The sequence below is a fragment of the Tauraco erythrolophus genome, chromosome 15, assembly GCF_009769465.1.
Source record: "Tauraco erythrolophus isolate bTauEry1 chromosome 15, bTauEry1.pri, whole genome shotgun sequence".
In the NCBI taxonomy this organism is placed as follows: domain Eukaryota; kingdom Metazoa; phylum Chordata; class Aves; order Musophagiformes; family Musophagidae; genus Tauraco; species Tauraco erythrolophus.
Window position 1 is genome coordinate 3,666,057 of NC_141479.1, and position 114,468 is coordinate 3,780,524.

General features: G+C 38.9%; 1 protein-coding gene across 2 annotated transcripts; it reads right to left on the reverse strand.

Annotated features, from left to right (window-relative positions):
• Positions 1 to 8,827: 8,827 nt before the first annotated feature.
• Positions 8,828 to 83,581, reverse strand: NFATC3 (nuclear factor of activated T cells 3). 2 transcript variants are annotated; one of them, XM_086620773.1, is made up of 11 exons: positions 83,456 to 83,581; positions 65,478 to 66,609; positions 54,544 to 54,706; positions 38,954 to 39,153; positions 37,616 to 37,788; positions 36,704 to 36,844; positions 34,324 to 34,379; positions 33,559 to 33,685; positions 30,658 to 31,710; positions 21,740 to 21,841; positions 8,828 to 11,807 (listed from the first exon to the last, which is right to left on the reverse strand). In XM_086620773.1, the coding sequence occupies exons 1-11, from the start codon at positions 83,553 to 83,555 to the stop codon at positions 11,683 to 11,685; spliced, it is 3,372 nt and encodes a 1,123-aa protein (XP_086476899.1). In that variant the 5' UTR covers positions 83,556 to 83,581; the 3' UTR covers positions 8,828 to 11,682. The 2 variants fall into 2 exon arrangements, with proteins under 2 accessions (XP_086476899.1, XP_086476900.1); XM_086620774.1 differs by lacking the exon at positions 21,740 to 21,841.
• Positions 83,582 to 114,468: the final 30,887 nt, after the last annotated feature.

Below are 114,468 nucleotides of genomic sequence, written 5' to 3' on the forward strand. Positions count from 1 at the left end.
AAGGCATTAGGCGAACTTGAGTATCTTTCAGTAACAGCAGAATTTTGGAGCTGGAAGGAAGACTGTAAATAGGAAAGGACAGGAACAGAATGGAGTGAGGTAACACAAACAGCTCTAACCAAAGAGCTGGCAGGAGGCGTTGCTGCCATTGTAGATGTATGTTGCAGGTAATATAAGCACTCGAATGGCACTATCCTGTCCTCCTCCCCACACGCTCGCTGTTTGGCTTGCTTGCTTTGTGAGTACAGTGAGAGCTGGGGACTCATCTGAACCTGTTAATCCTGGCTTTTGAATCAGGGTTCCTGAATGGGAGGATCTGTATCCTTGGTCCTTTCTCGTCCCAAATGGAATCTGATATGGATTCACTAAAGTGGCATGGAGGGGTAAAAAAGCAATTATCCTTCTGTTAGCACCTTAAATTTCTTCTCGTTTGGGACTGACTTTAATGGTAAATCTCTCTGGGAGTGGGGAGAGAAATCATTGATAAAGCTGTGAATGGTTAAAAGTTTGAGTTTCGGGAAAGATGGATGATGGAACAACTCATGATCGATATGTGGTATGTTGACAAATACTGAGACTAAAAGCTGCACATCATAACTGATAAGACTCTAAAAAGCTTTATACGTGTGACCTGAAACGTCAACCAAAACATATATTGAGTTCTGGGAACTAGGGATCACAGTACTTAACGGAGATTTTATGTTATCTCTGTGGGACATGGTGCAAAATAACTTGATGGAATTTAAATGATAATTGCTTAAGAAAACGTTTACCTTAGTGGCCTGCACAAACTCAGATAATTATATAATACCTACTTGAAACTCATCTGTATTTCAGCTAGCTAAGATATTTCTTTATTTATTGACTTCCTATGATTAATATTAAACACTTGCTGCATTCCATCTGGGTGGAAGTTGTCTCCATGGTGACTAATACGTGTTTTTTTTGTATTTATTTGAAATATCTCATAATGCAAAGTCAGTTAAAACTGAAATTATAGCACAACTTTTCTGTGATACAGCAATACTGAACAATTAGTACATCCTAAGACATCTTTGTCCATTTTACCAAACCTTATTCAATGCTGTGATGTTCTGCCCCCTGTGAGCCTTGGGGTTCAAGTATGCACCCAGTAACCGGTTGCCTAGCAGAGAGCCTCCAGTATGGCCAACAGGTACTAGAAGTTATTTTTGCCTGTCTGGCACACGCGCTGTCAGCTTTTCCCTGCGCTGAGCCTTTGGAATTGAGAACCTGCCCTGTTCCTATTTCATCTGAGTGGATGAAGTACTGGGTAGCTGGGTCATTTGCTAAAGTGTCCTGAAGTCTCAGTTTGTAGATTCGCGACGTGTTAGGATGAGGAGTGCCTTGCTGTTACCCAGATTACTTTAACTAGCCCGAGTGAAGTGTGATTTAGGTTATGAGGACAGCATTTAATCATAATGCTCAGAGCAAGCAGATTTGTTGTTCATTTTTGGGTTTAGGTTTTGGTTTTGTTTTGTGTGGTTTGTTTTTTTTTTTTTTAATTAAAAGGCACAGGTGTAGAAATAAACAAACAACCCCATGTTCAATCTAGTTGCGTTTCCACTATGTGAGAAAGCTCTCCTTTTGTGCAGTAAACATCTTTGCTCTTTCCCCTTCTGATAAGAGCTACTTAAAGGTTTAGGCTTTGTGTCTTTCACCATTTTGGTGGGGCATCTTTAGCTTTTACAGCTATTATTCCCTTTCAAGTCTTCTGCAGGATTTATACTAGTTTAATCTTTCCTGCTGCCCCCTCTTCTTCCAGATCCTGTTATTTTCTGGAGTAGAAGACAGTTGGGCCACCCTCTTCATTAGAATAAAGACTGTTTCCCCTCCATATGTATATAAATGTTTCCACATATTAAGCATCAGTTCTTTTGCCAAGCTGCTCAGTTTTTTGCCTTGATGAGGTGTTAAATTCTCTGCTCTCTCTTTGATGGATACGGCTTCTTGCTGCACAACACAATTTCTCTGAGGCCCTGTATTCTGTATCAGTCTGTACACTGAAAACTGCCTGCTGTTGTTAATGGCTCTTGATAGAGACCAAGACATTACCCACCGCCCAGGGGTAGCAGATTTCCAACCTTTTCCTCTCTGTAGGCTTCCTAGCATTTTCTCATATTAAAAGCAAGTCTCCACTGAACCCTTCTGCTTTGCTCTCCTCAGCCCCATGATTAAGTGTATGTGACTGCCATATTAGTGGTGGGACCAGAAAACTCGACTTTGCTTTCAGTTGGAGACATTATATCTTGGTTAGCTGCCACTCCATTAGCATCTTCTGGGAAAGACTATTTTCTATCTCCGTTTATGGTCAGAAAAAGGTATAAGATAGTCTAGACCTTAGTTAACTAGAAGTAGATGCAGCAATGGCTTGGTACAGAGGGACACTAAGGAAGTTGTGAACTTCCTGATTAGCTCTGTTTGGTTCAGTGCAGGCAGCCCAAAGCTGTTTTCCTCAGGACCTTTCTGCTTGTGAGATTTCATCTTCTGTTCCTGCTTGCTTATGTTTATTTTGTGGGAGCCATACTGAGAATCAAGTGACTCAACACATACAAATGGGGACAAATAATTCAAATTGCATGTCATCCTAAACCTCCCCTCTCATTTGCAAATAAAATGCTAAAGCTGGTGTCACATTGACTTCTTACTTTCTGTGCCTTTGGATTCAGGTGTGTTTCACGAGCACTTGCACCTCATTTGCCAGACAAAAAAGATTCCAGAGAAGTGTTCTGAAAACTCCTGAAAAAATGAGTTGTGTCTAATTGTGAACTCTTTTCTCTTTTTTTTTTTTACTCCTGACTTTTCTTGGAGGAGATTAGAACAGCAGGCATAAAGATGGGATCTCTAAATTGGTTAAATGTTGTAGCAACCCTACTCTGCTCCCCACCGAGCTCCAGTTTGCCTTTAAAAAAAAAAAAAGTAATCCAAAAAAAGTCAGCAAGAGTGGAAGACTTGATTGTATCTGTCTGACTCAGCAGAGTGCCAGCAATACCAAATGAAGATTTGAAGGTGTAATATACGTGCAAGTGATATAAAGCAATGAAGGCACAGTCTCTGTAGGGAGGAACCAGGAGGGAGGGCAAAAATGGCACAGAAAAATTGAACAATAAACCCCAGAACATGCCCTGCTTAGCCAGTGATAGGTTTAACACTTGCTATCTAAAGGGTGTTTTCTACGGCTTAACTGCTATCTAAAAAGTATTGCTAAGAACTTTGTGAAAGATTTTTCTGCTTTCTGCTGTGAAGTAGGAGTTGAGGTTAACCTTTTGTAGTAGTGGAAGACTGCAGTTGGAGACAGACCTGCTCAGTAACCAAAAGAGATAGAGAGATATATATGTATTTTTTCTTTTGTGTTTTGTATTCCTCTTTCTAGCTAAGGAAGCCTTATTGGTCTCCAGTGTCATTTTAGTAGCTGGATTAGTTCCAAAGGGTTTCAGCTCAGACAATCAGCCGTTTAGACTCTCAGTGAAACTCTGCTGACAGCCACAAAATGTATGTCTCACTCTGTCTCTCCAAACCACGATGTCATTCGGCCCAGTATTTGGCCAGTGTTGGATTGCCTGTTTCCTTCATTGTTTGTGCAACTTTTCCATTATAACTACTGTCAGTGGTGAGGTCAGATGGTAATGATGACATTCTTGGCATAGGCTTCTTTTTTCATATCCTTAGAAAAAATAATCCCATAGTAGCACTTAATTCAGTTTCAGTATTGCCTTATTTGTCCTACTGGCTTGATGACTTGTACTCCTCATCCAGCTACTGTGCCTACAGCCAGGCAAATGTCACAGGGCGGTATTTGCTGTTGGTTGAATAGTCATCCTCAACCTCTCGTATTCGCTTTCTGTTGAAGGTTTTATGAGCAAATTTTTATTCCTGGTAAGGGAAGGAGTGATGGGAACATGGAATTGCACAAATGCATGTATCAGCAAGACAGTAAGTGTGCCAATTAGCACTGCTAGAGACAGAAACAATTATTACAAGAACTTAGGACAATCACGCAGCACAGACCTGAACAGCAACTGTTGTAAGTAACAGGAGTTATGTAAAGGAGTAATGTCTCATGAACAACCGGTACGCTCGGAGACACCGCATAAAAAGCACACGGTGTACGTGCTTGAATAAATGGCTGTTAAACTGGAAATCTGCACATATGCTGTGAACTGAAACTGTTCCTGATTTGTAAAGGGTTGCACCTTTATTGTGATGCCTTTCTCACAGTGCCAGACCTTAAAACTAAACCACAATTTATTAAATCATACAAACCCAGTGCTCTGGAGCAGGCTGTGCAGCAGCTTTGGAGGCACTTGTTCAAATGATAGAAGCCTGGAAAAATCTGTTCTGACACCATACGCACAGAATTTCCTACTTTTAAAACAGTGACTTCTAAAGTTTGTCTTGTCCTTTCCCAACACATTGTAAGAAAGACTTGGCTGGTGGATACACCAGAGACTTCATGGAATATTTACAAACAGATCCTTTTATTGCAGTGAGGAAAAACTTATGCATTTAAGAGAACTGGGAGAACACTCAGCTATTCTGTTAGGTTTCTTGCAGTGTTGTTGCCACCTTGGCAGAGAGAGGATCCATTGCGCCTTTTGTACTAAGCCATATAAAATTTAGGAAGGCAACTCTGACCTTTCACGCCTTGTCCTAAACACTGCTCAATACCAGATTAAATGCTGAAAGCTGATGTTAAAAGGCAGCACTGTGCTGGCTTTATTCTTGCTACTTCCAGATCTAGTAAGTTAAGAATTCTGGTTTAGGAACTTGTATGTTTGGTACTAGATGCTACAGTTCTTGAGGTGTAGAGATGCTTATTGTTTTTTAAAACTACCTGTTTTCTTAGAAACATTCTCCTTCCCAATTGACAGGATTTTCAACAGTCTGCTTCCTTGTCTTCCCTGCTTTTTATTAAAAGAAGGATCTTTCCAAGTCATCAGTCGTTTCTCATTCCACTGACACAGAACTCCTAAAAGTAGTTACTCCCTTTTCCCTTCTGCTTATTTCATGTGATACCACTGACTATCCAACACTGCGTTACCAAGCAATATATTCCTGAATGTCTGAGTGTTCTCTAAATGCAATGCTTTTCTTTGAACATTACGACATGATCAAAAATTATGGAAAGAACAAGCTGACAGTAGCTTTCCTCATATACTAGAGGTTAGGTGGCTAGAAGTGTATGAGCAGGTGGGAGGATGAAACTGCATTGACACTAGAGACAAAAGTGGAGCCTGATTATTAAAACTGGTGGGGAAAAAAAAAACCTCAAAACCAAACACCCAACAAACAGCATCTGGGGTTCAAATATTCATGGTCAATTATCTGCAATACCAGCTATCAGAGAGTGATCTGTTGGCATTGAACTTCTTGATGCAAGGCGCAGGACTGCTTTGAACAGAACTTTATTATTTTCAGACTGTCAGGCCTATACCATTTTCAGGCCCTTTAGCCTGTGCTCCCCACCCTCTTACCTAGAGAATCAGTCTGTCCAACCTTCAGGAATTTTCCATGCTGTACATCTTTCTTCCAGACCCACATATACATTATACTTTCACTGGTTCCCTTTTATCTTTATGGCTATCACAGCTTCTACATGCAGAAGTGTTTCTTGTCAATATATGTATTTTCTATTTGCTTTGTCGTGGTGAATCTTGCTGTAAGAAAAGTTGAATAACAACTTTGTCTTTTGAAATAAATCTGCAGAGGCTGAGGCTCTCGGGTATCAAATCACTGATTTGAGAAATATCTATCTGTGTGTGTTCTAGATTTCACAAAAACTGCTTTTAACAAGGCTGGGTTGGTTAATTAATGATCTTGCACTAAAATATGGCCTTGCTGAAACAACAAATAGCAAATCTCCAGTTTTTTTTTTTTTGTCTTTGCTTATTTGCTCATCCAGTTTTATTATTCTCCTCTTAAATGCTTGCGTTTCATTATCACCATGTATATGTGACTGGGGTTCTGAGAGATGTCTGAAGTGTTTCTTTATGGAAGGTTCAACTCTTTCTGCAGTGTATTAAGAGGTCAGGACTGAATTATTAAATGTACATGGCAGTTCACAGCTTGCCAACAGGCTCAGCTATGCACAGGCAGCTTGGTGTGACTTGTGTTTGGCTTCTTTAGGCATGAGCTATTGAACTTTTCCTCTGTCTCTGAAGGTTTGCGTTTCTTTGTGGTATACATCATTGCACCAACACTGAACTAGGTATTTTTATGAATAAAGGTGTCACAGAATGACTTTTTTTGGAGGGAGAGCCTTTTTAAGGGCAGCAAGCACGGACTACAAACACTGGGCTCGTACCAGCAGGTGTCACAACAATGAAACAATGGCGGTAAGAGAGAAGTACTTTTTTCCCCCCACCTTGTTCCCAGACAATATTTAAAGATAATAAACTTAAGAATAATTAATATTTATGATTAATTTATAATAATGAACCAACAAAAACTTCACCCTAAATTTGCAGAAGCAGCTCAGGGAACTTGTGTAGCTTGACTTCTCTCTAAAAGTTCATGGTACATACAAGCCTTCACAAAGCAAGGATCCCATTTTTATTGCTTCTTTTATCTTGAAGTCTGGTTACTTTTTTTCCTTCTGTTCTCTTTTACATGGAGCAGATGTTACTGGTAACAAACATAACAGGAGGTTATTGTAAAATAATTCATTTCTTAGAGAATCCTGGCAAATGACAATGCTTTTTGTGTGTTAAGAATGACTGATAAACGTTATGCATTTTAGTAGGCAGAATGAAGTTCAGCGTTAACTTCCATTACCAGAGAAGTCTGTATGCAAAACTATGCATGAATTTAAATATAGTAGAAACACTTTTTCTTGTCCATGTGAGACTGAGTATGCTCTTAATGGCCTTTCACATACCTTAACACTTTAATCACTACAGCAGTGCCTAGTTCCCGAGTAGTATTCTTGTCAATTAATTAAAGCCAAGGAGAGGGTAAAAAAAGAAAGGTGAGAGGACCATTTGGAAAAGATCTCGATCCTCACCTAATTCACTATAGTGGAGTAAGCACTGGGTTCAAAGCATACAGTGGTTATTTTGAGATAGGCTGGGAGAGATGGCAGGGAGAGGGATAAAAGTCCAGAAACAAGCAGAGGGAAGCAGATTGCACAAGCATTGCTGCGGAGTATTGTAAGGCAATACTAGCTACAAGAGAATTGAAAGGCCTTGATTTCTGCCAGCATTTCCTTTGGGTTTGGGTCCTAAATGAACTGAAACTTCTGATCACTCTTCTAAAGGAAATGACTTTATTAGCGCATTCCTTTTCTCTGCTTACCTGAAATTACAAAGCAGTGTTTTTTAAGGTGCAAGTGATGTTTTCACAGTGCTGGGAATAAAGTCTCCTCTCTGCAATGCTGCAGATACAGGGGCCAGTGCTCAGGGTTAGCCACGCTCAGCTTTAAATGCCCTGGCGTGACTGCATATCCTATCATCTCTCCTATCCTGTCCATCTTAGTGAACCAGCCTGCAGCCTATTTGCATCTGAAAGAAGACTTGAATTGACAGTAAAGTGTACTCAGTCAATCCATGGATTATTATGCTAATTATATACTGAGTAATCATACTAGAAAACACGTGGAACTACTTTTAAACTCCTTGTGCTATTTTTGGTAAAACAGATATAATTACTTTGCATTCAGTTACTGGCACTGTAGATACCCTTTCTGTTATATTTATAGACAAAAAAATAATTGGTGAAGGTAATCAGTCAGGACATGCACTCTAAATAAGAGGCTAATCCTAAACTGGCCCATGTTCTCCCTGTGCAATGTGAGCAGGAGATCACTGGGCGATCACTACTCCTTTTCTCTCTCAGGCAGGTGTGTGCATTGCTAACCACAGGCCAGAGCTGTAGCTTTAGCTGTTACAAGGCAAATTTGGGGCATCTGCATACCTTAATACACTTGGGATTCCACAGCTAAGAAAAAGACCCTGTGACAAAAGTGCAAGGGAGATAAAAATCTTTCCAGTAGTGCTAATATCACTGAGATGAGATATAAATTTTAAGGCCTGAATCTACTTTACCATTCCCAAACGCATCTCCCTCAGTACTGCTGGATCAGCCAAGATTTGGCAAATAATTTAGACTTCGGAGAAAGCTTACATCTATTTCTGAAATAGCTGAACTACATCTTGCTTATGATAATATCACCACTCTTCTACAGGGAATACTAAAAGTCTCTCATTTATGTTACAACTGAGCGTAGCTGTTTGCCACTGCATCCACCTTCTTCCCACTCGGCATCTGGGTCTGCATTTTAAGAAAATGACAACACGTTTGCATTCTTTTTATTTATTTGAACACTATGATTTAAGAGCCTAAATGCAAGTTCTTCCCTTTATTTCTGCAAGTAGCACTGCAATCATAACTTACAAAAAAGTTTAAAATACAAAATGTACATGAAATTACAATACAAGGCTCTGTAAACATCTAGAACTTAATCTTTATTGTCCCACATTTTTAAATATAAAATGTCAATTTGAACGATTTCCGAACCTCAAGGAATGACATCCGTTATGAGTATCAAAAATAGAGTTTCACAGCTTTGTATCCGAACAAAACTGTCGTGTTATTTTCGTTCTTTGGTTTAAAAAGGATGGCAGTTCTCCTGATAACATCAAAGTTTTACTACAGAAATTCGGATTGCTAGTTTATGGTAATTTCAGAAATCACCCCTCCTCCCCCCCAGATTAATATACTACCCCTTAATTTTTTGTTTTAACATTGATCTTTGACCCGCCTTATAGAAAAGCTACCTCATCGTTAAGGCTTTCCTTCAGGATAATAATTAAAAAGTTTTGAGAAGTAGTTAGGGAGAAGAAAGGACTTAAGGGCAAGGAAGTGGATGCCAACAAAATATCAACAGTTGCCGGGTTCTGTAGTTTAATTAAATTTGCATAGTCCAATAGAGATCGTGTGCTTTTTATATCACTAAAATTATACAAGATTAACAGTCTTTACTATGTTATCACACAAGCTAAAATAAAATTAAGACCCTTGTATTGAAGCTTTTACAAGGCAAATACAAAACTGCTTTAGTATCCAAAGCTATATTTTTTAATTTCATTTTTAAATAGGAAAGCGTCTCTAGGTCTACAGGCATCAAGGTATTTAAAGGCATCAGAAAATTTAGTGCATAGCAACTCTGGATTGTTTGGGCTCCTATATTTTAGGTACAGTGTGAATTCCAGCTACTTGGAGAACTTGCAAGGAGAGTCTGTACCAGTAGGATAAAGGAGCATAAATCCCATACAGTAAGAAAAGCTTTTAAGTTAGAATTCTCCTACAAACAACGGTTAATGCAAAAGACCCAATACATGAATGAAAACTGGAACATGCCACCAGCACACAGTCTGAAGACAATTACATAGCTACAACATTGTGTGTTTTTTGGTTTGGGTTTAAGTGTTAAGTAGATGCATTTCTGAGCATGTGAATCCTTTTCTAGGCAGGATCTTTTACGTACATGAGTAGAGGACAGAGTGAAGCACCATCACTGAGGGACAATTACAATATCACACTTGTCAGATTACAGCCCTGCCAATTTTCTTCTTCGAATTTAAAGATTTGCACCATTAAACAATACATTCACATAAAGGATGCCTAAGATTCCCAGCATGCGAGTAGTGGCCTTGCATTAAGTTGTTTTAAACAACTAGGAAACATCAGGATAGTAGCCTTAGGCTGCACTCTTAAAAGGAAATACATGATAAAGAGTTATGATCTCACCCACTTAATTTGTGGTCTTTTTAAAAGTTCAGGATTCAGCTATTGCAAGGCTGTGACTATAGCTACTTTAATGGTATTGCTTGGGTGTTGACTTAAATTTAGATGTCACATTTTGCCTGCGAAAAGCTCAATGGAAAGTTTTCCCTGTGACTGTCTGCCAAAAGGCAACATCAGTAGAATCTGTGTTTACTCTTACAGGTATTATAATTCAGTAATGGAATCCACTTTGAGACCCTTTTACTGCAATTTCAAGTCTACAGCAATTTTCTACAGAAAGAGGCATGTGCTCCACATGTGTTAAACCAATTACATGTCCATAATTGTCTGAATTCGTTTCAATGCAAATATACTTTTTATATTTCAGAATTGTTGAGTGTATTGGCTCTTAAGTTTTGATAGAGCATCGTGGCTCACCCGAATGCGGATCTAAAACTAGTATCTTAACTGTTTTGAGGTTCAGTGTATTTCTGATCTTACTTTGCCATGATTGTTGTACCCTGTATGTTCCGTATGAGAAAGATTTGTAAACGACAGTGTCTCCTGGGGGAGGGAAATGTTTGTGGCCTAAGCAGGCAGTTTCAGATCCTCTCCTAGTTTCTAATCATAGAGGCCTGAGATTTGAATAACTATGTAAACAGATTGTTTCACGTGTATCAGATTATGTGGGTAGGGGAAACTCAGCCTTTGAGCACAGCACAAGGCTTACTGCTGCTCTCAATCTCCTATGTTTCTTTGGTAGCTTCTGCTTCGCACATTTACAGTTAAACATGGGCAAATTATACTACCTGATCACTAATTCACAGTAAATTCCTTTTTAGCAGACTGACGTTTACAAACAGCTTAAATTTAAGGAACTGTAATTGTCGTCTCCTTAGGACTTCCAAGTGGCATGGTCAGGCCTACAGCGTATAAAAAGATACAGATGTGATCAAACGATTTATTGCATGGAAAACTTGAATGCCACTGAATTGGTGATTTCAAAACCATGTTCTGTAGGGAAAATAGGAACACTTAGATCCTCAGCAAATATTAAAATTTCTTCTGTATCTAACGTGGCTTTGATGTTGCTGTTCTTTAATCTAAAATCCTACTGCTCAAATTTGATTACAAATGTAACTTTCTAAGAAAAAGCTATTTCAAGAAGGAGCCTGTGCTAATAAAGAACAGGAAGATTATCCACAAAGTTATAAAAGTTAAATTTTGGAATGTCGTTTCTATCCCAACACTTTCATGATGGAATGGTCTTTTTGCAGCCTATCAAGTAACATTTTCAGTTTATAAACAAGTGCAGATCTACATTTGGCTTTGCTTCCTATGAATCTAAGAAAGAAAACTACAGTATTTGTATACACAATGGCTTCCATGGCATTGGCTTCAGATGACAGGTATGATTTGCCACTGGAAGATCATATTAAAAAAAAAAATTAAACAATATAAGCTTAAAGGCTTTCCAAAATGACCAAAAGGTGTTACAAATCATCAGTTACAAACTATACTATCTCTAAGGGAAAGCAGCACACTGAAGATGTGTATTAAATCTTTTCCCACATTCAGTATTGTGAATATTATAAGAGCAAACTAACATCTCCACACATTTGAAGCACTTACAATATAAAAGTATTCTATTTAAATGCAAAAAGCAAAGCTTGTTTATAGCTTTAAAACAGTTAAAATATCTGGTGTAGATTCTGTGTGTCCGTTTTAAGAAGTCTCTTTACAGCATCTGAGGAACTATAATAATAAACGCTCTGTCTCTACATCAAAAACGTAACCCACTAAAAGGGCTTTGCAAGGATCCACTGTTCCAGTTCATAAAGGCCACAGAGTTGGAAGCACAGTAAGTCTAAAGAGGAAGAGGACGAAGAAATATTCAGAGAAACTGAAGTTTTCATGGATGTTTAGTTGTAAGCTTATCTGTTACTGGATTCCATCAGATAGTCTTGTCTCCAGAGATCCAGGACACGTACGTGCAGGCTGGCTGGCCACTGTTGTTCCATGTGACACTGAGATCTGTGACATATCTCTTCCTATGATCTCATTCACTACAAGAAAAAAATTTAGAAGTGACTGTTTTCATGTTTTCCAAAAGGAAGAACTCCTGAGCGTATCCCTTTTAAAAAGGAGTATTTCAGTCCTACGCCTTGATGCAGTTAAGCACCAGAGGATGAATGAGGAACCTAACTTCAGCAACACTTGAGCCAAGGGCGGGGGGGAGGGAAAGTCCTAGTGTCTTAGTGTTAACACTGTGTACTTACCGCAATCCACACTGGAGAATCCCTACAACACCTGCAGAAAATAAGCTCCTACACGCTCATGACAACTCGGTAAGGGAAAGGCGTAGCATAGGTTGGTTTGGCACAGATTTCCCCCAGAACTCTCTCTGTTCAAGAGTGCTACAGGCGCAACAAGTAACTCTTGATAACTCCTGGCTCTTTCAAGCTACTTACAGAACTTCCTCAGAACTTGGATTTGGGTTAATACAATATTAATACTCTTTTTAATACTATATACCTCTTTAATTGGCCAGTTTTCTGAGTACTTGCATGTCTGAGACCGCAGTAATAAAACCTTCCTTAGTTATCAGTCAACTTTTCTGTAGTGAAGAGTTAAGATTGACTAATATGCAGGTCACATCAGTTTGCGTGTCTGTGCGTCAAGATTAGTCACCCATTGCTATTTACTAGTGAGGGACACCATTGTGAATATGAAAAACTAGCACTTAAGTTTTATCGACAAATGACAATTTTGGAGTGTTACTCTAAAGCCTAGATAACTGAGTGCAGTATAAATGAGTCTGGAAGATGACAAAAATAATTATTTTGATGGTTTAAGTGTAAATGCAGTGTTACGAATGTCCATTTTCCAAAACAGGCAATGGTAAATTTAACTAAGAAAACACAATAATCTTCTAAGTGGTGATGAAAAAAATCTCACATTAAAAAGTAATGACAAATTTTACATAAATATTAGATGATAACCAAAACATAAAATAGAATCATAGAATGGTTAGGGCTGGAAGGGACCTTCAAAGGTCATCTAGTCCAACCCCCCTGCAAGGAACAGGGATATCTCCAACTAGATCAGGTTGCTCAGGGCCTTGTCCAACCTGGCCTTGAACGTCTCCAGGGATGGAGCATCCACCACCACTCTGGGCAACCTGTTCCAGTGTTCTACAACTCTCATAGTAAAAATTTTTTCCTAATATCCAACCTGAATCTACCTCCCTCTATTTTAAAACCATTACCCCTTGTCCTATCACAACAGGCCCTCCTGAACAGCCTCTCCCCATCTTTCTTGTAGGCCCCCTTGAGGTACTGGAAGACCGCTATAAGGTCACCCCGGAGCCTCCTCTTCTCCAGGCTACTATTTTATAGTATTATAATGTATTATAAAATAATACTATTTTATAGTTAGAAGAGGCAGTCGATGATGTTTTCTGTGACTGCATGGCAGTACGTATAGACAATCTCTTACTCAGCAAGACTTCTTATATGCTGAATTATAGCAATAAAAGAAAAGCCTCTGATGTGAGTTTGTTTGGACCTTCTATAAACAGGCATATAATGGGATCCTTTTGTTGAATTAGCACCATTCCTAGTAAAAGTAAGAACTCTTTGTTTTGCTAGTAAGCTGCTTTTATGGAAACTCTTAACAGATTTGGAACTAGGCTTTTGCTCTCTTGTTCTCCATTGGGAAGCTTTACAGAACAATATTGATGTACTTCACCACCCTTCTTAATGCTTCCTTAATTTTTCATAGCAGTATTTAGCTTCCTACTAAGCATCCCTGTCTGGTAGAAGCATAACAAAATCAAGCTACATCTTTGTTTTTTGAGTGTTCAACAGTCTGAGCATCGCCTTTTGATGCAGCAATAGTGTGAGTCTGAAAGAAAATTTCATCATATTGTGAGTGCTCTGAAGTATGTATAATGTCTATAAAATTCAACTTTGAAAACAAGTTTTGTCTGTATTTTTATTTTACTTAGCAAGCTTTAAAATCATCTGATGTGGTACACCCGTATGTAACCATGGAGGAGGTATCTGTTATCTAAAAGTCCATCAATAGCAGTGGTATTCTCTTACACGAACGCAAGGACAGATTGTTAAAAATACACGTTATGGCAGCCCAAAGGTGAAAACGGTTCACATGAGCTATGTAATTACCGATGCTCTTGAGTGTTACAAGACTTGCATTTATTTGGCTTCAGAAAAATCTTTTGTTCGGTGAACCTAACTGGCACTCCCTATGGCACTGAAAATCGTGTCACTGCAAGTAGGATACTTTTTCAAGTATTTTTATCATGCCAGCACAACGCGTAAGTGAGCATCTGTTAAAAAACAAGACTTTTTATTTTTTTTTAAACAAAATTTAGATGTTCACTTACAAGAACTGCACTCCATCAGTTTCTGTCGGTCTACAGGACTCTGACCAGCTGTTATGCACTGTATGCTACTGAGCAGTTGCTTCGTGCAAATCAAATATTGCAGCTGTTCGGTGCTACTAAACCTTTGATGAGCAGCACAATAAAAAGCAACATATCTTTCATATTTGGAAATTATTAGATGGTCACTATCTTTAAGTTTTGATAGATAACCTGTATCTGTCGTAGGCAACATTGGAACAACCTGGTCTATGCTCTTGCAATGTTTTGTAGTTCCCAAAGAGAAAGGTGTTTATTAACTGAACAGCATGTAGCCACGTGGCATTAAATTTTCCTTAAATCACATTACACGGTGAATACAATAGCTGGTCACGTGGTGTTTTCTCTGCCAAGTTCTGCATAATTCATTATGTAGTCTATTAAATTTAAAGTTACAGGTTAGTTTGTGTTGTTTTGGTTTTTTCAATATTCATTGATTAGTTTACAAGAAGCTGTTTTCATAGCTCAGTGCCATAGCTCTGTCGTAACTTTCATTTTGCTGTTGGAGAACTTTTTTTGGCAACATTTTTCGCATGCGGCCAATCCGGATTTATCTGGTTTATATGGATTTACATTAGAAACATCTACGATTTCTAAAGGAAATGCAGTACCTTGTCTTCTTCCCAACAGAAGATTCTAGTGGAGCAGTTTTACTTGCCACAGTGATTTTTGTTAGGTGTGCTAATTTTTAAACCCAACCACTATTCAAGTGCTGTTTGGTTTTGGGTAAATAAGAAGTATCTAAATTAGTGTTTTGTCAGAGTGCCGTGTACGCCTAAATAAAAGGCCAGAATCCTTTTTCTGCTTTATCTGGCAAAGGTCTTTTTTTCAGAGACCATAGACTCCTGACCAACACATATTCCTACTTTATACTTTCCAAGATTGCCCATTTCAGCTGTCTGGAAATCTGTAAGCAACAAACCTGCAGACTCTGGAAGACTATACGTTGATTTAGATGATGTACAGATGAAAGCACAGCCTGCAGAAGCCAGCAGCTGAGACCCAAGTGCTCTCACCTTTTGCGATGCAATAGCCTGGCTGCCAGGTTTGAGACAACTGGGCAGGGCGGTACTGGGAGCAATGTGCTACCAGGGTAAGGAGGTGTGGGACTGCTGGCTGTGCCAACACGCTTGTGAGCGGTGGAAGGGATGAACAGGGACAGGGGGAGTACTGATCTAGCATGCAGGCTAGCAGATGGAGGAATGGGCATTTAAAACAGGAAAGCAGCTTTTCTGGACAAGGCTAGTCTTTTAAAGCCTGAAAAAAACATTGTAGGGAAACCATATTCAATTTTACCAAAATCAGGCAGCCTAGAAGTCCTTTGGAACAGCTCACTGAAGAGATGTACAACTTGGCTTTAATGGAGCAAATAATGAGATGCCTGCATAGATCTGAACCGGCAAGCCTTTGGCTTTGTATGAAGGACATTCTGGCTCTACCAGCGTTATCATAGTTAACTTGTCTTTCTGAGAGTGGAGTGGTATAAATTAAAGAAGTTCAAAATGTAAATCATGTAGTCGGTAAGAAGAGTTAAAATCCTGCATAGAAGTGTAGCAGACTGAAGATGAAATCATACAGTGTTTTCCTTTTTGTATTAATTTGTGGTGGAGAAACCTCATTAGTTTAAAGACTGAACCAGAAATCCAAAGGTTAGTATTTGAATGCACGATGCTTTACCTTCTTCCACACAGGGATAATCACAGAACATTTAGTGGTCTGTGATTAAAGCTGAAAACTAATTCATGAGCATAAATACAGGTTTTCTATAATGGTGCCTTGCAAAATCCAAGTTCTTAGGTGACAAATTGGGAGAGGAAGTAAATCTCAACAGTCCTGAGAAAGGATAGAGCTCGAGCTATAGATGATGCTTTACAGAAAAAAGCAAACATTTCTATTCTTCCAGAGGAACACTTTATCCCACCTTTCCTTTGTTTGACTATGGTGCATGGGCTACGCTGTCCTAGAAATACTATGTGCCCTTTTGCTTAACCTTAAAAGAAATCCAGTTAGCAACTAGATACTGGGTAACCAAGATGTCTGGCTTTTTTAATACATGCACTTATCATTAATAAAGTTTCCTTCCTTTCTTCAGCAAAAGTTTCTAGGGGAAGGATGCAGAGCTTGTTTGAAATTCAGTAATACAGATTTTAAGTATGTTGTTAAGGTTCTCTGTGGTCTGTCTGCCAGGTTCACCTGTGTTGTGTAGTTTATACTTCTGTTGCCTCTTTGAAAAGAGCCAGTCTCATGAAACTTAAGATGGAGGTGAACAGTTGTGTGAGTAGGACCTTGACTCTTTCAGTCTACTGCTGCCTACCCCCCCCTCTTAAATCACTGCCTGTTTGGTGCTAAGTGTTCTGACTGCTAATTCCATACCTCGGACCTCTACTGTCAAGAGATGAGGGACCAGAAACGTTGTACAGACTGAATTATTACAGAGGCCTAGCTAATATTTAGTACTCATTCAGTACCTACTGATAACCTAAAATTGTTTTGGATGATCAGTGTCAACGGAGTGCATAACATAAAAAGTGTTATCAAATGTTTTATGTGCTAGCAATCCAGGTTGCTAATCTTGGAAAAATGACTGGATCACATCAAAAGCGAGGGGCGGCATGCACTACATTGTATAGAAATACGGCAGATTCCTCCACTACAAAAGTGGTAACTGCACTTTGAAAACTTGTTTGTCAGATATAGCATGGGTCAAAGTGCAATACAGCTTTTTAAATTATTATTTTTTTAAACCGAGCTGTGAAATGGAAATGATTTTAACAACTTTCCTATGTCTATTTAATTGACCTCTTTGGCAGTTTTCCCAGATCTCAGAATTTCAGCTGTTACTTTATTTGCAATAGTTTCACCTTTTTCTTCCCTAGTATTTATAAATAGTGTAAGCTGGCTGGTAAATTTATATTAATAGTTAAAAATAGATTGTGCAGAACAGAATTTAACATGGTGGGGAGAAAACTTTCTGCTACAGATTAGCTTGGACCCGTCAATACTGGTGGTACTGCGAAGTTTTTTGTGGGTTTTGTTTTTGTTCTTCCTCCTCTATGCTGCATCAAAAATGCATCAAAAGTCCTCTGGAGGCTTAAGGCTCCTATAACCTTTCAAAAAAATTAAGCAGCATACTAACATCAATACCAGCGGAACAGAGTAGAAGATAATGAGCTCTGACTTTCGGATCTGCTGTCAGGCTTGTAAAACAAGAGCAACCACATGTTCTGTTTTACTGGGTTGTTCCCACTGCTTTGATTTCAGTGCTCTGTCTGCTTTAAGTCCCTACCGACTGCGCGCACGAAGGACAGCCGAGCCACTGAGACTGAGGGAAAACTGGGCCACAGCTCCTTGGAGGCCTCTTCCCCACCTCCCCCTGCCCGGATCTTGCAGGCTGAGGGCTTTGCCTCTTGGCCACTGAAGACTTGCGCTGGGAGGACAGCTGATAAAGTTATTGCTCCAGCTGTTTGCTGCATGAACTGCCAGACTGTCCATGAAGATCTCTTAAAACTGTTGCAATTTGCAATCCAGAGTTTTAACATAAACTAAAATTAGGTTGAACAGCTCAGCCGTTTGTGCAGTGAGTGACACATACAGCTAGGGGTAGTAATCTTAGCGGCTGTTCCAGTAGAGGTGCGTCCTGTGAGCAGCACTGGCCAACCTCTCAGGAGAAATTCTCACCTACAAATGTTACCCATGTTAGCTGACATGAACAGAACAAAGTTCGTGTTATGAAGCATGACAACATCATGAAAGCTGGTGCAGTTCTAATAATAAGTTGCTGAATGTTTTGGATATATTAAAAAAATATTACCAACATATCAAAAGCACCAGTTCCTCTTTTAAGAACTTGTTACTCTAAATTCGTAAGAAGTATGCTTTTTCCCCATGGGTTTCTTTAATCAATTCTACAACAGCACCTTAATTTATTCTCTCAGTGCAAGGCCAATCCATAATTTGTCAGTTAACCTGTGTACCTGTACCACCTTACTGATTATTTATATTAGAAGAAAACCACATGTAGGTGTAGCATGATTTCCAAGGTAGGAGTTTGCAGTTCTAACATCAGAAGTATGGCATTATCTTTTTAAATTAAATGCCATCCAAATACTAGCATGCTTCAAACCGCTCTGTACTTAAATTCCCTTATCTCTGTCAATGCTAAGAGAAAAATATTTTGTACTGGAGCACAAAGGAAAATACAATTCCTGAACCTAAAGGCCTATCTGGGAATAGTGCAAGTGACTTTTTTTCCCTTGCAGGAAGCTGGTAATCTATAATCACCATCTATACTTTCTAGAGGACGAGAATCTCTCCAACAGGCAGTTACCAAGTATTTTAGGGCTTTGTAGGTCAAAAATAGTGCCTGAAAACCACCATGGAGAACTACAAGCAGACCAGTTCAGATTACAAACCATTAGGTATGTAATTGGCAATAGTAGAGACCTAGGAAAAACACACCATGATGCTTCCCCAGGATGGTCCACCAGCCTCCAAAATGTGTGTGTTCATATTCCTAAGCCAGAGACAGTATCTTTTGTGCTGAATAGTCCCATTTGGACTTTTTGCCTGGGGTCTTTTAGGTCTCTGCAAAATTGTGTCATTCGTTTGATTATCCTTAGCATACTCCCCTCATTCATTTTTCTGGCTGGAGAGTCCTAGCTGGTTCAACATAACTTCTGTTCCAAATTCATGGTCATGCTAGTCCTTAACCAAAACACCCCACAAACCAACAACATGTATGCATCTAAATCTTTTGTGACATCAGGGACAGATGTGGGCATATAACAGATCTATATAGCAGCATTTGTTCATTCTCTGCTGATTTCTTAATTATTCCTAGCATTTATTCACTCTTTTGAGACTACTTTTAATACTACTGAGAAAGTTTTCATAGAATTGTCCATTTTAAATTCAAGATGGCTTTAAATAAGAATAGTTCAGAGAGTCTGTCACTGTATGTATGGAATGAGGGCAGGTTTTCTTTCCTTCCCTTACCCTAATTTCCACTCGTTTAACTATTTTCTTTGATCACAAGGTCTTCCTCTAGAGGTTTCTAGACAGTTTTTGGTTTTTACTACTCTGAATAGCTGAGCAGCAGCAGTGTCACATTTAGCAACTTCCAGTCGCCTGGCTCCAAATCAGATTTCAGCAGGTGGTTATACATTGCAGTTATGTTACAGTGACGAGTTCAACTGTTGCTTACTTTCTCAGAGCTGTTGTCTGGCATGTCAGCTTAATGAGGTGAATTGTCACTGTCTGTTTTTCTGTTTGTTCTGAAACATTTTAATGACACTTCAATGTGAGACATGTCCTGCAACACGTCCCGTTTTCAAAGGATTTTTGCATGAGAATCTCTAGTTCCTCAACTGTGAACCTCAATACAAAAAACTTTCTAAGTTAACGTATCTAATTTTAAATGAATTCCTGATTTGTTATCTGTTGGCCAGGTTTCACATTTAACCTAATCATTTTCATGTTCTTTTCTGTTCTCTGCATTTGGAACCAGCTTGCAGTCTCTCTCACTGCAGAACAGTTGTACATTTGATCTGAACCCTCATAAATAGTTCACAGATGGCTTGCAACTATTTTACCCTTTTGACCACCTATTCTTAAAATAAGTCTTACTGCTTTCCTATAGTTCCCCTTTTGAAGTTTGTCACCGCTTGTAATGCTGAAACTATTACAAAACAAAGATAGATTTTTTTTCTTTTTTTTTTTTTGAAGCAGTTCCTCTATGCTTCTTTGGACCAAATAAAGAGATATTTCCCCTTGTGGGTTCTTCTCATGACTTAAAGCTCCATGAAGCAGTCATCACACATACCCATTCTATAAAGGATGACTCAAGTATTCCATTAGTGTATTTCCTGCCTTGCAGATTGTCTGATCTCCTGCAGCACATTACAGTTACGGTTGCTCTCCTGTTGAGCAGTGTAATTTAGAAGCTATACTGTTCCTAATTTCAGCCTAGAAATTAAATCTATAAGCATTCTGTACTACTAGTTGATAACAGTTAGCTTGTCTGATTTGGCATTAACCATTCTTCAAGGTACAGAACCATTTTACTAACTGTCCTGCATAAACATATCTCTTGTGTTAGTACCACACTACGTTTCTTACACCAAATACCCAAAATACTCATTATTTAATTTTAAAAAATGCCATGTTTCTCAGTTGTATTTCTCAGATGCTAGCATTTGTGTGTAAGCACAGTTCTCTTTAGATCTGGTTTTCTGTCTGTGTGCCTGACCCGTCGGTGTACGTGTTGTAATTCTAATTTCGGGGTTTGCCAACCTGTATGTTGCTCTTTAGTTGATGATACTGGTATTCAGGGGTTATTTCACTATTAAATTGAATTTTTATTTTTCAAGAACTCCTGCTTTTCAACATTCATTCTGTACCTATCAGATTATTTCTGTGTTCTAGATTACATCCTGTGCAACTCAGAATCTAAGCCATGACTGGTATTTTACTAATTGATTTGCTGTTTCAAGATACAGAAATGTCAATTTGGTGTACAGAGTCCTTTCCCTAGTTTGGCCTTCTGAATAATAGCTACTTATGTTACTAATAACGTTTTGATATGTACAGAAAGCAGAACTAAGTCATTTTTTTGAAAGATGGTAAAAGACCAAAATTGTGATTTATTTCAGCTTCATGGGCAAACTTAAGATCAGTCTCTGCACTAATTGCGTGAGAGTTTTATTAAGGCTATACACAAAGCTGGGTTACTTCCCTGTTAACAACTTCCAAATCTACTGTACACTTAGAGGTATTCCCCTTTAAGAACCTATGGGGAACGTAGAGTGTGTTATATGTGTGTATACGCATGTGTATGCGTACGTATATATAGAGAGAGAGATCTATAAAGGGACAGTGTAGTTCTTTGGCATTTTAGGCATGTTTGTAATATAGTGAAAAACACTTCAGAGGAATGAGTATAAACACAAACACGACCAATATACTATGCAGCAATTTCTAATATCGTTACTATTTAAAAGCGTCGTAGTCCATAATTATCATGTTTCTATGTGAAATAAATAAGCTGAAAGCATCTTAAAATAAATCCAGATCATCTTTCCCAATTATAGTACACAGTCAACAAGAAATCTCTTTACGAAATCTGTATTCCTAGTACTCAGATTGGCAGCACATGCCACTGTAGTCCATCTATTTAAACTGACATTGCTTCATCTTTTTAAAAAAGCAGCACTGTAAATTTCTGATAATTCACTGATCTGGCCACTCTACCACTTGCCCGTATTTTGCTTAAGATTTTCATATCCTCTTCTGTTGTTTTACTCGATCCTACAGCACTCAGGAAGTTCTGTGGCAGCTGTATATACTTCTAAGTGGAGGTTTTTACAGAATGAGTGCACACCTGGTTCAGAAATTCTGAATTTCCAATTATTTCAGAATACAAAGGTGTCCAATTATAGCAATACTTAAATATTACATAGTGCTTTTCACTTGTAGATGTTAAGAGTATTAAAACACTTTCCCCTTTCCTTTGTGCTCCAATTTCAAACATTGAAGCATTTCAGTAAGCAGACTCACCCTCTAGATTTTCCACATAGGAGTTGGACATGAGTGCTGAATGTTGAGTCCATTTCTCTGTTGAACCTGATGGCTGGTATTCCAGGTCAGAGATAAAACTGTCTGTGTCAGAGAAGAAGACAGACATAACTACTGACTGGACTAAACCAAGAAGTTACAGTTCACTCAACCAGGAAGTGACTTTCAGTTTTCTTTTAATAGCACTAACTTTAAATACCCAGTTTCATTCACCACTACTACATATGTTGACACAAGTAACTATTTATAAATTATAGAGTGTCTATTAAAAACAGTATCACTTATCTTGGATCTTTAGTTACTTTTCAGTTAGCAGCCAGAGCTATGAAGGTAATGGTTAAAATTTTGGGATGTCTACCTAGTTGTATTATCGTAAGTTTTATACTACGTACGTTTCATTTTAGTATTTGTGTTAGTTTGCGATATTCCTCCTGCAATTCTCTCAACCTGCTTTATTTACAGTGGTCAAATTAAAAGCGCTTATGCCCCTCGAAAGAACCTCTACTGAATAAGATAGGCAAAAGAGTACCAGTACATAAAACCTTAAATTTTATATCCTTTAAGCTAAGGAAACTGTTGCTGTAAAGAGCTGTTAAGCTTCCTTTTCACTTGTCGGACAACCTGACCATTTTGCACGAGGTACTGGTCTGCAGTCAGGCCACACTCAGTTTGGAGTGTTGGAAAACTCAGTATTGGCTCTATCAGACCAAGGGAATGTGCGAAACCGAGGAGGAAGCAGAGGACTGTATTCCAGTGAACTGTTTCCTGGAGGAAAATGAATACGGAATAATGTCTAACAAGTGCATGTTTATTCAGCTGTGAGTAGTGACTACGCAGAGTTGGGTTTGGTTGTGGGTTTTTTTTAGCAAGTTTAGTAAATTAGGCTTTAATACAATTAACAAAATTACTGTGGAAACCGGCTAATTTGTGCCTTCTGGATAGAGCCACACATTTGCTTTGCCAGCATGATTTCAAAGCCCTGCTTGGGCATGACTCCTGGGACAGTAAGAGTCTGTTCTCACTCTCCCCTGAAATTCAAGCAGTTCAAATTACTTTTCTTTGGGTGACTTCTTAACACTTAATTGTTTAAAGTGTACAGTTACTTGTTTTAATAACAGGAAGTGGAAAGCATTATCTGGGTTTCAATGAAAACGTCCACTGATGTTTTGAAGGAAAGGAGCAGATGAAGGACAAATTGTCAAATTATAGGAGATTAAGAAAAGAAGGTTTTCCTCACCTACTCTGGTAGAACCAGCAAGAAAGTGACATTTAAATAAAGATCTAATAAATCCAGGGAGATGAGCAGGAAACTACCTTGGGATGAAACAAATTAACTTTTATGGTCAATTCCCTTTAAAGCTCAGGCTTTCCAAGGAGCAGACAGCAAACACTGACAAAAATCCTTCACAGAGAACAGTGGAGTTAATTAGCTCTTTTGAGCAACAGTCTCTGTACTATGCAGTTTGCATAGCCTACACAGTAAGGATCATCTGTCGCTTTAGCAGAGAAATAGGATTCTGAGCAATTTTACTAATTAGTTTCATACATAGAAGGATTCTGAGGTTCTTGATGTCTTAACAAAGCTGCTGACAGTATTGAGTTTTTGCTTTTGTAAATTCCTGACAAAACGTGTCGTGTGTAGCACATGTAACGTCTCCTGCCAGCACCTTCTGGAATGAAGCATGCATTTGCCTCAGGCACACAATATTTGTTGTTTGTGAAACGTGGTAAATAAAGCAGCAGCCTTAGCGTAAGGATTTTGCTCAGTGCACACTTAAGTTAGAACTTGAGGTCCCAGATAAAGATACATTAAAAATACCTTTCTACCTCATAACGTCATAAACATTTGAGAAAGGTTTTTACTTCCTTAAGCAGTACTAAAATGTTTTGTACCCAAAGAATATAACACTAAAATTTGAAACTATTACATTTACATAGAAAACTGATATCCTGTAGATCTATGTATTTAACTGATCAAAAATTCATACTTTTGTGAACCACCTCTTTGTCTGAAGTAAAGAAAGGTTAAGAAAAACTTGAAAACCTGAATTATCTGCACTAGACTTTGGTCAAAGCAGTAAGCCAACTTAAAATTAGAGTTCTGTTACAGATGCAGGCAGTCCAAAAAGCTGCCGGAGTTATACCATTTGGTTTTCGGGATCTCTTCCTACAGGAGTCAACCAACTTCATTTTTTTGTAGCACTATCCGATCAAATGTTTAGCCTCTGTATCCTTTACTGCTACTGAACTGAAGTAGGACGTGCGGGCAATGGGACTTAAACTAGAACAGGTACTGGTTTTAGAAAAGTAGATCCCAGAAAACATTCTAAAATGCATGATTGTTTGCAGAGTGGGCGTTTTTAACAGTCTTTTTGCAAAGAAGTTTGATATAATTGCATGGCAGATTGCATCAACTGTCTAGGTTTGGCAGCATTGCTGCATCCACCTGAGAATTCATGTGTTCTAGAGGACAGATCAGTGAATTGCTGTATTTACAGATGTAACGGCGATCAGTAAACCTCAAAACACATTATGGATAGACTGCAGCACACACTTCCTTGGATGTAGACCTTCTTTTGTCAGCTCCAGCTAGAGTTCTATCCATCACCTGCATTTATGTTAGGAATCCCTGCAGCTACGTCACAGCGGTTAGTGCAGTATATTTAGCCTGGTTTTGACTCCATGTGACCAGCAAGTAGCACAGTGTCAACTTTCCCTAAAAAAAAAACAGCTGTCAGGCCATAATTAACCCTTAGTCTTCTCTGCGATGGAGCAGCCATCTGATTCTGTTGGTTTGTGACCAAAACCAGTCACAGGCTGTGTTTGCAACGGCAAACTGTCACGGATGTTTTGGTTTGCCTTGCAAGTTACCACTTCAAGCCATGGGACAGGCTTAGCATTAGTCATTTCAGATTCAGTGCCAACTTTACTAAGAACTACTTCTTTTTTTAATTAACTTCTTATAAAATAAGGCCATATGAAATGTTAGGAGGAGTATAGTTTTCCTGTGTACATGATGTTTATGTCTATGTAGGCAGACTGAATGTGTCTGCAGAGTCACAGCACAAGCCCTGCAGTTATTTGGTACAGTTAACAAATATCCCTATTAATGCCACGGTTATGATGTCATACTCTGCATTTATATGCTATAGTGAAACCCAGTCATTTAGGTCACGTTTACCCCTTTTTCTCACGCAAGACGACAGCTGAGTCTAACATAGTACGTATTAAGCGTGAGCCTTGGAGCTAGAGGACAGGTGCTGCGCAGTGGAAAGCAGTGCGAGAGTGTCTCGGCGTGTTTTTGCCAGTGTCACATGGGCATGCCCAGCTCCTTCCAGCTCAGCTGCTACTGCCAGTGGCTGCACCAGGATGCAGACATGCCACCTGCATTTCTAACCTGTTCTAATTCTTAAATGGGAATCTTTTTGCAGTGGTGCAACTAGTTGAGCTTACTTTGAATTAGTTACAAGGTGGTTTGTGGCTCTGAGGCAAACAGGAAATTTCATACATTAGCTGTTCATAGATACTGGAGGATTTTTCTGAAGTTCTTTACACACCAGCAGTCTATAACTGGTCTTCTCATTAGCTGCTTTGCTGGCACACATTTTAGGAACACAGTGAATGAATCCATTAGATGATATGGTCATAGCATCCTTTAACTGTTGACAACCCCAGATGGATAACATTTTCTTCACCCTTCTTCACTGTTCCAACCTCTTTTCATCTACTGCTTGGTGTCTCTGTGTTTATTTCATTCTTAACACCCATTTCTAAAAGTAGATTCCTGCTCTATTCAATACATTACAGGTTCTGCCTTGCCACCTTTCTCAGCCTCACATATGCAGGAGCCCATAAGCTTATGAGAAGAATTAGAATTGTAAACTGCTTTTTATTGCTATCTCCATACTGCTTGACAATATATATTTAATATGCAGAATACTAAGGAGGAGTTTGAACACAACCTCACTAAACAATTTATACTAGTATAATTTTTGGAATGCCTTTTATCGAGAGGAATATTCTGAGAGTTCTGTGTACAGTGTAGGCTAGAGTTCTTGTCACACGAATCCATGTTGGGCGTGCTGCAAGATGCAACGCTTTGTTCTGAGCTTAGGAGATAGGAAAAAAACTTGAGTTTGAGATGCACGTCCCAAGAACAACTCAGGTTTGAGTTGTGCCAGCAAGACAACAGGTTTTTGAGCTGCTCTCCTCCCTTAAGCTACACGCTAGCATTCAGTGCTTTCTGTGTTTCTGTAGACCTTCAGTACTGTCTTTGGCAGGACGCTGCCTTAATTAAGAATGACCTATTAATAAGTTTTAAATACATAGAGAAATACAAAGCACAGTCATTCCCTAAAACTTTCTTATTAGTTACTGCTGGGATTCTCCAGAAGTTGAACTGAAGCTACAGTAAGAAGCTACCTGTAAAGATGTACAAATTTTCTAGCAAATATCAGAACAATCTCTGAGCTTCTCAGCAAGAGAATTTATCAACCAGAGAGTTACTGAGAACTATTAAAATGAATGAATGCAAATGGCTTAGAATTCTACATGCAATGCGTGTTACTACTTTATGTATACAAAATTGTTAGAGGATTTCTAGTTAAGATTTATAGTAAATCCACATACTGGATATTCTAATCTCCAGCTTTATGTAATGGAGATGCAATGAGTAACAAAATGTGAGAGGATTAGTAGAAGGTCATCCTGATTTGCTGAATACAGCCTAAAATAATATCTCAAAATGGTTAAATACAGTTGTACACGTTAGAAATCTCATCATTGTAACCACGAAAGTCAAACTCCCAGATAAACTCACTCCTGCACTGCAAAACGGAAGAGATTAAATTTTAAATCAACAGTATTAGAATAGATTTAAATCTAAAACTTGACAGTGGGATAGGCAAACTGCCACACTAGGAACAATTTTTAAAAACAGAGTGGGGAAAAAAAATTAACAATTTCATCATATGACTAGATTGAGTCTAACTTTGACTTTTATTTTTTTATACAAGTGGGGAAGAAATGAGAACTTTATTAAATGAGTATGCAACAGAGCACAGTATGGATGGTGGATATGGGAGAGGACAGAAATGACCAACTGCCTGTTTCTTGTCATTTCAGCTGCCTTGTTCACACCTGTTCACAGCCCTAAATATTCTGCTATCTCTACAGGGAAATGCTAGCCTGGGGAGCGGGGCAGAGGGTGGACTTGCTGAAAGATGTCAAGGGCAAAAGAAGGCCCAGCATGCGAGGGGCAGGGGGTGTGGAGGGGATGACGAAGAGCAAGAAGTTGCCTTTTCGTAGTACCAGTCCAAAAGTTTACCAGCTTGAGCAGACTGACCACTGCAAAGGCCTAAGCAGAAAAAAGTACGGTTTTTCAGAACAGCTTTTAAGTGGCAGCATACAGTACAAATCACTTGGAAGTTGCATTATGTTTCAAATGCTTTATGTAGTATTTTAATTCCACATCTAGGTGTCCTCATGCACTTTGATCTGTTGTTTCTCCAAGGGAATTAGAAAGCATTTCCCACGGGAAGCAAGGATGAGAAGAGGGGAAGCCAAACAAAAGAGCAAATTCAAGGTAGAAATTAGAAAAGCCTAAAGACACCAACCAGATCCTGCTGAAAACCGACAAAATACAGAGCCCCACAAACTTTGGGGTGGGGGGTGTGCTTTATGCTGACACCCCGATGGAGGATCTGCCTTTAAATTATGCAATCCTTTTTCTCTCAGTCCGACCAGAGCCCAGCTTGCTCCAGCTGGTAAAGGGCAAAAACTTAACGAGATGCTCCATTCTGGTCACTGGCAAGCAGATTGGACTTTGCAGAGAAGCTATAAATGGTGAATCCAGATGTGTTACACCTTCCAGGAAATGCTGGATCAAGACTAATCCAGATGCTCTTGGCTTGAGCCAAGATGGGTGAAGCAGCTTTGTTAGTAGTTCTTTGTAGTGTTAAGTTGATTTTTTTTTTTTTTTTTTTTTTTTTTTTCAGCCTGAATGTTGGCTGAGGAGGCACTAAGATTCACTTTTAGGAGTCTTGATGAAAGGAATTTATTTAACTACTATCCAGATTGCCATTTTTGTTGGTGGAGTTATTTTTGGGTTGGGGGGGAGGGGGGAGGTAGGGTGTGTGTTTGTGTTGTCTTTTTGTGTGGGGGTTGTGGTTTGAGTGTTTTTTTCTGTTGTTGTTGGGGTTTTTTGTAAAATAATTTTAAGTCATACTCTGTCAAATTAAACAGCTTAGTAATTCCAGGACTAATTTTGTCATTAGGTAGCACTTCCATACTGCACTCAAAACTTTGTTAAAATTTGTTAAGGTAGTCTATTTTCTTGGCAAAGAAAGTATCTACCATGCTAATTTTGAAATAGAGGACCTTACTTAAAAGAAGGATTATATATGCTGTCAGGGTCTTTTTGGGGTGGTGTTGTTTATTCTCTTTTTTTTAAGACTACTGATTTTAAATATTTAAGGTCAGTAATCCAGACATGATTTATAACATTTTCAGTTGGCTTTGCCTTGGTGTTTTGAGAGGTTTGTTTGCTTTAATTGGTAACCCTTAAAAACATGTTATCCAACTAATTATAGCTTTCATGTTTGATATATTAGCTGGGAGAACATAATATATCAACATTGATTTACGTACGCAATTATGTTTGGATTTTTTTTCCTTAATTGTTATAACATTAATGTAGAGTAACCGATTTGCTATTCGTGTCTAGCTCTATTTGTACAGAAACTAAAACTCAATTACAAAAAAAATTTGAAATTATTTTTTGAACCACAGTAATAGTGTTCCTGTCTAAACATGTTTTTTTTTACTTAAAGCTGATTAAGCAGAGCAAGTATTTACTCATGTTGAGAGAACTGAGCAGCTTGTTTCTTGCCACTATGCTCTTCAAGATTTTTTTGGAACAGCACGTTTCAGGCTAAACATCTGACTTGTATCTGCAGATTGAAAATGAAAAAAAAACCAACCCCAAACCCAACTGCCCAAGCAATCATCAAGTGGTGGTAATATTAAACTGAAGGGAAGATAATCTCTGTGCTTGCAAAGGTATTGTTGCTGCCACGCACTAGTTTAGCATTTAAAACCATATTCAGTTTTCCATACAGGAAGTGTATAGTTTAATCATCAGTTATCAGTGAAATGCTATAGCAAACATTATTTAAAAAAAAAAATAAAGCTGTAGCCATTTGACTCATATTTTGATTACACTTCTCTAAACTATTAGCAAGTGTCTGTGGTGTAAGTGTGGCTCCTGCAGCTTCTCCTGTGATTCGATGTCTGTCAGCACTGAAACAACTCAGTAATTTTACTATGTTAAGCAACAGAAATAGTTTCTAAAAGCAACTAATGTTTGTGATTTAGAGGAAAAAGTTGGCTTTCATTACTGTGTGTTCATTTTAATTTCTGAACAGGTATAAACAAACTGCTGAGATGCTCATAAATGCTAAGCACTTCTGCTTACATTGCGAAAAGTTTAATTACAGTATTTAGTTATATTTTATTTCTACATCTTTTTTGTGGGTGTGGTGGGAAAAAGGATGGGAAAAAGGCAGGTTCTAACATGACGCTTTTTGAAACATTAGATTTCTTTCTCAATCCTCTAGTACTGAAATAGAAAATGCTTTTTTTTGGTTGCATTCTGTTTCATAAAGCCTTGCCCTTCTCCCCTCAACAGGTCTTTGATAGAATCAGTCCCTTCCTTCCTTTCTAAATAAAGCCGATAATACACAGTGTTTCTAAAGAGAGAGCTTTGTCCAACTAGGGTGGCCATTTAACTGAAAGCCCAACTATATTATCAGTTTCTCTCGCTTTCTTCCTCGTTTGCTGTGTCTTTGAAGGTGTTTATTACTAAATTTTCTTTCTGCTGACTGGAGGTAACAATAGCAAAGTTCCATTTATGAAAGGAACTCGTACTGACATGGATATTTAACAGATGGCCTACACTTAATTGCATCAGCAGTAGCATAAAGACTTAAGTAATTACAGAGGATGATTAAATAAAGCCCACCACAGCAGTTAAGGCTACTGTAGAAAAGAGACCCAGGTAAGATTCCCATCACCAGTACCAAACACCTTTTACACACCTTTTAAGGCCAGGCCTTCATGTTCTTCCAGTCTTAGTAACATGACATGTTCTTTAAATTGCTTTGCATCTATTCCTCAAATAGTCTGACGTTTAGGATCTGCTACGGCTGTCTTTTCACTTGGTTGGACAAGTTTTGTAAATTAACACTAACACTGTCCAAGTAATTAGAGAACTTTACAGCCTGGCTTTTAGCACTAGAATGTCCTTGTTCTGTTTACATTAAACAAGTGCCTTTCTCAAAAAGGTAGCGGAGCGGTAAGGAGAAAGCAACAGCTACTGTGAGCAGAGGTGCTGAATGACGACGGCGTATCTACAGAATGCCTGTGAAGAGACCAAGGCAGTGCCAGAATGCGTGTGATATATTTTCAGAAAAATAGCCTGCCCTTCAAAACTGGGATAGCTCCAAGAAACAAGACTCCAAACTACACTTATGCACCTTAGGGCTATTATTATGGCTTTCACTGAAACACACCAACAAGACAATCAAAAAAGGCTTCAAATTAATTCCTTGTGTATCAGGTGTCAATATGTAGGAGTTAATCCTCAAGCCCTGTTTTATGACAAAAATGAAGTCTATGGGCAAATTAGACTAAAGTAGTTGAATTGTATAACTACAGATTTACAACTGATATTGTTAGTTTTTAATAAGTCGTTGCTTCGGACACAAAAATACAACTCCATTTTGATAATACAAATTTACTTCCGTGGAGCGTTTTCTAAACAGAACGAAGCAACCCTCCCACACCCACTTTGTAGTTTAATGTGGATTATATCCCAGTATTAAAATATTATATCCACTTACCATCATCTAGTGTGATGTCTTGTAGTCCTATTGTTTGAAAATTCAACTCTCGATCTTCAGGTTCTGGTTTAATGTTAATAGCTGCCCCATCTGGTGAAAATGGAGATGAATCGCATACAGAATGGTGTACGAGGGACGATGCTGCATTCAGACCTCCCAGTGCTGGACTGTGTGCTTGAGGGGAGTGCTGTCCCGAGTGACTTACAGCAGTTGGTGGGGGAGATGAGGCAGGTCCTGAGCTAGGAGACTGGTAAGGCATAGGTTGTACCTGGGGTGAAGAAGGTCCAGACAGCGGTGAATGGACCAAAGGGTGGGAAGCTGTTGGGGATGGGGATGAAGCAGATGCTGTATTTGTAGAATGGTATGGGACTCGCTGCAGCTGGGGAGAAGACTGCCCAAGGGACCGACTCATTGCAGAAGGGATGGAGCCCTGGCCAGCGCTTGGGCAGTGGTATCCCATGGACGGTAGGTGAGAAGACGACTGTCCTGAATGAGCTGGGTGTGCTAGCGGGTGCCCTGCTGTACTTGATGTTGACACAGAACCTGGATTTGAAGAATGAAACTGCATTGGTGGTAGAGCTTGGCAGGTAAGGTTTATCAAATGAGGTACAGCTGTGTCTTGCTGAAATGAAATAGCATCGAATCCTTGGCTGGAGGCAGAGTTCATAGGAAGACCAGGCTGTCCATTGTATACATCGTTAGACTGCATAGGCTGGTAAGAAGGCCTCACAGGAGGAGCTGATGTTACCTGAAAAGACTGAACCACAGCAGGAGGCAAAACATGACACTCATCACTTGGACTAAGGTTTCTACCTTGCACATGTGGCAGGTGGGATACTGCCGAGGTCACCATTGCTGTGTATGGTGGTTGAACTGGACACACAAGGCTCCTGGGTGATGTAGACAGCAAACTGTCATGTGGATGCCCTTGCTCTGGTGAAGGCATTTGAGTTCGCATAGAATGCAGGCCCTGGACGTTGCTGGTGTGAGGCAGGGCCAAAGATGGGACAGCAGACAAGTCCACCTCATCTCTGTGCTCTTGCTTCATTATAACTAGAAAAAGTAAAACACAGTATTAAAATTTCAACCCATTTGTATCCTGCGATAAATAAACGCTAATTGTGTTTAACAGCCACAATAGTGGTGTTAAGGTCTTTGTTCTAATTTCCCTTCTTTTGCTCTGCTTTCATTTTTTTTTACTTTATCCCTGCTATATTAACCTTTAAAAGCCAGAAGAACTCTCCTAGCATTTATTCAGAGGCAGTTCTCTTCCCTTCTGAAATACCCTCCTACGCAATGTAGGGTTTTAAAGACATTGCAACACAGCCAGAGAAAGTCCAGTAGGTTTAAAGGATACAGCTGGTCGGGGCTGGGCAGCTCCACTGGAAATAGGCAGACGAGTGTTCAGTATCGGGCACAAGGAAAAACTAATGAAATTTGTAGCTGGCTTCAAACTTTCCTTAGCCTCTGATCAAGATGACAGCTGAACTTTGGCAACACAGTTAAACTAGTTCACACAGTGCATGTTGCTTTAGTTACAGCAGCTCTTTCAGCCTATTCCCTAATTTCAGTGATGGTGACAACTGTTCTTATCATACAGACTTACAAACTGACACACTTTCAGTTATAGGGTTTTTTTCTCTTAAACTACTGCTAGGCTTATGAAAAGATACTGATTTTCAGTACAAATAGTAAAAAAACATTAACACTTTTAAGTGCTCAATAGCTACTTTATGAAATACACTGTTAAAGAAACTATTATATATATTTATAGATAAAATGGATTTTAAAACATTTGTGCAATAACAGCTGCAGTTATAATTAAACTTGCTTCTTATTGAAGCAGTAAGTGTAATTTCTTCATTCCACAAATAATTGAAACATGGATTTCTCAAACAAAAATGTAGTTTAAGATGTGTCTTGTAACCATCTTAGGAGCTGATATTCTTAACAATGGTTGAAAAATACCACATATATCTGCTAAGACAATTAATGTATGCTTAGTGTACCAAATACCCAGGTAACATTGCTTAAATTGAGCATGAAGGTGTGATGAAGTAGGTAATTTTAGAGCATGAGCAAGCAAAACTTAATTTAGATAGTGTAACCTAATGGTAGTTGGCTTTGTCAGCATATTCATTAGCTTTAAGAAGTTTATATTAATATCCATATCTGACTTTAAAGATTCCTTTAGAGATACCTGACTTCAAGTCCTCCAAACAGTACTGAAGGGTCCAGCACCATCACTGGTACCCTGTGAATTCTGACTACTCTAAACAGGTACGAATTTCTTAGAAGAAGAGAAAGTAAGTGGTGGCAGGCAAAGGAGCAGGCACTGCCTACCTCGTAGTAACCACTTCCTGCTACTAAATGGAAGGGGTTAAGATGTTTTAACTACCTGTACTGTACAGTTAGCATGTACAGGTTTTGCTTCTGGCTAAGTTAGAAACTATTTTTTCAGTTGTCCTTGTATCTAAACCTGGGTTGCTGTTTTTTGGTTCGCTTTGTTGTTTTGGTTTTTTTTGTTTGTTTGTTTGGTTGGTTTTTTTTACATTTGAGGGGGAAAGAAAATGTAAAACCTGTTCTTGTACGATCTCACTATCCTCATGACTAGGGTTATCTAGAAGAGCAGCTTCTGAGATTCACCATCATTCTCAAAAGTAGAATGCAAGTTACTCTGTAAAAAGTGTAATGAAGAAATACCTGGCTGTAATCGTACCACTGTAGCTTATTACTCTAAATTTCAGGTTTTTAATTAGATAAGCTTAAGTAAGTTGTTTTACAAACAAGTCAAAGGTCGTCTTATCTACCTGTCTGTCAAAGGTGCAAGACTGAATCATTTTCAAATGTCTACTTTAAAAAACAAAATAAAATGCAAATTTTTTGGTTTTTATTTCATACCTGGTGTATAAGTAAAACGTTGAGACTGGCTTTTTTTCCTCTTGCCATTGCAGAGATAAAACTGCACCTGAACTGCGGCTGTAATGGTTTTGTTATGGTATGGAGGAACTTCAAGTATGATGTTTGCCTACATGAAAGTTGAAAGAAAAAGGTTTTACATATCAAATGCAAATAAAACTGCTATAAATTACAGAAAAACTAAAACACTTATAGCAAAACTAAAGCAAACTGATATTTTGAAATTGGTAAACTTCAAGTTTATGCATATTTACATAGTAAAACAGTACTATAAACAAATTCTTATTTGGAGATGTTTTCTTTTTTAAACACAAATCTTCCGAAGGTAGTTCTTTAAATTAAATAGACACATCTAAAGGATACTTTAGTTATCTGCCGGAGCATAAAAAAAATACACTGGCAGTTGAAGAACTGCATTTTGGATCAGTAAGCTTCTAAGAAAAATTTTAATGCACTGGAAATTATTTGTCATTTAGCAAAATAACCTTCAGCTTTCTTTTTTCCAATTTACAATTTTTTTCATTGCTTTCACAACAAACATACTATTTCCAGTTCCTTCAAAGCATCATCTTAATGGCTACTTTATAGTAAGTATTAAGCCAATTTAGAAGTCTTCAGTTGTCTGTCTGAATCAGCCAATGATCTACTTACTTTACTAAAAGTCTAAATTTCAGAACAACAATGAAGATGTCCAGTTTCTCATTTTAAAACAGAAAACTTTCTAAAGTAAGAAAAATTGTTTCTCACCCCTTGACACTTTTCCCTAATTATTTTCCCTTCTACCTCCCACTGAGGTCGTCCATCTGTTGAGAGAAATTTACAAATAATTCAAGCAAAAAGCATTTTCTAAAACACTTAATCTTAAAAATACCTAAACATTTAGTATAAAACTGCATTTATTTTCAGTCATAAAGAGGCAACTCGACTGACAGAGATATATTGTAAAGAAAGCGTAACATAGAGAGATGCTTCAGTAGCTTCAACACTACAGACATTGTCCACATTGTCCGTGAGTTGTTGTGCAGGATTCTGCATTTCAACAGAACCTGCCGATTACGAAGAGTGAGATTTAATTCCAAAGGAGGCAGCGTGTACTATACGTGTACAGAGGGATTTTTTCCTCCATTTTTCTAGAAACATTTTTGAAAGGCAGTTAAATGACTACTACCACTTGTGGCAATTCAAACAGACGTGCTGATGATGTCACCAGGCAAGAGATCACAGGTGCCACATCTCCCTGCGCATACCCACAGGTCAGACGTTTGAAACAAACACCCTCCCCTGAACCGAAAGACCCTGTAGTTCAAACACCAGGCAAGTTGTCTGTGGTGCGAGGGATGGAAATCACCTTGGTGAACCTCTCTGCTCTGACCAAGCACAGCTCCTTATCCTTAATCAGACACTGTTGTCTCTGTCAGTGGGTTTTGCACAGGTTGTCAGGAACCTAGTGTCTAGCAGCACTACTTCTTTAAAAGACGCTCCAGTTTTGTGTCAAAGCGCATTATTACGTAAAACCTTCACTTATGTTGTATTTGCTAATAAAAAAGCCCCAACTCTTTTACTGAAATATTTAAGGAAATAATAAGATAGAGAAGAATTGGACTTGGTTGGAAACTTCTACTTTTAATGATTTACTTTTGCGACCATTTTCCTAAAGTTCAAGTCAGGTATTCAAGTCACAGCAATGGTAACTGAAGTTGTTCACATTTTTATCCTCTCCATATTAAATGGGCCAATCAATGAAGAAAAGGAACTCCATGTTTTGTAAGACAGCTAGTCCTAAATTTTCAACTATTGTTCATGCATTTTAGTCTACATAAGAAGCATTAAGGTTCAGCTGTATATCCAGAAGAGCTACAGAACCAGTAACTGAACACCTTGGAGTACCACGTATGTATGTACCTGAGCGCGTGTGCGTGCGCACCTGTGTATACCACAGAACACACCCAAAGGAAACTCACAAAACATTGTATCTGCTTATAGTAAAGTAAAAATGGAAAGTGTTTGATAGGGGTTTTCTAGTGTTAAATTCTCTAGTTTAGAGTTACATTGTTATGAAAGTGATAGAAGAGAGGAAGAACGTGGGGGTAAAAAAAAAAAAGCCTTCAAAACTGTACTTACATTTAGAATTATTTAGCAATATTAATCCAAAATCTACAAGTTTCTTGCTTACTTTGAGATTCTATTTGCTATATATTAGACTGAAAAATTTAATCTACTACCCTGCCAAAAATAATTTTTGTCATTTCACGAGGTCAGTAGGAAGCAGTTAAGTTTTTCTACAGATTTCACTGCATGAAGGAAGCTCTGCGTCTGTAGTGTTACCTTAACTGAAATGCAGGCCTGCAATGTAATTTTTAACCTCACTGTGCCAACATACAAGTGCAATTCTGCTGCAGTTCCCACCCACAGCTAAGCCTTGCCTAGAACACTGAGCTTGGGTTCCAGAGAACAAGAACCATGGAATACAACGGACTACAAGTACTTGACCGGCTTGTCAAGCACACGGACGTTCCATACACGTGCAAAACGTCACCGTTTTTCATGCTCCTGCTTGTTGCCCGTACTTTACCTACGCGCACACTTGCCTGTTTACAGGTGCAAATTAGGCACAGACACCCCTGAAGCATACACTGCACACCTGATCTGAGCCAGATCCTGAGACTTTTTTTAAAAAATGCATCTCTTAAGAGTACTTTCTGTAGAAAATCTTATGCAAATATGCTGAAAAAAAAAGGTAGGGTTTCTAACATATTTATTTCATTAGCTTAAGAGTAAGTCAGTTCTTGTGCAGTAACTAAACCAGAAGTAACATGACATCAATGACAAGTAGTACATTTCCATTAGTTCCTGTTCTCATTTTTTCAAGTTTTTTTTCTAATAAGGAGGAGAATGATCTGTCAATGGCAACTTTTGAAAACACACAATTCAAAATCAGAGAGCCTGTAACTGTCTTCTTGCCTCAGAAGTACTATTTCATTAATGATTGCCAGCCAGCACACAGATCAGTGCGCACACTGACGGTTCGGATTACTACTTGCTTTGGTTTTAATCCTTACTTCCAAAAATCAAGCTCAGGTAGTGTTTTTAGTTTTGTTTTCAAGAAAAAAAGTAAGATAGTATTTACCTTGCCCTTTTTCAAAAAATATAATTTTGGATTCTGGAAGAAAATTGGATCCTGTCACCACCATTTCATGGCCTCCATTTACAGAGCAACTATTGATGCTGTACTTCTCAATCTGAGGAAGTTCCTGAGCAGATCGCTGAGCTTTAAAAATAAAAAAAATTAAGGGAAAAATTATTATTCACAATTTTAACTATAGTGACATCTCTTTTATGATCCTGACTTGAAGAATCAGGGGCGAAACTAAAACAACCGTTTATTTAAATATATAAATCATATTTGTGTACGATTTATCTTTGTTTTTAAAATAATGTTTAAACTATGTAATTTCAGAAAAGAAGCACCAAGAAGCCATGAATCCCAACTGTCTCTACTGTTACAGCAAATGAAATTTTTAGTTTAGGAATATTGGTTTTAAAATTACTTTAGTATTTTATAAACAAAATGAATTCTTGGAGAAATTCAGATTGTTTGAGGTCATGTTTTGATTCCTTAGTGCCAGCATTTAACAAATGAATTATCTCAAAGTTCAGGTGTTTGTTAGATTACACCGTATAAAGACACGCAATGGTACAGACTCTCGTAAATGAAATGGTATTAGTTCTTCCCAAAACGTTTATTGTCACAGATCTATCTGCTGTGTCTGCTCATACACAGGAACTACTGAAGCTGCTAGCTGTGTGACTGCAGTGTTAGCTTTAAAACCTAAAACATTGGTTTTCCTCCAAACTTGGCAAGCACCGTCTTTAAATAAAAGATACATTAATTTTTTTACAATTTAGGTCTTTACACACACAATGCTTTTTACACACACTTATATATAAATTCTGACAATAAATATTGTCAGAATGGCAATAACTACTGCCACATGCAGATAACATGAGTATAAATTATGAATAGTTAAAGCAATCTTACAGCATTCAACAGGTATGGAAGCAGTCTGCAGAGATAAGACTTTTCCACTAGGTTGTGGGATGTGAACACGAAACACAAGTCGCACTCTGGTGTTCTTTCTTCCAATATCTGTCTCTCCTTTACGGAGCTCTATATCTGAATTGCGGAGTTTCAAAATACCAGCACAGTCGATACTGGAGACAGGTGAGGATGGATGGATTAGAAGAGAAACAGAAGAAAATGAATCAAACTATGGCCGAGTACACCCTGTAAGCCTTTCTTTTGTTCAAGAATGAAGAACATTCTATTTTGTCCCCATGTTATTCTGTTTCACATATCTGCGATTAAAAAAATCTGTTAGCATTAAAACTGGAAGCAAGTATTCTGTGGAAACATTTTGTCTCAAAAATGTCTAGCTGCTGCTTTCTTGAACCTTTTGAAGATTATGTGATATTGCACATTGTTTAACCTTCTAAGTAAGTTATTTAACACAGTAAAACGAGGAGCGGGACACCTATATTTAAACTTCTGCCTTAGGAAGGACCAGAGAATGACAAAAACGCAGCCATCAAATCCCAGCTATGGTTGCACATGGTTACTGGTTATCCATACGAGACACATCAGCGTGTGAGGAGCGTTACCTTGCACACCACTGTGGGGTCAGAGCATTCAATGGAATTAGCATAAACTCTGTAAATAGGAATAACTAAGCTGACTTCAGAAGTCTACATAAGAAATGTGTGCTACAGATACAATTGTGTTTTACTCTGTTCACTGACTCTCCAAGCTACAACAGAGCAGTTTAACTGTTGCTGTAACTAACTAACCATTAAACTATTATTTAGCACACTCTATCTGGCAAGACCTGAAAAGTCAGAATAATGCAACTGCTGAAAATAGAAAAAATAATCAAAACAAGAAAAAGGTCTACCAAGATATCAGAAGTGAAATCATCACATTCAACCCAGAAACAAGCAACTCAACCGTATCATTGTCTTTTCATAGAATAAAGTCATATATCTTTGTAAAATCAAACAAAAACTCTACCAGCCAGTAACCCACATGCAATTCTACAATGTGGAGTTCATATATATCTGTAGGGATTTTATGGGGAAGTACAATCCCAGAAGCACTCATCCATCTCCCTGTCAATCTTATCAGCTTCCCTGTCTCTCTACTCCTTAACTTCCGACCACCTGAACGCTTATTTTGTAATGATGGCATGCTTAAAGAGATGTGTCTACCTTAATCATGAGCCATAATTAGGAAAAATATGCCATGCTACTCGATTTTTCCTTTGTACAAATAATAAAAAAAAGCTGCATAGCAACTAAACAATTAATTTATGCTGCAATGTACCTGGCTGACATATTATTTTCAGGAAGAAGTGGTATCTCCAAAACTTTTGTGCTGGCGATGATTATCTCTTGACTAGCTGTTGCAACTGTTTTTCCAGTGATTCGGTGCACCTGGTAGAACGCGTGAGGTCTTAAGTAGCGATCATCTGCTGTTCCGATGAACATTTGTAGGTTTACTGGCTTTTCACTGTAGCCCAGGAGCTGATGAAAAAGCAGATGTAGTATTAAAGTATTAGTTGACTTTTACTGCATTTCTGTGTGCCTGATAGAAATACTCAGCTCATACAAAGACTTAAGAGTCCAAGAGTAGTGTGTAATTAAAATGTTCTTCAATCTCTTCAGAAGTCAGAAAAAGGAGTACAGATATCTGTCCTCCAGTACAAATAGCAACAAACATTTACTAGAACAAATGAGTATTAAAGTATCTGTATTACTTTTGAATCTCTCAAAGAGAAAAGAACAATTTTATCTACAGAATTTCTACACCAAAGCTATGCTATGTTATAGGTGCATTTCTGATATTGTTTTTAATCAAAGCTGAATTATCAATTTTACCAAGATACACGTAGTTTCTAGAAATACTAAAAATATTTTCAAGTTTTGTTTTTCTACTATGGCATGCAATAGCGTATTAAACTTATGAGGTTTTGTAAATGCAAATGTATTATGTTAGGACAAAATTCAATTCACAGCTAGAAAATGAAGCATGGTTTATTATTAGCAAAGAAAATGTTTAAAAAACAGTATTTGCTAAGTGTTAATTCATGCATCTTTCCTTTTCTTAAATGTAAGACTAACCACCAATGCACTCAGTTGTCATAAAACCGCCTGTTGCTTGAGCTAACAGTAGTAACTCTAGGCACAAAACATGTTGAAACATCAGAAAAAAAGAAACTTAAATGAACTCTAGAAGAACAAACTAGTTTTATGACAGTACATTGGTAACATTATCCAGAAGATTTAATAAAACAAATTTAACCAACAGTAAGATGGAATTTTCCTTTAGCCATTGTAATTTTAAATCTGAAGCATGTAAAATGTGTCTTATAATTCCAAGAAGTTTCCTTCACCTTCCTGCAATTAGCTGATTGATGTACTCTGCGAGTTCTGAAAGTTCTAAAAAGCAATGCGCAAACGTACACTTCATCAGCTTCCTCATCAACGCATGTTCAAACTGCAGGGAGGGCCAGACAGCCATTCTTTAAACGTGGTTTTGTCGATATTTTTGTCTCTAGGGAGAGTTATCTGGTCACACACGACATTATCCAAGCTCTACAGAACTGACACTTAAACAAAACCATGTCCATTTAACCTACTTACAAGAGTAATTCAATGCCAGTAGTCAGCAGCAGGAAAACCCAAAGCACACCCACACCCAGACATCGGAAGCACCGCTGCCGCTTCCTCCTATCTTGCTGCACTGCTTGTTGGCAGTAGACTTTTGTACACCAGATGAACGCCTGCTTTCCGTGTTCAAGTGACAGCTCTGACAGCGCCCACCCGTCCTGTCACTTCATTAGAGCTTTCGCAATCGAGAACAGAAATTTGGTTTCTGACTGACGTCTGGAACTTTAACAGCCATTCTCAGCTTTCAGCCTTACATGAATGCTATTGTCCAAGATGTAATACTCATCAATTAATATCCATACTATTTCAGTTAGTGATCTTCCCATTTGCCCAAGGAGGTTAAACATGATCAAGAAGCAGAATGGCCAAGATCTAGTCCACCTAAGACAAATAAAACTGAGCTTACTCAAATAAACCCCAAACAAGAACTGAGGCTTGTTCTTCATCTCTACATTTCCGGTGTGCGCACACACACAATCTAAAATAATTCCGGAAAGAGCCATACCGCAGATAAAAAATGGACAGAACACATTCTTTGTTACAATCACAGCATGATGCGATTGCTTTCAGAGAAAACGCCCAAAAAGTAGAATGGGCCTTTTCTCTAGGTGACTAGAGAGGAAAGAAAGGGAACAGTTCAGGATTACTGCTTCAGTTGCTCTTCTGGGCTGGGAGGGCTCTAGACGATTCCTGCAGTAAGGAGACTGGGCTGCCTTTCATGGCTGTAGACAAAGAATTCTGAATTCTGTTGTCCTCAACTCTCCTCGTACCTTTCCTGGGAGATGTACACCACCTCCCAGCTGTTGTGGCTTTCACAGGCCAGTCCAGTTCAACTTTTACCATGAAACGTAGACTGCAGTTGTACTACACTGTACACAGAGTACAGGTGAGGGTGCACCAAAGCAGACTGGTTTCTGTCCTTAAGCTCAATGAATTCTCCCATCTGCCTCCCCACCTGATTCCAGCTACCATCGAGGATTCACGCATGCACAGGCAAGTGGAACAACCTGACAACAACATTAAACCAAAAAGTCCCATCTCCTTGTGGGCTTAACAATCACTATCCCTTCATATCCAGCATGTGCACACACATTATAATGAAAACATCTGCCACAAAAAGCCAAGCAATCTTCAAAAGTCATGGCAGCTTTTATCAAATACAATGCCCTGATATGTAACTGACATATTTCCAACTGATTTCTTACATGATCTCATTTATTTGCATTTATATATGTATGTCTGTTATTCGCAGGCTTTTGTTCTGTCAAATACGTAAAAAAATCTTTTTGTTCTCAGTACAAACAGACCTAAATCCAGCAAAAAACCCCAACCTCTCAGATATTGAGTGGCAACAGTCCAGACTATCAGAGTTGCTCCCCCTGTAAATAAATGTGATATTCAAGGATTTACAGACGTTACAGTGGAGACAAAGAACCTCCTGTGACCACCAGTGTACTGACATGTTTCTCTCCTGTCATCTTTCAGAAGTCACCTGTAAGCTACAGGAACACAACTAGACCACAACAAACTTTACTCTTAACTACTGTTGTGAGAATAGTGGAGCACAGGGACTCTTACATCAATTAAATACAAAAATGCTTGCAGAACTCCAACATCTTTCCAAAGGATTTTTTTTAAAAAAATACCAAATGACTATTTTCATAATTTATATGAGTCTGAATTATTTTAAATTCTCTTTGAATTCTTAAGGACATTTATTAGTTTAGCAGTTAGAGCAGTCATCTTGTCCCAAGTTCTCAACACTGTGGCTCCACCATCCATTTTCCTCAGAGTTAAAATTAAATCTTAACACAATGGAATACAGCCTAAACGTGACGTTCATTAAATGTGTTCAGTCTAATACTGGGAATTATAGAAACGACAAGCCAGACCTATTCAAAAATTTGAATAACTTCCAAATGGGGTCACTGTGACAAAGCTAATTTCCAATTAAAGCTGTCTTTCCCCTTCCTTAACAATGCACAACCGTTCTAGAGATACAAGTGATAGAGAGAAGCTGGGGGTGGGGAGGGAGGGAGGGATACTCATAAAACTAAGCTGGTCTGTCTGTAGTCAGCAGAGAAACTGTCCTTGAAAGAAGCCTACCCAGAGCAGGAGCTTAATTTAGTGAAGCAAAATAATACCCCATGCCAGCAGTTGCACCACGTACTGCATTTGACACTACTTTTGCTTCCATGATTCTTGAGCAAAGAGTGACCCTCGATGCTTGCCAAGATACGCTACAGCAAACACACAAGGCCTGGTTTCTGCAAAGCATGATGTGGGAGAGGAAAGTGGTGGGAAAGTCTGACAAAAAACGCCCACCCCACCAACGGATTAGTTCTATATCTCACCAGGTTATCAAGTGCATTTTCTGTATGATGCTCTTGTGAGACAAGCTTCTGTGCTTGTTCCCTGTCTTGCATTACTACAGTATGTGAGCTATGACAAAGTAGAAATTTGAACTATGTCACTACAGCTTCAGAAGAAGCAATAAAACCCCCACAAGAAGGCCTCACACACTGGTACCACCTTTAGTCACTTTCCTTCTGGTTTATATATTGAATTAAATGAAAAAACAACCAACCAACCAAAAAAAAAAATCCAAGAAACCCAGCACCCCCAGGAAACTACAAGGAAAAATATTTTAATACAACAGAATACACTTTTTTTAGTCATTTTGAAGACACCTATGCATGCTATAATACACAAACATACAAATAAGGTATTGCATAATTAAAAACGGTCTGTATTAACATCAGGACAACCCCCTGAAAATTTCATACATACTTAAAAGCCCTGCTAGTGTAAACCAGTCTCAAAACAAACAAACAAGCCAACAAGGCCCCCGACCCTGAACTGTGCCAACTGGATGCTCGCACTACGACTTTATCTCAAGTAAGTTGCTGTAAAGGATCTGCAATGAAATCCTGTTAACGGTACTGGAAATGAATCTGTGGTTAAGCAGAGTAGTTACATATTGCCAAGGTAGCAGAGACTTCATAAATTCATACTTTGCATTACAGTTGATTTATTGCATTTATTCAAGGTTTAAATATGAAGAGAATAGCATAAAGGAAAACCAATGTAAAGCCATAAATATAAGCAGTGTGTGCAACTAAATGTGGCAATTAAGTAAGCTGGGAGGGTGAGGAAGAAAACAACAACCCTGTCTCCCACATTACTGAGTATAATGCAGGGCCCGATCACAGTACCGGGGCTGCATAAGAAGGAAACGTATCCCGGTCTTCAGCAAGCAATGAGCAGGATGCACAGTGTCCTCGTGTTTCCAACAGCCGTACTTACAGCAAAAGCTCAACAGGCTGTGGATGGTAACGAGACAGCCGTATGCACCAGCTACAACTTTCAGGCAGCTGGAGAGACTGTCAAAAACAACATGTTGATAAAAAACCCCAAACAACTGGCAAAACCCCTCAATCTTTATTATACAAATTTGTGCTTGAGAATTAACATGTTCCCCTTAAATCTCATCTAAGTGTGCTGACGACTCAAGGCATGACATGGATTCTGCAAGAGTAAAACTGAAAATTTACAGTGTCTGGAATCAAAGAGAATAGTCCAAGGGGGGCCAGTCAGCCAAGGGGTAGGTAGAAAACGATCCGATGGCTTGTGGAGAGGATGTCTGGGCATCCCACATAATTTTTGTTACACAATCATTCATAACCCTCCTGTGAAACCAACACGCTGTGCCCAGTACCCATTTCATACTCGGACAATGCTGCATTACTTTGTTAATTCACCTGAAAGTACTCCTGCCTCATTTAACTGCCGGCACATTCAGCAGTTTGCTGAAGAACACGAAAGTACTCCGAAGTCTGTTAGATGAATAATCCTGGCCACAATAACCCTTGGATGTCTCTCCCTATGGAATCTGCACAGTAAGCAAAGCAGAACTTTCTGCCCACCACACTTGCTTCCCACTGGAGACTGAATCTGAACTACCTTCCGTCTCCCCTAAAAGAAAGATGATATGTGGAGCCTGAATTGCCATTATTGATGCAATAGTTGTGAGAAATGAAGGAGACTTATTACCCCAAATCAACTTCAAATCAGAAAAAAAATGATGCATTTTGGAATTTAAAATGCATTCTTTTTAAATACAATTTTATTCTCATTCAAAAAAATGTCGATTATTCGCATTGACAGCCAGGTGACATTTTCCTATCACCTCACCTGCTTTATGCACAATTCTATGTTGAACAGCCCAAACACTAAAGTCAGTAAAACCAAAAATTGCTAACTGTTCTTCAATGAAAATACCTACATAATTAACTTGAAAGAACAGATACTGCATTTTGTTCAAACACCTAGTGAGGCCATGGTATCTGTACCTTTTGTTCACCTCAGTAAAGACTACACAACATATACAAGTAAGAACATAGTGTCTCCATACAGACCGTAGGTATTTAAATTAACAAAAAGCATTTCACAGCCTTCTAAGTGCTGCAGAATCACCACGATGGAGATGTGTTCAACTGCCACAGTACCAGCCTGCCCAAGATTCAGTCATGGGTCACTTACAGAGAGACGGTAACTTAAGCTACTGATTGAGCACTCGGTGTGTTTTCAAGTGTACCTTCCAGCATTTACTCTATTAATGTGCAGTCCTAGAGCTGCACACTACAAAAAGTTACTAATTTTACTTTTGAAAAAGATATACCACTTTCCCAGGAGCAGCAAAGTGTGCTGCAAACAACTCGTAAGTTGCTGCACACTGTCACTACTGACCTCTAGAAACCCTCCTCTGTAACAGAATACTGATCCACCACCCACTGCTCTGCAGAGGAAACCCAGCCAAGTTGTTTTTGTGTTTCTATATCGTTTCCATAGCAAAGGTCAGTGCATGCGTAAGTTAAACTAAAGCTGGAAGGCTAAAGACTGAAGGTCACCACAGGATAAGCCAGAAGAGCTTCGCGTCACGGCAGTTCCAGCCGTATTACTATGCTGCACACTCATGTGTGCATGTCAATACTCAGTTTACCTAATTTTACCAAGAAACTACAAAGCCAGAAAGTTAATGAGAGAATTTTTGGATCATCAAGAAGTTGCATTTTGTATTACAAAAACATTCATATGCTCTTCCTGCACATATGGAAAATCCTTAAAAAAAAAAGTGTAACATTAGAGACTATATAAATTAATTTGATCACTGAAAAAGGCAGCATTTAAACGTGGAATTTTGGGATAGTGGTGAGAACCTTTTCCTTGCTGAGGAAAGGAAATAGGTCGCATTAAATAAGAGGTATCAATCTGGAAAAAATAAGTTAGCGTTTTCCAGATGACACGCAGATTACTGTACTGGGGCCATATCTGACTCACATGTCATCAGCTCCTGCTCCGATCTAAAGGAAAGCTTGCAACACTCGACAAGCTTGTAAGATTTCTTTTTTTTTTTAGTCTTTAATATTTAGAAGTTTTACCTCCCCATCCCACCATTTTTAAAATTAAGAAGGTTCTGTCCATGTTTTCTGTTTATTGTGTGGGCCAAGTATTACCAATCTCTAGTCAAATGTAAATGTTTATCCACACGATGTGATTTCTTAACATCTGTAACAAGACGAGAAAAATATCCCACAGAAAAGATACACTTCACAGTGAACAGGTACTTATCAGGCAACACAAGGATACTTTGAAATCGTCTGTTTTTCTGAATTCAGCCCCCTCTTGTTTATGTACAGAAAACCTCAATACCCAATAGTGTCACTGAATCCAGAAGCCAGGGCTTCACATGCCTACTCTTTCAGACTAAAAACTAAAGAGAAAAAAAAAAAAAAAAGGAACTTAAACTTGGGGGGAGGGGTGGAGAGTTAGAAAAATCATTTCATCAGGTACATTTCACACTCAGCATTCAAGCAATACTAGAGACTAATGACTTTCAGACAGTACCAGAACCCATCTGATTGTATTTTTAAAGCAATTTTCTTCACAACTTTCCAGCATTTATCAGGAAATTGCCGCATTTAATCAAACTTCCACTGGGGTTTAATAGTCATGTTTTATCCTTTACGTGCCTTTCCTTTGCTTGCTAACTGAAGATGAAGATTCTCTGAACACTTTAGTGCTCTGCTTAAGGCATTACTGAATTGGTAAAGCAGGCTGATTACAAAGAAGGCTTTTACGTACTAATAGGCCTCCTTAAAAATAGGACACAGTCTTGAAACACAAGGCATGTCAGGGGAAAAAATTGTGATAAATTAGTGAACAAAAGACTCAATTAACAATTCCATCTTCACCAAATGCACCCATATCCACATAAAAATCCTCAGTTGAAACATGAAGAGCAGGGAAGGAAATACATAGCTGTGTAAAGATCTCTAAGCACTTACTAAGAGTTTACTCAGATGGAGATTTCCTAGGCTTTCCAACACCTGGATATGGAAAGCATGTTGTAACTAGTTATTTCCTCTTTGATGGTCTTGTGGCAACTGGATGCATTTCAGTGACTTCTGTATTCCTCAGAACACCCCCAAAGTTACAAGGTAAGGAGGGCAAAAGAGGAGAATGAAGACCCCGTTACGTAGAGGTGAAAGGAAGGATAAAGCTGTTCTCTGCAATTACATATTTTTACTTCTACTTTGGAAAACTGCATGAGAAGATACAGTGTAATTCACCATGAAATGTAAACAATCCTAAAGGAAAAGAACTTTCACTGATTAAACTTTAGTCCACTTCTAACCAGTTGTTTACCGAACAAAACCTGCCAGACCTCACTGAAGTAAAACACTACATTTTCTAAAAAGTCCAATTCAAAGAAAAAAACCAAAACCCGCCTTTGAAATGTTCTGACCTCAGACAATAGCGATGTGACCCGCAAGCTTGGAATCTTTTGGACAACAATATCAAAGAGGCACTGGTGCATGGCTTTGAAGAACCAAACTTTTTTCTTCAGACATTTCTTCACAAGAATTTCACTTCTGAGTGCTGTGCAGCTACTTTCCTAAAGAACTGTGAGGACTGCTGGTTTAAAAGCTGAAGGGCTACTCTGCCAAGAGGCACAGCTCACCTATTAACAATAAGCTGGGAATAAAAACAAGGGATGACAAAGATCCAAAGGCATGAAGATTAACATAATTCAAAACAAAAGACACACAATAACTAACATCAGTGGTACAACTTATCATGAATTTATCAACAGTGGCATTTTGAAAAGGTTGAAAGAAACTGTATCTATGTCAAACCGAGAAACCGGAGTCCAGGGAAGCTACTGAAGGTCAGACTGACCACGGCCATCCCTTGAGGCCTTGCAGAGGTGCGATGAGTGCTGACCTATTCTCTTCAGTGGACTGTTTATAAGAAACTGGAGAATTCATGGAAGAAAACTCCATTCAGACCTATTAGGCAATATCACAACCACTGGCTCAAAGTCTTAACAGCACAGGGAATTACTTTTTAAAATTTCATTCTGATTCTGCAAAGGTTATAACATTACACAAAGTTAAATATCTGATTTTAAAATTAAATATGTTAAACCAAAACAACATCTATTTCCCCTTCCTGAAGCACAGTACTATTTTCTATCACTTGATTATTTGATGTACCTTTCCATCAACTGCGAAGGAAAAGCATGCAAATCAAAAAAGTATCCTCTTTCCTCTTTTGCTAAATAAACTTATTGAGTAGATTAACTTGAAGACTTCAAAACAGTACAGACTTTTGCAATTCTGAAAATAAATAGCAAGATATAAAATGAACAAACTTTAATAAACTAACTATTAGATAGTGGCACAAGTCCAATTTTAAAAACATTTTAAAGGTCATCACAAAGACAAACGGGTCCTGCAAAGGACTAAAGCAAACAAGTAATTGCAAATATCAGTGCATTACTGGTCATGATACTGTATGTTTACACAACATCTTTAAGGTTTAAAATGTTGGATTTCTATTTCTGAAATCTCACACTCACTGCTTGCAGACAGGATTGAAAGTGTTTTCAATACTGATTTCAGGCATATTTCCAAGAATGTTTTAGCTCAGAGCCTGTCCCATTCTACACTACCCAAAACAGGAGATCAATTCATAGCTAAGATAGTGTCAGACTAATAGTACAACTCTCCGTGGTGCAGAATTGCCAGTCACATCGAACTGGCCATCGGAATACACTATCCTTCTGCAGTTTGCTCTATACTCTTGGGGAAAAAAAAGAGGAAAAAAGAAAAAGTGCTATTCCTGAAATACCAATTCCCAGGGCCAAATTACACGATGGACAGTTTTTGCACAAGCATTTCCAGGATAGAAATAGGTTATTCCCACATAATCTATATTAAAAAAATTGAATTGGTTTTACTTTGAAAAAAAATTAACTACTTTTCCACATTTTAGTAAACATATGATACAAAAAGCAGATGGCTGTCACCCAGTATGCCATTTTTAATGTTTTTCACATTAATTACTGCATTTTCTAGACTGAGCATTCAAACATAGAGTAGATATATCAATAGGGCTTTTACTATCTATTTTGGAGATTCTGGAGCAGAAGATGTCTGTACAGTTATCAAACTGTTCTTGAAAGATAGTATTTTTAGAATCTCATCCAAAGGTCAATGTTTTTCCCAATACAGCCCACTACATGGTTCACACAGGCCGAGACTTTCCTTCTGCCTTCTAGGTTTATTTGCAGGTTGTTTTCACCAAACACGAGTAGGCAATTCAAGCTGGGATACAGCCTACCTTCTGGTGATGTAAAAAATAGGGAAGAATTCAAGATAAAAATAAAAATTGGAAAGTGAAAGGCAGGAAGAATGGGAAGGGTGATGGAAAAGAGAAAAAGCCTGCCGTTTATCAGGCTTAGAAAACAGGGAAAACTCTGATAATAGTATTTGGCCACACAGAACACCTGGGAAAAGGTGACAGCCACAAAATTACAGACCAGGAATTAGACAACCCTTCATTAATTTCTTTTCATTGGATGACCTCTGACCTTGCTCGGTTAGATCCTCTCTTGTAGGTTATAGTTTCTTCCAGAAACTACAGAATTTCCAGGAACCACAACTCAGGCAGAATTTGACAGGCTTTTTGAGCACACATTCCTGCTTCAGAATTTTCAAAGTAGTTCAAAATTAGTTTACTTCAGCTCAATTAGCTCACTTTTTCGTTCACTGCAGCTCTGTAGTCACTTTAACAGAGCTGACGTTCAGTCCCTCTTTCACAGGTCTCCATTAAACCCCACGCAGGAGGTTACTGTTCGCCTGGCAGTGACCAGAAGTGCATAACCATTTCAATGAACTAGTTTTTACTTAACCTTTCTTTAATTTTGGATATTACACCTTTCTTCAGCTGTAATACTGCCGAGTTGTCCATGTGGATTACATGACGTTTCCCCTCCTCTGCTACTGCAGAATCAACTCCAGTAAGAATTTTGGTTACGGCAGAGGAATTGATGAATGATTCTCTCCTCAAACCCTTCGCAGTATGGCAAAGAGACCCTCATGGTACGGGCAAATTCTTAATAGCTGCCATGGCCCCAAATTTGCTTGCGTGCATGGGGCACCAGTGGATTCTATACAGCCTCTGTTGCAGATACATCACCGATTTTACACTAAACGACCATTATCATAGTTCACATCCAGAATGGAATCCCACTGTGGTAAATGGCCACAGGACAGATACTCTTTCTTGCATACAAAATGGTCCTAACAAGTAGGTGTTAGCTTAACAGTCCCTCAGTACATCACATTGTACAGTTATCAAGAATATCAGGTAGATCATCTTCTTCAACAGTAACAGGACAAAGGATTATAAGGAAATACTCCTTGTTGTGCATAACACAGCTTATGGAATTTACTACCAAAAGATACCATTGAATTTAAAATACTTAAGAAAACTCAAAAAATTGCAGAAGTCAACGTGAATATCACAAACAGAGTATACAAAACAAGTCAGTTTGTTTTAAAAAGAAAAAAGTAATTGTAAGTCAGAAAGCTACAATACAAAAGTAAAAAATAAAACCCATCCCTGAGAGATCCCTATTACGTGCCCACCTGCTCTAAAACGATGTTTTTGATCAAGTGCAGTCTCAAGAAGAACCCTAACCATTTCAGATAACAGTAGAATCTCTTTCTAGCAAATTACAAGTGTAAACATTATTTTATTATGTACAATTTGACCTCTGAGAAGGGTGGGAAATTCAGGCAATGACGATCATTCATTTTGAGTCAGATGAAACGTGGCAGCTATTTGTTTAAAAGGCTTTGCAGATGGGTGCAGTAGGTACTCTCACCTATTGAATTAGAGGCTTTCTGTGTCTCCCGACAACACAATACAAAATTTCTATGTGATGGGGATGACAAAAGTTCAACATGCCATCTTTCTCCTCGCTAACCATTCTGCCAAGTTATTTACTCCTTCTCTGTGAAAATTGCCAGTGTTACCTTGCAGATTCTCTAGCAAGATAAAATAAATTGTTCCAGATGACACGGATTAGCTGGAACATACTCCCAAGAAAGCAGAGATTAAAATGACAGGTATCTGCTCTTTAGAACATTTTGCCTCAAAAAAGCTGAGAACAAGAGAATTTCATTACGGAATTTGCTTCCTTATAGTCAATGGACTTACAAAGCAAAGCATGACAGTCCACTTATTTCACTTCCTCACATTTGGAAATAAGCTGATTAAATGTACTCACAACAGATAATGCCAAATTTGTCAGAAGCTTAGTCTCCTAGCAACAGGTATGGCACAGTATTAGTAATAGATTAATGACACGCACTAATAGATTAATGGCTTGAAGCTATATGTACTATCTTAAAAGCTTTATTTTAAGTAATATATCAACTGCACATGCAGAACAACAGATTTCACAGTTTGGAAATTAAGTACTCTAGCCTCCTATAAAATAACGTTCAAGAACAAAAAAAACTGGGTAGCAAGCAGAAGTACACAGGCCTTCAGGCACCCAAAGATGTAGCAGTTGGACTTGACAATCATTGTAGGTCCCTTCCAACTGAAATATTCTATTCTGTTCACCCACGTCCTCTCTCGTCTCTGACACTGGTTTTCATCCAGTTATTTCACAGAAGAAAATGCTGAGTACTTCATTGCAATAATCATACACGGGAGTAACAGGCGTAAAGCTAAGAGCACCAAAAAGAAAAGTTAGGTCAGAAACAAATAGCAATGCATATTGTGAACTGGATTTGCATAATAAGCTTCAGAAAGTGCTGGAGAAGATTTCACTTTCGTATTTACGTAAAGAAATTTTCATCTCCTCACGGCTATTTAGTATTTACCTTTCACCAAACTTGGCCCTTAGGGTACTGTTTTTCCCCAGCAGTGGGTAAAAAGTTAATACAAACCGATGTTTTGTTTCATAATAACTTCCTCTCTCCCATTAAGCACAACAATTAATTTCTAATCCAGCTGGAAGAGACCAAATTGCAAACCAGAATATTAATTTGCATTTGTATTCATTTTAATTTAGGGAGGCATGGTACAATCCATGTGTTTAAACACAAGACTGTCTCAGACACACAAATATTATCCCCATTTTAAAAATAGCATTCTTGTCATAGCAAGGCATTTCACAATTCTAATGCAAATAAATAGCTTTTAAAATCATTGGTGTAAGTTACATAGATTACAGATCTCTCTCTTTCTAACTTGCATCCAGTACTGCAGCTTAGAAGGATCTAGTTCTGTAAGCAAAAGAAAGCCTACATATATTTGTCAAATCCTATGAACACTAGCAGAACAAGTTCCCTTAATGCAAATATTAGTGCAAGACACAAGTGCCTAGGGGCAAAAAATAAAATAATAAGCATCGAATGCCGTTCACAAAAGCTCAGCAGAGACTTATTTTGTCAGCTAGAATCAAGCTTCTGTCCTTGTTAACGATGTGTTCAATTCCAGTGCCAGCACCTTGGCATGTGAAAGTTATGTCTACTTGTTCTCTACTGACTGAAACAACACAATGCTCCCTGTGAAAAAAGGTGCCTGAAAGGATGACTTTCAGATTCCAGCCCAGTCCAGGCATCCTCAATTTTCTCTACTTTGCAGCATAGACTTCCCTGATAAGCACTTGACCCTTTCCTCTACTGTGCTAAGAAACCTAGTAGGTCTGACATTAGGAGAAAGTTGGAGCTGGTTAGGCCATGATATTGTGATAAGAAGGAAAACATTGTGCAACTTTGTAGGGAATAGGAAAACTGGATGAAGAGCTCAGATTAAGAATGGAAATGGAAGGATAAAGAAAGACATTCAAGAAAGAAGACAGGATGCAGGTAACCATCCCTTTTTTAGAGGGAGAGAAAGGAAAGATACAAAGTCTTAAGAGGAGAAAAAGAGGAATTAAAAAGTTCAAGGTAAGCTATCAGAGAAGAATCAGAGTTTGATAAATATCCCAAAGAATATGGTTAGGAGTCCGGTTGAGAGAAGAAATTCATCAGATGAAGAGCCTGGAGGGAGGAGATTGCTTAGGCAATGAAGAAGGAGCAGATAGTCCAAGATGTTTAAGTTCTGCTGGTTCATCTTTGTTGCTATAGGTACAACATTAGAGCTGTTCCAAAAGTGATGTAATTACAAAGCATGACAGAATTCGCCTGCCAGAGAGGAGGAATAAACTATAAAGAGAAAAAGTAGTAACATATTTATACTACAGTATGAGTGGAAGAAAGAGAATGGGGACCTATTATGCCAATCCTATCACAATTTGGGACCAGATGCAAAGTGCTAACGAGTTACTTCCGGCTATTGGAATATATCAAATACATTTTTAATGTATGGACTGCTGCAGTGAAAGACTGAGGACTGAAACCCTGACTGCCGTTTTGCAGGAAAAGAACAGGAAATATCCTTCATTTGGGGGAAAAGACAAACACTGCTGTAACCTTAATGTAATCAGATTACTTTTTTTTTCCCCATTTGACTAATAAAGATTTTATAATTGTTGTCTGATTTGACTTGTAAATGAACAGCTACATTTTATCTTAACCTGGCTTGGGATTAAGACCATTAAGAAAGATCGAGGTGAATAAGTAAAGAGACTTCTTAACAAGTCCCACAGTTTCTCAGCACAATCCTCCCCACGTCCAGTGAATGAGAGGGTGTGAGCCAGCTGGCACTGTAGATACTAAAGGAGACATCAGTGACTACCCCTAACTAACCCAGAAGTCTTCTCGGCGTAAAGATATTTGTGTACACACCTGTACACTGAGAGTCAGAGAGGAGCACATCACAGCTTGTCCACACAGTTATACCCCCAATACCGAAACCACACACCTTTCCCTTCAAAGAGATTACGATGGCAAAGTTTTCTTAGAAAAGCCAAGCCTAACTTACCAGCACCTGACATGTAATTCTGAGCTCAGCAATAACTGGATGGTATTTGCACTTTAGGTGCCACCAGCTTTCAGAATATTTAGCATTAGCTAAAGAACCCAGCCAAAGCAACTGTTACTGGCAGATACAGTTACCAAAACAGTCAGTGTATCACCTCTCTCTTAGCCAGATGAGGATTCTTGCCTGCACTACTGCTTTTTCTTGAAACTGATCAAAACTGTTCTAAGAGACAATAAAGCTTTCATGATTATGTTAAGACAACAGAAATTATATCCCAAAAAGAAAGTAGGAAGCAAGTTTTACTTGCCCTTACAGATAACCAGTCCAAATCTAACGAAACTAGGTGATGCTTTACTTTTTACGGACATAGCTACCATTAAACTGTAATAACCTTTGGTTCATGATGAAGACAGACAAGAGTCAAGTTTAATTTACTCCCAAATATTTAAGTGAAAGTTAACAGAATTTATGCGTACAATTTCACAGAAATAACCTAATAAAAAAATGAACAAGAGGCATTTATAGTGTTCAGAAGCTGTCTCAATACCAAAAGAAAGATTATTTCTGATTCAAACGAAGCTATATTATATTTCAACGTAGCTCCAACTGATCTATTATCATGACTTTTCTTACCTGTTCCCATGCACACTCCTTCCTAACTTCCTTAAAGTTCATGTTGAGTACATTAAGTAACATGCTACTGCACTGCAAATCCATTCAGAAGCATAAAGCTGCATACAGCGTAAAATTGTGACATGCATTGTAACTGTAGCAAACTAAATTTTTAAACATCTAAAACTAACTGTTGTATTGAACAAGTTACATTTAAGGATAAAAATCTTACCCAGGTCGGACTGTAAGCTTCACACAAGGTAACAATTCACAGCACTGTAAACACCAGTAATTGTAGTTAAAAAATTATCTTCTACTCGAGAAAGCCAGGCTTCCTACCTTCACTACAGGGTGTCCTCCCGTAGATGCTTTTACTGCTCCTCTGCTTCCTTCCGTTTCATAGTGAGCTCTGTGATGAGTTTTAGGCTGGACTTCGATTTTCAGTTCGCACTGTCCGTAATGACTTGGTAAGGGCCAGTCCAGAGGCGGCAATGAAGATGTGCTGCAACCAAGACGAGCACACTGCAGTTAAATAAACCAGGCCATGTGGCCACAGTACAAACTTCAATGGTGTCACCTTCCTAACAAATGATGACCAAATAAGAACAGCTGTTAGCCTAAAACTGTTACTTGAAAATTCCAAAATTTTGCTGGTGCATTAAAATCTTCAATTATTTCTTTTGGGGTTGTTAGAGAGGAATTTCTTCCTTCCAATACCTGATTAAAAGGAAGGTACTGCATGATCCCCTGCCCCACATTACCAGTGCTGGTCTGTAATGCCTTTATATTACTTTTTTATCCTCAAGTATTATCAGCAAGCAAGTTCAAGTGTTGTTTAGAGGGAACAGTCTGAGTTCAAACTGTAAGTCATTAAGATTTAACTCTGAATTATTATCTTCCAGCTTGTTGTTTTTGTTTTTCTAGGATAAGTAAACACTGCGCTTTGTTAACAATCATTAAAATGAACACTACATGATGATCCAAAATTTTAAAGCTAGTAGTCCTATCTAAGCATAAAGACTTACTGCAACAGACAAAGACATCTGAAATACATGCTTAGCTTACACACAGGTTATGTCTACCTTTGCACACAGTAGCAAAATCACTCCAGGGAAGAAGGAGAACAAAACGCAGTAATAGAAGCATATGGAAGAACCTCAAAGGGAATAAGCCACATGGTATCACCAATGTTTTCATACCTACCCTTGTACCTGCATTCATTTAAAGACTTATGATTCTGATAAGATGAACAGTCATATTTGAGACAGTAATTACCTGGTAGAGCAAATTAATTTATGAACATTTAAAAGTGAATGTTTATAGCATTGTGTACCAAACAAAAACATTTACAATAAAAATAAGCTTCTATTAAAATAGTTTTATACTTCCTTGCTCTGACCAACAGAGAAAGCAAGCTAGTTTTTAAAGATATGGACAAATAGTGGTTTGTATCAACATCTGAGAAAGTTCAATTCCATTTCCTTCTGCTTTACAGGAAATCAGGAAAAGCCCCACCACCAATCCAACGCCATGCAAATTTCCAGAAACATGAATAGCCACAGGTCCAAGAAAGATGAATTATGCCTTCTGGAGAATTTAGCTAGGACTTATAAAACATATCCACAGTTGAGAAAGAAGATACAGTGTTTGGTCTGAACGAAGAAGAAAAGAAAGCTCTGACTTTAGCAAGTATCTGGATGGACTTGGGCTCAGTCTGCAGCACCTCACACATCTACCTTTTACTACAAAAACCCAGCATGGAAAAGAGGGTGAAGAAACGGCACCGCGTGCAGGCCTCCTCCTACAGGAAAACAACCTACAAGCCTGTTGACCTGCTGTTTCATGGAGTACCTCTACTGTGCACTTCAGGAGAGAGCCAACGTTGTCATATAAGCCTTATCTCCTGAAGCACCTTTCTGAGAGGAACGAGTATTTCCCTTTCTTCTTACTGAAAGGAAGAAATGTGAGCAATAAATCTTCTCCACAAGCGTTCGGTGTACAGCAAAGGCTCTTCTTCCCTCAGGGAGGCTGACGACTGGTCCTACCGCAGTATTTACTGGGTAGGAGAGGACTGGTGATACCAGCAATAAAAGAGGAGACTGACAGGAATGCAGTATAAGCCCAATCCTTCCAGATCCTTACCACAGGCCAAGACGTACTGCCTAAATGCTACTATTTGCTATCAACTAGACCTTGCCATTCACTTTTATAGCTACTGAAGGAGAAGAGGACTCAAGTCTTCAGTCTGAAAAAAGAAAGAAAACGTTAGGATCAGAAGATACTGAAAAGAGTTTAAAAAGAAACATAGCATGTGAGAAATTTTTCTTTAGTATTTCTGGAAAGCTTTCCCCCCATATAACCAAATATTCTATGTCAAAATAGTTGGTATACACAGTGAACAGACATGGTCCCCAAGAGAACCTGGTATAACATGCACATCACAGGCTATATGCCAATTACTGACAGGTATTACTGAAACAGTTTAATAACACACTCGGTCAAGAAAAAAGTATTTGTTGCTTGTGACCATTCTCCATATAGCCTCTCAGAGAGCTTTACTCCTTCTGCAACTAGCTAAAAATGTGGCACAAGCTGTATCAGATTCCCATTATCTCCTGAAAAAATATTTGGAATACTAAAACAAACATGGAGACAGGAAAATAACCCAGTCTCAAGATTTTGTAATTCTTTGAAAACAAATAGAAAATATCAGCATGAGAGAACAAGCAAGCACCCAACGCATGCGCAGATGTCTAAAACATCAAAAAATTGGAAAGCTTTCAAAACACAGTTTTCCAAATAAGTCACATAGCCTTTGAGGCCGTGCTGCATCAAACTGATGTTTTCTGGATGTAGCAGTCTAGAGAGTTGCAGCTGCTTCCCTTTGGAGTTTGATGCTGGACACCCAAACTGTTGTCTCTCTTGGAATATTTTTCTTGCTGTCTCCATCATGCTCAACTTCTCAGCAGCAGTGGAATCTTAAAAAGTTTTAGGGTACATTTTCATGCACCTGTCTGCCATGTGAGGCTATCAGTTTAATGTTTTTCTGCTTCCACATCGCCCTTTCACTTTTTTTGAGACAAATGTTGTAGAGATACACATTAAACTCAATCAGTAATCTAGCTTTATTTCATTTTGAAAGGCAAATTTTTGAATCCTATTAATTCCCCAGAGCCTCAGTTGTCTATATAGCTTCTTCAAACAGAACTAGTGGGAGAGAAGCTGAGTGGGAACTTCCTAGCCAGCACTGTCACCTTTTGAAAGTCACATGAACTCACAAGCTTGGACACTAAATAAATTGTAAAAATATCAGAATACAGTCTACAAACTCTTAGGTTTTTTTTAACACTACGTAGAAATCAACATCAAAGCAGAAGAATCATGTCAGCGGTTGGAGGGCACGAGGTAACAAGTTTGCATATATTTTGAACATTTTTCAATATGAAGCAATGCTATTTTTGTACCAGATGCTACATATGGGAAAGTAAGTCTGAAGTTACTAGCTTTACTGCATTTAAGGATCTGTTCTCAAGAAAATATTGTTCTGTCTGCACTATTAGGTGACAATCAGTAGTAAAACTGCTAGACTGCTAACTCACCACTGTTACTGTATCAGTGTAAACAGCGCATTGAACACCAATGATCTCTGATCGTTCAGAACCTACATAAGTTCAAAATTCAGTGCTCCATTACTCTTAAAATACCTGGAACATGTTTAAAGATAAGAAGCTCAGCTGCTTCAGAACTGAGCAAAAGTTTGGTGTTACAAAAAGATTTCTGTCTCCCACAGCTTACACACAGCACGATAGCACTTGCATTATTGACAGTCATCTAACTTTGCATTCAGAACCCAGAATCCAGATCAGCTGCTGACTGTGGGTTTTTTTCAACTCATTTTAGATCAAAAGATGAAAAAAGTAAGAGTTTTTTTATTTAAAACCCCTCACTTTTCAGACTTGATGGAGGAGGAACACATTTGTAGACACTTCCACGTGATTCATTACAAAATGCTACCCGCTTCATTGCCAAATTCTGTTTACAATAGCTTGTGACTTACATCTTTTACATAAGTTTCTCTAATTTTTTGTTTTCTTTAAATGAGTAAAAACCTTATTAACAATGCAGTAACCTACTAGTAAAGCACCAAATCACATGTCAGGAAACAGAAATAACAAGTAACAGTCATTTTAAAACTTCCATTAAATCAAATCTTAGTATGTTGTTGAAACAGCACCAATCTGTAAACCTACAAATGTTCTTCCAGTAATACCAAGAGAGTTTTATAATCTGATTAATGCAAGCCTCCAAAAGCTCATACTCCTATCACATCAAGATTAAAGGCTTCAGAGAACAGCAGCTATTAAAGGAAACTCAGAAGTAAAGAAAGAACCCTTCAGTAGCATCCTCAGCAGAAGCTACTGCATTTAAAATTATCAGTTCAGTGATAATTTTATCAATATTAATTTAACAGAGACCTTCTTCCTCTGCAGCCATTATCTCTAACACAGAACTGATTCAGGCTGCACAAACTGATGCGGAAACATCTAATGTTCAGCGTAAGGACAGTCAAATGTGTCCATATGGACTTCAGTATCCAGACCTGCAGAAGTCAGGGCCCAGCTCACGGGCTGAATATGCCTCTCTCGCAGAGGGAGAAACAAATCCCAGATTGCTTGTTTGCGTTTGACTGCAGCCCCACAGCAGTACATACGGCACAGAAGAGCAAAGCCTACGAGAGCCACTAAATATAATCCAGTTAAAAACTTAAAACACTTACCTTACCTTCCGTTTGTAGCACTCTTCCTGGGTAATTCCTTGGACAAAAAGCTGGGGCTCTGTGCAGACAAACGGCTAATGCTGGTAGCTCAGCTGAAGCACGTTTGCGATTAGCTCAGTTTTAGTCCAGGCTCTCATGGATTCTTTGCTTAGAAAGTTTTTGAACACAGGTGGAATTGATATAAGAACTCATTTTAGCCACTCTGTATGAACACATTCCTGCCTCTTTGTAGTCACTAATTCTAGTAATAACCTTCTAAAGATACCCACTAGGATCTCAAGATGCTTGTGAAAGTTCTTATTTCCTTCATTGGTTGAGATTCACAGACCTCCTAAGAGTGATTCTTTTATTATTCCTTAGTTGCAGCAAAAGTAACATTTTCCACTTACAGCTCCTCTCAACACATCAAAATCTGCCACTGTGGGAAAAAGCTCACTGACCATACACAGAATCACACAGAATCACAGAATATTAGGGATTGGAAGGGACCTCAAAGGATCATCTAAGTCCAATCCCCCTGCCTGAGCAGGGCCACCTATACAATGGATATTCCACGTCTTTTCCTCATCCCAAGGTTTTGTAGAGATTAATCAACACCGTATCCTGTGACAAGTCAATGTTGCAACGCAGCAAACCCCTGAGAATCTCAAATAGCAACTATGATCCAATGCTATGCTCCTTTTCCGGAATGCTTGTAGAGCCAAAGTACTGCAGTGGTTGCTCTTCACCATCTAGAACAAAGCAACAGTTTCCCTAGTGGAGTAATTTTGGGGCTGTTCCTGTTGCCACAGTGGCTTATCAATAGACTTTTTAAATACTGTTTACATTCAAAATATCACTGTTCTACTACTAGCAGACCCACAGTAACTATGCTCTCAGAGTACTGATACAGTATACTGCCAAGTAAAAATCTATAATTTCAGAACAAAGTAGAGAGCTGAATTACAGGTACAGCACAAAGGTCCCATACCAAACACTACCTGGATTTCTCTGGATTCATTAATGCTGTGTAAACATTACAGCAATAGCCTAGCTTATTAACAATCTAAGAGGTTCAAAGTTCTCGGGCTTGTCTCACTTAAGTGGGTCCTTATCTTCAAAGTTAGCGCTCTGCAAATATTTTCACTTTAAAGTTGTGCAGACGTAGCATAACTAGTGTTATTTCTAATCATCAAAATAAGATAACTACTTAGCAGAATAAGTTTGCCTATAGTTCACTCACACCGAAAGATTTATTCTTAAAATGAAGATCAAAGTCCCAATAGTTCTGGTAAAACCAACATAAGTCTGTTCCGCTCTACTTCTCAGACTTCCAAGACAAGAATCCAGACAAGAGAAGCAGCTTTTCTGAGTATCTAGCCATCTACCACTATATTTAAATTACGTTTTTCTGAGAGAGAAAGCAATGCTGTCAGCAATCCTAGTTTCCAGTGGTAACTGCCGGATTATTGCAGGTAAAAATACCCACAAGTTGCCATTAAGTATCCATCACTAAAGAGATTCCTGAACTGTAAATACATCTATCAATGCCTGTTTGTTCATCATCACTGGAACAAAGAAACTACTTGATATCCTGTCACTTCTCAGTGCTCTAGATTAAATTTGTGACACAGCAGTCCGAAGACATCAGTTTATACAGTAGTTTTTACATCGATGTATAAGCCTGTTAGAATTCCATGAGGGAAGCCACAGTAGAAGTTAGGTTTTATTCCAAGTTTTTTTGCCCATTAATGAATATTGCCTCATTATCTACCAGACAGAAAAGCACCATTTGTTGCTATCAAATACTTCAGAGGTTAAAGAAAGAAAAAATGAAAGACTCAAAGTTTACTACCCTACAAAGCGTCTATTTGCTTGAGACACAAATTATATTCTCTAGATCTACTTCAGAGAACCTAAAACTTACTGTTCCACCAATCATTCATGGTAAAAGTCGTAAGTTTAAAGCAAAAGAAAACCAAAACAAACCTAAAAGCAAAAATAACAGAACTCCTGCCATTTTCAATTGCATCATCATTGACCACTCCTTTAACAAAATGCCCCATGTTACCTACACCAGTGCTGGCCGTGTCTGTGCTGGTAGTTAACTCCAGAACACTGCAACCATGGGTGTTAACACCATGAATGTTGCTGTTCTCTTATGAACTGCACTTTTACTGACAAGTACTCACCAGAAGTATTATATTATATTACATTACTTGCTCAGTAGCGGTTTCCGGGTCATCCCTATACTCTTTATTTCCCTTGATCAAGTTCAGAAAAGTATTGTAAAATAGACTAGGTTTTTTTTTTCCCCCCCACTTTCTGGAAATCTTACAACCGTGAACCTGTTGCAGAGCAGATGGATCAGACACAGAAGAGCTACACACATTATAACTGAGAACATTAATTTCTGTAAAACAAGTATAGATATCACTTTAATGTGCTATTTGATACTCATCTTTCTAACATAGGAGCTTTGTACTCAAGAAGGCTGACTGGAATCTAAAGAAGATTATTTTAATAAAAGGGATCAGTCTTGAAGAGCTTCCCAATATTACATGGTTTCATAAATATTTACTAAACATGTAATAAACAGAAATTTCACAGAGTTTCAAAGACTTGAGGATACACTTAAGCTAATTCACATAAGCATACTAACCCCTTTCAGATGGTGGCTCAGTGTCAGCAAGTTGATCAAATTTAGGTATTTGAATATGTATAGACTCTAGGAAGAAACACTTTTTCTGGTATTCTTCTAGATTATTTATAACCTATACTGACATAGGCTACCTAAATAAGAAAGTGAACTTGAAGCATCTATGTTTTCCTTCCAACAGCCAATAGAGTATTTGGGAAAGGAGTGAAAGAAGACAAGAATCCCATTAATAAAAGAACATGAAATAACTTCATGCAAAAGCCTAGAAATAGGTCTTTTGAAAAGATTTAGGGGAAAAAAATCTTGAGTGTTTTCTGTGAGCAAAACTCAAGCTCTAACAGTAGAGTGCAAGAAAGTAATAAAATCAGCATCTTCCTGAAATGTTGAGGTAATAACCAAATGGGGAGTTCAGATCTACTATCACTGTATTAAGATCCCAAAAAGAAAGAGATTTGCCGAGGGGAGGGAAACACGAGACACACAGATAAAGCAATTTCTTATCCATCATCCTGCCGGGAGGCTGAGGGGTGGAAGAAAGAGGTATCTTAAATAACAAGAGTAACAAAGTAATAAATCAAATTAACAAATAACTTCATGGCTGAATATTCTGTAAAATGACTGGTTTGGTCTGCCATCAAACGAGTGCTCATCTGCCAGGGTACTTGGTTACTGACATGGACAGATACCCTCACTGTTCCTAGATACAGAAGGCACCATCTCGTTCCTTTTTACCTGTTCGGAAGGAACTGTTGCACTGGTTCTGCCCATTTTCACTTCAACATGGACAAACATGTCACTACATTTCACAAACATTTCACTTCATGTCACAAACATTTCACTACATTTTTTTGGCAGCAGATGTATACAACTTAAGAGTTTTATTTAGTTTACTTGTGAACAGGTGTAGTTTTTATTATCTTCTGCACGTTTGGCCATTTTATATTTAGAGAAGTTCCTCAGTGCCAGCTTCTAAATAAATTCTGACATTTAAAAAAAATAAATGTACTTCTTAAAGAAAACAGTGAAATTGATTTTTATTCAGTTCTGCTCAGTTCTCCTCACTACAAGAGGAAGCAGGTTTAACTGAATATCTATTTTTGTAACTATTTTGGCCATCTCACTAAAGACCCATAGATTCACACCCCATTTTGCCACATCCCTGTATGTTCATGTGCTTATGTGCCTTTACCCTTCAGTAGTCTCACCTTTTATGAACTACGTTAGCCTGTGAGCTAACAATACAAGTCCAAAACACACAATTAAAGAAAAATAGTCATCATTGTTTTAGTTAGAATGAAAAGATTCTAGTAACAGACTGAAGACCTTTTACTGACAGGTGAGCAGACTGCAATATAATTTAAAAGAAATCTTCAAGACAGTTAACGTATCTGTCAACACAGTAGTTTCAGATCTGGTAAAACAGAATTTTCCAGGTAGCAGTTTTGTGTCTTTACTGTTAAAGTTCACATTCATCAACTGTTATGCAGAAGGACATTAAAGAAAACAAAAGAAAAAAACCCCAACTTCTACTCACTAAAATTAATACTTTTCTGAGGAGAGGAGAAATTAAAATCTGTGGTTATACAATTATGCAAAAATGGCAAAATGGCTGAATAAGCATTGTTAAAATACATTTAGATGTTAACGTGCTAAGCTAGTTGACAACTTCTAAAGAATTTATACAAAACTTAGTTTTAAAATTAAGAGAAGTTTTGCATTAATAAAAACGAGTCTTCTGTGTGACACTGATCTATCAACACGTAGGAATATGTTCAGCAGTAAAACTGAAAAGTTCATTGTTAGACCTCAGACGAACACTGAGGTCTATTTGATAGCACCGGTTAGAAGCTGCCCTTCGGGAAGCTCTTTCAGCTATGATTCACTCATCTTCCATTTGTTTCAAGGCTGTTTCACTGTACCCTGAATGTACTGGTTTGTATTTCATCCATTTGTGTTCATAATTTCCTTCTTAGATACCCAATAATAAAAGTTACAGCTGAATTTTCTCCATTAGTTCTCTGCCTAAAACACGGAGGAAAAGGGTCAGCTATAGCAGTCATTAAAAGGTGGCTGAGTGCTTCTGTATTCCACAAGACGGACACCCCTGAGAACATTCATGTGCCCAACAGAGAATGAGAACACGTATGCTAAAATATTTTTTCAACATGTCTGTTCATCTGGCAAGTCATCAGGAGATACATCAAGACGTGAAAATGATGCAAGAAGGGTATCCAAATTTGGAAAAAGCCACTAGAAAAGGGAATTACATAAAAAACAGCATGTTGCCATGAAAGTCAGCATCCACTTATAACAAGCTGTGCTTTTGAGGGGGGTTCCTGAAAAGAATACCTCTTCAGTAAGCTTGGCTTACTGGGCAATAGTTAATTCTAGTTTTCTGCTAAGAATTTAAAACTCTCAGAGCCAGGAAAAAGAGTCTTCCATAGGGCATCTCTGAAGAGTGGTCATAAACATTTCTTTATTTTGCTTCACTTACTTTGGGGGAGGAGGTGATGGAGGGGAGGAAAACGTTAAAACCACAACTGTTTTCTAAGCCATCCTTTCTAAAATTAAAAATACAGAGTGTGAAAACAAGTGCTTTGCAAAGATTATTTTGCAATGAGAAGAACACTATATTTGGTCATTAACTTTTAGGATTTAAGCTTTGTCTTTTTCAAAATAAAGCATATATATGTGGAGAATCCTACCCTATCTTTTTTGTTTTCCTCTCCACTCTAAGAAAGAGGAATTGCTTCATCCACTATATCCTTGAAAAGCAAATCTTAGCATCATTCTGTCCACAAGGAATGCTTATTTTAATCAAAGCTATTTTAAAATCAATACAGACTAGCATAGAAGCACTAACGTTTAAACCTATAATATGGCTTTTATATGGATAACTGTGTTTTAGAGATATTAATCTAATGTACCTTTCTTATAAAATGTCTACACAAAAAAACGTCCGCAGCTTCTGCGTCCCTGTACCTCCCTACTCCTTATTTTTAAAACCTAATAAAGCAAGAAAAAGGTTCAGGAATTAAATGGATAACTTGAGCTAAATAATCACATCTGTCCATTCGGCAGCAATGCTGGTTAAGGAGTTCTCATTTCTGCTTCACCCACTGCACTGTGCTGGCAAAGCGATTCCAGAAGCTAGATGGTTGGAAAGATCACAGCACTGCTCCATCTAAAAAGGAACAAATGGGAAGGAGGGTGACTTTTCCCTCCAACTGAACTACTTCCCTCTTCTGAGTCTCCACAAACCACCCTGCTAGCACATGACAGGACTACAAAGGGAAAAGAGCCAGTTAATTCAGCACCACCCTTGGAACTACAGTCCAGGAATCAATTCTTTCTGGATGGTTTTCAGTATGGCATGCAAATTTACTTCTCTATTCTATTTCTAGAAGTCTATCAGCACAAAGAAGCAAGTAAAACCAAATGCAAACAAACTTTCCACCTCTGTTGCAGTCTCACAGTTTTATAAAATCAGGTAAGTCAGGTTTCTTTTGCTATATTAGAATGCTAACTGCTGGGATTAGCTGAAACTGTGAAGCGTGCACAAAGCCTGCAGACGTTTGATTCAGCTGGGCTCTGTGCCTGTATGCAAACAAACTTTATTCAAATAGAAATAATCCTATGTTACAATGCATCTACTGTATTTTTAAAAGAAGAAAAAGACAGGTCTTTTGTGTCTCTACTTGTTTTTTCTTAATTATATCACCTACCTGCCTCCAAGAAGTTTTCTTTAAGAAGTCTTACTACAACACTGAAGCATAAGCATGTTTATATCTCTATTAAAGATGCATAGAAGCGGAAAAACAGGAGGGACGCCTTTGGAAGGACTTTCGAATCACTTACCGAAATATAGGAGTATGACCAGGCTTTGGTTTGTTCCAGGTAAAGTGCGAAGGAACAGAAAGAAATTGGTCTCCGGGCAAATCTTTTTTCAAGGTGTGTTGAGATCCAGAGCAGTCATCTACTGCAGTTTCAAGGGATGATGATAAGTTACCCTGTTCTTCAGGACAGATATCTATTTTTCCAGATAAAGTGGCAGTCTGATCCTCTGAGGTCTTTCTTGTTTTTAGAGGAATATCAGTCTCTGTACAACACTGAAATGGTGAAAGGCCAGAATTAAGGCCTTGTACGTTATGGATGGAAGTGTTTAGCCATGTGTCTTCTGTTACGCTTCCTCTGGGAGAATGGCCAGGTGATGGAGTTGGAGAATGGTGAGGAGAGAGAGAACCAGCATAGCAAATCTCAGCACTGGAGTGTCGTCGTTTCCCACAAGGGGACGTAGGTCTTGATGAGGGCCTTGATGTTGGTCTAGGGCTTAGCCAATTTTCGTCTGTAATACTAGTTCTAGGAGAATGACAGGGAGATTGTCTAGGTGACAAGGCATGCCCAAATCCATAAGGCTGCTGCCAAGATTCATCACTGGGACCTCTTGGAGAACCACCAGGAGATGCCAAAGGAGAGCCAAGGGTAAATCGTGCAGCTGCTTCATTTAGCTCTGAGTCTACATCATCATAAACATGGGAAATGGATTCACAAGAGGAAGCGTCTGAAAACCAACTTCTGGAGGAAATGCTGCTGGCAGGGCTTGGACTAAGGGATGATTCCCTATATGATGGCTCAAGAGGAAGATAGAGATGGTCCCTTGAAGGCCTTTCCATATACTCATTTTCTGTGCCATTTGTGTGCAATTCATCTTCACTGGTTTCAATCCCCTGATGACAGTTGGGTGAAATGGATGTAATTTGAATACTAGGGCACTCGAAGGGTTTGGGTCCACCTAGTGGACTGTATTTGGATTCCGGTACCTCACAAGTTCCCTCATAGTTCTTATGACTCTGAAGTCTGGTAGGTGGTGACAAAGGAGAGGAGTGAGACTGCAATCCATGGCGAGGAATACAAATTGGCTGATTTACAGAGGATGATGGTTGGTCTACATTAAAGATGTATATGGACGCACAGTCATCTGACTCAAGATCTGAAAACAAAATTTAAAAAAAAAGAGGAACAGAGTCAAAATGCAATACTTCAAAAACGCCATAAACAAACCCCTTTGCTTCCCAGGTATGGCCAGTTTTCAACATCCTGGGCATTTCCCATTGCACTAGCCCCACAAAATAAAGCTAATTCTTAACTTTATAATTTCCCCCAGCCATTCTCACTCAGCTAAATATGAGTGCAGCATAGCTTTCTGTCATAAACCTTGTTTTCAACCAGATTCCACAGTTTATACACATCTTCAGTGCTTGAAAATATAATACATACAGAAAATGGGTTTAAAAACTTGAAAGTATCTAAGCTGGAACACTCAGTTCAAACTTTATCTTTCATAACTATAAGACTGTGATACTTTCTGCAAGCCCAGTAGTCAATACTTAGAAGCACCAGAACATCACATACGTAATATTTATTTCCTTTAACACTAGAAAGTATCTTACAGTGACTCAAACTTCAATGAAGATTACAAACAACTAAAAACATTCAATCAAAAGAGGCTTAACAAAGAATATTATTAAAGATATTATGAAGAATTTTATTCCTAAGATCTTTTTTCAGTGCTTAGAAAACTCACAAGTGCCCATCCCACAGAACAAGTACAGTCTCATGAAGTCTGAGTGCAAGTTGTTCAGCATAAAAGAGGCTGAATAAAATATTCTCAGATCTCACAAACTTATCCAAAACGCAGGAAATATTTCAAAGAAAAACAAGCAATTGAGAAGGAGTGCAAGTCCAGTTAACAAAATCAGCAGCTTTGTCTCACAGAACTGAAGCAGATTTTCTTGCCCTGCTTCTCAATATTCTGCCAGTATGAGGCATTTACCTGAAATAAGAGTAGAAAACACAGCTTTTTTTCTAATTTTGTAACCCCTACACTTCCACTCTTGTTTCTTTCCTCTTGTAAAATAGATCCTTCCCTTTATAACCATAGAAAGTAAGTACGAAGGAGACCTCACTTAGGTCACTAGTCTATCATCTCCTAGAAGACGAGATTAAATGTACTTGGACCATCCCCACTAGACACTGAAACTAGTCTCAAAATCTGTTAACAATATTCTCTCAGCAACCAGAGTAACTTCTAAAAGTTTTTTAAAATGTTCCTGTGTCAAATGCGACGATGAGACATCATATTCGTAAAATTATTTTCCATAAATCCAGACTGGATGACATTCATTGCATCTCTGTTGTTTGTTTGTTTTTTTCCAAATGGCTTTGTCTCACATATCAGTAAAATATTAATACTTTTACAACCTTTTCAGATTTCAAGATTCATTAAAAGTTATCATCACGCAAAAGACCTTTCTAGCCAACTATTTTCACACTGCTCAGCTGAAGTTACTTTATTCCACTCACGTAGAAATTATTTACTCTAGCAAATGTTTTAAAAATGACCCTTAATTTGATGCCTTACTACTTGAAATGAAGTTGGTTTTAAAATAAATCTGTTCTCTCTCACAGATCGAGACAGGAAGCCGTGTATGTTAGGCCTTTCAATTATGAAAAAAATTAGGATCTTGGTGAAACTGAGAATAGAATGACTTCATTAACAGCAATCAGCTTAAAATTAACTAAAACCGAAAAAAAACCAAAACAAAACAACATCTCCTCAGAGACAACAAAGAAGCATTTTCAAATGGAGAGAAAGTATACTGTAATCAAGGAATGGACTATATTCCTCAGACTTTTGGGAAAAAAAAAAATGGGTGAAGGTTCATGGGCAGGGAACAGCTCTGTTAGTAATCTGTCTATCAAAGGAGGCACAAAATTGCATTTAAGACTAGTACTAAGTAGTTTTGTAAGCATTGTATGATTTTATAGATAACATTAAATAGAGTCATATATAACAAATATCCATAATTATATCACTAACTATTATATGTGTTAAGAGCACAAAAATTTATTATAGGTTAATTTCTAAATACGCATACACTAAAAGGATCAGGGTACTCAGGAAGCATTATTTTGCCTATCGTATAAATAATTAACATAAGTTCACTACATTGAAGACTGTCAAAACTGCATTCCCCCACCTTTACTCTAGGATAACAAACATTTTTTAAAACCTTAATTGGGTAAGGAGGGTAGCAGAAATCTTTCTTTTTGCTGTTTCCTATCACAAAACATGAAACGTAGACAGAAGTTTGTTATAGATTTTCCACATCTACTGGTATGTTCATGTGCAAGATCACAGATGTCCTTGTTTCCTAACTCAGTATTAGTATTAGAAGCACAGGTCAAGGGAGGAAAAAGGCAATCCTACTAAAAGCAGTTATCCAGCTACTCAAAACTTAGAAATAAAACAGTTACAGGAACAGAATTTTTTAAATAACAATAAAAGCGTTGTAGGAAAATAACAGTTGGAAGTCTTCGAGTCCTGTGCATAACCATTTACTGTCATTAATGGCTTTAGGAACAGTAGCAGCACATTGTTTGTGTTAAAACTCTCATCATTGCAAAGAGCCTTATTTCTCTTGCAGCAATAATCAAGAAATCTTAACATATTTAAGATGGTTTGTCCATTTTCAACATCACTAGGATTTACAAAAGCACATGTACATTCCAAATTTCATTGAGCTGAGGTGGAGAGATCAGACTAGCACAGAATTATCACAACCACCTAGGAAGAACTGGGGAAGAGATGGAGAAGGCACGAGAGCAGTCTTCCAACGCAGGCTTCCTTGGTCCCTTCTCCATGACAAACAACTTCTAATGAGTTTGGCACCATGCTCTCCCATCACAACTGCCAGCAGCATAACACGCACACACTCAAAAACCAGGAAGCTAGAAACCTAGAGTATGAACTATGCATCTACTGAACACCAAATCCCAAAAGCATGCTTAAGACTGTAGAAACAATATATTTTGAAGTCTAATCTCCTAAACCATTTTCAGACAGGATCAATAATCAGGTAGATTTATTTCAGTTTGCACACACACTCCCAATCCCCCTCATAGTCATGTGTTTAAATAATCTGTTAGTTGATCATACAAGGGACAACACTAACTACCAAGACCTTTACAAATCCTGTCATTAATTCTAGTAGACTGTTTACCAATAATTCTTTTTCTCCTATTAAATACTGTAGAGATAATCCAATCTGGAAGAGCCCTCTAACCAATTTGAAGGAACTAGTAAACATACAAAGATGAATATGACTTGAGTGAAAGAAATGAAAAAAAAAGAAAAGAAAAAAACAACCAGCTGACAACCCTTAAGAGTAAACAGACTCAGGGAAGTCTCACAATAGGCAAGCGCAAGGCAAAGAAGAGTTATGGAAATCTGATTACTTAATAGGAGAGCTATTGCATCCAAACGATCCTATTGGGGAAGGGAAGACAGTAAAGAAGTGAAGTTGGCCAAGTTGTGAGGTCTTCACTGACCATAAAATATAAGAAAGAAGCATTCAAGAAACAGAAACTAGGTCAGATTACTAAGGTAGAGCATAAAAACCACCACAAGCACATGAGGACAAGACGCTAGACAGGATAGACACAGCAACATGCAAAGACCAAGAGAAGCAGCGCCTTTCACATCAAAAGCCTGCCACGACCCTGAAAAGGCAGGTGTGTTAAATGCTCTCTTTAGTGAAGTCAGCTGAGTAAATTGCTAACAAAGTTAACAGCAATGCAGAGTAATGAAAACTAGACTAAACAAAAGGTTAAAAAGTACTGAAGAATTATTGGCCAATAAGTTTAACTTCAGTTTTAGAAGTTGTATTAATAGTTTATTTGTTCCAGTAAGCATTTAAAAAGACGACAGGGAAACAAAACAAGAAGTCAAAGTTTGCTAAGAACAAAACTGCGTCAAACTGTGTTTTGTTTTATGATCAAAGAAGGCTGTCTTCTGGATAGTTAGCACAGAAAGAAATTCAGCTTTTTTTTTTTTTCTCCAAACTTACTAAGACTTTTAACACTGCCATGCATGGAGAAGGCACTGAATCTTTAGAAATTTAGTGAATCCTTCCTCCTCGTCCTGCTGAGATGTCTACTACTGAGGGATCACAAAAGTCAGCAGATATCCTACATTCACATAGCACATATCAGCTATATAAAGCTGCAGACTTCCACTGCAATCTTACATTAGGTATCTGTATCATCCTTTACCAATTAGAACCAGAAGGTCCATCCTTTTGCATGTATATTTATACCCTCTGGAAACAGACTAGTTTACAGAAGCTCTTGTTCAATATTAAAACAACGCTGGCTCATCTCTTACTAAGCTGCTAACTACACTTCAACATAAGCTGTCTAACTGGAGAGTATAATCAAATAATATCCAGAACAACTGCTCCTAAAGTACATTTTCCTCACTATTTGCTGTATCAGACTGCACATTCAGGACTAGTAATGCTTGCCCACCAGTTGTTCACTCCTCAACGATGTACTGGCACATGCATATGTGCAGCTGTGCAGTGAGCCAGACTTCTCCACAGAAGGAAGGTCAATGACTATCAAATGTCTGAGCACAAGCCCAGTGCCAAAATTATCCAAACCACTTTATTATTCTAGGTTAGTAAGCCCATAAACAAACAGGTTCAGACAATAGGAGTTGTTATAAGGTACTAAGAAAGTGCAACATGACCTAGGTCTTATAAAAATACTCCTGCAAAAACAGGATCAGTAATCAAGTCCTTTAAATAGCATGAGGAAAGACTTAAGCATTGCCACAGACATCATCTGTGTGCTCAGGCAAGTCATATAATCTGCCTCCACTCCCAAACTTTAAAAAAGAATGGCAACGTCTTCTGTTTTCCAGTTCTGTCATGACAGTTACCATTATCTCTTTCTGAACACAATGGTATTATAAAGAATGCCACAGAAATAACTGTAAACAAGAACAAAAGGCATATGCAGCTCCATTTTAAAATTTCACTATCCTACTGATTTGCAGCAGTTCATGTATTTCTTGGGATGGAAGAGGAGTCTTAATTTTCACAAAGAACCCTAAATAGCCAATAATCATAGCTTTCCTTTAGTGCACCTAAAGACAATTGATCAGTTCTTGTTGGTACAGTACCACACTAAAGGTCTGTAATTGGATATTTAACTCCAGATTCCCATTGCAACCTCTTAAGTTCTCCAGAGATAATTCCTACAAGCTTAAACATCAACTTAAACATAATCCAAAAAAAAAAAAAAAAAAAAAACCACGAGAGCAATGCATCAGTTTATAAGGAGTACAGCTCATTAGTAAGCCACCAAATACGGTACTAAAAAAGTATGAATTGTGAAAACAATTAAGGTAGCAAGGTGGAGCAGGGAGAAGACACATCCTTATAGATGAAGTCTGGCAGCACGCGAAACAGTGGTGTAAGTTTAAGCCTTCAGAAAAGAATGATTTACAACTGTCATTTTACAAAGGAGGTCTCCCTCATCAATGATTTTCTGCTCTGTTTCATGGTCATATCACATTACTCAAAAAGGATAAAAATAAATTTTACTTCTGTCAATCTTGTATGCTAGCAGCAGCTCTGTCGTGCCCATCAGAATTTCACTAGTTTTTTTGTGTTAAGCAAGAATACTGGAAAAGTACAAGAAAAACAACCTTCTCAACAGTGGGAACTTGTTAATGAGTCTTTTCCAAATTCTAGTCTTGATAAGAATTCGTTATCCTCAGTAGAAATGCAAAGGAATAATGAAGCTGCACTAGTGTAATAAAACAGACTACTACAGCATATCCAATGTTTACAAGTGACATTGCATAAAATAAGAACATAGCTCTCAGGGTGTAACTATGTGTTGTTTTTTTCAGCAGCAACTACCCTCCCACACACACTCACACACAAAGCGAGAGAGGAAATGAGAAAAGAGGTATTTTTAACCCAGATGATTTTGGCAATTAGACTGGCAGTGCGCTAACACAAACACCTGTATATATACAACTGAAAGGATGGCAAGCTTTAGGACATGGGGACAAAGGAACAACCAGCACAGGAACTGCAGGCGTTTTCACTACCAAATAAAAATGTAACACACAACTTAACCCTTAAGCCACAGCCTGGTATCCATTTGAACAGGAATGGCTGTCTTAGTGTACGTCAAGCTTCACCCTGAAGTAATGGAATTAAGTTCCATACAGCAAAATAACAGTCAAGAAATTTTATTTTGCATGTAAGAAAAAAAAAACCAAACATGAAAATCAAATGCATCTGCCTAAATCATAAGCACGTTTCAGAAAACTATGTACTTCTCTTGCAGCAAATGGAGTTAAGCTCAGCTGAGCAGGTTTTTTACTTAAAAAAAAAAAGCAACCTGTAAATTCTCATAATCTTTCATGGCAGAGTGCTTTGAAATGATAGAGTGATTTCATGAATAGATAGTGATAGAGTGAATACATGAATACAAGAAATACATGATAGAGTACGAAGCAAGTAAAGAATCCAGTTTGTAACTGTACGGTTCAGCAAGAATTAGTCATTCTAAGTTCAGCTACAAGAACAGAAATAGCAAGCGGAAGTGCTGGGCAGTGTTTGTACCTGTCTGTGCCTTCTCCAGCTCTCCTGATATTTCTGCTTGATTACGAAGCATGTCTTTAAATGAAAACTTTATAGAGCTTGTGGTTTGGTATTTAAGTATTGTTCATTAATATTCATAAAAGGTTAAAAAAGAAAAATATTCACTTTTTGCTTTAAAAATCTGTAAGTTTGATGGGCTCCTCTTTGCTTCCTTTTTTTTTTCCTCTGTTGGTTCCTCATTCAAGAGCACTTTACTGCATACTACCCTTCCAGACAAAACTGAAACTGCAGTTTACTGAAGCCTTATTTGTCATTCAGTGTTAGATAGAAAGTCAGCTTAAGGAGACCCGCTAGTTCAGAGATACTAAGAACTACGCTGTGGCCTTTGGGAAGATTCTTAAAACAACACTATACATCCGTTTAGCAGTTACTAACACATGGTATTAGCAGCCTATTTGTCACTGCTCCTCTGAAGACGAAGAACATTATTCTAGATGATCAGTTGTTCGGGTTTGCGAAACGACCGCAGTCCCAGAGCATCAGGTATGTGTAGACACGGGAACTGAGAGAACACTGAACACTCCAAATCTGGTGTGTTGAGCCTGACCAACAGGATCATAAAGGTAAGAGAGGACATTAGGCAAATCCCAACTGAGGAGAACAAGGGACTTATGTGCTGGAGTTGGCAGTCGAAGGTTTGACTAGATTCTTGCAGGTGAATTTATCCTCCACAACCTAACTCCTCCCTTTGTGGGGGCAAAACTAACAGACTCCATAAAAGGCTCTCGGGTTACTCAAAGTTCTGGTTTATGCTGTACCTATAAAACTGAAATCCTCATGGATGGCTTTACCACTGATCAGCTTCTAACAGCAGTGAGCTGCTGACAGCGCCCTGCTGCTCTGTACAGACACCCCCAGGTTTACAGTCTGCTCCAGTCCTGAACCAAGCACTGAGCACAACCCAAGTCTCCAAGATCAGAATGCATCAGTAGAGCCACAGTAAACAAAATAAGACAGGAGTGTGCAAGAAAATGGGTCTTAGTTTATAGGAGACTATGGTGACATAGAATCATAGAATGGTTAAGGTTGGAAGGGACCTCAAAGATCATCTAGTTAAGGCTGGGGTCTTCATGAAAATTGGTAGATAAGGAACGCAATAAGCCAAGGCAAGAAGTTTGAGTGGGGACAGGTTAGACAGTGAGAGGAGGGGAGACCAAAATAGAGGCATGGCTCTGTTTGTCAAACAGAGCTGACACAGAGGCTGAGAACTGGTACTGATAGTATCCGAACAAACTAGTTTGGGAACTCTTCACACCTCAGCAACATTGCAGCTATCCTGCAGCATGACAGAGGGCAAACCATGCCACAGCAGGCAATCCTACCATATACTTAACTCAGTTCTTCATATCATTAATATCACAGCTTTTCATCAATATATTTTATAATATAGCTTTAATGTAACTTCAGGTGGTTCTGTACAACAAAGGACTGAAATGAGCCAGAACGATAATCGGAAATTTTCCTGTTTTCCCAGCTGCTCACATGAATGTAGGATCAGAAACACGTCAAATTCACTTTGCTAAGATTGACACAGTAAGTCTAACAGGCAGAACAGGAATCAAACAGCCAAATGAGACTGGAGAGGCTGAAGCAGAGCATGAACGTCATTTTTTCAGCAACTTTGACAATAATCCCCCAAAATACAAGGGAAACCTGTATTTTCCTGTAGCATGCCTCATGACTGTGCCACAAGCAAGCCCTGAAACTGTGCATCTCTTTGTAGAGCCTTAAAAAGCTTCCATGTATTCCAGCAGGAGTAGAGATTTCCCCACCTACTGTACATAATCAGCCTAATCTCCCGCTCCCAACCAAAAAAGCTAGGCAACTTGGAAGACCATAGCGTTTGCTCTCAAAAGCCTAAATTTGACAAATTACACTGATGAAATACAAACACTCTGACCTAATTTAAAGAAGCTATGCAAAATACAAAATGTTGACAGATTTTCTTAATGGTTCTTTGGATTAAACTACACATTCCCTTGCGGCCTTGTCACTTGAGTACAGTTATCCCAAATGACACCATTAAAGCCTTTTGAAATCATACACAGTTACTTCATTCTCATCTCCTTTGTGTTCTTGATTTAGGGAACAACTACTAGGAAGCATCTAAGATACACGTGAGTGGCTATAAATCACTGCAGACATTATTACGGCCTATTATGGAGCCATCAAAAGCAGTGAATCATTGTCACTAACGGTTAATAAATGCAGCCTGAACGAGTTATCAGCTCATGGTTCTGTTTTTAGAGTATGTTTTCATTTTGAGTCTGAAGATACAAAAGGTTACCTGTAAAACAAGTTTAGTTAGAAGGTACAGTTTGGGTCCTGTCCCAGCTACAGTCAGTCACCATCCCAGTCCCTCTCCAGCACAGTACAAATGCTGCTTAACACTGAATTTATGAAATGGTCTTCCCATTTTTTCTATTTACCAAATCCATTAAAAAAAAAATTAAATCTGGGATTAAAAAAACCCACATTTCTCACAGCATTTGTTCCTAAAAAGCAAAATCAGCAGCCACTAAAACATGAAGACTCTCATTAAGCAGTGAATTCAAAGGTATCTGCCTCCTGCAATCTTGAATAATCTGATACATAAGAAAATGGAAAGATCTCAGTTTGAAAGGATCTAAGAGTGAGTTGAAAAAGGAATATTTTCAACATTTTGAAAATAACTCTCTCCACTAACCTGTTAAAAAACAAACACAAAAATCCAACTTCATTGAGCAATATTTTGCTATATTAAAAATATTTCTCATTTTTACATGTGATGATTAATCTTCAAAATGCAGTCTGAAAAGCCAATTTGTTAAACAAGCAATTGCTATTAATCTAAATATTAATACAAACAATATGATCCTACTTTTCTGGGAGTAGTATTCTAAGTACCTGCTCATGTTTCTACCTACGAATGTCTTTTATGCAGCCTCAAATGAAATTTTTGTTTCTGCTTTAAAAAACAAACAAACAAAAACCATCACAAAAAAGCAATACAACCCAAACTGAACCCAGACTTCTGTTTTCATTAACTTATTGCTGAAAGATCACAGGTTTGTAGTCAGATCCCCACAAAGCTAGTTCTTCTCTCCTTCCCCCAGGTACGTAAAAACAAGGACTAGGCCTCCCAAAGAAAACTGACAAAAGTATCTTCTATCACACCTATCGTCCTTTGTCTGAAAAGCAACCATAAGCATCCAATGCCACTGAGACATGTATCAGAACAGCCACGTAAATGATTAAGTTCAGCTGTTCAGTTAACTCGCGAGATGTGCAGGCCACAACACAGCCCAAAATCCTGCTTATCAAGCTGTTCTGCAGTTCTTAAACTGATCTTTCCTGAATGACTTCAAACACTTCCATAATTTATGTTCCATTTCACCAGTATTTCACAAGAATACTCGCAGATGGCATCCTAAAGGTAGAAGAGAATGTTGGCTTGTTAATAAGTGTTCTCCTGCCTTGCAATTTTGCTTAGCCTTACTGATCATCTCACTCATCTTAAATTCCACTGTCATTCGAACCCCACACGGCATGCCAGGACAAATGCAAGGACTTGGATGTTGTTTTACAGGCTGGGCTTACTGCCAAGTCTGCTCCACGTACTGCCCCGGCCCACTACAGCAGCTTTAGGCAACAACTCCCATATTTACGTTATTGCCATGAACAGCCAAACTGCTGCTTGCTATCGACCCAGGCCCAATCTACTCGCATTTCTCGCTCATTCACAGCCACGGTACTTATGTGGCAACACCTCGGGTGGGATATGATAAAGTGCTTGCAGTTGTACAACACAAGCAACAGGAAAAAGACGGTCATGTGTCAAGCAGAGGACTGAAGTCTTCTTTGAAGAAAGAAAGCTTATTTCTAGTTTTCAGAAACATGTAAAATAAAAGCATTAGCACAAACGCTTTTGTATACCACTCATCTCCCACATCCCAGCTCTCAGGATTTTTTTTTTATTTACACTGTGCCTGTAATTCAGATGGGAGGGAAGAGGACAGAAGGTGAGATATGACAATGAATTCACACACGAAGTAAGTGACATTTTGTCAAACTAGGGATCTTCGTCAAATCCTTGCACTACATAGTGATTCTTGATGCACTACGCAGCGATCCAAGAATCATATGCCAAATCATAGAAGTTATGAAATCAGATCAGATGCAACTACAGCTGCCTCCCGACAGCACATGAGAGTTTGGTATTTTTCCAAACGGTATCATCCTGGTCAGTCTTTATCCAAACAGGCAAGACTTCATTTAGCCAGTATACTGTGAAAAAACACAACATATTCAAACATGTCACCTTCCCAGGATTACCATCTTAATCTGTTACTCGGCCATGCAACTCAGACTCCATTGATACCACATTTGACTTTAATATGCATTTTCCTTTGGTTCTTCCTCAGCGTCTCCCTAAGTTATCTTGAAGTCACAAGGTTCTCGTCACAGACCCTCTATTTTTGGTCAGATGCAGCTGTTTGGTTCTCCCTCCTCCCCTCCATCAGCAGATTATATAACCACAGCCTATGACTGATTTGCATTGTGACCCTGCGTGTCAATCTTCTCTGTGCACAGATACCAGCATCCACTAGCTTGTAAAATAAAATGATGGTAACTAAATTTCCCCCAAGTGGTGGTTCCTACCACAACACATTTAATGCTCAATATCTAATAAACAGACAAACATTTATGTTGAAAAGTATAATTTATGTCTAGGGTAGAAAAAAAGAACCTGACTCAAGCTACTTGTCTATTCATTGCTTTCCTAAAGTTGCACCAGTTGATCCTAGTCTTAATCCACATGAACACTCTTTTGTATAACAGATGTTTACAGATCAGCACAGACAGCTGTATTAATCTGGATGGCTCAAATTATACATCGTAACCACCGAGTTACCATCTTGTGCAAAGACTTTCAATCCTACCCATTTACATAGGCAACCAAACCTAAACAGAATCAAAAGACTTTGAAAAGGAATAAAACCTCAAGTGAACCACACAGGTGAGCAAGATGGTCTCTTAAAAAGCCTTCAGAAGATCATGTGTCTCAAGTTTCTCTTACTCAGCTAAGGAAAGCAAACTTTGTAACAGTTTTGGATCAGAAGTATATGATCACAAAAATTAATTTCACCAAGAGCAACCCTCAGTTAGCTCACACCTCAAATTCTCAATTATTGCCAGCATCCAACCCTTAATTTTCCACTCAGTCTAATTATGAGACTACTCTCTTTCCTACCACAACTTGACTTTCTTAGTATTGCTTACCTTAATCATCATCTTAAGGAAAAGAACAAAAGGTTCAAGAACATTGCAAACTTCTGTAAACAGCTTAGGCTGTTTTCTGCTCTCTGCCAGCAATCCATGACGGCAATATCTGTCATGAACACACATTTAAGAAGTGAAGAATACTTTACATATTAATAATCAAGGCAAAGCTATAAAGACTAGTACTGTGGTGGTGCTTCAGTACAAATCATTGAGTTTAAGACTTCTACTACACATCTAAACTGACACATACATAGTGCCAGTTTTTGGTACAGAGAACTCTGCCTAGCTACTGAGGAAAAATTCAGTGCCCATCATTGCTTCACAGCACTTAGCACATGGGCAGGAGTTAACTGCTGAGCAGCCCAAGCAGCTCGCAGATGCTCACAGAGAAAGGTGGTCAGACACGAAAACCTCCAAAAGAAAAGATCAGGTATTACTGTGACAGTCACAATGGCAAAATGTGTATTTCAATCTTGATATTCAGCAATAGCCTCAAACTAATAAGGCAATAGCTCTAAGCTAGAGGAAAATAACTCAAAGGAGAACAACAGTATAGAAGTTTCAAAATAAACTAAAGATCCAAACCCAGATATACTGTCCTTACCCAGAGCAAAGCTCCAGCTCACAAAGATGTTTTGAATTGTCACTAAATTCATCACAGAACTGACATATTTTTCATACTTTTCATGCCATACTTCTCAGAAAAAAGTACAAGAGATCGTGAGATTCATCTGCAGCAAGATTACTAAATAGTATTACCTAACCAAATATTAAGTCACAGGAAATCGGAGAACCTCTTTTCAGCTTGTTTCACAGTTTTCAAGAAAATAAAACACATTATGAAGCAGGAGTCCAAGGAAGGTACTTTCATCAGTACTTTTAAAGCACTCATATTTTGGGAAAACAAACAAATAAAATCACCCAAGGATGATTACTTATACTGAAAGATAACATGAATTTCTCCTCCTTTACTTCATAACCCAAGAACAAAAGGTGGGGATTAGGGTGAAATTCCACATATTACTCTGTTTCACTGGGTAACAGAACCTTAGCTCATATTTTGCTCTTAGAAGACTTGATCAGAAATAATAGGAACATTTTAGACAGGATTCTAAACAGTAGTATCAATAACTCATCTGTCAGAATTTCCTAAGTATTTAAATAATTCATTTTCTGGATATTGAACAATTTGCAGCCTCTAATTTTGAGTCAGTCCCCATTTCACATACAACAAGAAATAATTTTGGATGTTACAGAACCTTGTAAGGTGCTGAATTCTCAACTTAGTACTACACACTCCAGGCTCTTTAAAGGCCGCTGCCTTGTAAAAACTTGGTCTTTAAATTAGAAGATGAATCCATAAAATAAAAACTCAGCTAAAGAAACAATCATAGCAACTTGTATTTGCTGCCCTTTTGCACAGCTTGGCATTTAAACAGTATACTGCACCTTAACAGTAGTGTGAAGACCGTAATGCACTTTATTTGCCTAATGCTTAATAAAGTCTAGGCAAACTTCCCAAAATTATACTGAATAGTATTGCAAAACTAGGGAGGTGAGGAGGATTTGGGCATCATTAGAAAAGTACTCAAGTTAAATTCAAATATTCAGATGTCACATAACATATCTCAAAAATCTCTTCATTAAGACCACCAAACCTGGTGACACCTCGAATTAATCAAATTAATTGACAAAATTAGTTACATGACAATCTATTTTAGTAGACTGTACAGGACCTGAACAACACTGTAACTCAAACGCCTACTTGGGCATTTCAAATGGAACTGATCCAAGGTGGCAAGATACAATCAGATGCACTGCAACTAACCAAACAGTTTCGCAAGGAAGAGTACACCAAAGAGATGCGGTTCACTTCAGAGTGCTCTATAGCATGACACCTTTGGGCACTGGAGGCCTGAATTATTTTGGCAGAAAGAGATGAAGCTCCTTAGTACCTCGAATTGTATCACCTGTTCTGAGTGCTGAACACTACAAAAATCAAAGTGATAATTTCTTTCTTTACTGAGACGAGAACACTAAACTGTCAGAGAAAAAGAGCAAGATTTTGCAGAAGGTGATTAGTACCCAACTTCCACTTAAAAGTCTCCAAACAGCTTTTGACAATCTCTCATTTAGCAACCACGTGAGCAAATTTGTACTTCAATTCACAAGCTATATGAAATGACTATCCCTTTGATTTCAAGTGAAGTATGCTCCAAAGATTGCAGTATTAGACTACAGACTTTCAAACACCTTTAAACCATCTTTCATGCACTCCCTCTGCAGCAGGAACTACGATTTTCAGATCAAGCACACAAGCACTACTGTAGAACATTAGTCTCAATTCCTACCACTTAGCACAAGACTGAGTATGCTAGTTCTATTATTACACAGAACAATTTCAGTGGTTTGCAGAATAACTCAGAATCTTATTGTCCTTTTAATGTCATAAAAAGGGTAATCTACTGCCCGAGACTAGCATTTTCTTAGTAGTTCAGAAATCAAAAGTATATATTATATTAAAGAATAGCTTATATTATATTAAAGAATAGCTTATATTATATTAAAGAATAGCTCACATTTTCTGGCTTTTGATTAAAAATACAGCTTTAAATGAAATATATAAATACATATACTTATATATGTCCTTATCTAAAATAATAAAATCCTCAACGCTACAGTTGTCTCAGCATAAAAGAAAGCATTAGCACAGATTTCAGCATTATTTATACACTAACTTAGTACTAGACACCTCTTTCACAAGTATGCTGGTCCCAAACTTGTAGAGAGACACAGCATGAAGCTGTGTTTTCAAGTGTTCTCCATGATCACAGAAAACTTCGTAATTTTAATATTATTTATTTCAAATTAAGCAGCTTTCTCTGTGATCTACATGTTTTATTATTAGCATACATCAGAGAAAAAATATCCTTACACTTACTTTTCTGCACAACAGACAAGATCATTGAAGGAAGTGATACAGGATTATCAAATATATGCTTCAGGGAGATCTAAGAACTTTTGTTCCTCTAACTAATATACTTAGAAGCTGGAGAAGGGAAAAACATAAGATTTCCAATATGGGTCCTCTTTTATACAAAATCTAGTTCTTCCTATGCAAAATACATGGGCAAAATGAAGGGCTAAACTCTGGCAATCTTTTTAATAGAATACTAGTAGGCAAAGACCTATTGTAACCCTTTCCCCTGAAGACCACATCTGTGCACAGCAGGAGAAAACATCTCCAGTATTCCAAAAAACAGTGAAATTACTGAGTTACGGATGCAGATGCAGGATTTCCTACTGAAAGCTACAGCAAACAAATCAGTTCATGGTCTGCAAATCACATTTTCAAATTTGCCTTAAAAATAGTTTTAACTTATCAAGCATGGAAAATTCTCTAAAGTAATAGCTGAACAGCTTGTTACAGAATGCTACAAAAATACAAATACTATAAAAGTGAATTGAGTACCACCAATATTTCCAGTTTTCTGAGCAACTTGTTTTCTCATTCTCATTTATCACTGATGGAGGAGCATAGTTTAGACTACTAGTTTTATGTGGAAAGAACAGAAATAGGAGTGTCATAATTACTTTTGTAATTTGTTAACATTCCTCTTTGTTTTCATATGGTACTGTAATGCATTTGTCTGGCTAGCAGAACTCAGATCTCCTTCCCAAAAGCACCATCTGCTATTCTACTAAGTTGGAAAACAAGCAAAGAAAATCTCCCCTTATCTAAAGGAATCTGTACGCTAAATCTTGGCATGAGGAAAGTCAGAGATTTTGTAAGAAATTAGTCCTGAGTGTTCACATTGGATTATATACAGACTGTATCAAATAATTTTTTTTTCTTATCAGTTTATGCAGACAACCGAATCAGAGAACGAACAACATGGCTGCATCATTTAGCCTGCATACAATCATGTTTCAAAGCTATCTTATCATCTAACCAGTTAAGACTTTTAAGACAGTGTATTACCAATTCATACTTATTTCAAGTAGGTCAAAAAAAAAGCATGCAGCATCGAACTCCGGTACAGCTACACACAGCGCAGCTGACTCTTACTGATTCCACACTCCATAATTTACAGGGAATACTTTATTTTCTGCGGTGTAAAGAAACACGACCTTTTTTTGAAACGTGATTTTCAGGCTCCAATACTACAAACCAGAATAAAACGGAAGCACTCTGAAACGTGTTATGTCCGTACATATGGACCCGAACAGACAGCCACGACACCGCGACGCGCAGTGTTTTGCCCATCCGTATGTAGAGACACGCATGTACACAAAGTTTGTACGAATACACTGGACTAACTATGGTGCTTTACATACGGGGAACAGTTGAAACTCTCCACCCCAGAGCCCCGGACAAGTCTCTGGTGCGAGCCCATCAATGTTTCGTCGCTCGCCGCCTGTGCCCAATGTAACAGCACGCTGCACCTCACCGGGACCCGCCGCTGACCGCCCTCCCCCAAGCCCTGGGACGCGACCCACGCTCGGCGCCGGCAGCGAAAGGGATCGCAGGCGGGTCCCCCCGCCGCTACCTGCGCCAGAGGCGGCGGCGGGACGCGGGGCATTCCCCGGCCCGCGGAGCGGGGGGCAGGCCCACCGGATCCGAGCGGCCCCCTGCCTCCGCCAGAGCCGGGGCCTCTCTCTCCCCCCGGCCACCGCGCCTCGGGGGGGCTCCTCCTGCACAACGCGAGTTCTTGGGTTCCTTTTCCCAAAGAAAGTTGTGACGGCGGCGAGAGGCCCGGAGAGCCCCGGCCCCGCTGGCGGCATCGCCCCCCTCAGCGCCCGGGGCGCCTCCGCAGCTCCCACGTCCCGCGAGCGAGGGGAGGGAAGAGGCGCCGCGAAGCGGCCGCAGCCTGAGGGAGGAGGGACGGCGCCGCTTCCCCCCCCGCCCTCCCTCCAGCCTCCCGCGGCGGCGGGGCAGTCGGCAGCCCCCCGTCCCCTCCCTACTCGGAGGAAAACAGGAACCCGACCCCCCCCCCCGCTCCGGCGGGAGAGGAGCGGCCGCGACCCGGCTGTGGCGGAGCGCACCTGCAGGCCCCAGCGGCGGCCCGGGTCCGGGCTGCCCGTCCTCCCCGAAGATCAGCCTGAAGTCGAACTCGTCGGTGGCGCCGCAGTTTGCCGTAGTCATGGGTTTGGCCGGCGAGGCGAAGCGAGACCCCGTCGCGCTGCCGGGCCGCGCTCCCCGCCGCCGCCCCTCAGGGCCGCCTCATAACACCGGATGGCGCCGCGGCCGAAGGGGAGGGGGCGCGCGGGGGAGGGGGGCGCGCGGGGAGGCTGGGGGGGGTGGGGGGCGGCGGCGCGAGCGGCAGCGCGAGCGGTAGCTGCGGCCCTAGCGCGAGCTCCCGTGCCCCGGCGCCTTCTGTCACTCAGGGGGGAAGGCGCCTGCTACGGGCCGCGGCTGGCACCGCCCCCGCGCCGCGCGCCCGCCCGCCCCGCCCCGCGCCGTGCCCCCCGGGCAGCCCCCCCCCGCCCCGCCCCGCGCCAGCGTTTCCCACAGTTGGTCTCTCGCTCACACAGTGACGTCGGCGACACCGGCGACGCCTCGTGACCCGCCCCGATGCCGCCGAGGGGGGGACGGGGGGACGGGCGGGGACGCCTCCCGGCAGGTCACGTGGCACAGAGCCCGCCGCGCACCGGCCCGGCCCCCCCGCCGCGGGGGCTGCCGGGGGTTGTAGTTTTCGGTGCGCTGGAGCCGCAGCCCAATCCGGTGGAGCCAGCTGGGCACAAAGGGGCGGGGCAGCCCGGCGTGCCGCGGGTGCCACGTGTCGTGCCGCCGCCGAGCAGAGGCCGCCGTGCCCCGGGCAGCCCGGAGCGCCCGGCAGCGCCGGGGCGCGACTGCTTCGGGAGCCCGTGTGTGCGCGTCCTCCTGCGCGGCGCAAACTGCCGCACGTGAGAGCAGAGAGACGGAGTCCTTCGGGGGATGCGGATGTCGTGTTGGTCTTCTGCAAAATCGCACGTAAACAGGTGGCGTTCCTGGCACCAATTAACGACTCGGGTAATTAGATAGGCTGCCGTAAGCTTAGGAATGTAGCTTGAATAACAAACGCCGGCTGACGGACTCTAAGCTGTCAGCCGCTCACCGTCCGGGCTCCTTGGAAACGGTGGCGGTGAAGCAACCGTAAGGAGACTAATTAAAATGCTTCTCAGCAATGCGGCCATCAGAGCTCATTAGCAAGGGCACAGAATACTCCGTGCAGAATTTCAGAATACTCCTTGAGAATGCTCTTCCTGCACAATAACACACTGTCAGCTGTTGTTATGCCTTGCGTTAAGGTTGAAAGAGAAACAAAAGGGCAAAAGAAAATGTAGAATTTAAGTTGTCCTTACATCAGGAGCATCTGTCTCCAGCAGTGGATGGCAGTGTAGAAACCGTAATTGGCCCGAGGTGTGTGGAACTTGCAGCCTAAGAAATCCTAGGACAACTTAATGAAACTGTTGCAGGGTGCTGTGGAGTTAGTAAAATATCCTCAATATATGTGATCTAGGAGGATTTTAGGCTTGTGCTGAAACTTGGCCATTGGTGGGAATTAAACTCCTACTCACAGCCAGTCACATCTGTTTATAGATGGTTACACAGTATTTACAGCTTTATTTATGTCGTGGACTGTGAAACTCCTATTAACCAGAAATACCGTTGCTGTATCTCTTAAAGGACCAGGTTTCTTTACGTAGTTGAAAAAATAACTGAACGAGACTTAGTGTGGCCGTATGGAAATTACAGGTTTATCTGTTAATTCCTCATTAATCACATTGTTTGATTTGTAAATAACTAATTCAAATTGTTTCTATGCACGGGGTCTTTTTGTGTTTGTTGCTGTTTAGGTGGATCCAAACAGGCATATCGTAATCCCATGAATGCATTTCTTTCTAGGTGTTCATTTACGGACTGTCAGCGAAAGTGAGACGTTTGCTACAGTGCAAAGTTGTCAGCCCAGCAGGGTTTTAAAAGTTCAGTTCATTTCATCTATCTGTGTGCTCCTAAGGCCGATGTGCTCCTAATCTATGCTGAAGAAAGCAAGCCTAAAGGAAAAGCTACTTTATGGCCTTGCAACGCTAGTGGAAACAGAAAGTATCGTATCAAAAATACTGTGTAGAACTTGGGACAGGAGGAGTTAGCCTAAATGGGAAGCTGCTTCTAGTGCCCAGAATACAAAGCAGCCACATGTTTATATTGTACTCAATCTTCTAATGCACCTGCCCACACACCACTAGCAATTTCTTTACCTAAAATATGTGAGCAACTACAGCTACTGTTTCTACAATACTTAAACCACAGGTTGATGCTCTTTTTAGGGTAGCCAACTCCCTCTCCTGAAGGAAGCCCGAACCTTTGTAAGAAGCTCACACCCAGTTGGCCTGTAGCCTCTTCTTACCTCTAAATCCAAGGTCACGTAGCAAGACAATCTGGAAAAGAATGTGTAATTGGATTAACCATGGTTAAGAAAAACACTCATGCATTCTTGAATGAAGACAGGTCCACAATGAAAGTTTCAGTAAAATATACTATATATAAAATTGCTCTTAGCAGCTATTTTTTGCCTAAAAACTTTTGGGTAATCTTTTGTGTTTCCAAGGCAGATATATTAGAACTTGCCTTGTTGTTAAATAATTGTTGTGTCAGATTACAGCATGTGGAATAACCATAGCAGTTTCCTGTTCTGCTATAACAGTAGATTATTCATTGTGCATGTCCCGGGAGAAAAAATATACCTAAACTTGTTCTCTTCATGAGGGGAAATTTGAACACAAACAAACATTTCATCCATATTCTTTGATAAGATGCTCAGAGTATATTTCTAGTAAGTATGCTACATTAAAAACATGTATATTATTGTCTTGTTTCTTTCCCTTAACTGTAAACCAAATCTTTTCTCCCCTGATTGGGACAGTATTCTTTCAGAAAAACATGATACATGCAGGTCATTAAGGCAGTGCTTTTGGTCCTACCTACAGCTGTCAATTAAAAAGGACTACATAATCTAAAATAAAATAGAGTAATTGGTTATGTCATGACCATCTAGCTAACAACGTAAGAATTTACATAATATATAGATGGTAAGGTGGCATTGTAAGTAATTAATAGTTATTTACAGTAATCTTTATAAAGCTTTTTACATCAAAATCAGATGCCCATCTTTGAGTTCAGAACTTCTGTTTCTTGCCAGCAATATCCTTTCTTTTTGTCTTGTTTTCACCATATTTTCCATTTTACTATCTCTGTCCTACTGCACCAAAATATGCTTCCTTTCTGTGCTTACATTTGTAAAAAGAAAAACACCTTCAAACCCTTTCTGTACAGCTAAAGGGTAGCTGGGGCGTGACGGAGAGTGAGTTGGCAGAAGCCCTACAAAGACTAACGTGGGCTTACATCAATTTCCAGGGACTAATGTCAACCTCTGCGCTTGAGGTCCACACCATGGATGGCTGATTTGGCTTTTGCTTGCTGTTGAGAGATGAAATGGTGGCAATAACGAGGGCAACTTTATTTCACTTGTGGTTTGTGAGGAGGGGGTACTTTTATTTATTCATTTATTTAATAAGCATAGGTGGTTTCTGTCCTTGCTGCTTTCAGGCTGTGTTATTGCATCCAGATGGGGATACACCTTGATCTGGTCAGAAGCTGGAGTTATTGCATGTGCTTCGAGAAGGAAGGAACGTGCTTCCTGTGGTATTTGAATCCATTCCAAACTGGGGCTATTTTCTCGGCATGTTGTGACTTTCAGCTCCAAAAACCTGAGGGCTACATTGCGCTGTGTTTTATTTTCCACACATCATCCTATGCTGGATAGCTAGGAATTCTGGATCTGCAGCCACATCCCAGATCTGTATTTGTCTTGGAGTAATAGGGATTCCTCCCCCCTTCCTATGGGCAGCAAATCAAACCCAGCTGTGCAATTGTAGCCAGAATAGGCTTTGGAAGAAGCATGGTCAGGCATTCGTTCTGCATGATTCAATAAACCCAACAGCCTCGAATTAAGAATATAACACATGAGGTTGTATTTCATGTGCTTGATCTCATTCCCGTTTGTGGTTGAATCTGGACCTGTTTAGAAGCCACACACACCAGTGTGGCACAGAAAGGGCAGATGAGAAAGCACAAAGACTTCTGGAATCAGCAGACAGTGTTCCTTGGCTGCATCTATGGTTATGCCTTTTACAGCTACTGTTGAAAAAAGCACGAGTACAACAGGGGAATTTTTTGACCAGTGTGAACGTATCCTTACATACTTAACACTCATTTGCAAATGGCATGCAAACAAAATTATCACAGCCTTTATGTCTCTTGCAGCTAACAAGGCACATCATTTTTTAAGCATGCAGAATGGTGTTATGTAGGAGAAAGATACTATTTCAGTAGAGAGGCTATGTTCAGGAAAGTTAAATACAGCAGTCATATAGGAAAGGGGCTTGCATTCTGCACACAAGGTCATAGGTTATTTATATTTAATATGTGACATCTGGCATTTTAAATAATTTCCTTGGCTAATTACCAGTGCCTGAGTGAAATGTGAAACTTCTGCCATTGGGGAATTAAAAGGAAAACAAAAACAAAAGTAGATTGCATAGCACTGGAAAGTTTTGTAGGAAAATTAGGAGTTGTCCTAATTCAGGCATTAGAATACATGGTAACAGAAGATTGAGTAAAAGGGAGTAATTTGACTGAACTTTGGTAAATTTTCAGTGAAAATCTCTAGTCATCCTTTTAAGACTCCCTATGCCATGACTTAATTACAACACTCCTATCTAGATCTGATGCTCAGCGTTTGATCAATGGGGTATTTGTAATAGCAAGATTAGAAAGTTAAAAAAAAAATTGCCTACAAGGTGTATGTTGACAAAAACATACCTACATAAAAAACTTAATGAGGTCACAGTCTCATTTAACTGTTTTACAGTTTTCCCCAAGAAGTTTCATCACTCCCCTAAACTTACTGCAGCAGTCATATTAGTACACTGTAATATATTTTTCTTCGATATATTTTTACATTAAACAATCATTGCTTTGCTTTATTGTTTGTTTAACATTCTGCCATGTAATGCAGACATTACTTCATCAAGTTTGCTGCTGCTTTATATTTCTGTAGTTTTACGGAGCAGGTTGGAATCCTCCTGTTTGGAGGTTACCATCACACATGTTAAAAAGACCAGGGTCTAGAAATCTGGCACTAACTGCATGGCTCTCTTCACAGGCTTTATATTTATACTGTTTTGCTCTTAGATCATCAATCATCAAGTGAAAGCAAAGTAAAATTATCAGCTGCATTGGTACTGGTATCAATATATAAGGACACTCCAGGCAGGGGTATTTGCTTCTGAAATGACTGCTTCTACAGATACCTTAGAGTCTTATTACAAAGCCTAAAGTGGTTTGTGAGTGAAATCAGATGACAACTGAGATTGCTACCGGAACAAGAACAAACTCCTTTAATGCATAGTGATGTTTGCATAAGATAAATATTTGTGGAAACTCAAATGAGGTTTCATAAAAGCTCTTAGGCTTGATACAGAGACTGAGGTGGCCTTTTACTTACTTTTCCATATTTTAACTTTCATTTTTGACTGTTCATTAGGGAGCAGGACAATCCTCTTGTACAGATTGGGGATACAGAAAATAGAGGTTCTGTTCCAAGCTTCCAATTTGTTGTAGTCTAATTTTCAGACTTTCTCAAAGCAGCAGAAATAATTTTCTATTTATATAGACACTTAAAACACTGCCTTAGTTTCTCTCTTGAGGTGTGGGTAATACAACTTCTGTTGTCCCTCTTCTTACTTAGATTGCCAATGCCTCTGAGTAAGGACTCAGGTCTGGAGTATTTCTTATACCCTGCATTTAATAGTCAGGCAGCCTGGCTAGATGATTTGGGCTAATATTTCTCTTTGTACTGGAAAAGGAGAAGCATCACACCAACTGTTATATGGAACCCCAGTCACTGAGACTTTAGGTATTCTATTCTAGGATCTATACGTACTATGATACTCCTCTGATACGGTTCTGTTTTGTTCAAGTGTAATGTACATGCAGTTTAAGGTGCACCAGTTTTTTTGTATTCCATGTATACGTTTTATGTCCTTTTATTAGCTTAGATATAACAATATCACATGCTTAAGTCATCCCTCCTTATATATTGTAGTTTAATAAATGATACATAGCCTTTACTTATCAGTAAATTAAGGTTTCTTTATAAGTATATTAATTGTCTTCAAGGGTAGCAAAAGACTGCTTTCCCTCATTACAGCTTTTCACCATAATTCATAATGAGCAACCAGAATAAATGTATTACTAATCTTTTCCTGATATACATATTCCCAGGTTTCTGTGTGAAGCCTGATGGGCTGACTCTACAGTGAGGAGGACTGTCAGCCTTGAGCAAATCACTCTTTTGTCCTTGACTCAGGTCAGACTAAGCCAACATAAAACAGTAGGTTCTAATCCAGTGGAAAAACTTTAAAGGCTGCCTGGTAGTTTGGATCTTGGACTTCTACCTTTTCTCTAAGGGAACTGGATCCATTTTGCAGTTGGTAGATTACACATGCTCACAGCACTTGCTTAGTCTGTGCCTAATGAGCTTTCTGACCCAACATCTTAATTGGGATACAACAGGTTTCAGCTGAGAGGCAACAGGTGTTGAACACGATTGCCATATCCCAGCTGTGGCAGCGGCTTGTGTGTCTTTTTTGTGGTGATCCTTTCCAGTATAAAGTTAAGCAGGCTGACCAGGTGGTTTACATTTATTTTTTCCTTTGCATTGGAACAGAGGCAGTAGTTTTCATTAGCAGCTCTTGCCTCTCAGTTTTTTAGTTGATTCAGTTTCTGCCTGGTTTGCTGTTAACTGTTCGATTCAGTCACAGAATCAATCCTAACTACAGTCAGTCATCTGATATTATGGTCTGGCTCCTCGTATGTCAGACTGGATTGGGATAAAGGTACTGCTGTATATTAAAAATGTATGGAAAGTAGAAAAGACAAAACACAGAAAGCAATAACTGATTAAATACTATCTCAATATTCTTCCAAGCTGGAGAAAGAACTATTCAATTAATTAACTGATCACAGTCAGCTCTGGAAGAATGTTACTCAGTAAAAGTTCACTCATTTAAAATTAATTTATTTTTACTGTATTTGCAGATCCTGTATATTAGTTCATCAGACAAGTACAAAGAATCATTTAGCTCTTAATTTATACTGAACAAGACTACAGAGTTTCAATGAATGCTCATATAAAATGGATTTTTAACACATATTCAAACTGGTAGTATTATCCCAAGGATTCATGCCATCTAGTTGGCAAGCGAAAACAAATCATATGATTAGTCTTTTTGCCTTCATTATCAAAAAGGGCACAAGAGTCTGAATACGCACAAATCATCTGTCTACAAATGCAAAATAAAATGTTTGACCTGCTGGTTACTACTTTGGAGACCAGGGCCTGATGTTTCCGTATGTTAAGAAGAGACAATACCAATAAGCCACAAGGAGGTAACTAATGATAAGTTACAGAACAAGTATTTTCAGATCAAGAAAAATGGTAAGAGAAAAGCCTAAACTTGTGAAATTCAACATTATGACATTATTTGATCAGTAAATAATTCTGGGAGGTCCTTACCAAATTTAAATAGATTATCTTCCCATTAAAAAATGAAATTTGTCTGAAACAATTGTATAAACCATGACATTAACAGTGATTCATGTTAAAATAAAGAATATGTCAGTTCTAAAGCGTGATACAGACTTTTGAGTGGTAAAAATCTTTTTTCTCATATACTTCATTGCATAATGTCCTTCTGAGGCAGTAAAATTGCTTGGGTTTGACAAACTGAAGATATGATTATGCATACAACATGTTATGTGCCTTTATCATTTAAAATGTTATCTAGTTTACATTTTAAGTGTTCAAGACTGCACTGGTTACTGGTGAAAAATTTAACTCTCTTCGTTTTTATCCTTACTCAGTTTGATTTTTTAATAAAGCATTTGCTCATACCAAGGTTCACAATCTGTTCATTGATCAGAAAGCAGCCAACAATCACAAAATGTATCATCAGAAAATTGCTCAGCATGCAGGCTGTTCGGTAATCTTGTAAATTACATGTAGTTTCTGTAATCATTAGGCAAAAATGTCACAGTAGTTACATCCAGAATGGTAGTAACAATATTGAGGCAAAGAATATAAGGTAATGGAACCTGGTAACCTCTGTGATAAAGTGATTAGTTTAATATCCATAAATGAAAGGCATTATATCAAAGTTAAAAGCTATTTTGAGAGAAAGTAGAATGGAAGACAAAAAAAGATATGAGAAAACCTTTATATACTATATATGTAACATCCATGAGGTAGCAGAACAACAAAATGATGTTTTATCCTTGAAAGATTAAGTTTCTTAAACAAAACTGAGAGGGAAACAAGGTTTGTAAAAAATGCTGACTGACAACACCAAAGAAACGTAATTAGCGCAAACTCCACAGTTTAGGCAGCAAATTATGAACAAACCTGTGCCCTACACTGCGGACTGCAGTGAGTACACTTCAGTGATCTTCACTCCAGAGTAGGAAGACTGACATTTGCAATAATGATACCAGAGATGGATGTAGATGCCTTTGTTGCATTGACACCTGCAGACTAAGACTACTAAACTATTAGTTGGAAACAGATTCTGGTCAGAACTGATTTGATATGGCTTCAACCAATATTCCGAAAGTTAAAAGATGCTGTGTATATCTGCAAATCATCTTCAAGGCCTGTTCCACAGATGGAAGACTAAAACAAACCAGAGTTTTAGCAATGACTGCTGTGAAACAAGTATCTGGATGAATAAGAATGCAAAAACTCTGAAGATCTAACAAAAGTCAGAACTACTGCATGGCACAGAGTAAAGTGTTTTTCATAGGGACATAGTGAGGTTTTAAAGATACATTTTTGATGAAGAGAATACAATGAGGGAAAATTCAGAAAAAGAGTTTGATGACCACTTGAGAAAGGAAAAAAAAAAAATCAAGAAAACGGCAAGAAAGATATTCCAGCTGGGAATTAATCTAATTACAAAGGAAAAAAAAAAAAAAGCTTGAAGACTGTTGTTTTGCCTATTTTCTCTCCCTTTTCTGTTTCTATTTTTATAGACTAAAAGCCAAGCAAAACATTATCAGAAACATGGATCATTTTTCCAGGTAAAATATCTACTGCTGATACGGCATCTGACTTTTATCCTATTACAAGCAAGGAAAATAGTCAGACAGTAGATATAGGGGATTTAATGTAAACATCTTGAAGAGGAAGATGTTGTAAGAGAAGAGTAATGTAAAGAGACTAGTAAATACACTTACACATAGGCACAGAACCACAGCAAATAAACTAATGGAAATAGGTACCATTTATACAGACTCTTACCTGGTCAGCCATTGAAACAGCAAGAATAGAGGGTACCAGACTGCAGTCCAAGGTAGGACAATAAAGGACACTTTTTCAAAAGGTTACAGCAGTATGACTGCAACACTTTCCCTGCAAATACTTGTTCATAGCATACTGGTGGTATGATAGCTGGTGGTAATAGCTATCAGGATGATATCAGCCTATTTCCTATTTAAATAAAACCAAACATGCCTCTTTTCCAAGTTTTGTTGAGTCTGCAACTGAACAGTCCAAAATGTTTTCTGAAACATGTAAAGAAAAAGATTTTAATCAAGGGGAGGATCCTGAGGAATAACATGTGTTTTAGCAATAGTGTGCATAGTAGTAATATGCGTTTGGTTAAGTTCCTCTTAGAGCAGGAGGTTATGGGTTGAAGCAGTTAAAGTGAAAATACCTTATAAATACAGTTGAAAAAAAAGAATGAACTAACCTATAAAACCACCAAAAGGACAAGTTTCTAAACAAAAGGATGGAACTAAGTTATTTTTTTGAAAAAAAAAAATTATAAACTAACAAAATTATAAAATACAGGGAGTACTTTCATCAAAGTGTCTTCATTAACTTAATAAACACTTTTGCTGAACTAAATGTACTCACAGGCAAGAAAAGGCAAGGTCTCTGGAATCTGCTACTTAGTTTTCCATTTGAATTAAAACATATACATCTTCTCCAGTTTTGCTCAATTAAAGATGAAGAAACAATCAATCAGCCATGAAGTGGTTTCTGCTGGGCAGGGATTCAGCAGGAAGTAGTCAGGAGGACTGTATGTACCCACAATTACTATAATGCATGACTTTTTTAGCATGTAGTAGCATTAAGCTGTCCTGATGGCTTTGACATGCTTTTGCTCAGCAAAAAAAAAAAACGCTGAAGAGAACAACAGCTGCCCTTCTTGGTGCTCTCCTGCAGGCAGACTAATCCTCTGGGTTTATACAGTTGTTCAAGAACCATTAAAAGAAAAAGCCTTCTAAAGCACCAGAGGCACCAAATGGGAAACTCCTTGCTCAAAATTTTACCTATATGAAGAAAAAGTGTATTTTATGCTTTTAAAATTTTTACAGTAGTACCTTCCAAAACCAGTCAATATATTAAAGATCCGTATCACAGAATACTGTTTCATATTTATTATCACAAAGGGAGGGGTGTGTCTGCTACAGTATGACCATAAACTGGAAATGAATCTTTTCCAGTCAAGACAGTACATGAAAGTTATTCGTCTAGCAGCTTCCAAAGTTGTAAACCCAGTTCAACTGGCTGCCAGGCTCTGACTGTGCTTGGTACAAAACCATTGGTATGTACCAGTGAATCAGACAAAAGATCAAACTAAAAATAGTTTCAACATTGGTATTTATATACCTTCAGAGTATTAAGAACAGTCTTACTGGATTTCTTGGACTTTTTTTTCATTGGGAATGCCCTAACAAATTATACCAAGGCTGTTATAAAATTGATTGTAAAAGTTTAAAATGAAGCTTTAAAATTAGAGTAGAAAACAATTGTAAGCCAAGAAATGTTAAAGTAAAACTTGAAAGAAATCCCAACTTGTTACGGCATAGAACCTCATATAGTATATCCAAGCAATGTTAACTCTTTCCTATAGCAGCCTGTTAGCTGGAAAATGAATTTGATCCATATTTTAATATGATATTAATCTGGGATTACAATCTCTTATTAGAGTACGTGATGTCAAACATTTGGTATTAATGTACAGTGTTGCTGGTGTCAATAACTTTCTGAAATATCTAAAACTCTTCTGTTAATTAAATGTAACATCAATTCACTGTATGAGGCTTCATGTTAGGAAATAGTAGCTATATGTGGTTTATATTGCTAAGAGAATCACAAATAAGCAACATCCTAAAAGGAAGGGGATGGTTGCCAGTAAACTGTACAAGACCAAAGGTTAAGTAACTCTCAGAACATGAAGTTATGGGTTGAAGTAGTTAGAGGGAAAATATCCCAGAAATACATTTCAGAAAATGAACTAATTAACCCGTAAAATCACCAGAATGACACGTATTTAAACAAAAGGATAGGAATAATTCCTTTTTGGGAAATCTGCTTCAATATTTATAACATAATTGTCCCAAATATTACTCAAAATTAAAAATTAAATTAGAATTGTGTAGGATTTAAATTCCTTTGTGCTTAATGTCTCTGCATTTCTTAGTAGTGGCTCAGTCACTCAAGAAAAACAGTATTTTTAAAGGGAAGTTTTAATATGTTTTTCGCTTCAGTTTAGGGTGTATTTCTACACCACCTTAAGCCAACCTGATTTACAGTTGCCAGAGCCTGTCCCTCCACCCTGCCCTTAGTGTTCAGTGATTTGTGCTGATGTGAGCACTGTGCAGTAAGTCAGCTCAGGGATTTGAGCCAGTTAAAAACTAGCTCTCCAAAGAAAGCAACTTTTTGTCTCGGCTCCCTGAACTGGCTCATTATATGGTAGCATGAGTGGCACAAGGGAGGGACCTCAGCTAGCTGCATTTCATCCAGGTTTGATATAAGGTCCTAGGGAACCCCTGGGACCACCAGCTGTCCAACAGTCAGTGGCTAACCATCTTTATATGAGCCCCATAATTCCCAGTCTAAATAGTGACTTAAACTATAATTAGCTTTAGGTTCCACTAATATGGCAGCTAGTAAATTAAACAGATGACACTTCACTAAATCTGATACTTCTTACAGGGGAACAGTAACATCTTTCAGCAGAAAGTCACAAATCACCCAGCATGACTTGTTACAGATTGTTAGCTAGAGCCAACAGAGGAAAGGTGCAGCGAGATCACTGCACCACTCACGCTTCCCTGGTACGGAAAGAAGGGTTCCTGCATGCTTTCTCTCATACGACCCTCAGAGAGCTGACTTAACTCACTAAACCAGATGGAAACATCTCACTCCCTTTCGCTGTGTTCATTTTCTGCCTGGGGCAGGTATAAGGTGGGAATGGAATCACTTTCTTTTGGAAGCAGCAGGTTTTTTTTTCGGCTCAGCTCAGCCTGCTGCCTTTGCCTACGAGGCTACGGATGCATGTCCTGGTGAAGAGGTTTGGGAAGAGGTTACCTCTCCCAGCCACCCACACGGCTCACAGAGCAAAGCACTGAACACTCCTGTTTCAGTTACGGTTAAAATAAGCCACGTTAGCCCACACAGCTTAAACAGCAGATCTTCCTTAACTCCCTTTGAAAATCAGGATGGAACCTGTATCTTGGTCGTAACTTTATCACCTTCATTTTCTCCACCACCAACCCACCTGCCCATGCCCCAGAGCCAGTTTCTGAGGTATCTTTTGGGTGTGTCCCAGAGCACTCTCATTATGCACCTATTTTGCAATGAGGCCACAACAGACATGTGAAAGATTGCTTTGCATATAGCCCCTTCCTGTTCCTCTGTTGTTGTGCCTTCTGTACACCTCCATAAACAAACAAACAAAAAAGTAATTCGTACCAACTGAACATAGCCAGTTTCAAAAGAAAAAAGGTACTACTAAGGATGAACCTGCTGCTTCAACATAAATTGTTGATTGCCTGCCTTGCATCAAAGTGTACAGAGAGGAAAAAGACCAAACTTTTTAAACATGGGGTATCTGCAGGTTGGATCAAAGAACAGTCTATGGAGAATGAATGCAGGGCAGCAAATGCACAAGCACAGGTTTCTGACCCACAAGACTTGCAGGAAAAGCCAGCTCAAGTCAGGCACAGTACAGAAATCACTGGAATCGGTTCAATTTGACTGCATGCCAGAGCACACTCTAATCTAGGGAACAGAGCCAGACCTGACCCCGTTTGCAGGACCTTTGTTGCTGTTTTCAACATACATCTTTACTATGCCAGATAACAAACCAAAGATGATATTAGCTTAGCAATTAAAGAATAATTAGCAAAAGAAGCAATGCTTTGATCCGCACCAGTTAGTCAGGCTGCCTTTATTGCCAGCTGGGTATATTAAGTATAGATCTTTCTCTAACAACATTTTAATCGATTTGAATAAATAAATCAATTTAGGCTACATGATAAATTATAACTGCTAAGTCTCAAAACCCTCTCCTTTACTCATTTATACTTAAAATCAGCAACTTAGCCGTTAAGATAAATTGCAATTATCACAACGAGTACTAGGAAATAAATTTAATATTTACATCTGTTTGTACTTTGCGACTAATAAGAATATGGTGTTAGGCAACACCAGCTTAATGGTTTCTTCCTTCCCTCTGCACCAGGGAGGCATGCCATCTGCTCGGCTGTTTCGGCACAACCATTTGTGAGACCCCCCTGCGCGCCAGACCAAGGGAACTGACCCAGCTTCGTTCTCTGTTTGGGGGGAGCAGGGGAGGATTGTTCAGGTCAGATGAGTTCCCCGATCTGATCCACAGTGCAGCCCCACAAAAAGCTGTGTCAGCACAACTGTTCCGGGGTGGTGCAGTGGCTGCAATAAGCAATGCAGACCAAGGATATCTTCAGTTAGAACTGCTGCCAAATGCTTTGTGTCATGAGACGAAAGTGCAAGAGCAGTACTAGTCACCGTGCATGCCCACACGGGGCAACAGCACCAGAGAAACACCCCAATACGCTGCCTCGTATCAATGTTCTTTCAAATGCCAGGAAAAGAACTGCGAACAAGTCCTTAAATGAACAGATGGTATCTCAAGGATAAATGCTGTGAATACGCTGCTGTAGAGTGACTTCAGAAGAAAACCTGTCATGAGGCTGATCGATAGTGAAACTTGGAGAAAATAAGTCTGAAAAGTAAATAATGAAGTTCACTGCAAGTGATAAAGACAGAGCTATTGAATTATTTACTATAGTATTTTCTCTTATGAACCTTAGTTTGAGAGATACATTTGCAGAGATACAGCAGAGAGGAAGATAATTACTTGACAGGATCACTGTCAGAAATAAGTGGTATGCAACGGTAAATCATCAGGAAAAACAGACTGAAACTTACTTCAAGTTAAGAGAGAATCTTTAAAGCACTTAGAAATTCATCAATTTATCCCCATCCCCACAATTCATGCCAGTAACTCTGAAAACAAACAATCTATACGCTAGGGATGATTGTTGTTCTAAGTCATGGCCCTGGTGAATATATATTTTAGTCTCAGATATAAGTAAGAGCTACAAAAGGTTAAAAAATGTGGGTATAGTTCAGATAAACATCTAACAGTTTGGAAATTCATCTGAACACTTTCAGAAAAAAATGTGCTGTAAGTCTCATGAGAAAAAGGCTTATTTGTGATGTTGCTGGTGCTTTTATTTCTGTTCTCAGCTGGAATATGATGAGTGTAGTCAACTTCTCACATGGTGTTTTGTCTTCAAGAGTTGTGGGGAAAAAGTTCAGTTCTAAAAATAAAAGATTATGATGAGACTCTTATCGTATGTAAACTGACTTTGCCTCTTGTTACCAGAAGAGACAATGGGATGGTAAAAAACTGAAAAGTTGATGAAAAAACTAGTGAAAACTGAAAAGTTTCATGCAGCTAAAGAAGAAATCACTGTTTACATTTTACAAGTTAAAAAAATCCCCACATATTCAACCTGAAAGACAACTTCTGATTTTTAGTTACACAGCACTAAATAAAAAATGCCTCTCTTAATTAACCTGAATAATAACTGACAACCACCAAGGTCTTACAGCAGTGCCTTGAAATGAAGCTTGACTATACACAACAGTAGGGCTAGGGTCTTAGCTACAGACAGAGTAAATTGTCTACAGTAGATCAGCTATTTCCAAAAACTAAATTTCACTTCCAAAATGCCTTAGAAATTTATCAGTCTTTCATTACAAGTTAGTGGGATACAGTCTTAAATATTAATTCTGAAATGGAACTTGTTGAAATATCTTACCAACAGCTTTATGTGACAAATACACGTATTAGCAGGGACAGGCTGTAGTCTATGTGTGCACATGAATTTTCATGCTGTAGCTCCAGCAGACTGCTCTATCTAGCAAGAGCAGCTAGAAAAACATCACTTCCATAACGGCAATTTTCCCTTTGACAGATGAGGTGATTTTTTTTTTTTTCTGAAACAAATGGGTATGGTTTATACCTCCTTGGACTAGCTCTTCTGGGAAGTCTTAAACAGATTCCTAATGTCACAAACATCCAAGTCACCCAGGTAGCTAACACACATGGGACATAGTCCGATACATACTGCTTTTGTCAGCAGTGCTGATTTAAAGCACCCTTGTCCCCAGGCTCCTTGTTCACTTCCTTTTCTTTCTCCCTTGTTGCCTGTTGGGAGGGTTGGTGGAAGGGTTGTGGACAGGAGGTTGTTTTTAACCTGTATCAATTCCCGGTTTTACCACAACATCCCATAAACAATTGCACTGCCACAACTGAGACAGTGACAAAGATACGGGGATCGAGCAGCACTGACATGAGAAAAGGTGTTCATCAAACTACAGCAGCCATGCTGGCTGAGCATAAGGTGCTTCTGCTACTTACCTTGGCAGCCAATTAAAGGAGAACACTTGGAAAGCAAAAAGGTGCCAGGTAAAGATGGCAACAAAACTTGTCCTTTAAATAACAAAACTCTCTTTTAAACTGAAATCACAGGGATGTCATTTAAATAGTCTGAGTAGCACTCAGTGACTTCCTTGCAAATAACGTACTTTTGGTTGCTTCTTTGCAAATCCATATTATAGCATGTTTACTAAATGTGCAAAACTGGGCTTGTTTACACAGGGCTTGTGTGGTGGAGACCGTTCTTATGAAAATTTCAAAATTTTTAAAGGGTCATATCTCTCAATGTTATGTATTCAGAACTCACAGTTCAGCTGGCATTTTGTCTGTGCACAACTACATGACATTGCCCTTTTCTTCCAAAAAAGAACATCCACCTATATTGAGACTTGTGTTATGAGGACCAAGGAGATATCCACTTAAAAAGGGTCACACACAGTTAAGACCACATTATAATAAACTCACTATGCCTAGTCTTTAAGGGGGTCTCTCCTTCTTCCTCCCACTCCAGATACTGTTGCAGTTGCATACTGCTTTTGTATGAACAAGCTTGTAGTTTATTGGAAAATTAAAAATTAAAATATGCAGACTATTTTATAACCACACATAAATTTACAAACTTTCAAGATCCAGTATGTTTGCTTATCCCCAAACCAGAGTACACAATACGGGCATTTGTAGGGAAAAACTCATAGACAATCTTTTAAAGGCTCTATAAAACTCAGAAAAGAACTGTTAAGCAGCTGCTCATTCCCCACTTTTATGAACACAGGTCTGAGTTATTACTCCACATAATACCTTGCTTGTTTTGGCATAAGGTAGAAGGTAATCCCTAATGCTTAGTCAGTTTACAGGTCATATCTGCCTCCCCAGTCATACTGCCAGAGCCTGGTAAATTTTCTGAAAGGTAGTGGGACTAGACCGAGTACCTTTCACATACTGACCAATATACATGTTCTCTATATAGAATCTCTATAAAGAGATTCCAAAGAATATGCTTTTGTTTTAGGAAAAAAAAGGACATTTTTGTTTTGCTCCTCCCCTCCCAAATCTTGCCCTTTAGAAATGACTCTTGGTAATTCTGCATGTTTGGGTTTTTTTGATCTAGAGACAAAAACATGGAGCCAGGAGTCAGATGAAAACTAAAACGCATAAATCCTTTTAAAGGAACTTCTATCATATCTATGCTTACATAGATGTGGTAGGAAAATGGAGAATGGAGCTAACTATTATTTTTGCCAATCTGCCTTTAAGTTAGAGTGAATAATGTCAAATACTTTGTATGCTTTCCCAGATATATGTTACATGGTTCACAGATGACAATGTCTAGTTTGTCTGTCACCTATCTCAGCAGCTGTAAGTACCACCTGGATTCCTCAAGAAGACATATTGTAGATGTCGTCATCACCTCCTCAGTTCAGAAAATAATATTCTCAGAAGCAGCATCAAAAAGTATTGAAACAAGGTTAGTGTGGATCCTGGAACAAGTTTTCTTTCAATTCTTTCCCCTGAACCTTTGCTTCTCCTTACGCTTTTCCATCCCTTATTGCTCTTTGGGACCAGTCCAGTATAAAGGGTCTCTCGGCAAACCTCAGCTGCACTCATAGCCAGGATCAAGCTCATTTCCCTGTGTAGAGCAGCAGTCACAACTTCAAGTTTATGGTTCAGAAATCATATGGACCATAAACTGAGCATTTATTTGGCCTCTTTTTTTGAAAGAACTGGTACTGCAAATCACCTTGAGAATGGAGTTTCCATTTTCCTTGCCTTGATCTGAGAGTGAGCATTACTGAACTTGAGGACATGGTCAGGCTTGTGCAGCTGATCTGTATTAAGAACTGAACTCCTCTGCACCGCCTGTAGCTGCCAGTTGTCTCAGATCTGCCAGTCTGACTACACATGGAGCCACTCCCTAACCTGGTTCTGTCAAAATAATCTGCTTTTTGTGGCAAATGATCAGAGAACCATAGGAAAGGAATGAAAGAAAAATGTTTCTTTTTGCTGGCTCCTGCTGCTCTAGAGACTGGACAAGGTTCTCACCGACAGTTGGTTACCATGGCCATTAATACCCTGAAACAAAGTGAATGAATACCATAATTTAGAAGAAAGGAGTGAAATCTCACTGGGAAGCCTTAGGAATATCATAGGAGTAGGCAACTGTATAGCAGTTTCTTTAAAGAGAGAAACTGATGACCATTTGGAAAAAAAATCTTCTTATTTTAATGATCTGTAAAGTTTAGCCTCTGGCAGTTCTGTTTTAAAAATAATCTTCTACAATTAAAACCAGTTAACTCAAACTGCTGCAAGATGAAATATATTAGATCTTTTGTCCGCGTTTTGAATTGCCACAACTTTTGTTTGCTGCAGACTATCCCTCCTCCAAATATTAAATGCTGATATCTTACGTGCATACAGAAGAGGCACAGCATCTGTTATGCAGTCAAGAAACAACTCTGAGTGCCTCACTGCCAGGAAAGACAACTCACTTTGTACAAGAATGCTATTTGTCTGTTAGCCATGCAAGAATCCACTTAGCTGCCATTTCAGTTCATTTGTAGTTACCGATATCTACCCTTTAAATACTTACAGCTGCCACTTCTGTGTTGAAAAAGTACCTATTTTCATCTTGTGTTTAAGAGTGAGACACTGTCCAAAGCATCTGGTAATGTGAACTGTGGGGCCCTGGATAGCCGAGGAACTATATAGCCTGGTTCAAAGTCATCCTAGATGAGGAGTGTTTCATGAGCAGTTCTTCTGGCAGCAGTGCCTCTTGATTATCAAAAGAAATTCCACCCAACAAAACCACTCTGTTTTGCTGGCTTGTTTTTACCCTGCATCAGTTCCCCAGCCTAGTTAGCCAAGTAGTTGTACACACATAGTTGCACTTGCAGAACTGAGACAGGATGTGATGTCCAGGGTTACTTTTCTAGAATTGACTTCACAGTATGCGTTCGTAAAACTGACTTGACCACGCTGTACCCGAATCATAGGCAGAGGACTTCAGCCTATACAGACACTAATTCAAACCTTTTCCAAAGCACTAATTCCCTAGGCAAACACTTAGAAGTGTGCTGTGGATTCAGTAATTATTTCAAAATATTCTTTGTTTTCAGGAAACAAAGGTGGGAGAGCAAAAGAGGTAAACCAAGGTATTTAATTTTATATTCTACACTTGATTGAATTGTTTATCAGCTGCCATGATCCCTATTGTGGACTAGCAAGAGGCAACAAAATGTCTAGGGTTTAAAAGATGCAGTCTTCTCTAAAATCACAGTCTATGCTCAGAAATGGAGACTTCCATCACAAACTCGCATTGCTGCCATATACATCAAAATTGATGAGTAGTCCATCAGAATTACAAATATTTTACCATAAAATAACGCAGATACTGGCCCACCAGTTTCTCCCACTGTGACTGAGAGTGTATGTACAGTGTAGACATTTTTAGAGCTACAGCTCATGCAGACATAGCCAGCCTGGCTATGAAGCAGCTCTAGCTGTTGCTAACAAAACCCTTGCAGCATGATTTCATTGCAGAGGTGCATGATGTTGTACAAAGCTGAATAAATACTTGAGAAGTTTAGCCAGCTCTGAGATCCGTTTTGGCCTGGCTGTGCTGCTAGTAGCCAGTCATTTCAACTGGTATTTTAACAGTACAACTTTGATTACTTGGAAGTAACATTTGCTCTCAGGAATCTCAGAACTTGCAAAACAAACTGTTTCCCAATCAACAGTTTTCTTATTCAGGAGGGCTCTAGTGCCATGATTCTCACCATTTGTAGGGATAATTTGATGCAAAAAATTACAACTCTGATTTGAGTAATATGAACCCTACCCATAAACAACATCTACAAACACAAACGTTAAGCTGCCAAGAGACACTTCTCCAGGCCTGAAGCTAACAAGGCTAGGGCTGTACTGACCTTTCCTAGGTGATGAACATTGACTCCAGCAGTCCCATTTCCCCTTCTTAGGCTCTCTCCATTCCCAGATACCCTTTCTTGCCTAGGTGCCATCCTTGCTGTTGTGCCACCACTAACACTTAGTGGTCCCAGAGCAAATCAGATTAGGAAATTGATTCACCTGAAAAATAAAACCTAAGCAAGTGCCTGTACTGGCACAACGGAGGACATAATAAGCAATGGAGGTTGCAACATGAAGCAGGAGGCAAGGACTTGGTAACTTGGTTTGAAGCACAGCCTATTATGTGAGTCTTGATAACATACAACGTCTCTATGATAACAGAGGAGCTGGAACTGTAAAGGGATGAAATCAGTGATTCTGAGTAGCTCAATGAAAGAGCTCAGAACAGACACCAAGTCAGCTTTCATAGTCCCTTGCCTTAGTTATATCTCCATGCTTCTCTTTTCAAGAAAGAAAGCGTTTATCATGTTTGAATTGAATGCTACAGTAGGTTATTTAGTAGCTTTGAGTGTCTCTGAGAATTTTGTGTTTTGTTTCAGGAATAATTAGTCCCAAGAATATACTGGCAACATAGTTCAAACATAGTGTCATTCTAATACAACTATGAGACTCAAGGGCAGGTAGCAACTTCCTTAACTGATGATCATTCAATACTCCTTTTAGGCATTCTCCAGTTCACCTTCCATCTCAGTAAAATAAAATATGTTTAATTAAAAATCTCATGCAGTTCCCATGAAGTACTGGATACCAGTTCCTTCTTTTTAAGCACACAGTTTAAAAATTTCAAACAGAAAAGAGCTTGAGGCAAAATTCCTTGCCTAAATAGCTTTTAAGTTTGTGAGAACTTAGATCCAAAATATGCAACTTTAATCCATCTGATTTACCCAGCATTTCATCCTTTATATGTAGTTCAGTCTAAAGCTTTATAGTTAACTAGCAAAAATTTGAAACAATGCCGATTTAAATTTTAAATAATCTCCTGTCAAGAATCACATATAAAAAAGTATATCACTGCTTCCCATATTTGTAGTGGGTAGATCTGAATTCAGGACATTATCCAGCACCTCAGAACCATATCTAAATCACCAATAAAGCACTCAAAGAGATGGTAAATCATTTTACTCTGATATGACTTCCTCTAACCCCAGTTCCAGATCCCTGACTACTTTAACTTTCTTCTCACTGGTTCATTGAACAACACATCGGCTGCTTTATATGAAGTTTTTTCTTTCTCCCATTTTTGATCATGACATGAGTCCACCCTGAATCCCTCAGCTTCCTCCTCCTCCTTTACCACATCCATGTTTGTCACAGAGAGCAACGAAAAGCAGAGAGATGTACTCCAGCTTCTCCTCTACTATTGTGAAAAATGGGTCCGTCAGCTTTGTGCTCCTCCCTACCTTCCACCCTTTGTTACAGTTACATCCTGTCTGCCCTACCTTTCATATTTATTCTCTGAGATTATAAATTCTTCATAGCAGATGCTCCATATATGTTACAGTTACATCCTGTCTGCCCTACCTTTCATATTTATTCTCTGAGATTATAAATTCTTCATAGCAGATGCTCCATATACTCTTAACACTTGGCTTATTTTGGATGTTGCTATAAAGAGATAATAAAACTACATTCCACACAGACCTGAGCTTCATCTCACAACAACGACAAAGAAATGCACCCTGTGCATCACTGCTTATGTTTTTAAGTCATAAAAGTAATGCTGGAGTCTATTTTTAGACATTGTGTTAAGTTTCACTCACTTTTGATAACCTGCATTCTCCTTTTGTGGAGTTATGTTTTGTTTATAGTTTAGAAATCATGTGTTAGATCTCACATGATGACCTTTAAAATAAACCGAGCTTAACATCTTGATATCCACAATGGCGTGGGAGTCTAGAGATGTGGTTGAAGATAGTTGCTTCTCGTTAGGAGGAAACTAATGACAGATCACGCCACTTCCTTGCTTATCAAGGAAGATCCTCTTGGTGCTACTTTTATGTTAAACTAGAGTGGTTCATGATGCACTGTGGGTATATTTAAAATATATATACACAGGTTGTTGACAGAGCTCAATACTGTATATTGTTCATTAATTGACTAATCTATACAAAGTAGCAGAATAAATGTGATAGTTTTTATCTGCTACACGAAGGTTATGAACTTCTCCACAAAATACTGAGCAGTCAATAGAAGGGAAGTACACTGGATAGAAATATGCCAGACATTTCCCAGTTCCATTTCTTGAATCACAAGGAAGCATATCAGACAACTGCACATCCAGTTAGTCTGTCTCTTCTCACTCACTTCTGTGCTAATTTGCATAAAAGTGTCATCAAGAATGAAAATCATTACCTTCTTTTAGGAGATCAGCTATATCATAGACAGTAACAGTTCAAACTCCACAAAAGCCTGTATCACTGACTCTGAGTCTTGATCTGGAGATGCTGTACTTGAAATATTTTAATTGCCTTTTATTGCCACTGATGTCTGTGCTGAGGGTGTCAACAGGATGTTTCACGCTAAGAACTAGACTGTGTAATCAGCAGCTCATTCCACTTTAGTTAAAACGTCCTTACTGCCTGCATAGGTATTATCGTGAGTGCAGGTGCTAGAGCAAGAGGCTTCCTGTCCAGTTTTGTTTTCCACCTTCATAATCCATCTGAGGTATCCTTGCTACATTGCTGTTCCAGCCAATCTTTATACATCAAGCAAGAGACCTCAGGTGTTGACTGACACTTAGTGGCAGATTTCTCTGGGGCCGCCAACGGTGGTGGCTGGACTCTGCTGTCTCTGCTCTGCCCCTGTGCTAGATGCCCCTGCTGCAGGGATACACGCATGCTCTTGAGGACCCCAGTTACAGCATAAGGAAGTAACCTAACGAAAACCAACACTGACACCAGTCGAATGCTACAGCTGTGCACTACAGAAGTCAAAGAAGAAATATTTGTGCTGTTTAGTGACTTCTACCTACAGAAGCAATCATTGCCATGCGAAGATAGGAAGATAACAGATAGACTTTTTAGTCCTTTCAGCTAAATGCCTTCTTGAATGGAAGTCAACACCTGCACAATACTGTTCTAGTAACTCAGGTGTAACAGCTGAATCTCAAATTCATTTTGGTTCACCCAGGGATGCAAGAAAGGTTTGCAATGGAACTTCAGGGATTAACAAGGTAACTATGTTCAAATAAAATGATTGGTCAGCTTGACATACCTACTCTACATATTGAGGTGGAAAAAAAGAATGGTATTTACAAAAGCTAACTTTAGCTTAGTGAGGCTCAGAAAACGACTGAGCAGAAACTACTTTGAATTACCATTTGAAAACCCTCTCTTCCCCACTCACACTGACCTGAGTGAAGAGTAGCCTCAATAGTTTAAGATTAGCTCTTGTCAGTATCCCAAAAATCTGTTAAAAAGTTAAAGACCACTTTTTCTCTAAAGGCCGAGCTGTATTTAGTGAAAATCAGTTAACCAGTTTAAGTCGCAGTTATAGAAAAGCCAACCAAACTTACTAATGCAAGCAGGAATACAGTCAGCTGCGTTCTGTGAGTCTACGATCCTAGAACTGTAAAAAAAACACCAAAAAACCACATGGTGGTGGGAGTAGCACTGCATAGGAATATCCTTCCTGTTTGCTGAATAGGCACTTTTATCTTTGCAATCTGCAGGAATAAACTACAGACCTAGGTGAGAGTTCTGGCCTTGGAACAGAAGTGTTTTCCATTGGCCCCAGGTACCTAGTTTGTAAGGATATAATTAGAGGATTAGAATGTCCTGAAACAAGACAGCTACTATGTCACCTCTCTCGTTTTCCCAAAGGGGAAGTTTTCATGGCTTGAGGTTCAGGTTTGGCTTTCAGAAACTCTGCAAAATTTGTAAATGAGAGCGTTTGCTTTTCGTACATGCTTTCACACAGAAACATCATCATTGTTTTGTTGGGCCACATAGGATGTCAGTATGATGATAACGTGCATGTGGGGTTCTAAAGCACAGGGGAAGTGAGAAGAGTGAACTGTGTGGGCGAAATGTTCTCTCCGACCAGGTGATCCGGTGAATTCGCAGGCTGGGCTGAGGGGGAAATAGTACACATAATGGCAGTCTAGCAGTGAGAGGTGAAGATGCGAGATGTTTTTTAACAGGATGAGGTTAGCTCTTCCTTTCATGGAAATACATCAACCCTTTCGGGAAAATCTCCTTTTCATCTAATTTTTTTTTTTTTTTTTTAAATTAAGATGTATAGAAAAATAACAAAGTGGGGGTGGAACAAATCTGTCTTCAGTGTGTTTCTCTACAAGAAATGAAATAGAAACTCTGTCCTCCATCATACTTTAAGCTGCGTTTGCTTCCGTAACACAGTGGCATAGGGCATAATTTTAAATAAACGGTGTGTTACAGATTTTGTCTTTAACAAAGAATAGAGAATCCTTCTACCGTGGACTCACAAGAGTTAAAATACTGAATGTGAACTTGAGGAAAATGGGTAAATGCTGAACTAGTACTATTGTACAAAAAGATGTCAGTGATTAGTTTTCATTTTTTTTTGCTCTACTTATGCCTTCAGCCCAGCATCACTGCCATTACGGGACATGCACAAATCTTAGGTCACACTGCATAGTCTTGCACGTTACCTATACTAGTGAGCAACTACCACTGAATTTACAGTCTACAACGCAACATTTGGAGCACTGAAAAAAAGTTAATGGGAGAGAAGATAATTTATTAAATCTGTATTAATTCAGTGTTCATAATACAGTATTTATATAGTTTAAGGGCTACAAACATTCTAAGTACTACAACTGTTTTCCATGCTCAGGCAGAGCAAAATATGAAAGCTGGTGTTAGCTGTAGTAAGAGAATGTCACAGGGCAGCAAGACAGTAAACTAGAATTACCATGTCACTGATATGACATGGTAGAACTGTACAGTGATTTACTGGCTTAATCCTTCATTCTCAATATTCCAGCTTTACTGAAATCATACCATTCCGATGCCCCTGCAAACACTCCATCTGCCATTCCCTCTCACCAAAGGATCCGAAGAGAAAATGTTCAACTAACTTACGAAAAAAATTAGAAGGAAAAAAAAAAAAAAAAAGAGCATCGTATGCACCATACGGGGGAAATAAATGCACACTTGTACTGAAGCGAAACTGTCCCATATTGTTTTTAACACTCTTAAGATCTCATGGGTTTTGTGGTTCGTATAGGTACCTCTACCCAGACATGTTTACTTGTGTTCTGTCTGGTGTCCAGGATTTAGTTCTGTTTCAGCACAGTGACAAGAAAACAACAGAATGGTTTCAGCTTTTAAGTTTTTTGTTTCCTGGGACTTATGAGTATGTAACTAGAGCAGATACACAGATGGCCAAGAAATTTGCTTTAAATTTTATAATGATTCAGAGAGCTAGTGAAACAGTAAAAGTACTCAGTGGTATTCATGTCTTCCCTGTCTGTGAAACTTAAAAGAAAATCACAGTAGTTAATTTCTTAAGTAAATAAGCATGCACTGAATCAAATCACCTAAGTCACTGAGAAGCTTTGCAATGAAGTTTGATTAGAGCCTTATTTTTTTTCCCTAACACAAAAGGAGAAATTGGAGAGACATGGATTTGATGGATGGACCGCTTGGTGGATAAGGAATTGGCTGGATGGTTGCACTCAAGAGAGTTGTGGTCAACATCTTGATATGCAAGTGGAGACCAGTGATGAGTGGCATTCCTCATGGGTTGGCATTGGGACCAGCACTGTTTTAACATCTTTCTTGGAAACATGGACAGCAGGATTAAGCACACCCTCAGCAAGTTTGCTGATGACGCCAAGCTGTGTGGTGCTGTCAACGCACCAGAGGGAAGGGATGCCATCCAGACAGGCTTGAGAGGTGGGCCTATACGAACTTCATGAAGTTCAACAAGGCCAAGTCCAAGGCCCTGCAGATGGGTCAGGGCAATTCCAAGCACAAATACAGGCTGAGTGAAGAAAGGATTGAGAGCAGCCCTGAAGAGAAGGACTTCGGGGTGTTGGTTGATGAGAAGCTCAACATGAGCCGGCAATGTGCGCTTGCAGCCCAGAAAGCCAACTGTGTCCTGGGCTGCATCCAAAGCAGTGTGACCACCAAGCCGAGGGGGGCGATTCTGCCCCTCTGCTCTGCTCTCCTGAGACCCCACCTGCAGTGCTGCGTTCAGCTCTGGGGTCTCCAACATCAGAAGGACATGGAGTTGTTGGACCAGGTCCAGAGGAGGCCACAAAAACGATCTGAGGGCTGGAGCACCTCTGTTATGAAGACAGGCTGGGAGATTTGAGGTTGTTCAGCCTGGAGAAGAGAAGGCTCCAGAGAGACCTTCCAGCAGCCTTCCAGTACCTAAAGGGGCTACAAGAAAGCTGGAGAGGGGCTTTTTGTAAGGGCAAGTATCGATAGGTCAAAGGGCAATGGCTTTAAACTGCAAGAGGGGAGATTTAGATTAGATCTAAGGAAGAAATTCTTCCCTCTGAGGGTGGTGAGGCACTGTAACAGGTTGCCTAGAGAAGTTGTGGATGCCCCATCCCTGGAAGTGTTCAAGGCCAGGTTGGATGAGGCTTTGAGCAACCTGGTGTAGTGGAAGGTGTCCCTGCCCATGGCAGGGGGACTGAAACTAGATGACCTTTGAGGTCCCTTCCAACCCAAACTATTCCATGATTCTATGAGAATGTTTTCCAACACTTGAAATTAAAAAAGTATTAAAAAGTACTAGCTTTTAGTTCAATATCTTTGTAATTCTCACTTTTCTCACACCACAACAAGGGAACCCATTTTATCAGTTTCTGTTTAAGAAGTTTAACATAGAGACCTATGACCAAATGCTAACAATTCTTGCTAACACCTGTGCACACAATAGACAGTGGCAAGCATACAGGCATGCATGGCATACGCAGCACCCTAACACTGCATAGATAATTATACAAATCACCGAAAAACATTATTAGGAAAGGTGAAATGTTTATACACTTTTAAACCAGCTAAAAAGTACAGATTGAAGATCTGTACTCAAATCCACTTCTGTCAGCTCCATGCAACAGAATACTAATCAAAAATCCATGTTCACAACTACAGATAGATTGTAACCATTTCAGTTGCAATCACTAAGCAATAATTTTTAAAGACAGTTAAACAGGAAGCTCATTTTTCCTATCAAATACAATGACATACTGAAGCATTAACACATGTATGAGACTATCAAGGAAAATTAGGTTAAAATGAGTAAAGTGGCAATTTGTACTACAGTGCTTTGTAATCTCTCACAAGAGGATATTTCTCAGACAATAACTTTCTAAAAATGGAAAACAGAGACTCTCCCAGCAAGCCAGGGAAAGGAAAAAGTATTTACCTATCTGATAGATATTTAACAGACAGATTCACATTAACTCCTACAACACAGTTTCATTTGGGAGCTAAAATGTCTATTTTTTTTAAGCCTCCTCTCAAAAACACTGAAGTTAATACTCCTTTGAGTAAGGATGACTGAACTAGACTCTCTCTGGAGCTCATCAGTTCTTCTTCTTAACTGACCTAGGCAACAATACTGTTTAACAATACATGAGGCACTCCCTCCTCACTAAAGACTTTGCATCTTGCTTTTGATGTTTTTCATCAGCTTTGTCATCAGAAACTCTGAATTAAAGCCTCAAACATTGGCCTCCTGCATTGTGGTACAGATGGAAACTGAAGCCTTACAGGGCATCTCATCGACATAGCTTCCTGACTTGCAGTCCCAGTATAAGCAGACTCCTGTTTAATAAGGCAACAGCTCTCAAGTATATTCAGCTTGTAGGTTTGACTAAAGAAGCGGTGATAGATAAAATGCTTTTGTGAATGAAGACTTCTTTCTAGCTAACCAACACCTGTTTGGGACCTCTTGCCATCTTACCTGTTAACATCTTTGAAAAGCATGCCTTTCTGCAGGTCATAATGGGTAAGCAAAAACTAAATCAAAACAAAAAACATCCTACCTCCCCCTCCTTCTCCAGCAACCCAAGGCATGCTTACTCTTTGAATCAGAGAGCAGCTGAGTTGACATGTGGTTCACTTGCCAGCTTTCTGAAATTGCAGTACTGGGGAACTCTAGGATTTTGATATTCAAACTCTGTATTTGTACCGCCAACATTTAACCTCACATTCCAGGGCGGGGTTGGGCTCAGAGCCCGGGACATTCCAAAAAGCATTCCAACCAGCAAGGCCCCGGAGGTAGCCCCACAGTGAGCACATCCATGCTCAAAGACTAGCAAAAATATCTTTGCATTCTCATTCAAATTTCTAATAAGCAGAGTACAGGTAGGCTACAGGGAGGACAAGTTACAATTCTCCCCATACCCATTGATCACACTTTGGCAGGTATCATTCTGCACAGTTTCGGTGGCATCAGTATCAAGAAACAAAACACAACTGCTTTTTTGTTTGCTTGCTGTAGCTTTGTGACAGAAAAAAAACAACAGTTGCTTCACTGAATTCCATAGGATTAATAGTGAAACATTTTCACTAAGCAAATACTTAAAATAGAGCACAGCTTTGGTTAGTATTGACCAAGTATCATATTCACACCACATTAAAAAAAAAATTTCTCAAGAGTGAGGTTAAATATCCTCCAACTCAACTGTGGTCTCAATTGCCACCCTATGCAAGAATGCAGAAGTGCAATAGCGGGATCATTAAATACTGCAGAAGTCAGTGTATTTTTCTGAAAAAAAAAAAAAAATCTGCCATCTTCTGTTTATGAAAGGTACAGCAGAGAAGAGAAGCACAGGTATAGAGTCACCAGTGTAGTTTGCTCTTTAAAACTAATGTGAATAGAACAATTTCTAGAAGGAAAGGCACTGGTCACTGAAGTAATTACTTGAAAACCAGTGCTGAGAAAAGAACAGACATAGTAAATACAACTATCCTGTCTGTCGAACTGGTTAAGATGAATTGAGTGATCAAAGTAGGATAGTAAGTCACACATTAGTTGTAATAAAGTTAAGAGGAATGAAAGCACGTAACAGAACATCATTAAACCAAATCATTCTGACAGGCACACGTGCATATGTACAATCGCAGCTTTCTTTAGTTCTCTTTGAAACTAATCAAAGGTATGAAACATGTTAATGCTTTCTAGCCATTTGCCAGAATTTAGTGCCCTTCTATATTTAGCATCAACTGCTCATTCCAACTGAGTGACTCCTCACTCTCGTTTTCACATGCTCTCTTTGGCCGAGCTATGGCCATCCATAGCTACAGCGCAGACCACCTCTGTGCTGTATACAACCAGTACAACGAATTAAGCGCAGTAAGCGTAAGCATTGGTGACCACATAAGAATTTAAGCAAGGATCTGAAAACAGGCACCGATTAGAAAACAGAAACACACCCCCCACAACTTTTAGCATCCATTTGATTTAATATAAATATAACAGCCATACTTCACAGACTAGCATTAACATAATATTTGTTTCAGCTCATGGAGAGCTACATATCCAGTATTATCCAATTCTCTGCATCAACTAAACTCAAGGCACATATTCTGTAACATCAGATGACCAGTAAAGCAGCTGCACACTAGGGTATTCATATAACCTCTGTTTAAGCATCTATCTTCAACTACAGTTCCATGTGGATTTTTGACAGCATGCTGCAGAAATCTGCTCAACTGTTCAACATAAAACCAAATTTTATACGTTCTCAACTGCCACTGGAGTCACCTCTCTCTCAACATAAACCTGTGTTCTGAATTGCATTTTAAGTCAGTTGCTGGAAGGAAAAAACATGAAAAGTCTACATAGGCTACACCTCACTAAGGATGCAGGAAGGATGCATGTTCACATCAGCTGGCAAAATATCAGGAGGAAAAAAAAAGAAAAGGTACAAATACTTAGGATATGAAGGCCTTGGCTCCTATATTGAATGATCCTATCTCTTTCAGGAAAAAGGTCCGTAGCACCTGCAGCAGACTTTCTCCTGAGTGATTTTCCTCTGGGTTCTTCTATAAGCCAACACAGAAATTACATGCTCCCCATGGTTGGCTTGCCTATAAATTTGTCCCAGCCCATAGTAATTGCTGCCACACAAGTCCACACTGTATTTAGGCACAACCACCTATAACAACTGGGGTTCATCCAAAGATTCAGTTTTAATTTTAGACAGACAATGACGACAAGATACGAAGCCAGATTCTTCTAACTGGCAGGACAAGAGATAATGGGCACAAACTGAAATACCGGATATTCCATGTAGACATAAGAAGAAAAACAACCTACTTTTTTTTTTACCGTAAGGGTGATGAAACCCTGGAACAGGTTGCCAAGAAAGGTCATGGAGTCTCAATCCTTGGAGATTCATGAAACTCAGCTAGACACAGCTCCAGGAAACTTGCTCTAGTTGACCCTGCTTCGAGCAGGTGAGTTGAACCAGTTGATTTCCAGAGGTCCCTTCCAAGCTTAAGCATTCCATGTTGCCATGATACTAGACCTTGCAAGCCACACTGCTAGCAGGATCCAAGAACAACTTTTTCTCTATTATTCTATGATGGCTCCAAATAGTCCCAACAAAAACAAGATACCCAGGTAGCACTCAGTAGGAAAATGGCTACTTCTGAAATATCTGGTTAATACTGCAAATTCTTTTGCTGCTTAGGAATAAAATTCCAGCACTAAAGTTATATCAAATGTAAATATATTTGACTGCATTTACTGCAATATACAAAATGAGCAAGAAAAACTCCCTCCTTAGACTGTGTAGATTTACTATAAATTACTCTGATGTAAACAGCAGACATTCTAAATATTTAATTTCACAAATCTGAACATTATCAGGTACGATATTATTCTTCTCTTTTAAAAGAATAGTTTAATGCTGGCACTATCACTTGAGGAAAGAGATTAAAATTTTTAAAGAGGAAGACTATTCATAAACTACATTCAAATTAATTATATTTTGTATGTTCTTTATGCAAAATACTTTAGAGATCACGGCACAATATCCCTGTCATTTTGTATTCAGACAAGAACTCTGAAGATCCCTCACCCTGTGGAGGGAGAGTAAACCATCATTTCAATAAACTGTTAATAACTGAAATCACTCAATTCTCTTAACTCATGAAGACATTCTTTTGGGGAATCAAAACTCTCATTTAAATCAGATAAGCTCAGCTGGATTGCCAGGAAATCAGACTGGATCTATATCCTCTCTTGGCATATAGCATGTACTTATAGTTTACTTTCATAGGAAGTTATGATGATGGCAAATT

Excerpts from the sequence above, each read along its gene's own strand:
- NFATC3 (XM_086620773.1), bottom strand. The coding sequence starts at position 83,555 with ATGACTACGGCAAACTGCGGCGCCACCGACGAGTTCGACTTCAGGCTG. Across the intron at positions 33,686-34,323 it reads TTAGGGAAAAGTGTCAAGGG|GCAAACATCATACTTGAAGT; the intron begins GTGAGAAACAAT and ends ACTTTCATGTAG. Across the intron at positions 31,711-33,558 it reads ACGTTTTACTTATACACCAG|TTATAATGAAGCAAGAGCAC; the intron begins GTATGAAATAAA and ends TACTTTTTCTAG.